The sequence below is a fragment of the Triturus cristatus genome, chromosome 3_2 (assembly GCF_964204655.1).
Source record: "Triturus cristatus chromosome 3_2, aTriCri1.1, whole genome shotgun sequence".
NCBI lineage: Eukaryota > Metazoa > Chordata > Amphibia > Caudata > Salamandridae > Triturus > Triturus cristatus.
This window is the reverse complement of record NC_140584.1, coordinates 793,521,346-793,665,524: the sequence shown is the minus strand read 5'-3', so window position 1 is coordinate 793,665,524 and position 144,179 is coordinate 793,521,346. Positions and strand designations below refer to the sequence as shown.

The 144,179-nt window shown below is 45.3% G+C and overlaps 1 protein-coding gene across 3 annotated transcripts; it reads right to left on the bottom strand.

Moving 5' to 3' along the window:
- Positions 1-39,713: 39,713 nt before the first annotated feature.
- Positions 39,714-134,911, bottom strand: CMKLR2 (chemerin chemokine-like receptor 2). Of its 3 annotated transcripts, none has more exons than XM_085648920.1 (2): positions 134,794-134,911; positions 39,714-43,454 (listed from the first exon to the last, which is right to left on the bottom strand). In XM_085648920.1, the coding sequence occupies exon 2, from the start codon at positions 43,430-43,432 to the stop codon at positions 42,356-42,358; it is 1,077 nt and encodes a 358-aa protein (XP_085505046.1). In that variant the 5' UTR covers positions 43,433-43,454; positions 134,794-134,911; the 3' UTR covers positions 39,714-42,355. The 3 variants fall into 3 exon arrangements, with proteins under 3 accessions (XP_085505046.1, XP_085505044.1, XP_085505045.1); XM_085648918.1 differs by lacking the exon at positions 134,794-134,911 and adding an exon at positions 101,693-101,824; XM_085648919.1 differs by lacking the exon at positions 134,794-134,911 and adding an exon at positions 74,543-74,676.
- Between the last annotated feature and the right edge of the window lie 9,268 nt (positions 134,912-144,179).

Genomic DNA, 144,179 nt, shown 5'->3' with positions numbered 1-144,179 from the left:
CACTTTTTGTTACAGAACGTGAAGGTACTGCTCTGTCAGTACTCACGCAGGAACAGGCAGGATCACACAAGCCATGTGCTTATTTTTCTAGTACATTAGATCCCGTAGCTCAGGCTCTTCCTGCGTGCCTGAAATCAGTCGCAGCAACAGCTTTAGCAATCAGACAAAGCGATGCCATAGTATTAGGACATCAATTGACAGTACAAGTACCACACGCAGTAGAGGTTCTCTTGAACCGGACCCAAACACAACACTTGACTATAGCAAGACTGACGGGTTATGAATTAACATTGTTCCAGCCACACATAGAAATCAGACGTTGTAGTACATTAAATCCTGCCACACTTTTGCCATTAAATGGAACAGACCCATTGGCACATGATTGTATTGAAGTCATTACTATTACGACGAAACCCAGACAAGACTTGACAGATATTCCATTATCAGACCCAGACCTGACATTGTATGTAGATGGTTCATGCATGAGAACAAATACAGGAGAGTTAGTGGCCGCTTATGCAGTCACAACAGATACTGGAATTATTGAAACAAATTGTATCGATACCTTGTCAGCTCAAGCAGCAGAGCTCATCGCTCTGACACAAGCCTGTATTCAAGCCAAAAATAAGAAAGTCAACATATACACAGATTCACGTTATGCATTCGGAGTCGTCGATGACTTCGGCGTGCTTTGGCGAGAGAGAGGTTATTTAACTTCTCACGGTGCCCACATCCAGCACGGTCCCCTTATTCAAGCTCTGTTAGATGCAATACATCTGCCTACTGCAATATCGATTATGAAGTGCAAGGCCCATACGAAAGTGACTGACATTATTTCTCAGGGTAACGACCTAGCTGACAGAACAGCTAAACAGACTGCTCAGAATCAGACTCGTCCAACTGACACGACAAAGACAATAGTTCCGACATCAACACACTGCATGACAGTTAAGGATCCCGCCCTTGATGTAATTGACATACAGACACATGCTACACCAGAAGAAATAAAGAGATGGACTGAATTAGGAGGGATCCAAACGGATCAAGGATGGATGACGAAGGGAAAATCTATATGGTTTCTCCCCGACTCAATGGTTCAGGTCATCATTAACACAATACATAGTCCAGCGCACCTAGGAGAGAAAGCTATGCTAGACAGTATTCAACACATTTGGTTCAATAAACACTTGCGAGCAGCAGCTAAACAGAAAGTACGTACCTGCATGATTTGTTGTCAGTTCAATCCAGGAAAAGGCGTACCTGTAGAACAGGGTGGATTTCAACCCCCCGATCACCCTTTTGAAGTCCTCCAGATGGATTATATCCAGATGGAACGATGTCGAGGATTCAAATATGTCCTCGTAGTTGTATGCGCTCTCTCCCGGTGGACAGAGGCGTATCCCGTCTCAGATTACACTGCCCCGACTACTGCCAAACAATTAGTTCGAGAATTCTTCCCACTATATGGTTTGCCCCGTGTCGTGTACTCAGATAATGGCCAACCGTTCTCATCCGAGCTAATGAAACATGTTTCACTTCTGTTAGGCTACCAATGGAAATTCCACTGTGTCCGACATCCCGAGGCAGCAGGTCTCGTGGAACGACATAATCAAACTCTGAAAATTAGACTGTCCAAAGTATGTAGAGAAAAAGGTGTCGACTGGATAGTAGCTTTACCAGTTGCGCTCTTTTACATGAGAATGGTAGCACACTCTCGAACAGGGCTATCCCCGTATGAGGTGATCTTCGGTAGACCACCAAATATGTGGGGGACGCCTATACCTCGTAAAATAACTGATGTTGATTGTAATATGCTGACAGATTACCTGGCTTCCTTGATGTCTGCACTACAATCTTGTCGTTCACAGGTAGCTGCAGCTTTTCCCGATAACACTGAGGTGAAGCCCCATGACGTGGTTCCGGGAGATATCGTACTAGTAAGGAACTTCGACAGAAGGAACCCGCTGGAGCCTCGCTGGCAGTCGCCTAAAATCGTCTTATTGACCACAAGGACAGCTGTGAAGATTGAGGGACGTAAAGGGTGGTTGCACTCGAGCCATATCAAAAAATTTCATGGACTACCATCCGACTTGAATTATCAGCCCTGCATTCCCTCACAGACTGACTCAAAACTCCCCCTGGTTGACAAAACCGAAAAGGAAAACTATAAACTGAAACTAAGGTCTAGCAAGTCAGACAATTTGATTGTTTAAGTCCTCTCCAAGGTGAATCGGTTGAATTTGTCTCTGACATGTATCCTCTAGACCGAAATAGAGAGAAAAATGGACAGAAACAGCTCAGGACACATGCGTACTGTAAATCACTTCGTAGTCACTGCATAGTGACATTGTTAATTATGTTTTTTCTAAGTCTTCTGATTATTATCTCCAGTATATTATTACACATGTATTACCCTATCTCCAAGCGTGCTTCCAATGCTACTGCCGAACACTCTTTTAGCGAATTAACCCCACATGAGTTGTCCTATAGATTTGCGCTGCGCAACAACACATTCATTAGTATACTACATCATTCTCATCAGACCAGCAATGCTACAAATTGTTGGATATGTGGCCGACTCCCTCCCTATCAGAAATACAAGGGAGTTCTGCCTCTCTTTCCGTATCCGTTCACACACAATGGCTCCTGTGGAGCATGGTTTAGTTTGATTAATTCCCTAGATTCAAATTCAGTAGTTTATCAAGACAACTGGGTTTGGGGAAACCTGAACCTAGTTTTACTTAAAGTCTGCTACCCTAACAAGGAGGGACTTCCCAAAAGAACAGGAACTGATCTAGAAAATGAAGTATATGGATTAGGTAACTTTACACTTAATCTTATGATCCTGAATATTGAATCCGAAGCTACACCGATCTTGCCCGCTATGTCAGTATTTCCAGTTAGAGGCGAATTATGTGTAAGAAAGAATGGTTCAATACACATGGGCCATAGTAAATGTACCACTGTAATAGAATTCAGTGATAAAGGCAAATCTACATTTAGAGCTTCTCGTCACTCCTACTTCATCTGTGGTCACACCGCATACATACGCCTACCCCTAGATTGGGATGGTACCTGTTACATTGCATTCCTTCTGCCACCTGTTTTCCTAGCCCCGCCTGATTACCATAGGAATACCCATTTAGTACACAATAGACAACAGAGAGATCTCCCGATTGTCGATTACACCGAAACAGCATGGGAGCAATACACAGATTTCAATAAAGGTTTCTTTCCCTACATAGGTACAGTCACTAATAGTAAGTTGATACGTAGATTAACTAGAACCCTTGAAGCAGTAGTGAATGAAACTACTTCCGCCTTAGGCAACTTAACAGAGGAGCAGTCTGCGATGCGGATTGTTGTTCTTCAAAATCGTCTTGTCCTTGACGTCATCCTGGCCGATAGGGGCGGAGCCTGTAGGGTCATCGGATCAAGTTGCTGTGTTTTCATACCAGAAAACGCGCCGTCAGTATATAAAGCTATAACTCGACTTCATAAGATCGTAAGCCAGATACACCAGAATCCAGGCACCTGGACTTGGTCCGGTTGGTTCTGGAGTGTGTTGTCAGCCTGGGGATGGAGGATCCTATCCTTCCTAGGTATTGGCTTTCTCATACTATTCAGTTGCTGCTTGTGTCTACAATGTGGGCCAGCGATTTGTGGTCTGTGTGCCACATCGTGTATCCCGCCTTCAAATTTTCATTCAAGATCCCGGAAGAAGAAAGAAGAACAAATGATGCTATATGAACAGATTGATGGATTGATGAAGATGGATATTTCATGAGGGTCCGTAGGGGACAAGGAGGGAATGAGGAAATATGAATTTTTATGGTCAATTGTGTCCCCTATCTTAGACCCCAACGACTCCATGTACATGCTACAAGTACATGTATGTTCCCTCCAGTTCCAGCTATGAAGACGCAAATACATGTGCGTCCAACGCCAACATATCCTCTTTCAGATCCGTCATAAATGGGTCGAATATTCCATTCCTAAGTATGATTGGCCACCGACTTTATATGGTTCACTTTTCTAGTTTTACAGTTCGGGCGAATAGGCCCTGAATTCTGTCATCGAGCCTTTTCCTGCTTCTGCCTCTGAAATGCTCCAGCTTGGACCTGCATCCGTGTCCATGAACTTTGTCTTACTCCCTGCGCGGCTAGCGGTGCCTGACGCGGCCTGTTGCCTGTTGCCTGCCAAAAACTGTATTCAGCCTTCAAAGTTATCTGCTCCGCTCCTCATCCAATACATTCCTGTCTAGTAGTTTAGGTAAACATCCTTCTAGCTACCGAGCAAAGGGCCCGGCCTCGCTGTCTTTATACAAGTAATTCGTAGGCCCATGGAAGATTCTTGCCCCCTCGCATCTCATGTAGACACATAGACGCTTGTACACGCACTAACAGTCAGTATAGAATAGGATCTGTCCGAGAAGACCTTTCCTTCCAGATAATATGGTTCCTTAAACACAAGATATTAGATATGATTTAGGACTAGGTTGTCCTGCCACCCCAGACTTCTGTCTCCATATGTAGAGCTAAATGTCAATTCCCCTTCACCCTCTAGTTGCACGTCAATCACACGTCATGCGGCTGCGCGCGCATCTCTGCCAAATATTTCTGCTGACACTGCAGGATTCTCTTATGGATCCACCCACTTGTGACATCATTTTAAATGACGTTTCTAGTATACGCCTGTATTACGCCTATTTTTCATTACGTATGTGTATTCTTATCTGTATTATCAGCTGTTACGCCTCCTGCATCTGTCCTAATGCAATGCTTTTCATATAAATATTGTTACTTGTCAATAATGTATTGCTGATCCCTTCCTGAACCTTCGTGGTGATGGAATATGATTGCCTGGTTCGAACTATAATTCCTTTGTAAGGAATAAAGCCCTTTTCAGAACCTCTAATACCACGGATTCTGCCTCTTATTTTGACTGAGTTATTCTTACTAGACTTTACCGCATAAAAAATAGTACAGGTAATTTAAATATTTACCACAACAGGCCTGGGAGACTTTAGTGCAGCATATCTAGATGATATTGCTGTCTTTAGCTCCACCTGGGAGGATCACCTGGTCCACTTGAGGAGTGTTTTGGAGGCCCTGCAAAAAGCAGGCCTAACTATCAAGGCTACTAAGTACCAGATAGGGCAGAATCAGGTTGTGTACCTGGGCCACCTTGTAGGTGGAGGCCAGGTTCAGCCATTACAGAGCAAAATCCAGACCATAATGGACTGGATTGCTCCAACTACCCAGACTCAGGTGAGAGCCTTCTTAGGCCTGACTGGGTACTATAGGAGATTTGTCAAGGGGTATGGATCAATAGTGACACCCCTGAATGACTTAACTTCTAAAAAGATGCCCAAAAAGGTTCAGTGGACAGCTAGCTGTCAAAAGGCATTTGATGACCTGAAGCAGGCCATGTGCACTTTTCCCATTCTGCAGAGTCCTGACTACTCCAAGAAGTTCATTGTCCAAACAGATGCATCTGAATTGGGGGTAGGGGCTGTACTGTCACAATTGAATGATGAAGGTCAGGATCAGCCAGTAGCTTTCATAAGCAGAAGGCTGGCACCTGGAGAGAAACGTTGGTCAGCCATTGAGAGGGAGGCCTTTGCTGTGGTTTGGGCTCTGAATACGTTGAGGCCATACTTGTTTGGTACTCACTTCCTTGTTCAGACAGACCATAAGCCCCTCTTATGGCTAAAACAAATGAAGGGTGAAAACCCCAAACTGCGTAGGTGGTCCATTTCCCTACAGGGGATGGACTTTACAGTGGAACATAGACCTGAGAGTAACCATGCCAATGCAGATGGACTCTCTAGGTATTTCCACTTAGAACATGAAGACTCAACCGATCAAGGTTAGTTTAATGTCCCTGCGTTTGGGGGAGGGGGGTTGTGTAGGAGAGTAGGATCTGCTTCACATGGGTACCCCCACTTTTTGCTGGTGTTTCAGTTTTTCGACCTTAGTCTAGCTGTGGCCCTGCTAATCAGGACCCCAGCCTAACGGCTTCCTCTCTAAAATGGTTTCCATGTACTTTAGGTACATTTCTAATTGGATTCTGGAGTGCCTTATAAGCCCCTAGTATATGGTATACTATGTACATAGGCCATAGGTACCTCAGAGGCCTACCAGGAGCTGAAGCATGTATTATGCCACCCCTGGGAAGCACTCCAAAATGGCACCACAGGTCTGCTACTGCAGCCTGGGTAAGGTGGTGCTTGCACCCCTTACAGTGGTATAGGCTACCTATATCACTACCATTGCACATATATATAAAACCTATAAGTCACTCCTATGGCAGGCCTTAACAATCCTGAAGGCAGAGTGCTTGGTTTTTATGTGAGAGGGTGCCCCTGCGTGATCAGAGTCCCTCTGCAGCGTTCGGAGTACCTCCTCTGATGCTGTTTGTGGTGCAGCATGACCATATACTCTTAAGTGCATTATAACCTCGCGGTAAATGCTAACTTTGGGATGGCTGCACGGAAACATGTCGTGCTTGGTGTCAAATGCTTTGGAATAACTACCCCCCCCCACCAGTTCTGGCGGCAGGGGTAGCATTCCACCCTTCTAGAGGGAGAGACATGTTCACACTGGTCTAACCCGGTAGGACTTTCTACAGCCCTGGCATCACAAAAAGGATGCCTCTGCCACAGACACGGGTCTGGCGTCCTGCTGCTGATTGAAACTCTGACAGGGGAGGCCTGGACAATAGGTTTCCTGTCCCAGGGAGGTGTAACCACCTCCCCAGACAGGCAGATGTGTATTGGGGCTGGACGGGAGCACTCACTGGTGCTTTGAAGTCCTGCACTGGGGGCACACTTGGTGCCCCTGTGCATAGTCCAGTTCAAACCGGTTGCAGGGGCTACCTGCCCCTGCTCTGGCGCGAAACTGGACAAAGGAATTGGGTGTAACCACCCCTCTTTCCAAACCCTCCCATAGGTGGGTCCCTAGAGTATGTTCAACCCCCAAACTTTGTATAAGTATGGGAACCCAGTCCTTGCGACTTTAGATTACCCTGGACGAAACTCTGCAACATATATCCTGGACCTTCGACTTTCTATTTCGACTAGAAGATGAAAGACATCTCCCTTGGGGACAAGGAGTGACTCCCCTGCGTGGCAGGCACCAAAGAAGCAACTGCCCGGTCTGCAACTCTGAAGCTCCCGCCGGACGCCGAAGTCTTTGCATCACCAGAGGTGGATTTCCAGACTTCGCCGAGGCTACCCTGAGGCCACAGCAAAGCTGAGGCCCGTGACTATCTTGGAACTATGACCCCTGGACACCGTGATCTTTTGCAGCAACAGCATCTTCCTCGAAGTTGTGCTTTGGGCTCCGAGTAGCCACCTCCTGCACTGAAGATTGCTGGCCTCCACTCCACGAGTGACCCGTGGACCAGTTTCAAGTGCAACCGCTCGAGGCTCGTTCGCGATCGCTAGCCCGTTGGCTAGTAGGTCCCCACGAAGGCAACTCCTCTTCTGATTGGGCTTTCCTGGTTGCTCCAGACGTGCCCCAACTTACCCTCACTGGGTGAGTCCCTCAGACCTTGCTTGTCTGCACCGCAGTCCTTTCTCTGATTCCAAGAGACTTGCCGTTGCCAAGGTTTGTTGGGTCCAATCTGGTCGCCGACACCGCAGCACTCGACAGACTTTGTGGGACAGTTTGAATCCAGCTCCTGGTCATCATAGGGGCCTCCTGGACCTCGTGGCAGAGACAAGACACCCATCAACTCACCTGAAGCACCCGACATCTGTGGGCATTGGTCCATCGTGCCCCTGGTCACTGGCAAGTGACCCAGACTCTGTCCCCACTGCTTTTAGGTTCCTTCCATCCTAGAACCAGGCTTGGATCGCTTCGGACACTTCTCCTCTTGGCGGCAGCAGCACTTCTTCACCAGCTTCCATTGAAATCGACGACGCGACCCGACACCAAAAGACACCTATGCACCCGGCTTCCCTGGGTGAGGTAACATGAGTACTCCGGTGCTCCCGTGGGTGCTAGCCCTAGAACTTCCTAAGTCCAAAAGGGTTTGGTCCTGACTCAATTCTAAGTGTCCCTAATCTTTAAAATTTCGAACCGCGACATTGCCCATAGAAGCTAACGGGAACCCGCAGATGTGTTTACACACTGCACACGGCCACCGTGGGTCCCCTGTGTCACTACCTTGGGTGGTTCCTTGGGGTCCCAGCGATTCGACAGGCTTGAGGCCTTGTGTCTAGTTCAGTCGTGGTTCTTATACCAATTTATTGGAATACATGTTTGGTACGCCCCTAGGGCCCAAACGTGTATTTGTGCTATTGCTGTTGATTGCTAACTTGTAAATTAAGTACTTCGAACTCCAGTCTCATAAAGAGACTAGAGGGATGTGTTTTATCTTAAATACATATATTTTAAATATATACCTGGTGTGGGTGTCCTTTCATTAGGTCATTCAAGAGATTATAGACTGGTAAAACAAGCTGCTTTACATTCCTTCAAGACTTAGCCTGAAGGCTGCTCTCCATAGCTACCACTAGGATAGCTTTCAATAAAGGTTGTCTTTAACCTATTCACCATAAGGGGTTGTTTGGACTGATACAAGGTGCCCACTATAATTAGTGGACAGCATATATCGGGCCAACTTCTCACAAGGACATAAATACATAAATAAAACAAATCACACTGCGCACGCTGCAACGCCAAATGGCGATGCAGCATGCGCAATGTAATTCGTTTTATTTATTTATTTATGTACTTACCTCGGATTGGCCGTATGCTGGAGATACTACCCCCCACCCTGCCCCTCGTCTGCTCTGCCCCACCCCACCGTCCTGCAGCACTCCCTCCAGGAGCCGCTACTGATCATTAACCTCCTTAAAAAAAATGCTGAGTGATTTCTGCACATCTGTGTCCCCTCTGCTGCACTTGGACTGCATGCCGCTTGTGGTGGTTGTCTTGGCTGATTGTCTTTCTCAGGCTCACTGTCAGAGAGTTCTAGGGGTATGCCTCTAGTAGCAGCAATGTTGTGCAACATGGCACAAGTGGCGAAAGTTTTGCAGCAGGTATCTGGCCTGTACTGCAATGCACCACCAGTTTTGTGGAGGCAGCGGAACCTAGATTTCAGTAATCCAAATGTCCTCTCAATCACGTTGCGGGTGGAAATATGCGCCTCGTCATATCGCTGCTCACTTGGGGTATTTGGATTTAGGTATGGCGTCAGTATGAAGGAGCGCACACCATATGCGCTATCACCTACAGGGTGTAAAACAAATACATTACTCACTGCTATGTAGCACCATGTTGGAAGAGTCTGCAAGACAGTATTATACCTGTTTACCAAGCAGGTATCCTTCGCCAAATTCTCCCGCAGGGAGACATCTGTGTATATCACTGTGTCTGAAGATGTAGGAGTCAAGTGTACTGCCAGGATAACTAGCCACTATGTCTGTGATGATGTTTTAGGAATTTCAGATTACTTGTATGTTCAATGAATGGTATGATTTTCTGTTCCAGTAAATGTACTCATTCACTGAGGGGGGACAGATGGCAACATGCGTCCCATCAATGCAACCAATTACGGGGGGAAAATGGGCTACCTGATAGAAATCAAATTTGGTTTGCTGCAATTCCTGTGGTGTTGTGGGGAACCTTATGTGGTGGTGTATCCTCTGCAACATGGCATCAAGGAATGAGTTGAAAAAGCATGATAGGGCACTTTGAGAGACACCCACGGCTGCAGCTATTACTCCCTGGAAGCTACCTGACGCTATGAGGTGCAGAGAACATAGGACCTGCACATGAGTCGGGGTGGCATGCGTCCTGAGAGTCTGAGGCTCCAGTAGTGGATCTAATTTAGCTATGAGATCATAGATTATGTCTGCATTCAACCTATATTTGCCATATATCTCTTCATCTGCACTAACAATGTAACGCGTACTCTGAAAATGTGCTCCTGTATCCTCCTTCTTCTCTGTGCTGCTGCTTGTAGCCTCATCTTCCTTGCCATGAAGTAGAGCACTGTCATTGTGAAACATTCTGATGCCTTCTGGGACTGTTTAAGTAGTTAGGTAATGGTTACCACCTGATTTGTTCACTTTGAAATGGTTACCACCTGGTTGCATTTGTTCTTATTTAAGATATGCAATTTGCTAATTCCCGCAGAATCGCAATTTGCAATTTTTTCTTGCATAGGTTTTGTGATTACCAATTTGCAATTACCTATTACAGAATCGCAAATTCAGATACGGTATTTAGGTAGTCGCAAAAAATTGCAAATTTACAGACGATTCTGCGAATTTGCTTCATTCATTGCTTATGGCTATTTTGCAATCGCAAACAGCCAATTTTGCAATTCGCACCGTTTGCGATCGCAAAATAGCTTGATGCATGTGCCCCTTAGAACAGTAAGCCCTGAGTCATGCGTCACAAATCAGAAAGTTGATTTAGTGACTGGCTTCCATCTCCTGCTTCAGAACGAGGCGGGCAGGCAGCCTGGCACAGACAGCCTAGGCTTGAATACATCGATTTGTTTATAGATACGATTGTATCTCTAAATAAATCGATCTATTAAATAATTGTACAGGGATTTGAAGGAAATAATTTCAGGGGGCGCAGCCCCTGAGCCCTAATGGAGAATACACTCCTGGATAGCCGACTGACAATCTATATGTGCATGATTCAGCTGCAGTGTTCACTCAAAACCCCACTTGTCCAGCTCTTTACTGAGTCACTGATTCTGTGTGACTGAGGAAACCCTCTTATTGCGACCCACCACTTTCAAAGATACCAAGTTACCGCTGATGTACTCCTTAAAAATCTGATCCTCTGTCCTTGCCCTACTCTGAGCCCCACCCCTAGCCTGGCCCGAAACCCCACCTCTATCACCACACCCAATCAATTAGGTGAGTACCCGCACTTCTTTTTTCTCAAATAACCTTTTTAGTGCAGCTGTCGGCCAATGGCAGATGGCAGCACTACGGATGTATGTCGTTACAACGCACACTTTTAGAACGCATGCACTTACAACGCATTTTTTACAACGCAACATCCATTACAACGCATTCCATTACATAGCATGACACTACAACGCATTTTTAAAAACTACCTTTACAACGCATTCCATTACATCGCATACTACCTTTACAACGCATACCATTACAACGCATAATATTAAATTGCATTTAAGCTAAGTATTAGATAGTATAGGGGTAAAAATTACTTTTCTAACTCCAGGGGGTGCAACAGTAGGGTAAGTGTTGGATAGTATAGGGGTAAAAATTACTATTCTAACTCTAGGGGGGGGAACAGTAGGGAAAGTGTTGGATAGTATAGGGGTAAAAATTACTATTCTAACTCCAGGGGGTGCAACAGTAGGGAAAGTGTTGGATAGTATAGGGGTAAAAATTACTATTCTAACTCCAGGGGGTGCAACAGTAGGGTAAGTGTTGGATAGTATAGGGGTAAAAATTACTATTCTATCTCCAGGGGGTGCAACAGTAGGGTAAATGTTGGAAAGTATAGGGGTAAAAATTGCTATTCTAACTCCAGGGGGTGCAACAGTAGGGTAAGTGTTGGATAGTATAGGGGTAAAAATTACTATTCTAACTCCAGGGGGTGCAACAGTAGGGAAAGTGTTGGATAGTATAGGGGTAAAAAGTACTATTCTAACTCCAGGGGGTGCAACAGTAGGGTAAGTGTTGGATAGTATAGGGGTAAAAATTACTATTCTAACTCCAGGGGGTGCAACAGTAGGGAAAGTGTTGGATAGTATAGGGGTAAAAATTACAATTCTAACTCCAGGGGGTGCAACAGTAGGGTAAGTGTTGGATAGTATAGGGGTAAAAATTACTATTCTAACTCCAGGGGGTGCAACAGTAGGGTAAGTGTTGGATAGTATAGGGGTAAAAATTACTATTCTAACTCCAGGGGGTGCAACAGTAGGGTAAGTGTTGGATAGTATAGGGGTAAAAATTACTATTCTAACTCCAGGGGGTGCAACAGTAGGGTAAGTGTTGGATAGTATAGGGGTAAAAATTACTATTCTAACTCCAGGGGGTGCAACAGTAGGGTAAGTGTTGGATAGTATAGGGGTAAAAATTACTATTCTAACTCCAGGGGGTGCAACAGTAGGGTAAGTGTTGGATAGTATAGGGGTAAAAATTACTATTCTAACTCCAGGGGGTGCAACAGTAGGGTAAGTGTTGGATAGTGTAGTGTAATATTATGCGTTGTAATAGTATGCGTTGTAAAGGTAGTATGCGATGTAATGGAATGCGTTGCAAAGGTAGTTTTTAAAAATGCGTTGTAGTGTCATGCTATGTAATGGAATGCGTTGTAATGGATGTTGCGTTGTAAAAAATGCGTTGTAAGTGTAGTGCGTTGTAAAAGTTGCGTTGTAAATGTTGTTCCCCCAGCACTACCTCCCCAATGTGGGGGTTGGCCATTGAAAAACACTGGGGAGGCACCTAAAGGCCCCGCTAGTGCAGTGCTCCAGAGGAAGGCCTTTAATATTTTTTAAACTTTGGCTGCCAAGGAAGAGCTTCCAAAGCAGTCAGAGTCCTTTTTAGGTCTCGCCTTGCTATCGCGTAAGCGATCGCAAGGCGAGACTATTGTAAAAGGGCATTTCAAAGTGCTCCCAAAAAGCGGATTGCATTGCTAGCACGCGCACAATCACGCGCTTGGTGCCGCCATGCACTCCGCTTTTTGGGAGGACTTCAAAGGGTTCGCTCCCCCGCCCCAAAGCGCGCGTGGGCGCGCCACGCTCCGCCGGGCTTGTTTAATTAGACGGGGCACATCTTCGCAGCAGTGGACATTTTTTGTTTGCGATCTGCTTTGGTGACTAATGAGTCTGCAGTCTCGGGAAACAAGAGCGGCGGAGGACAAGTTCCTCACTGACAAAATTCCAGATAAGCCAATGTCTGGCAGGTAAATAAGAGCGTGAGAGATGCAGGCTTATGTTCTGGGGGTCTCAGAAGAATAGACGCAGCAAACGCAGAACACCTCTCTCTCTCTTTTACTTTCTCTGTCTCACTAAAATCGTCCGCTCTCTCTGCCTCGGTGCCTCGGTGCCCCTGTACCTCTCCCGTGTTTCTATCTGACTGTCTTGCCCTGTCTCTCACGCCGTCGCCCTCTTTCCTCTCTCGCCACACACCCTGCTCTCTCTACCCGCCCTCGCCAAGCGCGCGCGCCACGCTCCGCCGGGCTTGTTTTTCTTGTTTTTTTATTTCACCCTGGTGGTGCCTGTGACCTCTCTATGTAGCTCAGAGAAACCCCTAGGTGTTTCTGCGCTGCTACATACAGAGCTAGCCGTCTCACTTCAGCGGAGGGAATACTGTAAGCGTGCTAATGTCCGTCTGGTGACTTTCATGGCGCTAGACCGCCTTTTACTAGTGCGAGGAGGCCGGTGCCTCAGAATGCTTTTTGATGGCGGTTAATGACCCGAGACTGATGGAGCCCCGGCACTGGGAGCTGCGGCTTTGCAGTAATTCTGAATATCAAAGCCTTCACTTCAAAACAAGCTGCAGGAAAGGGCTCTTTGCACGCACAGGCCCCGCCTCGTGCCACAATCAGGCGTCTCGCGCACAATGTGTGATGCACTAATGAGTTCGGAGTGGAATTTAAGAGCATTCTTCGGTAACACATCTGCATGCAATTGTGAGGCAGGGACTCTAGCGTGGCTGGCTTTAATTGCCTGTTGTTTTTACTCGGAGAGGCTCTGGCCGGGCACGCCCGCACGCCGGACATTTGGTCCTAATCACGGCTCCTGATGGACAGATATGCACCAGGGGGCAGTAAATACCACATTGGCTCTGCATTGTTGCACCGACTGTCCCGTGGGCGTCTCTCTGTTTCCGATGGTCAGGCACGTGACCGTGCGCGAGCACAGCCCGCTGGTGATTTCAAGCTGTAAAGCGCCAAGAAGCCCGGTAAATGGCAGTGCTGTGCTTTGCAAATGCCACCCGACGTAACACTCACGGAACAGACATTAGAGTATATGAAATACGAACAACAGCCTCAAAACAAGACGCCATCAAGCAAAGAGACTCCACGAAGGCCAAAACCCAATCTTATATATCTAACAAAAGCACAAGCTGGAATGTAAGACACAATTAGACATAAGCAAACAGGGGGCATTCTGAAGTCAGAAACATCACTGGATATTAACAAGCATTGACAAAGCTAATAGCTCTCCCCTTTGGGACCTATTTTATTTGCTAAATGTTTTAGCCATGCTGCACAGCTAAAGAATTTAAACATAAAAAGCTCCTGACTCGGACATCTGCGTTTCTTTGCGCGCACACGACGCTTTCCAAGAACGATAGTTTACCAGGGAATTAGAAGTTAGAAACAGAACCCAGTTGCACGGGCCCCTGAACAACAAGGCCACACTGTCAAACTTCATGCGAGAGGCCTTGACTGCATTAATTGGAAAGGTTTTCAAAGGGATCAAATGACAAAACAAACCCAGCTCTCCACATCAGAACACATGACAAACAAAATGAAAAAAGATCTCCATGGCTGATGCGGGAAGTCTCTGCAAAGAAGACTGCATAAGAGAACCATGGGAAAAACAACAAGCATTTGCAATGCAATAGGTCTCGCATTTATGCGAGTTTAAGCTATTGGTATTGTTATTTGCAATGTCAACAGCTCAAAATCGCGTAAATGCGAGACCTATTGCATTGCAAATGCTTGTTTTTAGTGTAATGATGATCAGCGCGCAGAGCGTGCTGATGTCATTACACTAAAGTGAAAGTAAAACGAGCCAATGGGCTTGTTTTACTTTCACTGTATCAGTGCTCGGGGTGCATATCTCAGCCCATGAGCACTGATTGGGGAAGAAATGATATTGTTGGAAAGAAGAGAATCTCCCCTTTCCAATGAAATCCCTCACAGTGGATCCAGGTTTGGAGATCACCATTGGAGAGCGATCCCCTAGTAGAGTAGATGGGGGTAATGACCCCGATTTGTCCCCATGAGGGGGGCAGAAAGCCCACTAGACACCAGGGTCTTTTTAAAATTAATTATAGGGGTGTTGGCTGCCCATTATGGGCGTGACCATGCCCCCACCCCTAAAAACTATAGTGACAGTCCTTCTGCCCCACCCTTGGAGGGCCGATGGGGATGATTACCCCCAATCTCGTCCCCAGGGTTGGGGCCGAAAATTCACTAGACACCAGGCAATGTTTTTTTTTCTAAATATAGGGATCGGGGCTGCCCACCATGGCCATTGCCATGCCCTCACCCCAACAAGACAGATAGTTTTTCTGCCCTCCTGGGGGGGGGGGGTAATTACCCCCGATCTGTCAGAAATGTCAGTAGAGGACAGGGATTTATTTTTTAAATATAGAGCTGGGTAATGCCCAGCATGGGCATGGCTATATCCCTCACTCCAAGTAAATGGGGAATCAGTCGTTCTATATGAGGGTAATTATACCCGATCTGCACCCAATAGAGGGGCAAAAAGCCCACCAGACGCCAGGGATTTTTTAAAAATAGGGGTGGAGGCTACCCACCATGGGCATGGCCATGCCCCCACCCCAACTAAATGGGGAAATATTCTTTCTTCCCCATATGAGGGACAGATTGGGATAATTACCACCGATCTGCCCTCCAGAAAGACTACTAGAAGCTATGAAATGTTTTTCTTGTAATTATAGGGTGGGGCTGCCCAGCATGTGCATTGCTATACCCCATTGCAAGTAAATGTAGCAAGTCTTTCTGCCCCCCCTGGGGGCAGATGGGGTAATTACCCCTGATCTGCCCCGGGGGGCAGAAATCCTACTAAATGCCAGGGAAAGTTTTTTTTTAAATATAGGGGTGGGTTCTGCCCAGCAGGGGCATGGCCACACCCCTATCCCAAGTAAATGGGGCACTAGTCTTTCTGCCCCATGGGATCAGACAGGGTAATTGCCCCAGATCTGCCCCCCAGGAGGGGCAGAAATCCCACTGTGGGGCAGCAATATGTGTTTTTAATAAAATAATGAGGTGGGTCTTTCCCATCCTAACATCAGGTCCACCCTCACCCTTAAAACCTCAACAGACTTTCTGCTCCCCTCCTATCTAAAGCATCCTATCCCAATGGTAAGTGAGAGGACATTTGATACTTTTTCCGTGTTGTTTTTACAGATGGGCCAGAAGAGCATGCTAACTCCCAATATCATCCCACTTGCAATGGTGAATGGCTGCACTTTTTGGGTTTGGGTAGGCTACCAACTGGTAAAACCTACCAGACCCAGACAGTTCTGAAAATTAGACATCTGGGTGAGTCCAGGGTGGTGTGATTTGCATGCATCCTACACCATTTTCTTACCCTCAAGACCCTGCAAACCTCAAATGTTAACTTAGAGCACAGATTTTTCACACATTTCTGTGAGGAAAACTTTTGAATTCTGTGGCGAGCCACAAATTTCCTACCACATAGCATTTCACCAAGTCTCCCGATAAAAATGGTACCTCACTTGTGTGGTGGGCCAAGAGACCTGGACACAAAAGGCTCTAAAGTGCTAAGTGGAGTGATCAACAATAGAGGTAGTGGTGGGATTTGGGTCCGTGCTCGGCCGCCACCCATAAAAAACTACCAACCACAGACATTTATGAAAAGTCGACAAACATCATCACACCCATGCTCCACCACACCATCGCCTCGCTCCCCGACGACTGGAAACACGCCGAGATCAACCCCCTCCTGAAGAAGCCCTCGGCGGACCCCACCGACCTCAAGAACTATAGACCCATCTCCCCACTCCCGTTCCCAGCAAAAGTAATTGAGAAAGCCATCAACAGCCAACTCGCCACCTTAATCGAACAGCACAACATCCTCGACTCCCCCCAATCCGGCTTCAGAAAAAAACACAGCACAGAAACCGCCCTCCTCGCCATAACAGAAGACATCCGCTACCTACTGGACAGAGGAGAAACAGTGTGTTACATTCCATGTATCATACTATATGTTTCCCTTTTAATCACATGTTTCCCTTTTAATTGCTTTGTATATTTTTAACCATGGCACCTTCCTTACAGTTTGTCATTAAATCATATGGAATGGTGTTCTGGTCATTCTACTTTGACCTCTGGCTGTGTGAGTACTGTGCTCTTCCCATTAAACTGGATTTACATCCTCCTTCTTGGATCTGTGCTTTTATCCACATGGAATCTTACACAGTAGCCTCATCCTCCTCGACCTCTCAGCGGCATTCGACACAGTCTCTCACCGCACCCTAATACGCAGACTCCACTACGCAGGAATCCGGGACAAGGTCCTCGACTGAATCCACTCCTTCCTCTCTGGCAGAACACAACGGGTCAGACTCCCCCCTTTCCTCCCTGACCTCACACCAACCACCTGCGGAGTCCCCCAGGGGTCCTCCCTCAGCCCCACGCTCTTCAACGTCTACATGACTCCGCTCGCCCCCTTCGTCAGAACCCACAGACTCAACATTGTGTCATACGGCACTCAACTCATCCTCTCCTTATCCAACGAACCCAACACAGCCAGACACAACTTTCAAGAAGGCATGGATGCCGTCGCCAAATGGATGAAGAGCAGCTGCCTACAACTCAACACTGACAAAACAGAAGTACTCATCATGGGCCCAAACCCTGATACCTGGAACGACACATGGTGGCCCCCGCCCTCGGAAGCCCACCTACCCCCACGGACCATGCACGCAACCTTGGAATCATCCTGGACTCCGAGCTCAAAATGGATCGCCAGATCAACTCCGTCGCATCCTCCTGCTTCAACACCTTCCGCCTCCTACGTAAGACCTTCAAAGGAATCCCCCTCGAGCACAGAAAGACCATCACTCACGTCCTCGTCACCAGCAGGCACGACTATGACCGGCTCAACTACGGCAATAAACAAAAACCTCACCGCAAGCTACAAAACATCCAGAACGCTGCCGCAAGACTGGTCCTCAACCTGCCAAGACACTGCCACATCTCCCAGCACCTGCGCACACTCCACTGACTCCCCATCGAGGCTAGAATCACCTTCAAGATTCTCACCCACGCACACAAGGCACTCCACGACACGGGACCAGCATACCTGAACAGCCGACTCAAAATCCACGCACCCCAAAGGACCCTACGATCAGCCCAGCTCTCCTATGCCGTGGTCCCCCCCACCAGAAAGACCACATCGGGAAGCCGCCACTTCTTCCTCATGGCCAGGGCCTGTAACGCCCTTCCGCTCCACCTCAGACAGAAAACATCGCTCTCCATCTTCGCGAGAAACCTCAAGACCTGGCTCTTGGACAGATCCCCTCCTTGATGGACTGGAACCTGCACCCCCCCTCCAGTGCCTTGAGACCGTTACGGGTGAGTAGCCATGCTTAACAAACACCTGATTTATTGATTGACAGAGGATTCTAGGTTGGTGTGCCTTGTGTGAATCCCTTAAGGTTTGCTTACCAACAATACCATGCAAACCTCAAACTTTGCTTGAAAGCATGCATTATCCTAACATTTCTATAATGGAAATATCCAGAATTGGCAGGAATCCACAAAATTCCTAACACCCAGCATTGCCCCACTTTCGCCATTAAAAATGCTGCACCACTTATGTGCATGAGCCTAGTGCCCTCGACAGGAATGGATCAAACTAAGGTCAATAGGAATTCCCACGCTAGGGCTCCCATTGACCTAGGTTTGATCCATTCCTGCTGCGGGCACTAGGTCCAGCCACACAAGTGAGGCAGCGTTTTAATAGGCATAACAGGGGTAATGCTGGGTAGTAGGAATTTTGTGGATTTGTACAAATTACGGAAGCTTTCATCACCGAAATGTGAGGAAACTGTGTGTTTTGTAGCCAAAGTTTGAGGTATGCAAGGGATTCTGGATAAAACAACCTGGTGAGAGCCACACAAGTCACCCCATCCCAGATTCCTCTGGTTGTCTAGCTTTAAAAATGTACACGTTTACTAGGTTTCCCTAGGTGCCGGCACAGCTAGGTTCCAAAATCCACAGCTATCAACTTTTAAAAAAACGGATCTTCGAGTGGAGAAATGTGATGTATCCATTTTACGTTTGGAGCCATTTCCTGTTGCGGGCACTAGGCCTACCCACACAAGTGAGGTGCCATTTTTATCAGAATATGTGGGAGCATAGACTAGTAAGATATTTGTTATTACCAATTGCATTTTGCTGCATTTGTGCCTTCCAAATGTAAGCCAGTGTGTACGAAAGAAGGCATTTTGAAAAATACTCTCTAAATCATATGCTAGAACAAGCACCCACTATTTCAGAGATGTGCAAATGACCACTGCTCCTAAACTTCATATTTTGTGCCCAGATATACATAGGTTTCCTTGCTACCCATTTTTCACTCTACATATTTCACCATATGAATTGGTCTATACTTGGTACACAATGAAAATACTCATTTGTAGTATTTCTTTATCTCCACAGTTAGTTTCTTTGGGAAAACCTTGTGGGCTCTACACATATGACACCTTGATGAATTCGGAATTTTGTCTACTTTGCAGAAATCTACAGCTTTTCTGGGTCACCCATGTGTTTCATTCTGGTTTCCACCACAAACCGAAAGGAGGTTGAGACCACAAAAAACAGGAAAAAAGAGTTACCTCTTTGAAAAATGCCAAAACAGTGTTATAAAATGTTTTTTTTATTCAGCTCTGCAAGTTCCTTAAAGCTGGGAAGATGGTGACTTTAGCACAGCAAACTGTTTGCTGATGCCATTTTATAGAAAAAATAAACAGACACTTTTATTCAGTGCGCTTTTTCCTATTTTCCCCAAACTCAAAATGTTGTTGCTATATTCTACCTATATTCTCGGTCCCCTGCAGGGGAATCCACAAACCCTGGGTACCTTTAAAATTGCGAAGATGGTGGGGAAAAGAGGACACAAATTAGGCATGGATACCTTATGTGAAAAAAAGTTATGGAACCCTGAGCATGAACTACACCAAATAGCCCCCAATAAAGTTGCTTAGCACGGGGTGTTTGGCTCTTTAAGGACCAGCAGTTAAGGGGTTAAAGCATAGGTAAGAATAGATTTAACACCAAAAGCAAGGTACATTCCATACAGTGATTTTTTGCTTCAAAGGTTCAATGTAACATGTCAGATTAAAATTATTATCTATACGCAATATCATGTCATGGATTCATTTCTGCTTTCAAAGACTGTCACATTCAAGAACCAGCCTGTCCAAAAGGATAGAGAGACCCAGCCTGTCCAAACGTTTACAAAGATACCCATCCTGCCCAAACGGGTACCCACACTGATGCACAAATCAAGAGCTGTGGGATGATAACAGATAATAGGAAACTTAAAGTCTATTTTTAATGCTTTTGCCCAATTGTATTGCAACATGTTAACGCAGCAGTGATTGCAAAATATATCGTCTTTGTATAAACACTTTCATGTTCTTGGCCCTGTCTATCCTTATTAAGTTATAGTCTTGTTTTTTTTTGGACACATAGAATTATTGCACTTCCGGCAACTGTATCGTTTTCAAAAGGCAGTAAAGTAGCTAAGTGGGTTCATATGCCTTTTGCGGAGATCTTTATGCATTCTGCACTACAGATGTGTGAGACGAGAAAGACCTGTTCAGCTCTAAATCCTTCTGAGGCAGTGAAATAAGAAGAGGTGTTTCATTTTATGGTGTACACTAAGGGCCTAATTTATGAGAAATTGCCGTATGAACCCACAGAGACCAAATGCGGAGTACCCAAGGATCATCTCTCAGCCCCACGCTCTTCAACATCTACATGGCCTCCCTCGCCGCCATCGTTAGACAGCATGGGCTCAGCATAGTATCCTACGCCAACGACACCCAGCTCATCCTCTCCCTCACGAAGAACCCCAAAGACACCAGACTCTGCTTCCAGGAAGGAATGAAGGACGTCACAGACTGGATGAAAGATAGCTGACTGAAGCTCAACTCGCAGAAGACTGAGGTCCTCATCCTCGGACCCTCGACCTCTGCCTGGGATAACACCTGGTGGCCCTCCGCCCTCGGGAGTCCACCCACGCCTACAGACCACGCACGGAATCTCTGCATCATCCTTGGCTCCTCCCTCATCATGACCCACCTGATCAACTCCGTCGCCTCCACCAGTTTCAACTGCCTTCACGTCCTCTGCAAGACCTTCAAATGGATACCCCCGAATGCAGAAAGACAGTCACCCACGCACTCATAACCAGCAGACTGGACTACGACAACGCCCTCTACACCATAATCAACAGAACTCTTCTACACAAGCTCCAAACCATCCAGATCACCGCAGCCAGACTCGTCCTCGGGACCCCGCGACCCGAACACATGACCCAACACCTACGAGACCTCCACTGGCTCTCCGTCGAGAAGAGAGTAACCTTCAAACTTTTCACCCACACCTACAAATCCCTCCACAATATCGGATCCAAATACCTCAACGAGAGAGTCTCCTTCCACGTACCCAAAAGGAACCTATGCTCCGGCAACCTCGCCCTGTCAGAGACCCCCCCGCATCCCCAGAAACAGAGCAGGCGGAAGAGCCTTCTCCTACTTCGCAGCCAAGACCTGGAACGAGCTCCCAGTCAACATCAGACGCTCCCAGACCCTGCACACCTTCAGGAAGAACCTCAAGACCTGGCTCTTCAACTGAACCGGAGCCGCACCCACCCCCCCCAGCACCTTGAGACCCTCACCAGTGAGTAGCGCGCTTTATACACCCTTTATTGGTTGATTGATTGATTGATAGGGCAGCACAACAAATCTTCTTAGTGTGCTGCTCTATGCCAATGTGAAAGGGCGAGAATGCACCGTATTTATGAAATACGTTGCATTCTTGTCCTTCCCCCCTGCGCTGGCACACAATTTGCTACCTAGCGCCAGCGTAGGCACCCTCACACCATGGTGCAAGGGTGCCTTCATTGCAGACAGGATTGTTTTTGTGCAGGAAGTGTCACCTTCCTGCACAAAAACAATCCAGAGAGGTGTTTTCCTTCTTCTATGTGTGTGGCAGAATTGGAAAGAGGAATAAACAAGGAGAATTATTTTTTTTTTGGCATTCTCTGGGGAGGCGTAATGTTTTGGTTCTACACCAGGTTTAAATGAATAAGTAAATCTGGGGCAATGTCAAAATCTGTGGGTGTTGCATGTGAAAACCCAATGCAACGCCCACGGAACACCTCTTTGACGCAGAGTAAGTCAATGTAGTGACTTGTGCTGCTTTGCCTCACTCCATATCTATGAGCCCATGTAAAGCCATGCTTTTGCGTCACCTCACGGATATGATTGAGAGGCTAACACTGCCGGAGCATCAAAAAAAGTGACACTCCGGCGATGAAAGCCTTTCATAAATAAGCCCCTAAATATATAACTTTGCAGAGATAGGTGAAAACCTTCTCATTTGGTCATTACTACTTCATCTCTACCTCGTCCCATCTCTTGCATCCTGAAGTGTTTTCACATACAGAAAGACACTCTTATGCCTACCTAAACAATAAAAAGTTTAAACTCTTTCTAAGTGTGCCAATAAAGTACCACTTTTGTCGAATTGGGTCTACTTCCTTTGGAAGACAGTCGCCTACAGCGAATTCCTGCTTAACCTTTTGGTCCCAATGAGTGCTTTTCTTCTTTGTTTTCTTTTTGTCCGCTCAGGGTTTCTGTTGGGTATTACACTTATGCTGTTTGCTGACTTCTTCGGCCACTGCTGTTGTTCTTAACTGGTTTCTGTCAGCAGTGTGTGAACTTGTGCCTCTCGGCTGGGCTGGGGTACATGATTCTGGTTTCGATGGTGGCCGTCCTTCCCACTGCTCCTTGCTGGACTTGGTGATGAGAATATGATTTTTGCCCTTGAGTAGCACATTGGACTTCCGTCGATAATCAAAATGAGCACCTGCCAGGCTGTAAAGGCCTGGGCCATCTGCCATGTGCTTCTACCTGGGCATGTGATTTCCCCTCCTCCGTGTTGTTTGGTGTATTGAGTCTTGGCGTGCGGATGCCCCATGCACCTTGCTGGTCTTGGCCTTACCTATTCTGGGTTCACCATTGGGTGGCTGGTATGTGCCACCCTCGTTTGTTTATATTTGGGCTCCCCCTGAACTTGGAGCTTGTGGGTAAATCATTTGGCTCCCCGTTTCAGCTAATGATCCTTTTTCACTTCCCTTTTTATTAGGTGTGAGGCATTATAGTGGACTGTGTCCTGTGCTCCTTGTTGACTTGGGACTGGGATGGGTCTCCTCTGTGTCTCCAAACTGGTTTGAATTCCCTTACTTTTCGTTCTTGGTTGTTCGGGGTGGAGGGCAAGGACATGATTTTCCCCATGCACACCATGCTGCATGTTGCTGGTTTTGAGTTGGAGACGTTCCAAATTAGCAGATCTCACCACTCGCTGAGCAGTGTTGTTATGCTTCATACTACAGGTTGTTCGCAATATTGACCAGTGGCTTTGCACTCTCTTGGCACCTTCTTATTCAAAGAATTTCTCATCAATTTGTTTTTTTTTATATTTTTTATTATTTTTTCAGTTTTAGTGCCATTATTCAGACATCTCAGAGGAAAATGTCCCCGAGTATTTATATGAAGTGTTGAATCTTCCCAAATTTAACGGTAGAGGTTTATACTTGTTTTGGCCATCTATCTGGGTGAATGGATCACTTGTACTTTCTATCAGACACTGGTGGCTAATGCTTACGGAGTATACACTGGTATGTGTTTTTTGGCTGTAATTTATTGTTTATTTATACAAGACACATTTTGGTGTTTACAGTTTTAACTGTGTTTTGTCACTTTCTTTTTCTTTTTCTTAACACATAACTGTGTTTAGTGTTCTTTGTCTTGCACCCTTGGCAGCCTGTTGAAGTGAGGTTCTGAATTGTCATGTATTTTCTTTTTGTATTTTCATTGAAGTTATGTAATAAAGATGATATTGATTTGCATATGTTATTTTGTAGGCGTTGTATTCCTTTTACCCTTGTCCTGATGAGGTCCGAATTAATGGGCCGAAACGCGTCGACCCTACAGCATGGAGGAGTCCCTCAGACCATGATTGGCATATAAAAAATTGATTACTTTGTGGAGGGTTGTTTTATTCCCTCAAATATGTACTACTTCCTTTTTTCGGATTGCTCTTTTGAATGAAGTTTCTTTGTTTGTAACGAGCATCTGTACTAAGTAAGAATGGGTAGTAAGGATTTGTAAATGTTTATGCATTTATTTACTTGTGTACATCATTTGCTTGTGGTTTTTTTTTGACATATTTAAAAAAGATAAAGTATTTTTGGGATATTACACTTGGAGTTGGTATCTGAGTCACTAAAATTGAAAGAAGGTTTCGAGATCTCATTGATTGGGATTAATTTGTTTTTTCCTTACATAAATATTTTTTGTTATTGCTTCCTCTGCATTATTTTGTTTCTATATTTGATTTTGAGTTAGGGGCTTTTGCTCCCCTGTTCTGCCCTTCAGCACTTTCTGCCTATCCTCCTTTATGTTTGATTATGTGGATTTATACTAGGCTGCCCCATATGCTCTGAGTGTGTATGTCACTTTAGTCTTGTTCTGGTTTGTTTTCTTCTAGCCTCTTTGGCCCTTTGAACTGGTGTTCATTGGGTGAGTTGGTCTTAGTGTAGACCCCTGCTTGCCTTTGACCTTTCGTTGCGTGCGTCATTCACTACCTGATGGGATTAAGGCTTGTTGGTTGTTTCCTTGATTTTCCGCATACACATTTTTGCTTTGGGTTGCTTGCCTCCTTAGCTGCAAGGAGCATGTATTTTGTGGCATTCTAGTTGGTAGTTCTTGTGCTCCCATTTCATGATTAAGTGTTTTGATTGCTTTGTTAGCCCCTCCCCCATTTTCTGAGATATGGAGTTGGGGTTTACCCCAATATGACACCTGTGTCCAGTTTCACCTTTGTCATTTAAATGTTTTTATTAAATTTGCACAAGAACATTAAACTTCCCCATAAAATGAAAATCAGTATTTAAAATCTCAGACATAATCAGTTAGATAATGTGTCAGAGCTAGTTTTCAGTCTTCCAAATTAGTTAATAAAGTAAAGAGACAATTTGAATACTTGCGCCTTCTTGGCATGATGTGGTGTACACTGCACCCCCATTTATGAATTAGGCTGTTCACCTTACTGCACCAGTGTATTTTGTGCCTATCACTGACCACACCCCTGTTTTATGTTGGTATTGGACCTGGCATCTTTCCCTGACATTTAGCCTTCTGACCTCCTGTTTTTGACTGTGTGCTGAGCTTCATTTGTACTGGCTTTAGGACTCTGTTCACTGTTTCACTGCTGACCAGTGCAAAAGTGCATACACTCTGTGTCTAAAATGTAATGGCATTTGGTTTCTCCATGATTGGCATATTTGATTTACTAATAAGTTCCAAGTAGAGTGCACTATATGTGCCCAGGCCCTGTAAACCAAATGCTACTAGTGGGTCTGCATCACTGATTGTGCCACCCACATGATAAGCCCTTCAAACATGTCTCAGGCCTGCCACTGCAGAGCCTATGTGTGCAGTTTTAAACTGCCATTTCGACCTGGTATGTTCCCCTACTTGCCAGGCCCAAACTTTCCCCTTTATTACACATAAGGCACCCGTAAGGTAGCCCCATGGGCAGGGTGGAGTGCATTTAAAAGGTAAGACATGTACATTTGAGTTTCACATGTCCTACAATTGTCCTAAATTAGTTTTTCAATACAGAAAGGCCTATCTATCCCACAGGTTAGAATTGGAGCTGCCTTGTTACACTTTACAAGTGTAACTTTCACTTGGATTAGTAAGTTTGGTGTCTCTGGACTCACAATTTAAAAACACATTTTTAATTAAGTTGGTCTTTAAATTGTAGGTCTGAAAATGCCCCTTTTACAAAGTTGCCAGTTTTTTACTTTAGGCATATAGGGGCATATCAGCAAGGCGAGGCGATAGAATTATCGCCGCTTTTGCGGCCGTTTTCGGCCGAAAAGCGGTGATAATTTTATCACCTAATTAGCAAGCTCACGCTAACGTGTGAAAACTTGCATTAGGGTAGGAATTCCTAACGCCCAGCTTTGCATCTCTAATGAGATGCAAAGTGAGCGTTCCTGACCTGACATGGCAGGAGAAATGTCGCTAAGCGACATTTCTCCTATCATCATGCCCCATGCTATGAAGCATAGCGGCAAGAAAAGTAGCGATAACCCCTGTTATTGCTACTTTCCTTACGCCTGCTTCAGGACTGACTTAGCCATGATATCCTATGGAAGGTGGATATCATGGCTAAGTTTGTGAGTCCCTATCATCAAGCTAACGCCACATTGCGTGAGATTATCGCTGGATTTCCAGCAATAATCTCACGTTAGGCAGTTAGCGTGAGGATTTTTATCGCTTTTGAGATAAGCGTTGCTAATAGCACACTATCTCAGCGATAAAAATCCACGCTATCCGGCGATAATTATCCTAGCGCTAAATGCGCTTAGCGATAATTATCGCCGGTTGTTGCTGATATGCCCCTCTGTGACTGTCCCTGGAACACACATCTCGGTGGGGTGACTGTTGGGCTTTGGGCATTCCCTATGGCCATTCACACATAAAGGGAACTGAGGTGTCCCCTGCATATACTGATGGCTCATCAACAGGCTGATGGGTCTTCCTGAGCTAGAGTGAGAGGGAGGAGCGGACATTTGCACATGAAGATTGCTGTGCCTGTCATCGCACAAAGAGTTGCATACACCCCTGTAGTGTGTCTGGAGCCTGGGCAAGGAAGGGCGGTGTATTGTGCACTACAAAGACCTTTCTTTGAAGTCTCTCTACTTCCTAGGCTAAAATGGGTATAATTGCTGAACCTCTGACACCATATACTCAGAACACTTCTGGAACTGAGGACATTCTACCAGGAAGTAGAGCTGTTGTGCTGCGAGGAGGGACTGCCACTGAGCTGCTTGCTTTGCTGTGTTGCCCTGCTGCCTGCTGCTTCTTGCCTGGGAGTGAGAGGACTGTAATTGACTCTCCACATCCTGTAACTCTAAAGGTTCTCCAAGGGCTTGTTGGGCTTGCCTCCTGCTTCTGAAGTCTCAGGGTTATCAGAGACTTCACCTGCATCCTGCTACCTGCACTTGGGCTCCTTTGCTATGAGTCCTACTCTGTCAAGTGATGCCAAATACAACCCTGGGCCCTTAGAAGTGAGCATTTGGTGCTGCAACTCATGAAACCAACCAATCGACCCCATTCGGAACAGGCACCTTTTTCTATGAAATCGCTGCATTGCCGCTTCCTGCACTGAAACCGTGGACACCACTCACTGAGTGCACAACACAGCGATCTCGACTTACAAAGCAGCCCGACTTTGCCAGTGCAGCGTCTCCGGATCACCGCTGCTGCATGAGTCTCAGACATTGCATTGCCAATGTCTGTGATGCACTGTTCCCGATTCTGATGTATTCCAGGCCATGTGCAGCTTAGCGTCAACGCATCATCTACAGCCCATGGTTTCACATCGGCACTACAGATCCGACGAACGGTGCACTTGACATTGACTCATAAACAACATTGCCCGACTTCAGAAACGACGCCTCGCATTGGACAGCGGCACATTCCCTCTGTTTTTCAATGCATGGTCCCCGAGCATCGACGCATCAAAGATACAGTCAACGGGTCTGCATGACTCCTGTATTCGACCTGTGCTTCATATCAGTCGGATTGAACTTTTGGATTTGCCACAGTCATGCGTGACCAGTTGGAGCTATTGATTTCTAAGCACTGCATTTGGATTTAATCTTGCAAAATTCATATCTTGAATTGTATATGTTGGCTTTTTGCTGTTTTGGTCTTGTTTTACCCAGAAGAATATTGGCTATTAGTCTAAACTGGTGCAAAGTACTTTGTGGTGTTTTCACTGGGTTACTGTGTGTGTGTGCACAAATACTTTACACATTGCCTCTTTAGTTTAGCCTGACTGCTCTGTGCCAAGTTACCAGAGGGTAAGCACAGGTAATCTTTTAGTGTGTGCTACACTTATCCTGTCTAGGATTGTGGTTCCTGCTTGGACAAGGTGCATATCTCTGCCTACCAGAAACTCAATTTCTAACAGCAGGCTTCCACGTGATGTGGGGAGGGGGAAGTTTTGTGGGATCCATGTATTGCCCTCTTTCTCTTCCTGTGGGGTCGCTGCTTTGATTGGTTGCACTTCTCTGCTCGTGGGGGCTCGTGTTCTGTTGGAGACACTCCCCACACTTTCTACTGGGCCGACTGTGTAGGAGAGTAGGATCTGCTTCCCATGGGTACCCCCACTTTTTGCTGGTGTTGCACTGTTTTTCGACCTTAGTCTGGTTGTGGTCCTGCTAATCAGACCCCAGCCTAGCTGCTTCCTCTCTAAAATGGTTTCCATGTACATTAGGTATTTCTCTAATTGGATTCTGGAGTGCCTTATCAGTCCCTAGTATATGGTATACTATGTACCCAGGGCATAGGTACCTCAGTGGCCTACCAGGGGCTGAAGCATGTATTATGCCACCCCTGGGAAGCACTCCAAAATGACACCACAGGTCTGCTACTGCAGTCTGGGTAAGGTGGTGCTTGCACCCCTTACAGTGGTATAGGCTACCTATATCACTACCATTGCACATATAAAACCTATAAGTCACTCCTATGGCAGGCCGTAACAATCCTGAAGGCAGAGTGCTTGGTTTTTATGTGAGAGGATGCCCCTGAATGAGCAGAGCCCCTCTGCAGCGTTCGGAGTACCTCCTCTGATGCTGTTTGTGGTGCAGCCTGACCATATACTCTTGAGTGCATTATAACCTCGCGGTAGATGCTAACTTTGAACTGGCTGCACAGAAACATGTCGTTTTTGGTGTCAAACACTTTGGAATACTACCCCCCCCCCCCCGCCCTTCTAGAGGGAGAATCATGTTCACACTGGTCTACCCGGTAAAGACTTTCTAAAGCCCTGGCATCACAAAATGGATGCCACTGCCACAGACACGGGTCTGGCCTCCTGCTGCTGACCGAAACTCCAGCAGGGGAGGGCTGGACAATAGGTTTCCTGTCACAGGGAGGTGTAACAACCTCCCCAGACAGGCAGATGTGTATTGGGGCTGGGTGGGAGCACTCTCTGGTGCTTTGAAGTCCTGCACTGGGGGCACACTTGGTGTCCCTGCGCATAGTCCAGTTCAAACCGGTTGCAGGGGCTACCTGCCCCTGCTCTGGCACGAAACTGGACAAAGGAAATGGGTGTAACCAACTCTCTTTCCAAATCCTCCCATAGGTGGGTCCCTAGAGTATGTCCAATCCCCCAGTGCTTGAGACTTTAGATTACCCTGGACGAAACTCTGCAACATATATCCTGGACCTTCGCCTTTCTATTTTGACTAGAAGACGGAAGAAATCTCCCTTGGGGTCAAGGAGTGACTCCCCTGCTTGGCAGGCACCAAAGAAGCAACTGTCCGGTCTGCAACTCTGAAGCTCCCGCCGGATGCCGAAGTCTTTGCATCACCATAGGTGGATTTCCAGACTTCTCCGAGGCTACCCTGAGTTCACAGCAAAGCTGAGGCCCGTGGCTATCGCGGGTGATGTGAAACCATGACCCCTGGACACCGTGAACTTTTGCCGGTTCATCATCTTCCTGGTCTTTTTCGAAGTTGTGCTTTGGGCTCCGAGTAGCCCCAGCCTTGGGCATCTACAGCACTGAAGATCTCTGGCCTCCACTCCACGAGTGACCCGTGGGCCAGTTTCCAGTGTGACTGCTTGAGGCTCCTTTGCGATTGCTAGCCTTTTTGCTAGTGGGTCCCCAGGAAGACAACTCCTCTTCTGATTGGGCTTTCCTAGTTGCTCCAGACGTGCCCCGACTTACCATTGCTGGGTGAGTCCCCCAGACCTTGCTGGTCTGCACTGACGTCTTTCTTCTATTTTCCCTTGACTTGCCGTTGCCAAGGCTTGTTGGGTCCATCCTGGTTGCCGACACCGCAGCACTCGACAGACTTCATGGGCCAGCTCGAATCCAGCTCCTGGTCATTGTCGACACCTCCTGAACCTCGTGGCTGAAGAGTCAAGACACCTGTCAACTCACCTGAAGCACCCGACATCTGTGGCATTGGACTATCGTGCCCCTGGTCACTGGTAAGTGACCCAGACTCTGTCCCCTCTGCTTTCAGGTTCCTTCCATCCTTGATCCAGGCTTGGATCTCACCGGACACTTCCCCTCTACACGGCAGCAGCACTTCTTTGCCAGCTTCCATTGAAAACGACGCCGCAACCCGACACCATTTGACACCTATGCACCCGGCTTCCCTGGGTGAGGTAACTCGAGAACTCCGGTGCTCCCGTGGGTGTTGACCATAGACACCTATAAGTCCAAAAGGGTTTGCTTGTAGTCATCCTCTAAGTGTCCTTAAACTCTTAATTTCCAACCGCGACTTTCCCCATAGAAGTTAACGGCGATTCACAGCTGTGTTCTCACACTGCACACGACCCCGTGAGTCCCCTGTTTCACTACCTTGGGTGGTTCCTTGTGGCCCAAGCACTTCTACAGGCTCTAGGCCTTGTGTCTAGTTCAGTCGTGGTTCTTATACCACTTTATTGGTATATGGTTTGGCACGCCCCTAGGGCCCAAACGTGTATTTGTGCTTTTACTTTTGAATACTGACTTGTAACTTAAGTACTTCAAACTCCAGCCTCATAAAGAGACTAGAGGGGTGTGTTTTATCTTAAATACATATATTTTAAATATATACCTGGTGTGGTTGTCCTTTCATTGGTCATTCAAGAGATTATAGACTGGTAAAACAAGCTGCTTTACATTCCTTCAAGACTTAGCCTGAAGGCTGCTCTCCATAAGCTACCACTAGGATAGCTTTCAATAAAGGTTCTCTTTAACCTATCGCCATAAGGGGTTTGTTTGGACTGGTACAAGGTGCCCACTTTAATTAGTGGACAACATATACCAGGCCAACTTCTCACAGACTGGCAATAAGTTTTCCTTGATGGTTCTTGCTCTGGGTTGTTCCCTGTTTGTGTGGAGTGATGGGGCCTTCAAGTGTGTGGCTGTTTTTGCCCTCTTCTCTTTTATGAGGGCGTAGACTATGGGGTGCATACCTAGGCTCCATTTTTTGATTTTTTTGTATCTGTTTCTGCTTGTAGGGCCTACGGGTTACTGCTCACCAACCACCGTTTTTCTGTGAACCTCCTCCCAACTTTGGGTTGCCTTGCACCTGAAGACTGGGCGGGGCCTTACCCTTTGGGAGGTGTGTTGCATTGGTTTGGTTTTGAGGACTGGGTCTTGGCTGTGTGTGTCTTGTCTCCCTCTTTTCTCTCTGAATGCTTGAGAATGTGTGCACCTGCTTAAGCGGTTCAGAAATTGTGTCCATTGTGTATGAAGTGTTCTTTTTTTCTATTTTACCATATGCCATTGCCCTTCGAAGGGTATTTTGTTTGACAACTTTCATATTCTTTGCTTGCCATTAGTTTTTACTCATGTCTTGGCTCCCATTTTGCCATTACTGTCTATGCCTCTGGGTGAGCTGCCTTGAGGTTGCCTTAATTTTAATTCTGTGATGCTGTCTGGCTGTGGGTTAGCCCTTAGGTTCTGGTGAATTGTGCCATTGATGGTCAACTTCTACACCACTCCTCCAGTGCACTTTGGATTGGGCTTCTTGTGCCTTTCATGGTGGTTATTCCCCTTTCCAATCTGGGGTCCTTGCTTAGGTTTTTCTGCAGGCGTTGTCTTCCCTTGGTGGTGTTGTCTGGAGAACCTGAATGGGACTCATTGACATAATTTAGGGGTCACCCGTGGTCGCAGTTGCAATCCCTGGCTTGTCCCGTGTGACCACTGCCACTGCCTTTGTGACTCCTGGCCTCAGAGGTGGCAGAAGCTTGACTGGACTTTCCTTTGCATGTGTGTGTGTTCTCCAGGTACTGGAATGCTTGCTTGCTGGGTGGCATGATGCTCTATCAGCCTCTGGGATTCCACAGCAAGCTGGGACATTAACTTTGGCCTGGGTTGGCTTTTTGTGCCTTCTTGGGCGCTTTCCCTTACATGCCTGATACATTTGGTGGAGCCTCCCTTTGTAGTGGGATCAAGATATCATTTGTAGGAGGCTGTCTTCCTGGATTCTCCCTTTTCCTCTGTGCCCTCTTTTTGTCTAAGACTTTGAGCTTCCATCAGTGTTCCCTCTGGTGCCTATAGATGTTATTTTGGTTGCCCGGTCCTCTGGTATTGCGATAACTCTTGACGTTCTTGTTTGGATAGCCTGACCCAACTCCTGCTCTTCCTGGTTTGGGGATTGGCGGTGGTGTTTCTCCTATACTAACTATTGTACTTGGGCTGGAGTACATCTGCTCCCCACTTGATATGTGCTATTTCACGAAGCAAGCATTGTTTGAGTGTAGAAAGGTGGCTCTGTATATACTATACCAAAGTAAGGTATGGTGTGCACAGAATCCAGTGGATCCCCAGAGTTATAGCAGAGGATAAAGTAGCTAATACCTTACTCTCAAGTTAGTGGTAGCTTGGCTGAGCAGTTAGGCTTATCAGAGGATAGTGTTAAGCATTTATTGTATACACTCAGGCAATAAATGATAGCACACTGAATCCAGACCAATTGGTTGTATAAAAAGGTGTTACTTTGTTATTTTATTCTAGAACCAAGAATCACTTAGTGCAGGTAAAGTTTACAGTGTGGTAAAAGTAGCAATACTTTTCAAGAATGCAGTAATGTTTTGTGCATGCAATTGTATATTGCACAGTTTTAAGAATGTTTCTGTAAATGTCAATCAAGCACAGTTGTATGCTTTGGCAGTGATAAAGTCAGACAGTTCAATGCAATAGATGGACTTACAATGCAATCCTATGGAGGAAAACAATGTTAAACAGTTTGCAGGTAAGTACTCGACTTACTTCCCCAGGCTTCGGGGGTTTAGGACAATACAGGGCAAGGTTCAAGACCAGCTAGGTACTGCACCACCAGCAGCACTGGGGCAGCCGGGTGCAGAGGTCACTGGGCCCAATGTTATCCTAAGGATTTGGGGGTACCTCAAAGAGGCACGGTTTGCAGGTAGGTACCCACGGTCTATGGGCAAATGCCTTAGGGGTTGAGGGGCCACAAAGCAGCACCAAAGCTACATTACCAGCTGCACAGGGTCGGCTGGGTCCGGGGTGCAAATCAGCGTCGGACACCCAATGCTTTCCAATGGTGGGGCAGGTAAGTTGGATAGCTGGGGGACACCTGGGCACCATTAGATGGCTCCCCAAAGTCGACAGAAGATGCATGGGTGCATTTTGGTGTCGGATTTCCTCCACTGGTTCCGGTCGGGATGAACCCTTTGAACAGAGGTTGCAGGTGTTGAGGGAGGGTCCTGGTGAGTTCAGCCACCGATGCAGATGAGGTCAGGATTGCCAAGGAGCCTTCACAGAATAGGTGAGTCATTAGAACTTAGGCCATTCAGGGGAGCTCTTAAATACCAAGTTTATGGGCATTACTGGCGTTGGAGGGCAGTAGCCAATGGCTTCTGTCCCTTAGGGTGATTACACCGTTCAAGTTCCCCCTTTCTAATTCTCCAATTCAAGATGCAGAATTTTCAGAAGAGAGGTTCACCTCAGCTACTGGCTACCCATGGGTGTGCCAGGCTAAGGTGGACACTCTTACTCTGCTGACTAATTTTCCCGCCTGTCCTGACGACAAAAGTGGGGCTGAGACAGAGGGCAGGCATCTCCACTAGTTGGAGCTGCCCAAATCACCATAACACAAGGTGAGAGCCTGGCTCGATTGGAAGTGGTATACAAGGCAGCGATAGAGGCTGAAGAACTCCCTAATGTGAGAATTTATATTAGTGTTGTTCCTAAAACCGTATCTTGACCCTCTGCTCTTGTCCTCAAATGGACCAATCATATTGTTATCGGTGGCCTGCAAGATCCTCAGTAAGATCCTAGTGGATCGAAGTACCGGGATCCTTCTGGCATTGGTGCATCCGGATCAGTGTGGGTTTGTGCTGGGCAGAAACACCTCACACAATATCCATAGGCTGTTTCATGTCCAGGATCAGGTGCAGAACCAATTTCCTAATGCAGCCTGCCTGAACCTGGATCTAGAGAAAGCATTTGGTACCTTGGCGTGGCCATAGCTATCTGCGGTGCTTCTGCACGTGGGAAAAGGTCCCACACTTATGGCATACATGAAGCTGGTATATACAAAACTTACATCCTGGATACATCTCTGCCGCTGCATCTCGGCCCCCTTTCCGGTGAAGCGCGGCACACACCTGGGGAGCCCGCTCTCCCCCTTCCTCTTCCCCTTAGCAATGGAACCTTTAGCGATTCGCCCTTGAGTGGAGGGAAAAGAGTGGGGCAACCCACTAGCGGGCGCAACCCACGGTGTGTCCCTGCTCACTGACGACCTACTGATATATGTACGGGACATCACAATGAACCGCACACTCCTGTGGGCTGATCTCCCCCCGAGAGAGATATATGTCAGTAATGCCAGGCTCACATGGAGCGAGAGGTCCCGTTGTTACTTAGGGATCAGACTTTATCACTCCCCCAACGACCACTATGAAGCCAACCTTCGCAAGGCGTTAACAAGTGGGTTTTTGGCGGTCCCTGCCACTAGCCCCTATCGGCAGAATAGCCTTGGCGAAAATGGTCATGGTACCCCGTCTCCTCTATCATTTTGCAAATCTGCCAGTTATCCCCCCGCGATCCTTCTTTGGGGAACTCGACTCCCTACTAAATTCTTTGATATGGGACAGTGGTTGCCAGAGGTTTGCCCTAACAAAGCTGCAGCTTCCAATAGATCGGGGATGGGCTTGGAGCCCCATCCTTTGACGAACACTTTCTGGCAGCTCAACTCCAATGGCTATCGCGCCGGAGAGCGGGATGCCATCTACAAGACACAAACTCGGTAACGGGACCCCTGTCTATACCGCACTACGACGCCTGTTCCTGCCCGGCACCCAACCGGTATCGACTCATCCCATACAAGTAGCAATCGCTAGATCCTGCCTGCTACCAATCTACTGCCTATCCCACGGAATACCACTGTACACCCCCCTGAGGCCACTAACAGGGCTGCCCCGAAGGAGCGGTCACTACACAACCCAAGCTATGCAGGTATGGACGGACCACTTGCTCCTCGAGTCAGAGTCCCTGTTCGCAGACGGACAACTTCTTACGTTTGACTGTATAGCGTAAGAAAGCAGACTCCCACATTGACAATTCTTCCTGCATAGACAAATTGTCTCGGACTGTCAACAGCTATGGGATCTATCTAAAGGGGAACCCATAACAAACCCGGTACTGCACACAGTCCTGTCCATGGACTTAGGGCGACACCTTATCACTTGGATATATAGAGCCATTCGAGAACTCACAGCCACCCGACTTACCCATTTCATACAGAAATAGGAAGAAACATTTGGCCGCCCACTACATAACAAGGAGTGGGAACCCAACTTAGAGTATTTCAAGAAAGTATCCCAAAACCCACTGTTTAAAAATATTCAATTCTACTTCCTGCATCGCACATACTTAACAACAGTATGGCTCCAACGCTTCTACCCCGAGAAACAAATCCTATGCCCATGCTGCCAGCTCCCCAATGCAGAATTCCAGCACATGTTCTGGAATTGCCCTACTTTACAACCCTATTGGGGTACAGTCCACAGCACATTTTGAGAGATCACAGGGTTTACCGACATTGCCACTTGGGAAACAGGTGCACTAGGAGTGACCCAACGCCGGAAACACAGTAAGGTGGAGACACGGTTTGCATCGCTGGCCCTCCTGTTGGCAAAGCGAGGCATCGCGATGCACTGTCGTGTACCCGCAGGGCCCTGGATGGGAGTGGTAAATAAATGGGGTACAGCGGAGGAGGACGCACTAAGATGCGAGGAGGTATGAGGAATTTGCTGCCACCGTATCTCCACAGAATGGGCCACACTTCTCCAACGCTTCCAACAACAGGTGGCAGTAACCCACAACACCAAACCCGGAGCCCTGAACAGACGACAAAAATACATGCCTGCTTCGGCAGACCCCTCTCCAACACTACACACAAGGACACCCCGCTCAACCCCTAAGGAAACAGATCCCACCCCCATATTATGAAAAAACGTACAGAACCCCCCACTGCAACCACCAAAGACAGGCCCGCACACGCCCCCCTTTCCCCCAATCCCAATTATTCACCCCTAGTTTAATAGCAAGTTAGAAAGTTAGAAAGCAAATAACCATTCCCAACTACCCACCTTGATGACATCATAGGCAGATCCATCTTCCCAGGGGCATTCCATACTACTTTTCAGAACATTTCAACTTTTATTAAACAGTAACATTTTATTCTTGTCTACCTGTAACCTTTGTCAAAATCTCTCAAGTTATGAGTCAATATAGCGTATGTAACTCTATTATGACATTGATGTCGAATATAAATGTAAAACGGAAAACCTAATAAAAATGGTTTTAAAAACCCCAAAAACATAAGGTGAGAGCCTTTGAGGCTCACCGCAAAGTGTTGCTGTTGCTGCAAGGTGGAGGTGTGAAGCAAAGGCTCTCACTCCATGAGGTTAGAAACCTGTATGTTGGTGGCTGGCTGGCAGGGACCAGTCAACCAATGCACTAGTAGTTGGTCATTTTTCAGGGAGGATCTCTAAGATGCCCTATGAGTGTATTTTATAATGAATCCAACACTGGTATCAGTGTTTGTTTATTATGCTGAGGAGTCTGAGAAGATCCCAAACAGTAAAGCCATCGTGGAGCTGTGGAGTTCGTGTTGACAAACTTCCAGCCATGTACTCAAATGGCTGTAGGGGCTCATGCAGCTATGCCCTCACCTGTGGTATAGTGCATCCTGCCATAGGGCTGTACAGCCTGCTAGAGGGGTGCTTACCTATGGCACGGGCAGTGGTGGGTAGTCATGGCACCCAGGAGATAGGTGTGCCATGTTGACTCTTTTAGTTTAGCTACACCACAACACATACCCTGCAATGGCAGTGTGTTTGTGTTTGGTATGGGGTTCTTTAGCGCAGCACAATACATGCTGCAGCCCTAAGGGACCTTCTTTAGTCACAAGGCGCTTGGTACCACTGGTACCTTTTACAAGTGACTTATAGCCAGTGGTGTGCCAATTGTGGAAACAATGGTACAGTTTAGGGAAAGAATACAGCACTGGAAACCTGATTGGCAGGAACCTAGTGCACACTCAGTCAAAGTGCATCAGCAATCTGGCAAAAAGTGGGGGGATTACTGCAACAGAAACCCACTTTCCTACATTGATACTATGTACTCGAACCGTATACTTCATCAATTTTGGTAACAATCTAATATTTTGAAGACAAGTTTATGCATTCTGGTTCTTGTAGTTGTATCTGCTTCCCAAAGATATACCAGAACAGCTGAGTGAGTGCTTCCCAAATAAGTTTCACAGGCAGTTGTGTTTGTGAGATTTTGAGAACTTTATTCATAAAACTCTAAACAACATAAACAATAAACGTACTCTTGAAAAAATAAGTCTGAATCGCAAACATATGATAAAAAGACCATATACGCTCTTATACCTTTCTATATGAAAATATCTGTAAAACGCAAGCCCAAGCAGAGGGTACTCAAGTCCATGCCACGTGTTTTATGAATTGCGATGCTTTCATAAATTAAATGTAAAACATTTAATTTGTTGTTAACCGGAGTTTTTGGCAGTTAGGAATCTGACGTTATGCTTAGCCCTCAATATAGATCTCAACTAAAATTAATCTGTTACCTTATAAAATACATACCCGGGTTCACAACAATAGCTGTAAATGATGGCATTAATAGCTTGTTGCTAATAGCAGATATTTATGTCAGATCCATGTGTATATTATGCATGATGTAGAGAGCTGGCGTACTTAACTGTGCAGTGTTCACAAACATAGCTATTGTGGTTGTTTGTCACTACACTGAGAGTCACAGCATTTGGGCTTGCAACATTGGCTGTCACTACATTGGAAGTAGCATTACATCACAAGAGTAATTACATTCCATCTATCTAAAAATGATGACAAGACTTACCCAGTTGCCCGTCATATGCATAAAATACACAAGAGTAATGCGACAAAACTGGTCTACTTTGTTATAGACTCGGTCCCGAAAAGATCAGAGGAGGCAACAGGGAACTCCAGTTAAGGAGACTGGAATCTCACTATATAATTATAATGAACAGCAAAATGCCGATTGGTTTAAATTCCAATGAGAAATTATATGTCCATCTGTGAGATAGTTCCGAGATTCTGTGCTGACTTCCCGACTTCTCAGAATAGCCAGGAGTAGATAGTCATATGTTGAGAGTCAATTACACATTAATATTATTTTCATTTAATTTGGGCACTTTTAATGTTGGTTAATGTTGACTTCTTTGGTCATCCAGTGCTTAAACTAATGAAGGTGGTTCCATTTAGGATGATATGTTGGACCTGGAAAATGAGTGGGATTTGTAGCCAGTGTAATATACAGAGAGAGGGTTTATATACTAACTGTAACACTTAACTGGTAACCCACCTGGGTATGGAATCAATTTGGTTTATTTCAGCATGTTATTTGATGGATTTTGTACATTCCTCTTTGACTGATGAGACAGTTTTCCCATTTTGGGTTATCAGTTGCATTACTCACTGTTTTCGATTGTCCTTAGCATATCAGATGAAATTAAGGCACTAGACCATCATGGAGAACCATTGGCAAAAACCAATTGGGATGAATTTAAAAGTCACACTGGATTAGAAGTCTTTTTTTGTTTATATGCACAAAAATGTTCTTAAATACATTTGAGGTATATATTTATTAAAATATGGTAGTTACAGATTGTATATTTATATTTAATTCAATGTTATCAAACTTCCAGGGGCACACACATGCCACTGTATTGCCATTTAAGTGTCTACATAACTAGATTATTTATGGTGTTTTTATCTGGTAGCAGCCCATAAGTGAGTAGGGCAGTCATTAACTACATGGATCTTTAGGTCTGATGCCTATTTTCTATGGTTTTTTATATATTGTTCTGTATTATTTATATTTATTATAATCCTTATTTACTAATTGTGTTTCCTTTTAATTTAAATATTCTTTAACCCTACTACTTTCTTTCTATATTTTTCTATTTTCATGGCTCTATCTATCTATCTATCTATCTATCTATCTATCTATCTATCTATCTATCTATCTATCTATCTATCTATCTATCTATCTATCTATCTATCTATCTATCTATCTATCTATCTATCTGTCTGTCTGTCTGTCTGTCTGTCTGTCTATCTATCTATCTATCTATCTATCTATCTATATGTATATATAGGAAAACAGCATTTACAACGCTGCTGTTACCACGCAGGTAGGTAACAACGCGGCCGTTACAACGACCGCGTTGTTACCACGTGTGGCTTTACATCGTAAGTCGTTTCTACGTCTTGTGCTAGGTGGCGTGCAAGACCAGGGAATGTATTGGATATTACATCCAACACATTCCCTGCTGTTGCGCTAACAGGAGTAGGAATAGTAATTTATACTATTCCTAAATCCAGCACGCCATCTAGCGCAAGTCGTAGAAACGACTTGCGATGTAAAGCCACGTGCGGTAACAATGCAGTCGTTGTAACGACTGCGTTGTTACCTACCGCGTGGTAATAGCACGCATTGTAACATCATACATTTCTGTGTGTATATATATATAGATATAAATATATATATATATATATATATATATATATATATATACATATATATATAATATTTACTTACATACAATATAATGTCTATTGAAATGTAGTAACTCTTGAAGTAAATGTACTATATATGTATTTCTGATGTAAGGAATCCAGATGTTGGGCAACTGATGTAGTGGGACACCTGCATAGTACACACATTTGCAAACAATGGCCATTTTTAGTGTTAAGGGGAAGAACACATTAACATAGTTACAAATTAGTGTCTTTCTACATTTTACAGATCTTCCTACAGATATAAATAAATGCTCCAACATTCTGCTCCTTGATACACATGTCCTGTAAATCATGCCCAGACTGCGGCATATCACCGCACTCTGTAACACTGTGTCAAGTTAAAAAGGCATCAGACGTCTTGTGAACACCCTCAACGTTCATTGCTTGCGAATTGGCACCTAACACGCATTGCAGCACACCTCTGCATATCCATGTGGAACCTAAGCGTGTTCACAGTTTGAAATCTGTGCAAGCATTGATGAGATCTGGTTGAATAATGTAGGGTACCACACACTTGTCCTCTTTAGAAATGTTTGCACGAGTAAGCCACACTCGCATATCGAAAAAGCTTTATGATTCGGACCCATAATTTTATTTGCAAAGTCCGAGGGTCACAATGTCCTGAGTATTCCTGCAACCCAGCAATGACTAGGAACCTAGTCTAGGCTGCAGAATTTTTTATAAAACCACATGTGACATAGTCCGACTCTAGAGACGCTATGTCTAAAACATAAAACGTGTGGTACCCAATTGCGGATTGAGACCCTCTTCCCTAACTCGGTACACGTGTAATTATGCAGGTGCTTGTGAACCATATCTTACTCATAGCCCTTTGCAGGCAATGTTTTATTTGGCTATGATTATGATGATCTTTCTTTTTCCTTCCACATGACGAGCCAATCGTCTTAGAAGGTACATATCTGAAGCTCTAGTGTTACCACCGGGGGCAGAGCTGTGAATACTACAGTGATCTACTGTAGGAGGGCGACATCTCCATACTTGTGCTACCCAAGTGGACCCGTCCATTATAACTGGGATTCTGTGGACTGACCTGAGAACCTACTTTCCGTACTTTATAAAAAATCACAAATTGTTTCCTTTTTGTTTAACCTGAGGTTTTGAGGGCACCTTTTACCTCTATTGCTTGATGTATTATTGTTTGCTTTTTGTGTGCAGCAGGTTTACTTCATTCTGTTTTGCTTTTGGAAATTGGTTAAACCCAGGAGTATGCCAGGACCATCGCATCCATATTCATACTCCGAAATTACCGAGTCGTATCTTTAAATCATACCGAGGGTACCACGTAAATAAAAACAATACTTTTGTGGTATACCCTGAGGTCTTTTTAGTTAAAAACTGGACCGAAGTTATCCATAGAAAATTAGTAATATCTAAGAACTCCCTCGGGACAGCCCAACCCGAGGTTGAGTCTGCCCTGGTAGTAACACCTTACCAGGGAGGGACGAGGTGGCCAATGAGGAAGCATGTTACATTACGTGAGTGAGCCCCTCCCGTCTCATTCTTGGAATTACGATCCCCAGTAGGAGACATACTAGTGGTGTGGCTCACTGGTTAGAGGCAGCAGACCCGGAAGCAGAGGACGGCCCGGGACCAGGGTTCAATTCCTGACGCGACAGGGTCGTGGACCAGGGCCAGTGGACTCGATAATTCTCACCTCGGTCCCTACTCTAACTAGGGATCACACTCGGCAACTCTGGGCATTAGCTTGCCTCATCTCCACAACGGCCCCCCACATTCGCCGGGGATGCCTGGTTTCACCTTTGAGATACCCAGGAGGGATCATCTCACAGGGATAGCCAGGACGGGTTCCCCAGCGGTCTACAGCGCCAGGACGCCTCAGGGCAGCAGTGCGCTTTACAAGACGCATACATTTACATTTACTAGCATTACTCTTTAGAATAATAATAAACAGAATATTCTGTACCGCTTCTGGTATTTCCTCCAAACACTCTGGATCTAAGGACACCACACCATCATTGTGTGTTACTTGCTTTGGAAATTTCCAATAGTTTGCACTGAAGACATGGTGTGTCTGGCATTTTATCTCCATTCTTCCCAGACTTTATGCAGCTCCACTCTTTGTTCTTAACCTTTCCACCCCTACCGAATAGTAGGTTTTTGAAGGAGTATGTTTTTAATCAGGGGTTAAATGTTGTAAGTTGTCGCTTCTACTTCCTCGGATATTTTGGTGAACTGCTGTCTAATAAAAGGAAGAGCCTGCCCCAGCCCTTCCAGCAATATGAAACAATAACTACTTGCAAAAGAACAAAAGGTCTACGTCACAACGCAAGCAAACAACAATGTACCAAAAACTGCAGAGAAATATATTTTCTGTGGTAATAAAAACCATCAGAACTGCAAGTGTGTAACATATTACGTTTTGGTGAATCCAATCAGCTAAATGACACCGTCAAATCAGAAAATGCCGGTCCTGCATTGGCGCCAGTGCACCCGGGACTGACAGTGATGTCATCACTAAATAAAATGTACATTTTCAACCAGACTAAATCCATTCAGTAGGACTTTCTCCTGCGTTGACCAATCAATCCACTGTTGATACACTGAAGAACTGAAGTCAAACTTCCTGCCAGGTTGACATTCACAATCAGTAATTGAGATGGCAAATGGGGTTGATTTAGGTGTTTTCATAGTCCTTTCTCACTGAGCAGTCTCACATAGATTTACGTTGGCTTCTGAGTCTCTTAGATGCTCGCTCACGGTACCGGACTGACTGATTTCCCGGAGTGTGTGCTTTAGTAGCTCAGCCACTGACGTCTTGAACTGGATCTTAAACATCTTGCTGATGAGGACGTAAAGGATAGGATTCAGGCAACTGTTGATGAATGCCAGGCTGGTGGCCAGCGGCATGCCTATCCGGACCAGTTGATGGAAATGGGCATTGTGGTGGATGGCCAGCTCCAATATGTTGAAAATGTGGTACGGTGTCCAGCAGATAAAGAAAGCTACCACAACAGCAAACACAGTCCAGAAAAACTTGCCAGATGTCAGGATGGCCCCCTTCTTCACCTTGATGGCCATGGATGCGTAGCAAAGGATCATGGTCACCAAGGGAAAGAGGTAACCAATGAGAAGCCGTGTCCAGCTCAGGATCGTGTGGGTCCTGATCACAATGTCTCTGTCATGGTGGAAATTATTATAGCACACAATGCCATTATTACCTCTGGAAGCCGTGTCCCTGAAATACAAGGCGGGGCCAGCATTCACCGCTGAGAAGAGCCAGACGGCACTGCTGAGAAAGAGGGAGTTCTTTAGAGTTCGATGCTTCTGAGCGAAGTTGGGGTGGACAAGTTGGACCAAGCGATCTAGGCTGATCACAGTCAGGAAGAAGATGCTAGCAAACATGTTCAACAAGGCCACAAAGGAGTTGACTTTGCAAAGAAGTCTGCCAAAACACCAGTGGAAGTCAAGTGCCACATACGTAATGTGGAGGGGCAAGAAGAGCACAAAGATTAGATCTGCAACGGCGAGGTTAAGGAACCAGAGTGTGCTGACTGTTTTCTCCCACTTGAACCCTGTAAACCAGATGACTAGGGCATTGCCAGGCACACCCAGAATGAAAGCAACACTGTACAATACAATGGACACTAGATGCAGCGCATGAGGCGAGGCGGTGTTTTGAGGCTCTTCCTCCCATTCATACTCGTAATCATAATAGTAGGAATCATTGTCCAAGTCTGAGTAGGAGTGGTTCAGCATCCGTTCCAGTTCGGCCATTTGGATTTTCTTGTTTGAAAAACTGCAAGTGGAGAAAAGGACATGGGTTTAGAAAACACAAATCGCTACCTCTACTTTGCTGCCATTATTTTATAGGGAGTGAGGCTTGAATCAAGCAGAGTTAAATCAAACCACAAGGAAGACAGTAGTTTGAAAATTAAAAAACATTAATTCCTTACTTTATGTACACACAGACTTCTCATAACAGTGGACATTATAACAATCCTACTTTTCGTAATGAAGGCATCATCTCTTTATTTTGTGTCTCGCTGACAGGGAACCCCTCAGGTTCAGAAAAGATCATAACACAATGACATAAGAAATATCATCAATCGCCAGTGACAGGAACAGTGGAAGAATGTTACCGCCACCAATCTAAATCCCACCAATAATGTAATGTGAAGTGTGGCCTTGATGGTGGTTGGTGATGCCCTCGGAATGATAGATGTTTGTGACTCTTGACTGTTGGCACCCTTAAGATCTTTCAATGGACTTTGATACTGTCAATCATGGGATTTTATGCCTCACCTCAGGTTATACATAAGTTATTAGGGGAGAGTTCTGTATGGGTTTACAACATCTATCTCCAGAATTAAACTCTTTGTACAAAGTGAATCACCTAGATGCCACATGTTCTGCGGTGTTCTCTAATATACATAAGTTATTAGGGGAGAGTTCTGTATGGGTTTACAACATCTATCTCCAGAATTAAACTCTTTGTACAAAGTGAATCACCTAGATGCCACATCTTCTGCGGTGTTCTCTAAACGTTATATTTGTCATCCACGCTTTTTAAGTTGCGCCACTGTGTGACTTGGCATTCGAGACAAAAGTTGTATTTCTCCATTAGGCATATGACCCACAGGCATGCATAAATATCGCTGTAAGTAATTATATCAACACCCTATAATGGTTCCTTTCCAAAACTGAATCATTGACTTAGACTACCTTCCCACAAAAAAAGAGTTTGTCAGCAGAAATTCACTACACATCCAAAACTGGCTAACCCAAAGTGCCTTTTCAAACTCTTGGCCACAAACATCACCATCATCATTTTCTACCACTACTTTAATTCCTTCATAAAAATAAAGTGATGGCATTATCCAGAGACTTGGGAACCTGAGTGCAAATTGTTGTATTTTTCCATGTAAATGGAGGCAATCCACCAACGATCCACCAAACTCTATTCTTGTACCACTGACAGCCACAATTCATGTTTCAGCCCTCAGCATCCTTTGATTATAGAAGTCCTACTGTCACATACTCTTACAATCTGTTCAGACTCTCTCTAGTGGCACCAGTTAAATTTAGTTATTGCTACACTATCCACAAAACAGTGCATCTATATCAATCTTCATACTTCGGGAACAAATCATCAATTGTTGAGGGCTCAACAGGCCACCAGAAGCAAATCCAATTCGAGACTGGAACCTCCTACGCTCACACACACCTGACACAGCTGTCCCCACAGTGGAGGGGCTTCCATGCTCTGCAGATGAGTATTTACTTTATTCTGTTCCAGAGGAGTCGCCGCCAGAAAACAACTGGAAGTGAAGGGCTATTGTATAAAATCCACTTTTTGGCAAAAGAAAGCATTTCATTCACTCGCTAATGTGGTGATGAGAATAAAAGATATGCCTATCTATGGAAGTGAGCTTTTTCGGGTATCATGGGCTTAGTACCCCCAACAGATCTGTGCACGAGGTTATTAGCAGTGGAAAGAGCGGAGTAGCAATCAATGCTAATTCTCTAGTCGTTCTTCTATTTGTAGTGTGTAACACCTCTCTCACAGGACCTGTAAGACACTTGTAGAATTGTAGGTATCTTAAGTTTAACAACTGTGAGCCAGCATTAAAATTTTAAACTTGTTGAGTTTGCCATTTTCTTCCTCCCACCTATCCATTTCTTCCAACCAATTACGTGTCCAGCCCACAAACCAAACTGTTACAGGCAGTAAACAAGCATTGGCAAAGGAAATAGGTCTCACCTTTTTGACGTATTGTCTTTATCAATGCTATTTGCCAATGCTGAGCAGCAGCAGCAAAAATAATTGTTTTTTGCTGATGTGCTGCAGCTTTGGAGGAAATATGGCCTAATGACGCAAATGTATGCATGCAGGAGCAGAGGAAGCAATAGGGAATCGGAGGGGGAGCAACTGACGAGCCTGTGGCTGCAGGGGAATAAATACAAAAAATAAATATAAAGACAGTTGTGTAGTGGAAGCAAGGATGGGGTGGGGAGAAAGGAGCAATGTGGATTATGCGTGGGGCGGGTATTTGGGGGGGAAGAGCAGCACTCTAGTGAGAGAGCATGCACTCTCCAGTAGTGCTTAAAGATAAAGAGAAATGTTCCTTAAATGTGAGCAGCAAAAGGAGACAAGTCATCCAATCAAAAAGATGGCAAGAAGCTATGCTGCAGGGGCGGTTGAAGGAGGGGAGACAGACACTGGAAAAGAGGAAAGCCACTGAATAAGAGACAAGCAAATGAAAGCAGTGGCATAATGCAAATTGATGGTGGTCCCTGCAGAATATGATGAGGGTATCTACGAGTCCCCCATATCTCATGACCTTCATTGTCCTTGAGCTCCACGGGGCCACCCTGACGGTCTGAGGCCCCCCTAAAATGCAGGGGATACAGGGCCCTGTGTTACGTTCCTAAATGGGAGGGACAATAAGGCCAACCAAAAATAGCAAGAGGGCTGGGCGGCTATTGGTATGGTCCAGAAGAGGTCTTTTGACACCAGATAGCTAAAAGCTGCCTCTAGACATAACCTAAAAATGTAGGTGACAGTCATAGGTTTGTGTCAGCTGTTATTTAAGGGGGACATAGGGGGACTCTGAGGAGGAGCAGACACAAGTACAGAAAGTAAAGCCATTAAATAAGAAAATAGCAAATGAGAGTGACAGAAAAAACAACCAATAAATAGTAAGCTGTGGGTTGGCTCTAAGCCCAAAGTAAGTTTTTGGTAGAGTCTAGAAGAGGTCTTTCGACAACAGACAACTAAATATACAAATGTAGGTGACAGCAATAGGGCTGTGTCAGGCAGTGCTTAATTTGATCCGGAAGTTCCGGTGCTCAGAACCAGCAGGTAATTGTCAACAACAGGCTTGTACCAGTCTACCACATGGTGGTGCTGTTAAAAATGACTATTGACTGCCGCCCAAGCTATTCTTATAGTTTTGGGGCCTAGAGTAGGCTGAATTGTCACACTTGTAAGAGTGTGATGATTAGTAATTGTGTTGGTACTACCATTAGCTATTCTAGACAACAATGGTCCGTAGAAGGAAGAATTTTTGAGAATATAGACTCAGTCGTTACTATATTGGCTTGACTTGCCCAGCCGGGCAGAGGTCTAATATTTACTTTTAAACAATTTTAAAAACAATTAGTACAAACAGTACATAAAGTGGGACACAAGCCTGTGTCCTACTTAGCCATGAGGTACAAGAGAGAGTGGTGAACAACAGGAGGCTCAGGCAACGCTAATTGGTTTGTTACACATGAGTATACACAGAATTATGAGGAACAAATCGCAAAAAACACCTTTACAAAGAAATAAATAGCAGTTTTTCATATAAGGTGTATCAAGGTGTGGACGGTGTTTCGAACCGTGGAGCGAATGAGCGGTTAATTATCAGGACATAAGATACATGCCTGTTAGGTAGAGCCTATTAGCCTGAAGGGAAAGTGTGGAAGGAAAATACAACAAGGAGGCAATTAGGGATATGCTTAGATGTCAAGAAGTTAAAAGACAACGCGGTTTTAAACTCAGGAAGGTGTGGATTAAAGAACGGTGAGTGGTAGTGAGTTGCGTAGTTAAGGAGCGGTACTGGAAGTGATAGGGTACGTGGTATAGTGGATTAGGGATATGCGTGTGACCTATCAAGGTGGCTAATTAGGCCAAAAGCGTACAGTGCTGATGCGAGCAATAACGGCAAATAGGAACCATGCTGGGGAACATGTGAATAGGATCAGTTGGATGCTACGAACACGTAGAATGAGCATGTTTAAGGTTAAGGTGTCAGCGGAGAATAACCGGTGTGCACATTACAAAGTAGGTATGCAATAAGAATAAAAGGAAGTGAGCCTCTAGAAAGTTAGAAAGGACATGCCAATTATAAATATGCGAATCGTGATCATTCTTGTTGAGCCCGCATGAGTCGTGCACACAACCGGCACTTAGAAGTGGATCTAGTCAGAAGGTATCACGAAGATCTGTGGGTCAATTTGTTCTAATACATGATAGTTAAACATTAAAACATAGAAACCGGTTCAAAAAACATACAGTTGATGGAGTGAAACTATAATATAGGCAGCACGAGCGATTTCTAAAAACAAGAAGGTCTTGTCATAGGACCACAATTTACTGGGAATTTGAAGTGGGAAATTAGCAGCACTGGCAGGGCAATGGGTGGTGCAAGCTGCAGTGGCCTCCTGACGGGGCCCTGGCACTTATTTTGTTTTACAAATAAAGCACTGGTGTCAGGTATTACTATAGGTAACTCAGCACTCTTCCACCCAATTCGATGTTTTCTTTCCTGTGTGCGAAACCGTGTTCAGTTGTAGTCTGAGCAACTTCATTAAAGAATGCAGCAAGGTGTCCCAATGTTTGAAAACCTTCATGTGCCAGACTTGAGAGATTTCGATCAAAGTGAAAGTTTCAACAGAAAAAATACAATATTCAAGGATACTGGTCCTGTCTGTGCACCAAGCTGCTCCAGATTTCCGAAACTGAAAGCTGTCTACCTACCGCTTTCTTCTTAAACTCTCAAGTCAACTGAACTTCTCTCTTCTTTTGGAAAGGAGTTTACTAGTAGTCCGCGTATTATTAGATGGGCCACCTTGTCTCTGGAAAGGAGCAGAACCCGGAAGAGTACCTTTTCAGAAATGTTCGTAGGCAAAGGCCCCCTTCCTCCCCTTGTGGCAGGAGCAGGTTCAGTGCAGCCGCCAGGCCCAGGGCCAGGAGCAGGACAAGCCAGGAGCAGTGGTGCATGCTGGTCAGATAGTGCCGGGCAGTCTTCCGATTGCTGGCTGCATTTGAAGAAGATGGCACTGTACGACAGGCCGGACTGAGAACCACAAGCAGCCCTGGCAAGTTTTGTCAGACGAGTCCCCCAGACATCATAGAGTTAGCGTGAAGTGTAGCGAGAAACCCGACCACGACATGGCAGGTTTGAGAGGTTTGTCACTCATCTTTTTTTTTAATTGGGGAAAAGTGATGCATTTATTCACACATTATTCTTCATATACATTCTATTCGCATCTCTTTTTCTCCCTCGATACTCCTTTCTTCTGCCCGCTCATTCTTTCTCCTAATCCCTTATCTGCTATTTTTCAACTACAGCATCTCAATGACTATCCCCTGGGCCCCACTTTCTTATGCTCCCAACTTTTTACAGTTGCTGTTCTTCTAACTTCCTTGTTATTACTTCAATCTTCCTTCTTTCCTATTCTCTCTGCCCATCTCCTTTTCATTGCTAGCCTCACTGTCTTTCCTCGTTTCCTGAGTAATTCTCTCTTCACCTTCCCTTTTTTATATTTGCTCTTTCTCCTTTTTTTCTTTCCCCTTTTTCTTCCTACCTCCCCTCTCTACGTTCTCCCTTCTGATCTTCCTTTTCCCCCTTCTCACACTTCCTCCTCTCAGTCTTCCTTCTACCCGTCTCCCTTGTGTCCTCTGTTCTCCCCCTCCTTTACACAGCGCACGGGTGACTGGTAATGCCCCTCACAGAATTTGCAGTTGTGTGTTTGTTGACATTCGCAGCCCAAGCCCAAACTCCAATTATCTCAGAAAAAGGTCTGAAAGCAAGGTACTATGCAAAAACCTGCTTTTCGCTGCAAAACTAACATTTCAAGAACAGTGCATCCTTTCACTTCTAGCCACACTGACAGGATCAGTAAAAGTGTGCCTACACTATTCAAAGTGAATGCGAATCTTGTCTTGAAAAATTAATAAATTATATTAATGCTGAATATGTGTAAGCATGCGTCAGTGAAATGTGGTGTCACTCTCCATAAAAGGCATAGCAGCCTGGCACCCAAGTGTAGTCATTGGGCACAAACCGCATGGCAGTCCTCCCAAGAAGTGCTGGTTCTCCCTCATTAAAGGCATGACAGCCTGTCTGTCATGCCTGTCTAATAAATATATGACATCCTGGCTGAGAAGCGTTTGGTTTGTTCCACAAATGTACAGCAGTTCAGCTGAGAAACATTCTTAGAAACAAATAAATATATGGAAGACCTGCTAATATGTATTGGAATTTCCAAATAAATATATAGAAGCCCAAAGTAGAAGTGTTGTTGCTGTCTATTAAACAAGAATTGGCAAAGCCAAGAGGTCTTGGCAATCCGAGAGCTATTGGTGTTGTCAATGTTAATGTCTTTTAGCCATGTGTTATGGAGTGGAGTTGATGTATGTGGTGTGGAGTGGGATTATGTGAGTTGGAGTGGAATTGTTTGTTGAGGAATTAAGTGGCATGGAAATGTGTGCCAGGGAATTATGTGGTGTTGAGTGGAGTTATGTGTAGTGGAATACTGAATGGAGTGCTGTGAAATTATGTGGATAGTAATTATGTGGTATTGAGTGTAGTGGAATTATGTGGAGTGGGACTTTGTGTCATGGAGTGGAATTATGTGGAGTCGTATTGCGTGCTGTGGAGTGGCATATAGTGGAGTGGAATTATGAGGTGCTTCTACTATACTACTTAGGAGTACTCAATTAATTTAGGAACAGACAAAGGATAAGGGGCTGAGCCAGCCATGATGGGATTCAACTCATGAAGGTACAGGTAACACTTAGATGTCGCTTAGCAGCTAGTGATTGAGGGAAGGGTAGTAGGCAAAGCAGGGTCACATTGGGATAGAAAATAGGTCTGGGTTCCAAAACAAAAGTGGCCCCCTTTAGTGAATCAAATAGCAAAAAAAAGTGGCTTACATTTGCAAATCGGGGCAGTGTTGAACTTGTCAACACATGCGGTATAGCAGTTTTGCAAAGAAGCAGAGATTGCACACATTTGTGCTTGCTACAGGAAATATGTGTGCCAATATCAAGGAAATCATCACTAGACCATAAAACAGCCAAATATCTGGCTCACACACGCTCGTGTCAGACATGCCCACCAGGCACTGCCTCATTAGCTCATAAGCCAGTCCGACACTGAGGCAGACATGCCTGCCAGAGGAGGATGTGGAAAAAGGGACTGTTGACGGAATGTGAGGGAAAGAGTAGGGTGGAGGGTAGAAGGGAGGAGAAATGACTGACAAGAGTGAGGTGCATGTAAAGGATGTGTTGTGGAGGATGAGGGGACTGAAAGGGCTGATGGCATAACACAGAGAGAATAAGTGGAGAACTACAGAGAGAGTGTGAATGTAAAGCAAGTACTGATGGTCGCGAATCAGAATAAATATGTTGAGGAGCACGAAGAGTGAGAATTGCTAAAGGAACAAAGGTGAACAAGGAAAATGTTTGAGCCTAGAAGAATGAGGGGATGGCAAGAACTGAAGAAGAAGGTGAATTTAAAATGTAGGCATGAGGGGTACAGAGAGATTGAGCCAAAAGGATAATTTAACGGGGGATTGTTTGCTGGATCATGTGAGAGAAGAACCACCGAAGGAGGAGGAAGCACAGAAAGAGACAAGCTTTATGCTGAACAGTTAGAAGGGAGAGTCAAAGAGAGAATGATGAGAATAATGCTTAAAGGGGATAGGTGAATGCATTTTGTAGAGGATGGACTGGTGGGATGAAGAGGAGAGGAGTGTAAAAAAGACTATGAAGGCGAAGATAAGGACAAGATGAAAGGTGTTGCTGTGTTCCGAGGGGGAGGTAGAGTCGGATTGGCCTATAGAGCAATATGGCACTGCCCTGAGGACTGGTCTGGCAGGTCAGTGCATGGGTCCGTTTTCTTGTTTATGTTTTTGGGTCTGTTTCATGATTTGGGGAGCTGTTTTTACTGTTGACTTTCCTAATATTACCACAACCACTACTTGCAGAAAGCACAGATGTATGCTGTTCCCATACCTTGCCAACCTCCTGTACAGCATGTCTTTACAAGTTAAAAGCTGCACAGATGTACACATATAGAACACTTTTTTAGCTATCTGAGTCCCTATCCTCTCTCTCTTGACATTCAAGGATAGTTGGTGCACGGACTGTGTTGGCCACCTTCGTTTGTTTTCTCTCCCTCCCCTGCACTGTTTACCTATTTTTCATGTTGTACTTTTTTATCTCTGTTTTGCTTCCATGCTGCCTTCCCACTATGTGATGCAATTTCCTTCTGTTTTTACAGTGTGTGAATGTAAAGCGCTCTGATACCTACGGGTCAAGCTAGCACTATATAAAACTTTAAAAATAAAAATAAAATAAACTATTGGGGACCACTTTTTGGGGGGCACAGACCTGTTTTCTGCCCTCATGCGACCTTGAGTGGAGGGATGACGAAGACAGTGAATGGCAGAGAGTGGGGAATAAAGGAAACACCAAGGAGGGGATGAATTTGGGGCAGCAGACTGTAGGAAGCAGATCTTAGAACAGGACTCACTAGTGGCGTGTTCCCCCTTCAACTCACGTCATGCAAGGAGAAGTTAGCATGTTTTGACTCTTAAATGTGGCATATGGTGGGAGGATTCCCCACGCTCTGCCAGGCCGGTAGATTTGTGTCTGCAGGAAAGGCTTACGGTGTTTCATTATTGCAGAGCCCTGGGTGCAGGTGGTGGTTGGCTGAGTGTAAAGGATCGAGGGATGTCCTATAGGGGTTTTTTCCTTCCTTTGTCTGCCATTTCAGGGAAATTACATACTCCTGGAAGAGTAGGTGAGTAGGTGTGACCAATTGTATATCTATGCTTAAACAAGATAGCCACTTCTCCATTGTTTGTTCCTGAAATTCCCAATCCAATATGATGTCAACCTTTTTTCCTGTGGTATAATTTCCTGCCTAGATCATATGTAAGGAGGCTTGCCTAGAGAAGGATGTGCCCCAGGCATTTGGACCCTTGATATTTCATCGAAGCCTCAGTACCTTTTTTGTCTTTGATTTTTGTCTTTCTCTTTCTGCAGTATTATTCCTTTAGGATTCTTTCTTCTGGAAGACCTCATGCTGGGCTCTTTCTCAAACTAGATTTGGTGCCTTTCTTTTCAACTTCTACATCAACTACCAACTACAATGAGAAATACTAATACTGCTAAGGATGTTTGTTCTGCTCTTTGTGACTTTCCTCCTAACTGAGACCCTTTCAAGGAGACAGGTGACACCTTTTACATGTATATCACTCTCCTCCAGCTTTTCGTGATTTCGTGTATCGTGATAATCCCGTGAAATCTGAGGAAGCACGCAATGCCATGGTTTAGGCACACTGCCGCCTGTCTCTTACTTCCTAAGTTCTGCAAGGCAGCCACTGCTTTAGTTGCCCTTGTAGGCTCGCAAAGCCGCAAGAAAGTTATTCCAGACAGCAGCAGAGAGAACCTACGCCTGTTCCTCCTCACTGATGGAGCAATTGCTAGGGAGGGAACGAGAAATCCAGACCTGTCTTTATTTCTGCATAGCATACCTCATTGGCCGGGACCACCTGCACAGATAAAATAAAACATGAATTCCCTGTATATTATGGGCACGATGTTGCGCAAAGACCTGGCTACAATATGGTGGGCAGATAAAGAAGGGACGTTCCCCAAAGGGTGTTGTGTTTTACCTTTGTCACATCACCCTGTCAGGCAGAATAGCATTCCAGAGCACAGGGTGCGGATTAAGAATGTTTTAAAATAATTATAGCTGCTAAATGTATAGCTGATTGAAGAGAATATATAACGCAGGGCTAATAAATTGCCCTTATTCACCTCACGTTTACAGGAAACCGTATGCAACTTAAAGGAGAGCAAAAAATGAAGGCTTTTTAGCAACTGTTGCTATTGAACTTCAACATGCTAATGGTAACCCCAGTGCCCTCTATGCATTTGTTTTACTAAATACTGCAGGAGATAGCTCATAAACATAGTTAAATAGGTGAAACAAGGAACTACATGACCTCTTTGGGAAAACCCTACAGCTCCATGCAAAAGCATCTAAAGCAATTACTTGACAGAAAGTTGGTTTACCTTGCAGATCTTGAGATTGTCACATCCGCTATGTATAAGCTATTTTTTTTCAGAGTGAACATTTATTTATTATTTTTATGAGAGAACGGCACTCACTCTGAAGATGATTCACAGTTTAAGCTTAAAATCTGAAAGAAAACTATGCATAATGATAAATATCAACAAAGGAAAGTCCCTCAGAAATGCTGTTAAAGGTGCACTAGTGTGCTGCTATTTTTCCTTATCTATTCTGCAATATTCTGGGTGTAGGGGTGGGGTCTAGTGACTGTGCAGGGGGGTACCATGTCCAAGAGGAGTTGCCCTTCTTTGGACAATAAAGAAGGACATTTGAAAGACATTCACTGGGTTCAATCCTTGACAAGGCTAAGAAGAGCAGCAGCATTCCAGTGACTAGTCCCACTGAAAAGAAGAGGGAGACGGGAGAGGCTAAGAGGAGCAGCAGCATTCCAGTGACTAGTCCTACTGAAAAGAATAGGGAGACAGGAGAGGCTAAGAGGAGCAGCAGCATTCCAGTGACTAGTCCTACTGAAAAGAATAGGGAGACAGGAGAGGCTAAGAAGAGCAGCAGCATTCCAGTGACTAGTCCTACTGAAAAGAACAGGGAGACAGGAGAGGCTAAGAAGAGCAGCTGCTTTCCAGTGACTAGTCCTACTGAAAAGAACAGGTAGACAGGAGAGGCTAAGAAGAGCAGCAGCATTCCAGTGACTAATCCTACTGAAAAGAATAGGGAGACAGGAGAGGCTAAGAGGAGCAGCAGCATTCCAGTGACTAGTCCTACTGAAAAGAATAGGGAGACAGGCGAGGCTAAGAGGAGCAGCAGCGTTCCAGTGACTAGTCCTACTAAAAAGAATAGGGAGACAGGAGAGGTTAAGAGGAGCAGCAGCATTCCAGTGACTAGTCCCACTGAAAAGAACTGGGAGACAGGACAGGCTACGAAGAGCAGCAGCATTCCAGTGACTAGTCCTACTGAAAAGAATAGGGAGACAGGAGAGGCTAAGAAGAGCAGCAGCATTCCAGTGACTAGTCCTACTGAAAAGAATAGGGAGACAGGAGAGGCTAAGAGGAGCAGCAGCATTCCAGTGACTAGTCCTACTGAAAAGAATAGGGAGACAGGAGAGGCTAAGAGGAGCAGCAGCATTCCAGTGACTAGTCCTACTGAAAAGAATAGGGAGACAGGAGAGGCTACGAGGAGCAGCAGCATTCCAGTGACTAGTCCTACTGAAAAGAATAGGGAGACAGGAGAGGCTAAGAAGAGCAGCCGCATACCAGTGACTAGTCCTACTGAAAAGAATAGGGAGACAGGAGAGGCTAAGAGGAGCAGCAGCATTCCAGTGACTAGTCCTACTGAAAAGAACAGGGAGATAGGAGAGGCTAAGAAGAGCAGCAGCATTCCAGTGACTAGTCCCACTGAAAAGAACAGGGAGACAGGAGAGGCTAAGAGGAGCAGCAGCATTCCAGTGACTAGTCCTACTGAAAAGAACAGGGAGATAGGAGAGGCTAAGAAGAGCAGCAGCATTCCAGTGACTAGTCCCACTGAAAAGAATAGGGAGACAGGAGAGGCCTAAGAGGAGAAGCAGCATTCCAGTGACTAGTCCTACTGAAAAGAATAGGGAGACAGGAGAGGCTGAGAAGAGCAGCAGCATTCCAGTGACTAGTCCTACTGAAAAGAATAGGGAGACAGGAGAGGCTAAGAGGAGCAGCAGCATTCCAGTGACTAGTCCTACTGAAAAGAATAGGGAGACAGGAGAGGCTAAGAAGAGCAGCCGCATTCCAGTGACTAGTCCTACTGAAAAGAATAGGGAGACAGGAGAGGCTAAGAGGAGCAGCAGCATTCCAGTGACTAGTCCTACTGAAAAGAACAGGGAGATAGGAGAGGCTAAGAAGAGCAGCAGCATTCCAGTGACTAGTCCCACTGAAAAGAACAGGGAGACAGGAGAGGCTAAGAGGAGCAGCAGCATTCCAGTGACTAGTCCTACTGAAAAGAACAGGGAGATAGGAGAGGCTAAGAAGAGCAGCAGCATTCCAGTGACTAGTCCTACTGAAAAGAATAGGGAGACAGGAGAGGCTACGAAGAGCAGCAGCATTCCAGTGACTAGTCCTACTGAAAAGAATAGGGAGACAGGAGAGGCTAAGAAGAGCAGCTGCTTTCCAGTGACTAGTCCTACTGAAAAGAATAGGGAGACAGGAGAGGCTAAGATGAGCAGCAGCATTCCAGTGACTAGTCCTACTGAAAAGAATAGGGAGACAGGAGAGGCTAAGAAGAGCAGCAGCATTTCAGTGACTAGTCCTACTGAAAAGAATAGGGAGACAGGAGAGGCTAAGAAGAGCAGCAGCATTCCAGTGACTAGTCCTACTGAAAAGAATAGGGAGACAGGAGAGGCTAAGAGGAGCAGCAGCATTCCAGTGACTAGTCCTACTGAAAAGAATAGGGAGACAGGAGAGTCTAAGAAGAGCAGCAGCATTCCAGTGACTAGTCCTACTGAAAAGAATAGGGAGACAGGAGAGGCTAAGAAGAGCAGCAGCATTCCAGTGACTAGTCCCACTGAAAAGAATAGGGAGACGGGAGAGGCTAAGAAGAACAGCAGCATTCCAGTGACTAGTCCCACTGAAAAGCATAGGGAGACGGGAGAGGCTAAGAGGAGCAGCAGCATTCCAGTGACTAGTCCTACTGAAAAGAAGAGGGAGACGGGAGAGGCTAAGAGGAGCAGCAGCATTCCAGTGACTAGTCCTACTGAAAAGAATAGGGAGACAGGAGAGGCTAAGAGGAGCAGCAGCATTCCAGTGACTAGTCCTACTGAAAAGAAGAGGTAGATAGGAGAGGCTAAGAAGAGCAGCCGCATTCCAGTGACTAGTCCTACTGAAAAGAATAGGGAGACAGGAGAGGCTAAGAAGAGCAGCAGCATTCCAGTGACTAGTCCTACTGAAAAGAATAGGGAGACAGGAGAGGCTAAGAAGAGCAGCAGCATTCCAGTGACTAGTCCCACTGAAAAGAATAGGGAGACAGGAGAGGCTAAGAGGAGAAGCAGCATTCCAGTGACTAGTCCTACTGAAAAGAACAGGGAGACAGGAGAGGCTAAGAGGAGCAGCAGCATTCCAGTGACTAGTCCTACTGAAAAGAACAGGGAGATAGGAGAGGCTAAGAAGAGCAGCAGCATTCCAGTGACTAGTCCCACTGAAAAGAATAGGGAGACAGGAGAGGCCTAAGAGGAGAAGCAGCATTCCAGTGACTAGTCCCACTGAAAAGAATAGGGAGACAGGGGAGGCTAAGAAGAGCAGCAGCATTCCAGTGACTAGTCCCACTGAAAAGAATAGGGAGACAGGGGAGGCTAAGAGGAGCAGCAGCGTTCCAGTGACTAGTCCTACTGAAAAGAATAGGGAGACAGGAGAGGCTAAGAAGAACAGCAGCATTCCAGTGACTAGTCCCACTGAAAAGCATAGGGAGACGGGAGAGGCTAAGAGGAGCAGCAGCATTCCAGTGACTAGTCCCTCTGAAAAGAATAGGGAGACAGGAGAGGCTAAGAGGAGCAGCAGCATTCCAGTGACTAGTCCTACTGAAAAGAAGAGGTAGATAGGAGAGGCTAAGAAGAGCAGCAGCATTCCAGTGACTAGTCCTACTGAAAAGAAGAGGTAGATAGGAGAGGCTAAGAAGAGCAGCAGCATTCCAGTGACTAGTCCTACTGAAAAGAACTGGGAGACAGGAGAGGCTAAGAAGAGCAGCAGCTTGCCAGTGACTAGTCCTACTGAAAAGAATAGGGAGACAGGAGAGGCTAAGAAGAGCAGCAGCATTCCAGCGACTAGTCCTACTGAAAAGAATAGGGAGACAGGAGAGGCTAAGAAGAGCAGCAGCATTCCAGCGACTAGTCCTACTGAAAAGAATAGGGAGACAGGAGAGGCTAAGAGGAGCAGCAGCATTCCAGTGACTAGTCCCACTGAAAAGCATAGGGAGACGGGAGAGGCTAAGAGGAGCAGCAGCATTCCAGTGACTAGTCCCACTGAAAAGAATAGGGAGACAGGAGAGGCTAAGAGGAGCAGCAGCGTTCCAGTGACTAGTCCTACTGAAAAGAATAGGGAGACAGGACAGGCTACGAAGAGCAGCAGCATTCCAGTGACTAGTCCTACTGAAAAGAATAGGGAGACAGGAGAGGCTAAGAGGAGCAGCATTGAAAAGAAAGGGCAATCAAAGGGCGTGTAGTATTAACAGCTCCAAACCATTTTCTAATAAACCCCTAAAAGAAACTTTACAATATGACTTGATAGCAACACCAACCAAATATTGCTTACATTTTTGTAAATTTTGTTAACATATTAAGAAAAATACTGTTGTCATACTTTAGTTAGTGGGTTCTAATGAAAAGCAGTTAAACCGAACTGGCTTCTAGGGTCTCATGTAATTATTTTGGTGAAGTTTGTGCCAGGGAAATCTGATAGAGGGAAAATCATAGAATTATATTGCTCAGCACATCAGCGATGGGTAAAAGTAAGCATGATGAACTTATCATTTCTTATAAGAGCAACAATAATGGTACTGTGTCTTATTTACTGACCTCATGGGAATTTGTAGTTAATTTAACTGATATCTCTTCCTTGAGTGTTGCCACTCATTACTTATTTTCCTGTTTGAGATAAAGACTAGTCACATCACTTCCTGTGACATCACTGGTGTCAGATGTCATGTGATGTGACTTCCTAAAATACCATCACTCATGCTATCTACGTTTTTAATGGCCAAGGTTTGGTTTGGTATCTGATGGAGGGTGGGCTAGCCTTGGGCCTTGGGCATGGGTGGGCTGGGCCCAGGCTCCGGGCGCCAATACTCCCGAGGGGCAAGGCAGAGAGCTGCCTGACTTAATGTTATACAAACATCAGCTAGTCCGTCGCAATTGGTCTCAATTGGTCCCGTTAAAGACTTTGGGGCAGATTTATGAGCCCCTTGCGCCACTTTTGCGTCTCTTTGAACATCGGAAAAGTGACGCAAAAGTGGCGCAAGGGGCTCATAAATCTGCCCCTTTGTAATCAACCCATGATATACTTCAGCGTAATTGTTAACACCACCTCCCCCCCCCCCCCCGCCCATCCTCCAATCTTCCTCACACAGAGCGACAGTCGCCCTAACCAACAATAAATAAACATTAAATGTTCTCCCCCCCCGCCCCCTCCCTCCCTGGGCGCTGAACCGGCCATTCCTGGAGCTAGCAGCCTGCCTGTAAACTGACTTTCACTTGAGGTGGCCACTGATCTGCCATTCCGTGCCCACAGGCCCCCGGTTCTTTACGAGTGCCTTTTGCGTTATGCAAGAATCGTGCCATACAGCGCCATGTGCAGCGGTGACTCGGCTCACGATTGGCGGTCTTTGACTGCTCCTTACTCAGTTATTTTAAGACAGAAATAGAGTCAGCTTCACCGTCCACCCATCGGAAACTGGCAGAGCCCGTGGGCACGGCTCCAGATGTTTTTTGTTCATTTCCTCATGCGCCAGCTGTGTTGTTTTGTTTCCTCAGTGGGACGGCAAACCCAAATTTGTGTTTGCTGGATGTCTGGATTAATTTTTGTCAAGGTCGCACCCCTCTGAATCACTGGACGCCGCAGACATCAACAGGAACACGCTATCAGCTGCGCGGAATGCAGGCCGCGTGGCTTCTGCGTTCAGGGGTCAACGTGAAAAGGAAATTGAGAATACTTTATAAGTGAAGATAATGCTCTTTTAAAAGGCAGCCCGCCCTCCCCATGGCGCAGCGTCATTCCATCCAGCCGTTGCTGCTGTCATAACTTGCACACTATGCAACTGATGTGTGGTTTACACGGGTCCCATCTTCGGTGCTTTAACGGGATGCACGTGCGCGCCACATGGACTGTGATCCGCAATGATACCACTCATCACTGATAGTGTGATGCAAGAGAACGTATACAAAAGTTATCATGAATTGGACCCATCACAGTTTGCACAGCGTCAGTACCACTGACTCTCTTCCTCTCTAGCCAGAGCCATAATATCTCGAGCCCAGGAAAAGCATTTGATGATGTTCTGATCAATGTGGCCTTATATTTAATAACAATGGAGTACCTAGGTCTTACCCAGGGGCTGCAGAGCGTTTGTTACACTGGGGAGGGTATCCTGACGCTGGAGCAGGAGTTGTATGGGGTGGGCCCGAGCCAGGACTAAGTGAAGAGCCAGGTACTCAGTTTCATGCAGAATTCAAGAACTCTGTTTCCTATTTTTCCTCTGTTTATGTATTTCCTCTTGATTGGCAGTTGCCGTTGAGTTAACATGAAAACCAATTGCCTCTTGAGTTAGAAACTGGAAGGATGTTACATTTTTTTCTCCAGACAACTTAAAAAAGAGTGCCAAAGTCACACTACTCATTTGTGTTCACAGACTAACGCTTGTACCTTGGATTGCAAGATCCAGAACCTGTTCTGTGATCTGGTGGGCCAAAAGTGTCCCCTCTTGGTGGGCATAGGACTGCTGTCCATGTCCTGGGTGATTCACAAAGCGGTGGTGGGAGCATAACGAGCTTTTGTCAATATTTAGTATGATCAGACTATTTTCTCTGTGTCAGGAGAGAGTCGGTCTACTGCTCCCTCTTGCAAAATTCTACATTGTATGTGAACCCCTTGACCTTGTGCTGACATTCTGTGTGCATGCCACATGCACATAAGTGTAAAAGATGTATGGCACTTGTTTAGGATGGAACAAATGAGGGGGTTGATCAATCTTCCACAGACAGTGGACGTGTATTACCTGCATTCCTGTGACTGGAAACTGGAGATACGGACACAGAAGTGAAGAAGAATGGAAAAAAGGGGTGCCTTGTTAGACACGGGCTGCTGATTATTTCTCCCTGAGAACTGCTGTTTGGCAGATGGCAGGGCTGGAGGTGGTGCTGCAGTTCCTGTTGTTCAAAGTGAGGATGTTTGTAGGCAGGGTCATCTTTTTTGTTTGTCTTTTTTGGTCTCAAGCTCCGCTGTGAGTTTGTTTTTGATACTCCTGCTTGGAGCCAGCATCAGTACTACTTGCTGTGAGAGATATCACCTTGCACAAAGGATGTGTCTGGAAACAGCCAGAAATTAACATTTGAAAGAGAACCAACGAAAACCGGTTCTGAAACGTTAGACCATGGATCCACATCCCCTGTCTCAAAAAAGAGCTGAAAGGTGGGATCCAAACCAGCCCACTTTGTTACAGTTCCAAGCTTTACTTGCCCAAAGGAGGGAGTGCACTGCAGAGCACTTCACGTCTACAGTGCAATCAGGACTGGTGTCTTGAAGACAGCCAGTCTCACAAGGCTGAGGGGACCTCATCTGAAGTCTGCACCTTGCTGAAAAAGCTGAGGGTCTGCCAAAGTATCTCAAAGCTCACAAATAATGTTTCTTACTGCTGCTCCATCATAAAATAATTCCCGCCTGCTCTGACAAGGTTCTAGGAAGAGCAGAGGGCACAGCTCTGGCAGGGTGGAAGAGGGAAAGGTACAGAGTGTGGTGGTGTCAGGTGACCAGATGTCAGATGTTTCAATATATTTGAGACAGGGAGGCAAGGCCATATGGCTCCCATGTTACTCCTCTGCCCCTGCATTGCAGTTGATTTTTGGAGACATTATCAACATACAATTATAGACGGGTAAAAAGTGAATAACGGGGTTTGTGGCATCATAGACAACTCAAGCTTTGCTCTTGTTGTCTATTTGATGTCACTCAGAACCCCTCTAAGAAAAATATCCCAGTTTTTCATGTTATCCTATGTAATTTTATATTTGCACACTTCACATGAGCACATGTTCTCTATATAAATATATTCAATGAACAACCACAGTTAAAAGCAAAACCTTAAAGCCCTGAAATTAGCCAGTTATTGTTCACTATTCGAACCATAATTTGCCTCCTCACCATGCACTGCTAATGACTTCACACATGAGATTACTGACATCTCAAATTATATTATCAATGACATCACTTTTTATAATAGAACATCAGTACAACTAATCAAAAACGTGCACTGTTTCCTGCTCTTCAGAGAGGCTGAAGGCCTGATGTATTAACATTCCCATTGAGAAATCGTAAATTGCATCAAATAACGATTTGCAATTTTGGAATCAGAATCATCTACTAAAATGCATTCATGGAAGTGGGTGCAATTTGCACACCTATTTCTACTGTGTACATTGGTATTTTGATCAATCTATGATTGATAAACGTCACAGACATAGTGGCCTGCTGTGGGTCGAGCAAACTACCATGTTTGTGATTGCTTTTAAATAAAACAATCTTTTTTTTAAAAATGCAGACCGTTGTCTTCATAGGAAAACGAACTGTATTAAAAAAAAACTTTTATAAACTTTTTTACAAGCAGTGGGTGGTTGCAAGTAGGCCTGCTTGCAAAAAATGTTTTTGTTTACATCAAAACATGGGAAGGTGCCCCTTGGGGACCCCTTCCTGTTTGTGAATGCTTCCCACCACTTTTGATTTGGTAGCAAAATAATAATGTTTTGCAACTGGATTTTGGGCGTGTAGGAGAGTGGCATCGACTGCATAGTTGCCCCCAAATTTTGCTGATGTTTTGACTGTTTTCTGACTCTAGCCAGGCTGTGGCCCTGCTATCCAGGACCCCAGCCTATCTGCTTCCTCTCTAAACTGATGTGAGTACCCTAGGTACATACCAATTGGATACTGAGGACACTCTGTCAGCCCCTTGGAGATGGTACCCTAGGTACCCAGGGCATGGGTCCCTCAGAGGCCTACCAGGGGCTGCAGCACTTATTGTGCCACCCCTGGGACAGCCATACAAACTGACACCACCAGACCACTACTGTAGTCTGGGTAAGGTGGTGCTTGCACCCCTTACTGGGATATAGGTATCCTGTATCCCACTTAATAAAACACATATATCCTCATAGGTCACCCCTAAGGCAGGCCTTGCTAATCCTACAAGGCAGGGTGCTGAGATATGTGTGAGGGGGAACCCCTACCTGAGTAGGGGCCCTCTGCAACCTTCGTAAAACTATTGCTGGGTTGTTTGTAGTGCAGCCATACCATATACTCTTAACCACATTATAAGTAATCGCGATAGCGTGATAACTTGAGAGTGGCTGCATAGAACCATGTTGTGTTTGTTGTCAAACATGTAGGAATCATACCCCCAATCCAACCATGGGAGTGAGGGCATGATTCCCCCCTGCTAGACGGGCGATATGGTGAAAGCGGCAGATTTTAGACACCAATTTAAAAGTGCACACGTAGTACAAAATGGATGCTACCCGCCACCCACACGACTCTGGCTGCCTGTTGCTGGGCAGAACTCCAGCCACGGCAGCTGGACAATAGGGATCTTGTTGCAGGGAGGTGCTCCCACCTCCCCAGACAGACTATGTGGATTGGAACTGGGTGGGTGCACCATAGGATGTCTTTCAGACTTGCACGTAGGCTTCTCCAGTGCCTACTTCTGCATACACCACCTCAAACCGGTTCAGGAGCATCCTGTCCCCTGCCCAGGCGGGAAAACACACAAAGGGGAGAGGGTGTAGCCACCCTTTCCCGCCTGAACTCTCATTGGTGGGCTCTGATTTGGACACTCCCCAAATCCCTGGATAAAGGTGAATGAAGGGTCCCCAAAGCCTCAGATTAATCTTGGACTTCACAGACTTGAACCTTCGACTTGCTGCCGCACAGCTGAATGAAGAACTCTCCCTTGGGGTAAAGGAGTTACCCCCCTGCTTGGCAGGCACCTGAAACACTGCAAGTGACCCAGTTGGAACTCCGCTGCTCCTACGGACATCGAAGACTTCTGCCTACCTTGAGGTGAGTTTCCAAGCATCCCAGAGGCCAGTGAGTGTGCACAGCAAAGCTCAGCACGGTGGACCCCGTGGGTGCCGAGATCCCCAATACCACAGGACACCGGCCACCTCTTGCACAGCACACGACCCCGACCAATGGGGAAGTTGTACTTTGGCTCATTATTGAGCCAATCTCTCAGCATCATCTGTGCCAAAGATCAACACCCTAGCCCGCTCTGGCGACCCGTGGGCGCATCTTTACGCATGCCAAATTGCTGCCTCCCATGGTCCCTTGTCTCTCAACTGGTGGGCCCTAGCGGAGGTCAATCTTCACTTTAAAGGGCTGCCCTGGTTGCTACAGGCCTGCTCTACAGTCTCCTTGCTGGAGACCTTCCTCAGACCTCGTGGGTCTGCACCGTGGCTGTTTTGTGATCCTTGCCTGGGTTGCGGTTGCCAAGGCTTAGTGGATCTAATCCGGACACTAACACCACAGCGGCCTTCATCCTTTGTGGAACAGTCACCCTCCAGAAGCTGGCCTTCCTTGAAGCCTCCTTGACCCTGTGGCTGATGATCCAAGCTACCCATCTTCCACCAGGAAGCACCCGACATTGAAGGGCTCTTTCTCCTGAACCCCCTGGTCACTGTGCCGTGACCCAGACTCTGTCCCCTCTGCTTTCAGGTCCTTACCTTCAAGATCTACATCTTCAATCTGCACGACATCGACGACGCTTCACGCCAACAGCAGCTCTTCACCTTTTTCCATTGAAAACGAGATCGCGACCCGACATCGAAAACAACCTATGCACCCGGCTTCCCTGGGCAGGTAACAGTGGTACCTCAGTACTGTCGTGGGTGTGGGACCTCCAAGAGCTTAACTCTAAGCTGCTGAACTTGAACTCCTGCTAGAAGTGTTTTAATTCTTGCAATTTCCAACTGCGACATTCTCCATGGGGTTTAATAGAGATCCCGACAGTAGTTTATACCACTACACGCGTCTCCCGTGGGCCCCCTTCCTCACTACCTTGGGTGGTTTCTTAAGGGGCCAGCGACCCTAAGTGCCCTAGGCACTGTCTGTAGAATTGTCGTGGTTCTTATACCACTTTTTTAATATATGGTTTGGTCTCCCCCTGGGGCCCTATGATTCCAGTGCTATGTATTGTAACTATCAATGCTTATTTGAACTGTAGCTTTACCTCCAGTTTCATAAAGAGACTAGTGGGATTATTCTTAGAATAAATACATATATTTTATATATATACCTGTGTGGACTACTCTTTCATTTGGTTATTCAAGAGGTTATCTATGGTAAAACAATAAGCTTAACACTCCTTCAAGACTTATCCTGAAGGCGGCTCTCCACAGCTACCACTAGGATAGCTTTCTTTAAAGGTTGACTTTTAACCTATCACCATAAGAGTCGAATTGGACTGGTGCAAGGTGTCCCCTATAACTAGTGGACAGCATATGCCAGGCCAACTTCTCACATTGGTGTGCAGCGTTTGGATTCAAGCTTGCCATTGTTTTACCAGATAACAAATTGAATTTCTAAAGTGAAAGCCACTTTGGTACTAAAGGTACATATAAATTTAGCTTAGAATACAATAAGTTCTACTGAACTTAGGAGTTGTGTGTAGAGGGCTTAGCACACCTTGACTACAACTCAAGAAAGGGTTCAGTAGGCCACACCTAGTGTAGGTAGATGCAACAATCCACTACACTAGAAATGTCTTCAGGATCAGGAGCCCATAAGGCCCTGGAAGGACCCTCAAAGGTCCCAGTCGACAAGGTATGACAATCTCACTTTTGCTGAGCTTAGGGAGATGTGCACTGCTAGACATTTGAAGACAACCAAAGGTGCCAACACTCAACGTCTCAGAGAAATTCTGCTCTTGCAGACTTCAAGCAGACTTTAGTGTCTGATGGGGTAGACAGGTTGGGTGGGCATCCCACAGAAGAGGACACCCAGGTGGTGGACTCTGATGAGGACCAGGAAGAGGACAATGAACTTGGCCTGGATGAACCAGACCACTCACAACATGGAGGTGATGGCCCAAGAGGCACTCCCTCCATCCCTAATGGGAGAGTGGTGGATCCAAACAGAAGGGACAGGTCCCCCCTCAGAGGAATCTAACCATTCTAAGAGATCCACAAGGACCTCTGCCTCTTCTCAGAGAAGAGAGTCCTCCCAAGAGAGGAAACGCAGATTGATCCAGTTTGAGCAAGCTAGGCTTCAGCTCAGGAGAGAACAGTTAGCATTAGACAGGGAGTCCCTGGAGCTTCAGAAAGCTTCAAGAAAGTGGGGTCTAGAGACCCCTGGTGGCAGTGATAATACCCCTAGAGTTAGAGAGAAAGCACCTGACCATAGGAACCTGCATAAGATTGTGCCCCCCTATCAGTCAGGGGATGATATCCATAAATGGATCACTGCACTTGAAAGGGCCTGTAAAGTTCAGAGGGTCCCAGTAGATCAGTGGGCAGCAATCTTGTGGCTCTCTGATAGGGAAGAGGATGCAGATGATTATTATATCTTGAAAAATGCTTTGGGTTTGGTCTAACCACTGATCAATACAGGTTAAAGTTCAGAGATACCCAGAAAGCACAAAATCAAGATTGGGTAGACTTTGTAGATTGTGCTACCAAGGCTCTGGAAGGTTGGTTAAATGGCAGTAAAGTAAATGATTATCAAGGATTGTACAATCTCATCATGAGGGAGCAGATTCCTAATAACTGTCAGAATCAACTATTGCATCAGCACCTGGTGGACTCAGATCTGACCTCTCCCCAAGAATTGGGAAAGAAGGCAGACAAATGGGTCAGAACCAGGATCAAGCAAAAGGTCCAGCCCTTGGGGGGGTGCAACTAAAAAGGAAGATGCCAAAAACTCTGAGAAGGGTGGGGAAAAGGGAAAAGACCAGAAGTCTTCAACAGGCCCCCAAAAAGCAGCATCTGATAATTCCCAATCCAATAAAGCTAAACAGCCAAGGAAGCCATGGTGTAAAATCTGTAAGCAGAAAACCCATTGGACTTCAGACTGTAATAAGGCCAAATACTCCACAAGTACCACTACACCTGCCCCTAAGGCACCTGTTCCCCCTAGTCCAGCTATAGGTGGTGGTACACAGAACAAGGGTATAGTAGGGTTGACCCTGTAATCTGGAGAGGACTCTGGCCTAGTCAGAATGCCTACTCAGGCTGTGTTGGTTTGTGATGGGGACCTGTCCCTATTTGTGAGTCCCAGTGGTCTGGGCAAATACAAACAACAGCCTAGGATAAATGGAAGGGAGTCTCTAGCATACAGGGACACAGGGGCTAGTGTCACCATGGTGACTAAGGACCTTGTGGATCCTAGCCAAATCATACTTGGAGAAACTTACCAGGTGACAAATGCGAGCAATCTCAATACTAACCATGCTCTGGCAGTTGTTAACTTCTCTGGGGAGGGGTAACTGGCCTAAAGAAGGTTGTGGTGAGTGCAGACCTACCAGTAGAATGTTTGCTAAGGAATGATTTGGAGACCTCAGCATGGACTGAGGTGGAGCTGACTACTCATGCAGCAATGCTGGGTATCCCTGCAGAAGTGTTTGCCCTGACAAGGTCAAAAGCTAAGCTGACAGAAACTGAACAGGCCTTGGATCCTGGAAAAATGGACCAAGGACCTTCCAAGAGGAGGAGTAGCAGGGGTAAGGCAGTGCCTTCCCCCTAGGATCAGTCTGAAGAGACTCTTATAGCAGAAGAGGATCTGACACCCGAAGAAGGAACTGTTTCAGATGAACTGGAACCTGATCAGGTTGAGTTCTTGGGGACAGGGGGACCTTCTAGGGCAGACTTGAGCCTGGAGCAGCAGAGCTGCCACACTCTTGAACCCCTCAGACAGCAGGCTGCCGCTGAGGCTGCTGGGAATGCTGGTGGAACCCATAAAATATATTGGGATGATGGACTCCTTTACTCTGAGGGTCGAGACCCCAAGCCTGGTGCAGCCAGGAGGTTGGTCATACCTCAGAGGTTTAGGTGTTTCCTGCTTACACTAGCCCATGATATCCCCTTAGCAGGACACCTAGGCCAAAATAAGACTTGGGACAGACTTGTCCCTCATTTTCATTGGTCTCAGATGAGTGAGGACTGTAAGAGTTTTTGTAGCTCTTGCATTACCTGCGAGGCCAGTGGCAAGGCAGGTAAGTCCACAAAGGCTCCCCTGATACCACTACCTGTGGTGGGGGTTCCCTTTGAATGGGTAGGGATTGACATTGTTGGTCCCCTTGACCCACCAACAGCATCTGGGCACAGGTTTATTCTGGTGGTAGTGGATCATGCCTCCAGATACCCAGAAGCTATTCCCCTTAGGACCATCACAGCACCTGTGGTGGCAAGAGCCCTCCTGGGAATCCTTTCCAGGGTGGGTTTCCCTAAGGAGGTTTTGTCTGACCGAGGTACAAACTTTATGAGTAGTTACCTCAAGGCAATGTGGAAGGAGTGTGGTGTTAACTACAGGTTCACCACCCCTTATCATCCTCAATGCAATTGGCTTGTTGAGAGATTTAACAAGACCCTAAAGGGTATGATCAAAGGGCTCCCAGAAAAGCTTAGGCGAAAATGGGATGTTCTTCTGCCCTGCCTTCTCTTTGCATACAGGGAGGTGCCACAGAAGGGGGTTGGTTACAGCCCTTTTGAACTTTTGTTTGGTCACCCTGTCACAGGGCCACTCTGTCTAGTGAAGGAGGGATGGGAGTTACCTCTCAAACCCCCTAAACAGGATATTGTGGGCTATGTACTTGGTCTCCGCTCCCGGATGGCTGAGTACATGAAGAAGGCGACAAAAAACCTTGAGGCAAGTCAGGAATTGCAAAAAGCCTGGCATGACCAAAAGGCTGTACTGGTGGTGTACCTGCCAGAACAGAAGGTATGGGTGCTGGAGCCAGTGGCCCCAGCAGCCCTCCAAGACAAATGGAGTGGACCCCATACCATATAGGAACAGAAGGGAGAGGTCACCTACTTGGTGGACCTTGGCACTCCCAGAAGTCCCCACAGGGTACTTCATGTAAACAGACTGAAACCATATGTGGACAGGGCTGACATGGGCTTGCTCATGGCAACGGATGAAGGACAGGAGGAGGAGAGTGACCCTCTCCCAGACCTGCTCTCTCACAACCCTGATGATGGGTCAGTAGATGGTGTAGCCTTGGCAGGCAGCCTCACTGCCCAGCGACAGTCTGACTGCAGTCAAGTTCTCCAGTCATTAAGGTATATGTTTTCACTGACTCCAAGTCAGACCACCTGGTGCACTCATGAAGTGGACACTGGGGACAGTCTGCCTGTGAAGAATAAGATCTACAGGCAACCTGACCATGTCAGGGACTGCATAAGGACAGAAGTCCAAAAGATGTTGGAATTGGGAGTTATTTAGCCCTCAGATAGCCCTTGGGCTAGCCCAGTAGTCCTGGTACCTAAACCTCACACCCAAAATGGCAAGAGAGAGATGAGGTTCTGTGTAGACTACAGAGGACTCAATGCAGTCACTAGGACTGATGCACATCCCATTCCCAGAGCAGATGAGCTCATAGATAAATTGGCCTCAGCCAAATATCTGAGCATATTTGATCTGACAGCTGGCTACTGGCAGATAAGGTTAGCTGATTCTGCAAAAGCCCAAACTGCATTTTCTACCCCTGGTGGGCATTATCAATTTATTGTAATGCCCTTTGGTTTGAAAAAGGCACCTGCCACTTTTCAAAGGTTGGTGAACCATGTCCTCTCAGGCCTGGATGACTTTAGTGCAGCGTATCTAGATGATATTGCTGTCTTCAGCTCCACCTGGGAAGATCACCTGATCCACCTGAGGAAAGTTTTGGAAGCCCTGCAAAAGGCAGGACTCACTATCAAGGCTACTAAGTGCCAGATAGGGCAGAGTCAGGTTGTGTACCTGGGTCACCTTGTAGGTGGAGGCCAGGTTCAGCCACTACAGAGCAAAATCCAGACCATCATGGACTGGGTTGCTCCAACCACCCAGACTCAGGTCCGAGCTTTCTTAGGCCTGACTGGTTATTACAGAAGATTTGTAAAGGGATATGGATCCATTGTGACCCCCTTAAATGACTTAACCTCTAAGAGGATGCCCAAGAAAGTTCAGTGGACTGTGAGCTGTCAGAAAGCTTTTGATGACCTAAAACAGGCAATGTGCTCTGCTCCAGTGCTCCAAAGCCCCAACTACTCCAAAGAATTCATAGTTCAAACTGATGCATCTGAGGTAGGGGTAGGTGCTGTATTATCACAACTGAATGAAGAGGGCCAGGATCAACCAATAGCTTTTATTGGCAGAAGGTTGACCCCCAGAGAGAAACGTTGGTCAGCCATAGAGAGGGAGGCCTTTGCTGTGGTCTGGGCCTTGAAGAAGCTGAGGCCATACTTGTTTGGCACTCACTTCATTGTTCAAACCGACCATAAGCCCCTCCTATGGCTAAAACAGATGAAGGGTGAAAACCCCAAAGTACTCAGGTGGTCCATTTCCCTACAGGGGATGGACTATACAGTGGAACATAGACCTGGGAGCAACCATGCCAATACAGATGGTCTCTCCAGATATTTCCACTTAGAACATGAAGACTCAACTGGTCAAGGTTAGTTTAATGTCCCTGCGTTGGGGGGGGGGGGGGTTATGTAGGAGAGTGGCATCGACTGCATAGTTGCCCTCAACTTTTTGCTGATGTTTTGACTGTTTTCTTACTCTAGCCAGGCTGTGGCCCTGCTATCCAGGACCCCAGCCTATCTGCTTCCTCTCTAAACTGATGTGAGTACCCTAGGTACATACCAATTGGATACTGAGGACACCCTGTCAGCCCCTTGTAGATGATACCGTAGGTACTCAGGGCATGGGTCCCTCAGAGGCCTACCAGGGGCTGCATCACTTATTGTGCCACCCCTGGGACAGCCATACAAACTGACACCACCAGACCACTACTGTAGTCTGGGTAAGGTGGTGCTTGCACCCCTTACAGAGATATAGGTATCCTGTATCCCACTTAATACAACACATATATCCTCATAGGTCACCCCTAAGGCAGGCCTTGCTAATCCTACAAGGCAGGGTGCTGAGATATGTGTGAGGGGGAACCCCTACCTGAGTAGGGCCCCTCTGCAACCTTCGTAAAACTATTGCTGGGTTGTTTGTAGTGCAGCCATACCATATACTCTTAACCGCATTATAAGTAATCGCGATAGCGTGATAACTTGAGAGTGGCTGCACAGAACCATGTCGTGTTTGCTGTCAAACATGTAGGAATCATACCCCAAATCCAACCATGGGAGTGAGGGCATGATTCCCCCCTGCTAGAGGGGCCATATGGTAAAAGCGGCAGATTTTAGACACTAATTTAAAAGTGCACACGTAGTACAAAATGGATGCTACCCGCCACCCACATGACTCTGGCTGCCTGTTGCTGGGCAGAACTCCAGCCATGGCAGCTGGACAATAGGGATCTTGTTGCAGGGAGGTGCTCCCACCTCCCCAGACAGCCTATGTGGATTGGAACTGGGTGGGTGCACCATAGGATGTCTTTCAGACTTGCACGTAGGCTTCTCCAGTGCCTACTTCTGCATACATACACCACCTCAAACCGGTTCAGGGGCATCCTGTCCCCTGCCCAGGTGGGAAAACACACAAAGGGGAGAGGGTGTAGCACCCTTTCCCGCCTGAACTCTCATTGGTGGGCTCTGATTTAGACACTACCCTAATCCCTGGATAAAGGTGAATGCAGGGTCCCCAGAGCCTCAGATTAATCTTGGACTTCACAGACTTGAACCTTCGACTTGCTGCTGCACAGCTGAATGAAGTTAAGGAGTTACCCCCCTGCTTGGCAGGCACCTGAAACACTGCAAGTGACCCGGTTGGAACTCCGCTGCTCCTATGGACATCGAAGACTTCTGCCAACCTTGAGGTGGGTTTCCAAGCATCCCAGAGGCCAGTGAGTGTACCACTGCACGCGTCTCCCGTGGGCCCCCTTCCTCACTACCTTGGGTGGTTTCTTAAGGGGCCAGCGACCCTAAGTGCCCTAGGCACTGTCTGTAGTATTTTTTTAGTATATGGTTTGGTCCCCCCAGGGCCCTATGACTCCAGTGCTATTTATTGTAACTATCAATGCTTGTTTGAACTGTATCTTTACCTCCAGTTTCATAAAGAGACTAGTGGGATTATTCTTAGAATAAATACATATATTTTATAGATATACCTGTGTGGACTACTCTTTCATTTGGTTATTCAAGAGGTTATCTATGGTAAAACAATAAGCTTAACACTCCTTCAAGACTTAGCCTGAAGGCTGCTCTCCACAGCTACCACTAGGATAGCTTTCTTTAAAGGTTGTCTTTTAACCTATCACCATAAGAGTCGAATTGGACTGGTGCAAGGTGTCCCCTATAACTAGTGGACAGCATATGCCAGGCCAACTTCTCACAGGGCGCAAATCATTAATACATAACATAAGCTAAAGAATTTCTATTTGGAAGGGACACCCTTTACATGCCCCTTCCAAAATACTGTTTCTGTGTGTAATCGAATTGCAACATGGGTTTGGTACATTTAAAAAGCAATTTTGTCAACAAAGAGGCTCAAATTTGACTTTTGCTACCATAAAATCACTTGTAACATCAGGTCCTAAGTGTGCAATTGAGTCTGAGATGTCCCTATAATCTACATGAACATTTCTGATGCACAGCAGGAGCGTACCTCAGTGGAGCAGAGGAGACCCCCAGCCGTGCAGCTGGCGTGCATCCCTTCAAGGTGGCCCCATTCAGCTTAAGGACAATAACATCTGTGACAAATGGGAGACTTGGAGGCCCCTCATCATATTCCGCAGGGAGTCCCCATCATGTTTAGATTTACCACTATTTCCTACCAGTGGGATTCTTTAGCTTGAATCGATAATGAAAGCAAACCACACTCCCATCTACAGCATGCCACCCCAGGTTTACAGTGTAAGAGATATCCACGAAAGCCTTCACAAGTTAACCTTTCTTCAGGCAAGGTACAATTTCTGATACCTTCAAAACTGGAGAGATTTGACAACTCCTGAAAAATCCTAAGCTAGATCTGAGGACCTTGTAGACTATGGATCAATCCTGCACCTATTTTTCTTGGGAAAGAACACAGAGCATACCATCACAGAGCAGCATCATATTAAGCACCAGAGCACACCCTCCACCGGAACTACTAGCCTATACACCTGCCACAGTGCAGCACAGAAATGCAAACGTTCTAAGTGGTTAATGATGGCCTTATTATCTTTTACAAAGATGATCCATGTATTCTTCTTGACATTTCCATAGCATCCAGCACAATTGGCTACGGGCCCGAGTAGAATGCGTGTATGTTGAATGGGGTTAGATGATCCCCTACTCTAATGGTTTGAATCCTAAGGAATAAAGGTCATCTTGTTCAGATGGGCAGACCCCTGTCAGAGTCCATCCCCATAACTAGTGGCATCCCCCAATGTTTCATCCTTTCAACACTCATTTAAACCAATTTTAGCTGAAACAAATTAATATCAGAATCCACCAATATGCAGCTATTCTTCAAGGTCTCCTCAGGCCAGGATGTTGATCAACTAAAAGACTGCCCTGCTCCATCCAAGTCTAGATGTCCAAATACTACCTTAACCTGAATCCCCCCAAGACAGAATTCCTACTTGTCACAAGCAACAGACAACATTAGATGCAAGAACAGCCAGTAAAGACAAAACTATACAAAGTCTTCCAATATTGATTTGGTAGTGCAACGTGCCTTGGCGTCCATATGGATGCCAACCTTAAATCCAAGGCGACCATGCGATAGAAGGCTAAGATTACATGATGTCAGCTGACTCTTCTCTGCGCAGTGAAACCTTTCTAACCTGCAACGACCCAATGACTTCAGAGTAGCAGTTTAAACACCGGCCCCATTCTACCTCAACAGGGGGAATGCTCTCTTGACTGGCATTGTTGAAACCTATCTAATAACAGGGGAACGTTGTTCCCTTGGGGGTTGGTGGTGTGAGAGAGCAGATAATCTGATTCTCTCCAGGTGCAATGGTCTCCTGCACAAACCTGTCAATATTTATAAAAGAAACAGAGAAAGAAAGTTTTGGACATCAGTTGTAAAGTTTTGTTTGGACCACATAGCACATACATAAATATGAACAACACATATATATCTCAAAATCTTTTGAAAACGGGCGCTCCAAGACAAGAGGAAAAGGTGAAAATGGCGCAGTGTTCATGTTTATCACACATGAATAATTGTGTAAGGAAGATGAAGCATGCACAAGTCCACAAACATGCAGCTGCAGGTGGATAATTATGTGTAAAGAGATGATATTGGCTATTCTCTCCAGCCTGAAGGAATCAGTAGTGTAAACAATACATTAGGTATTGTATGTCGATGTCTCAACCTTCTAGGAGAGAGAGACTTAATCGGGTCACCATCGGGACAAGTGTCAGGGGACGCAACAGGAGCAACCCTTGTGGTAGAGTAATTAGACGCTGTAAGAAGTCCATACGGGAAGGTATACAAGTTGGGGCCCAAGACTCAGCCAAGCATGTTGAGATGCCAGCGGGTCGACAACCATGCCACCGAGGTCAGCGAAGCAGCGAAAGAAACCCTGGCAAAAGTCCCTGAGGATAGCATGGGCTACTGACTTACAGCTGGTTTCGACAATTATGAAGCTGAAAAATCTGGAAGATAGTGTGAAATGGAATGCATAACAAGTCCACAATGAACCTGAAAATGAGGAGTATATAAGGCCTGCTGTTACAAGGAATCATGGGAGGGCAGGTGTGAAACTGGATTGCATGCCGGCATTACCATTTGCAAGACCGGAGACCCATTGGACATCACTGAAGAGGGACCTACATCTGGGGGCTGAAGTCATCACTGGTCTCACAAAATTCAACAGGATCACTCCAGCTCTTGAAAAGAACTGCACTGACTGCCCCTCGTGTTGTATTCAAGACATCCTGATTCCCCTACAAAGTGATAAGCTTGGCTTTCTGACTTACATTGCAAGCGAGACCTCCGGAGGCCACTCAAGACATAACGAGGCTAGAATCCAAAAAGAGCAAGGAAAAAACATGCCCGAGTGTCTGATTGCCATCCCAGTTGGATGCACCAAGCCACATCCCTTCTCCGCTTCAGCAAAAAACTAAGTACGCGCCTCTTCAGAAAACATTTTGTTGCAAGATAAACTCTGCAGAGCCTCCTCCCCTTCTTCCTCATCCTCTGCTTATGCTGCACCTTACCTTCACCCTGCGCCGCTCCTTGCTGTACCCCCCACTTGGGATCTCCATGTCACAAGGAGACATCATCTCTTCCTTCGGTGGTCACTGCCCCTACCTAATCTTAGCTGTACCAGCCAGGACTCCCCTCTCATCACCTCTCCCTTCCGCAGTCCTTGCTGTTGTGCCCTTCGACCTCGTGTACAGAGTCCGCTGCTCTGTAGCTAGATCTGTGCCTTAGAAGCTCCTCCATAAATGGACAGACAAAGGCTTCTAGGCGAATAAAGGCGACCCAGTGTGTGCTCAGCAAACTCACTCCTTTCTTACCCGGCCAGACCCTGCCACTCAGTCATTTTCTGCTTGCTGCTAAATTGTGGGTCCTCGAAGCTTTTCAAAATATTATCTCTGTTGCATAAACGCGCAATAATCTGCAGCCTACCAATGGATCCCTTATCACTGTTAGTGCGAAGGTCAAGCGTAACCACAGCTCGAAGGCCGCCATCACGCAAGCCGGATTTATACAGCCCATCTGATTGTGCACAAGATTTTTCAGTCATAATAAGGACAGTATTTTGATTGCACATCATTTGTGCAAAGCATTACAACTATTGTAATCACCATTTAGAAGCATTGATAGAGGGCAGCCCACAAACTGGCATGTGTTTTGGAGTTTGAAGGTCGGGTGTCCTAGCCTACCACATCCACCTTGTCTATCGTTTCAAAGCGGAACAACAAGATGATGTAATCTTTAGTGGGTGCTGATATGACGCTTGTGCGTTAGGACTTGTTTGAATATGAATTTGACCTGGGTTATTCGGATTAAATGTAAACAGTAGAATAAACTCTATTCCAAGGCCTTTTCGTATTCGTAGACTGATGTCTATTACATTGTTCTGTACAGATGTCTGTATATGTTAAAATCATACAGCTCTTGATGCCTTGTGGGCACGTTTAATATATGTGCAGCGTGCATCTCTCTCCCTCCCGCATTCACTTCCATCTGTAACCCTTTTGCTCTTGTACGGATGCAGAGATGTTTTTTGTTTCCTCCGTGAGTGATCGCCGAACGTCTAGAAATGATTGTGAAATGCGCGGATGCAGCCGGTCACAAAATCAAAGCTAGGGCCAGTGGATCTGGAGTATGATCTGCCTCCTGGGACCCCCCCCCCCCCCCCCTGCAGTTCTGTGTGGTCTAAACCACAACCCCTCCCCTTCCTTTCCTAGATCTTTAGATCGGCTTCCCCTGCTGATGACGGTGCAGATTGGGCTGACCTACAGGTGCAGAGGTGCGGGAAGTTGGTGTGTGTGTGCGAAGCTAAGCTGTGTCCTAAGGTCGCTCGCATGCCATGTCTTCCAAACAAATCAGACCTTCTCTATCTATGTACTACTACTGATTATTTACACAGTGGACTTTCAGCCACGCTTGCACAATAAAAGAAAGCACACATTGTGTTTCTGTGTTTTATAACATTTGCCAAGCACATATAAATACCATACAAACGCAGAGCTAAACAAAAACAACGCCTATTAATTGTACATTCGTTGTTGAATGAGTGCTCTTTGGGCTTCGTAGAATAGTGCGGTTGCGATTATAGACGATTTCCAATTCCTGCACATTGGCAGGCGCAGCCGGCACAGGTAACAGTGGTGGGCGGGGCGGGTATGTGGGGGTAAGTCGACAGACGACCGAATAGGGAATTTAAAATAGGTTAACAAATAAAACCACTTACCTTGCGCTCACCGCATAGCCCACTCGGCGATGCGGCAAATGCAAGGTAAGTGGTATTTAAAAAAAAATTATTTTACTTTCCTTATCCCGTCCTGCCAACTGCCCCCACCCTGCTGCTGTTACCTGTGCCGGCCGCGCCTGTGTGTAGGACTGCATGAATCAGCCCCTGCCTGGCTGGCATCACTACAAGGTTAAAGGTACAGTCTTCCAACAGTTCGGACTTTTGTTGTTTTCGTTTTTAGGTCTCGGCTAGCGAAGGCTGCGCTTGCGCAGTCTCGCTCGCGAGACATAATGACTTGGAGAAGAGGGGCTTGAACCCGCCCCTCTTCTCCCCTCTTCTCCATTGGCTGGCCTCTTGAATGCTGGCCAGCCATTGGAGAAGAGGTCTGTCACTCCGAACAGGCCCCGTCCTTTTCGGATTCGGGGGCGTGTTTTTTTCAACTTTTCTAATTATCTCCTCCAGCCAATGGCAAGAGGAGAACACGCCCCCGAATCCGAAAGCGCCGCTGCCTTTCTCCGAGACATTTCTGCTTCGCCTCGGAGAAAGGCGGTGGTGTCCCGGCATCCGGACGCATTTGTTAATTATTAATACTCACCTTTTCGTACACTTCTTCTGCACACGCTACTCCTCCACACGCCAATGAGGCGGAAGTTCTTCTGCAGCGGGGATCACAAGTTATACTTCCGGCGCTAACATGTCGAGTTCGCTGCTGCCATCTTCGGTCTGATTCTGCGGCGGCTGAGGCAGGTAGAAAGTGGAACGGGGGCAACTACAGCGCGAACCCGAAAGAAACAACGCCTGCTAGAGCGGGAGGGGCGGCGAGGGGGTTCTGTCTGTGCGGAACGATAAATAAATCCAACCACCTTCTACAACATGGCGGCCAGACCCACTGCGGCGAAGGCACCTCTTCCCGACCCCGCATGGCTGCCTTCTCCAGCCACCGTATTCACAGCACTCCAGCCGCCTCCTTACGTAAAATGGCGGCCAGTCCCATCCTGTGTTGGATCAGGAAATGACATGTTTAAAAGGAACTGGTTGTGAGTTAGTGCTATGAACAATCTTGGTCTCGTGTTTGATGGTGAAAAGCCTTACAGCGAACTGATTGAGTCTGGTCTCGCTGTGGGAATACTAGACGTCACGTCCCGTCTCCTTATCCAAGATGGTGACCAGGCCTGGCTCTGTTGTCTTACAACGCTGAAGGAACCCCCTAATCCATCATGGCGGCTGAGCGTTCTGTTGAGTGTAGTCACTCTTACCAGTATGCAGGCCTCATCTTTCCAACTGTACCCTGCCCGTCATGTCCATCTGTGTGCAAGCATTCAACTCACCTGTGCGCATCTCTCTCACAACACCCCTCTCGTTGTCACAAGGCTGCGAAGCTAGGGCAAGAACCCCCTGTTCATCTATGCTCTCTGTGACGAGAATTGATTTGTTCGGCTTATGAAAAAATCAACATAAAATGACACTAGCTATTTTAACCATTACACTCGGTTATATTTGTGTCCTATTCTGATTTAAGACTCACCATCATCAGCTTGTATGAAATAGGCTATGTACGATTAATGCAGCTGTAATGGTGTTATTGACGCTAAAGGAGATATGCTATAAATTGTGAGTATGACTACACAGTGGTCTTGTTTTCATTATAACAACCCTAGCGGCCGCTAGGGATACGGCGCCACAGCTGTGGGACTGAGACATCTCTGGCTTGTGAAGAGACAACTTCAGTTACCTGAGGGGTTGAAGGAGACGCTCCTGCCCTGGGACAGAGCACAGTGTGCGAGGCATCGGACAGGACCAGGGGGGGGGTCCCCCGACAGGAACTGACCTCGGAGGGACCGGGGCTCCTGCCACTCCCTGGCCTGACTCATGCTCCGGAGGATTGCTGACTTCAAATGGTGCCCCTGCCCGGTAGAGGGGGCAGCCGCTGCACCAACCCCCTAGGGAGGAGCACCCCCATGGAATGACATCAGGGCAGTACCGACCTGGATACAACGTTACCCCAGCAATAAAGGTGAGTTGTGGGGATCTCGCCCCCTGGGGTTCCCCCCAGCCTCATCCGTGAACCCCTAGTGACTGACTTCCGGGGTCCTGGCCTGGATCGCCCTAACTCATCATCCGGAGTGCTTTGGGAAACACTGAGAGATTCGAAGCGCTTTGGCATTTCCGGGCTGTCAGAGTCTTTAAGTTCTGTTTTGGGACCGCCCAGTCCGGTCCATCTGTGTTTTACCGGCGAGCCCTCTGTGTATCCACCAGCCCCTGTGTCATACAGACCCCTTGTGTCTCCACACCACCCCCTGTCTCACCGTTGACCACGTGTCTCCACCAGCCCCTGTCTTACCTCCACCCCTGTGTCTCACCACCAGCCCCTGCGTCATACAGACCCCCTGTATCGGGCCACCACCCTGTGTCTCACCGCTCACCCCCTGTGCCTCACCACCAGCCCCTGTGTCATACAAACCCCCTGTATCTCCCCACCACCCCCGTCTCACCGCTCACCCCCTGTTTCTCACTGCTGATCCCCGTGCTTTCCCTCCACTCCCCGTGTTTCCGTGTCTCACCACCACTCCCCGTGTCTCACCGCCAGCCCCCGTGTCTCACCGCCAGCCCCCGTGTCTCACCACCAGCCCCCGTGTCTCACCACCAGCCCCCGTGTCTCACCACCAGCCCCCGTGTCTCACCGCTGACCCCTGTGTCTTCCCTCCACCCCCTATGTCTCCTCTCCTCCCCCTGTGTATCACAGCTGACCCCTTGTCACACGACCACCATCGTCTCACTATCTTACAGGATTCGTGTAAATGGGATTCTCAGCGCCGCCCAGGCGTGTGATCTTGCACACATCGCGCGCTTTCCCGTTCCCTGGATCCAAAAGGAGAATATTTAAAACCAGGTCACTTCTTGTAGTTTGTGCCGTCGGATGTGCCCCCCCTGGAGCATGAGTGCGGGTTATCTCTGAACGAAGCACTTTACGTGGAGCACTAGAGGGGGCCTGGAGTCGGCCATAAACATCTTGGCTAACCTCGGCACATTGGAAGGGCTGGGGCTATGTCCGGCAGCAGCGCGTTCGCTCTCACCTCTGGCTTCTGCTGACACGTGCCACTGTGAAAGAGTGTCACCTTGACCGCCTCCCCCCCCCCCCTACCCAAGTGCACCCCATGCCATACACAAGCCTCGCTTGTGTATGGCAAGAAAAGAGGTGCCCCCTACAGCCCTGGGATAACTGATGCCCGCTGGGTGCCCTGTGGCACTGCCCCCCTGTGTGCGCCCTGCTGCGGGCCCCTGAACTGACCCCTGGGGGCAGAAGAGGGGCGGTGACCCGGAAGGAGACCTTGGGATGGAGAACTTGAAGGAGGTGAGTGACACCGTGGGGCGTCACTAAATGATGGGGGGGGAAGGTGAGGGTGCAGGGGGGGGGTCAGGTGATGCGGTGTGCTTGATTTCAGCCCTGGCCTCTTCCAACTAGTCGGTGCACCATTCCATTCCACCGTTTAAGCTCACGTGTCATTTCCTACAGCGCCCACCAGGTGCAAATTAGAACTGTCCGTGCCCAGACGGTTCAGATGCCCCGACCCCTCCCCCCCCTCCCCCAACACCTCCCCCCCTCCCCCAACACCCCATGTCTAGGGTGTATTACATGACGTTGTACATCACAAATATAACAACATAGTATTGTACATTGAAATCATAGTATATTACATGGTCGCGTGCTGCAAGTTTAGTGCACTACATTGTATATTATTTAGCAAATACAGTTTAGAACATTATGCCGTATGTGTATTTCCAAGTACATTACAATACATTGTGCTGTCCGTTGCAAAATACATCACCTCAAGTTGTTCATTTGTTGATGTAGTGTGCCACAGAATATTTTGTGCAAAGTAGATTATAGGGGGCCGTTCATGACGCGTTTGGTATATTAGTGTGTATTATATTAGATTAAACATGTATTTAACCGTGTAGTACCTTCCATTTATAGTGCATTAGAATTGTGCTGCATTGTGTGTTATGTTGTAAATGTAGAACATTTCTCGTATTGTGCATTATAGATTGTGTGGTATATTATACTTACACTGTGTTGCTTAATACCCTACATTGTGTAATTATAGTACACACTTCCAACAACAAACAACTAACAAACAGCTATTGACATTGTAAATAACAATGCCGTTTCTTTAAATGTTTTAAAAACAAAAACATAAACAAAAATAATGTCATGAGCAATGCCAATAGCTCTAACTTTAACAATGCCGAGACCGTTGCATTGTAAATGCTTGTTAACTTTTTATTTTGAGCTCTAAACATGGCGCTTTTACCCACTTGTTTCTGTGCAGCAGAAGGCACACAAGGCTATTCTTAGCAAGAGTTTAAATGGCTGCTGTGAGACAGGTTTAATTTCAGCATGGTGGACTGTTTATTTAACCTTTATAAATTGAAGCATAAACAACATAAAAGGCTGGTGGCAGAAGTCAAAGGAATAATTACTGGCGCTTTAAATACATGACTTAAAAAGTTGTTATCCACGCTATTTCTTAGAATGACTACAATTGCCTCTCTACTCTGTTCTGCAGATACAGCCTTTGTGTAGGATGATGCTCCTGACAGCGGGGCAGTCTCCAGCCTGGAGCTCCCACAACAGAGGCACAAAGAGGTGTGCACTGTCTGCTCCTGGCCATGAACAGCCACAAAGGCAGTACCAGGAAGGAGTCAAAGAGGTGGTTTGACCTAAAAGACCCTTCTCACTCTGAACAACAGACTGTAGCCCCTTTACCCCCATCATTCAACAAGTTTTAGTGCTACAGGAAGACTGATCCGTAGCACCTCCCACCAAAAGGACGCAACCAAATTTAAATGGGCCTAGTCTCATTTTTCCTCACTTCATTGTCTAGGTCTCCTCACTCCTGCATCACTTGTGATACACTTCCACTCTGCAGGCAAACATCGTAAACATCGCCCCCATCTACAACAGAAAAACAGGCCAGGGGCTTTCAAAATGGAACCCACAAGCCTCCATCACTATGCTTCGCTTATACATACAAAACATATACTACATATACTACATTGGCCACATACGTAAACACGCACAATGTGCAGTTGGAAGGGGTTAGGTGACAGGGTATAAATCTCACTATGCATTGGTGAGACACTCAGACAGTGCCAAATAACACATTTTGTGAGTGAGTGAAAAAATCTTTAATAACAGAATAGTCAGAGTAGATCTTTAAATGAAACCTCTTCTTCAGTGCCAATTCACCTTCTGAGGCATATATACTCTGTGCTTTGGTTAGGATACTTCTGCTTGATTTCCCCCTTTCTTTTTCCAGATTGTCCCTCTTCTTACCTTCCATCCTCTAGATGCCTTTTATTTCTGAGTATAGCCTCATCTCAATCTCAAGCATGTCTGCCATAATACTTCTTATGGTAATTCTTCAATTGGTTGATATCTTACTTCATATATTGCAACCTCTCCTCGTTAAAACCCTATGCCTGCAATCTAATATTACCTAATCTCCGCCAGCCTCTCTAGTTTACCAACCATTCACCTGAAACCACATATCCCCCTAACTGGTATTAATATAATCAATCACTAAATAACTGGAATAAATGCATGCAATTATTTTCTTTAGAGCACATGACTAATCATAATAACTACCAGATTAACCACTAACCATGGTTTCTGTAGTAGCGCCCTAGTCGCCGTAAAATGCTTTAACATCTCATAGTAAGCTCCATATAAGTACAATTAAAATTACACTCAAGAAGAGATAACAAATAGCAACAATGCATTAATAAGACAATTCATAAAGCGCCATCTAGCTTACAGGTGTCGGGTCACTATACAGGCAGTCATATAAGAGGTGGGTAAAAAAAACCTGAAATAACTAGGTGCTTCTTTGGAAAGCCAGTCTACAAACAATACCTTCAAAATTTCACGGTCATAGTCTCAGGTAAGACAATGACCTAAGAATTATCTTATTGCCTAACATAGGTTGCCATTATGAGTGGCCACTAAATTCCGATGAGGTTGCTAAAAATAATAACTCTCTCCATCAAAACACTAAGCATCTGCTTACCTTCACTCAGAGATTTTGGCTGTTAAAGGTCCAGTGTATAATATGGAATTACTAGGGGAATGGGGCCTGGAATTAATGAAATTACTCACACAAACCCTATCCCTAGTTTAATGTAACCAAAGACTTTCTCCATCTTGAAAATTCCCAAAGTGGGTAGAGTCAGTCTGCCCCAGGAGCTTTTTTCCCATTGGTTCGGGAGCGACCAGTAGTCCTTCCCACTCACGAGCTAGTGCCAGGCATAAAGGTGGCACATTCAGGCATCCACTTTAGAAAACAAATGGACCTATGGAAGATCACAAGAGGACTGGGCTTGCTGTCTGTTACCCGAGAGGAGCCGTGAGGGACTGGACCTGCTCCCTCTTGTACCCAAGACTAAGACGTGCGCTCCAAGAGTCAGATGGCTGACCTCCTTTGCGGCTACAGAGATATAAGCTGCAAAAGGCAAAAGGCTTTTTCTTGGTAGAACCTAGCTGAGCTTTGGCAACTGGACCTGAGGTGGACTCTTCGGTTGGCCTCTGTCTGATATCCTGTGACTCTCTTAGGGCCTCCCTGAGGTTGTGGCGGGCTTTAAAGGTGTACTCCGGTGGTGGTTTGGAAATTAAACGGTTAAATCAGAGGGTACAAATTTTGACAAGGACAAACATGGTTGGTGTGTCCAACCAACGTTCCATCACGATCAGCCTCAACTTGCAACTAGGCCCCAGTCTATTGTGACCAGTGACTATCATTGGCACTTTGTGCTTTTTAGTGACATTTCTACTTAAAACTTTTACAAATTCATATCTCTGGTTCCCCTTATTGGATTCCTGTCATTTTGTTGATTCAATTTTACTCTATGATTCTAATTTGGTTTGGAATTTTTATTGTTTTGCATTTTGACTTTATTACTGTTTTGGCACTGCATAACTACTTTACAAATTGCCCTAAGTTAACTAACTTGCCTTCTTTGTGCAATAACTACCAGGGGGTTGAGCTTAGGTTAGTTTAGGGACTTGGAGGGTTTATCCTGACAAGGGTTGTCATTATTCCTTTAAGTGGGCAGTCACCCCCCCAAATAATTATACAATTTCTTACAACTACCCTAGAACTGGAACCAAACCTCCCTCAAGAATGGTAGGCATGAACCTGTGCACAACTATCCCCTACTCTCCTTTTCTCTCTGCAAGTTTGCATCGGCACAGTATCAGCCATCTCTGTCGATCACACAAACCAAAAACACCCACCACATCAGCCACATTACATCCACACACCCTATCAATCAAATTCTTCAACACATTAGAAGCTTAAGTGTCCAGACAATCACTTTTTTCATTCCAAGGTGCAGCCTCATATGATGCAATAAGAGCACAACCTTGATTATCACACAAGATGCCAAAACAAAGGCGGATTGTGGTCAGAGAGGGTGATCATAGAAAGGTGGGGCCGGCATCAGCCACGCCGAAGGTATGGCGGGCGTGCCGGCCCCCGATGACCATAAAGGGGCGGGCCTGTCGCGCGCAATGATGATTCGACAGGCGCGCCCCTCCACTAATTGGTCGAAGTCGGGGCGTGACCCGGGAGTGATTGGAAGCACTTCCGGGTCACGCAATTGGACTGACGCCAGGCTGGTTAGAACTGGCCTGGCTCAAATCTGAATCTGGGGAATAAAAGGCTGGGGAGTGGCGGAGTCTGCCTCTTTGCTCCCCGCTCCCTCAGCCTGCCATTAGTCACGCAGCCTCGCTAGGAGGCGGTATTTTAAATTCCTGTCCTTCTCTTTGCAGGTTTTTTTCATCTCGTGCAAAAGGGAGATATGCGCAGTGATCGGCGTGCTGTATCTTCCAGCAGGAGTGGTATCTTCAGATCGGACACCGGAGCGGACAGCGGCTACTTGGGACTCTGCCAGCGCGGAAATTGACGAGAGCGCTTTACTGATTTGCGTCGGGAGCGGGGTGATTGAAGATCTACCTGGTGTGTGACTATGTTGCATAGAACCTCTTTTTCATCCTTCGTTGGTGACAGCAGATAGTTCCTGTGGTCTATCAAGTGCTTGCAGGCAGCACACCTCTGCCGGGTGTGTGATTCCTGGGTCACAGAGCACAGGCAGATGAGATCGCGCCCAAGGCTGATTGAGATTTGCATGCAAGGTGTTCATGGTGCCCAAATTATGTCAGCCGAGCGCTTCCCCTGGGTGTTCAAGCGAGGGTAGCGTGCCTGTATTGGGGGATCAACTGTTGTTTAGCATTGGTCGCCGGTCTCGGGAGTGCGTTATTTAACAAAGTGCTTACCGCGAGTTTGGGTAGCACAACAGCGTAAGGCGACTAGCTGGGGGATCAGCTGTTTGTTAGCATTGCCGCCGGTCTCGGCGCGTGTAATTAACAAGCGCCTACCGCGAGCTTGGGTAGCACACCAGCGTAAGGTGATCAGCTGTTTTTCCGCATGTTTAAGACACCGGTCTCGGGGTCGCGTCCATTAACGAGCGCTAAGTGTGCCAAGCGATGGCAGGCAGCACACCTCTGCCTGGTGTGTGACTCCTGGGTCACAGAGCACAGGCGGATGAGATCTCGCCCGAGGCTGAATGAGAGTTGCATGCCAGGTGTTGATGGTGCCCAAATTATGTCACAGATGAGCACAGGAAACCCCAGCATGATCCACGAGTTAGCCGTGTAATCAAGGGGGTTGTGGCCCGGCAGGTTTTGCAGCTTGAAAACTTCATCAGGGTCCAGACGAGAATCCAACACCAAAAAACAAGCTGGTCTCCATTTTTGTTGTCATAGTAAGTACTTAGTTGATGCAATTGCATTCTATTGTGGGTGATCAATAGATCAGACAGTAAAGAGCGCGAGCTCACACGCGTTTTCTAATACAATTGTGTTATGGTATGGTTGTGTCTACCACCTTTTAGGTGATTTGCTGTGCGTACTAATGACAGGCGTATTGTAACACTTAAGAATTAAGCTGAGCAGCTATTTTCAGAGCTGTTCATAGGACGCAAAATTGATTGCTCATTGATTGTTCTGCCCTGGTTTATAGGGCAAATACCTTGTGGTTTGGCTATGCTGGGCTAGAATGCGTGCATTTGTTATTTAAAAGTTTTATTAAATAGGGTGTAAACATGTTTGCCACAGGATACACGTAACACATTGTACATAGTCTGTGTGTGTGTCCATGCACCAAGCACATGATAAACACGTGTATGGTTGATAGAGTGACTTGTATGTTTTAAGCACAGGATAAACATAACACACTGTTTAGCGTCTGTGTTTGTGCAAAAAGCACCTGACAATCATGGGTAAAGTTGACAATTGTCCAAGTATGTTTTAAGCACAGGATAAACATAAATCATTGTTATAGTGATTTTATGTGTGTGTGCACAAAGCACAGGATAAAGTTGTATTCACTAGATACGTCATGTTTCTGGTACGTCTGTGGGTGCATAAGCATATTGCATATGCACTAAACACTCAAGGCAATCACTGCCATGTTTACAGTTTGCGTGTGTGTGCACTAGGTCCATGAGCTACCACAGTGGCATGTTTACAGTCTGAATGTGCGCAAATAAAATGCGGTGAACTACATAGTACTGTATTTATATTTGGACAGGTTAACTCAGGACATAATGCACATACTACCATTTGTATAGTCTGTAAGGTGCTCTGAGGATACAAGAACATACATAGTCCGTGTGTGCACCAGGCACGATACCAAATTACATACTCTGTATGTATTACACTGGGGACAAGGGGAAGCACACAGTACCGGGTTTGTAGTCTGTGTATACACTGGGCACATGATACATGTATACATAACCCCATGTTTATGGTCTGTATGTGCAATATGTATATAATACACTTAGTATCATATTTACAGACCGTGTGTGCTGAATGTGTATGACGATTTCATCGTATGTGTAGATCTGAAGACAATAAAATGGTTATGCGGGGAGGGCCTCCTCCCCATGCACACGATGGTGGGTTGGAATTTTAATAGGTGTATTGAAACGGCACACACGAGGTAACCCATCATGTGTGGATTCTGCCTTGATAGGGACCAAGCGTTAGGAAATACCATGTGTGTTTAGACGCATTTACGTTTAAACAGGATTTGGCAATGCCAATAGCACCGGCTTGGCAAGGAATGTGCATTTCGTGCCATGGCTTCAGCATTCCTTAAGTAACCATGAATGCACTATTACACTCCACTCTATACCCCGTACCGTCCTTTAGTAACCATGAATGCGCTATTATATTCCACGGTATACTCCAGGTCCATTCTTTAATTAGTGGGGCACTCACACACGTGGAGTACACCTTCAGGGGGGCCTGGTACATGGTAAGCTGTTAAATATAAGCCTTTTCTGTAACAAAATTAATGGATTGCATTCCCCTCTAGTTGGACACAGGGGGTTAGCCATGGGCATTTCACTTTGTTTGCAACACTTCTCATAAGGGTCCAAGATGGGAGATGGTACTTGTCCTTCCACTTCAAAGGCTTCATTTATTGGGTCATATCAATGACATTGACACAGGTGATGCTGGGAAAATGATGTAATCTCTTGTGATAATATATGAAGAGGTCCCCATTTATGCAACTGGTACTATGCTAGGCACCCTCACTGTAAGCCTAATTTCAATGTTCCCTATGTAATACAACTGATGCTATGCTAAGCGCTCTCAGTTGAAAGTCTCATGGTAATGTCGGATTTCAATGATCTTTATGTAATACAACTAATGCTATACTAGGCTCTCACAATAAAACGTTAGGGCAAGGACCATTCACGGTTAAATTGAGTTTGGACCGGTTCACAATAAACACAAGCTATATATTCAGCATATTACCGGTTACTCTTATGGTTGCTCCATGAACTAACCCTTGCTGAAGCAAACATCTCTTAACTTGCTAAAAAATATAGGACAGCCGAACTGGCTCGCTCGAATTCTCATTCCACATTGGGTGGCATTACTTACTGAGGGAGTTACGCTTAGCATGTTACAGCAATTTATTACAAGGTTTTGAGGTCAGTCCTGCGAGGCACTGGCCTCGGTGAGGTCACTCAAGCCATTATCAACACTTATGATGTCAAAGCAGTACATCCCAGGCCTTGTTGTCACACCTTCAAGAGTACCTCTGCACGCGTGTGCGGTTGCACATTTGAATTAGGGGTCTGTGTCAAAAGCATCTAGGCACCCGTTGCAGGTACACGTATGTTTAAGAAGTGCGTTATGCCACGCAGTGCCATAACACCGGTCTTCTTATACACGTATGCATTGTATGCTGGCGGTTTGTCACACAGTATCTATACACCCTCGTGCTCATACACGTATGCACAGTAATGTATTGTGTCACACAGTACCTCTGCACCCATGTGCTTGTGCACTTGTGCATTGGAGGTTTGTGTGGCGTCACACGGTACCGTTGCACCCCTGTGCTTGTACAATGAAGCATTATATGCCTGTGGTTTGTCACGCGGTATCTCTGCACCCTTGTGCCTGAACACTTATACAGTGAGATGTCCATGTGGGGTCACACATTACTAATGTCTTTGGGCCTGTATAATTAAGCAGACTATTCCTGTGTTGTGTCACACTGTACCTATTTCCCTAGGGGCTGGTGTACATTTGGTGCATTTGGATGCCTATGTTGTCAGACAGTACCAGTGAACTATTGGGCACGTAAAATGTGGCCATGGGTACAGGTATAGTATCACGCAGTATTGATGCATCTGTTTGCCGGCACATTAGATGTCCGGGTTGTGTCACAACAGTACCTATGCACCCTAGGCTGGTGGTGTGGATGAAAAGGGGGGGTACAGTCTCACGAAGTAGGGCTGGCATGTGAACTGTATCTTTCGTCTGAAAGCAAAAAGCACTAATCATTTGTGTTTGATTTTCATTTATGTATGTCTCGATCCATAACTGATACCTGGGAAGTGCGCCACACCACAACGACTGCTAGATGTGGACAGCCATGGGGACCGGTAGATCCAGAACGAGTGGTAAGCGACGGCATCAAGTGTGATGGACGATCAATTCAAGGGCTCAAGAGGTGCCAGCATGCATGGGTGAGACGGTGCGGCCCATGCACTATATTGGTTGTGTATAGGAGTGTTAACCATTTGTTGTTGCCAGCCGTGGTATTTTAGCAGTATGCTGCCTTACAGGTGTATGCCTTGCCAGCTTGACCAAACCCAGGGGTAACAGGCGGATGCAACACTTCAACACCCCTTGTCGGGAAACGGTATTCCGCCATTACGGCGCCTTTGCTCACAGGTGCCATCGTAGCAGACACTGCGCGATGTTGGGGATGCTCCGTAGTAGGGGGATAGGCTTACGCAGAGCCTATCCCAGAACATAGTGGTCAGGTGTAGGTTGTTCACAGATTCCATGAAATGCTTATGGGAGAGCTTGGGACATGTGGGACACTCCCTGGGTAGCCTTCCAATTGTGCAGTTGCAACAACAATGAGTACCATTGTCTGGGGCGACGTGTCTATCGGGTTCATCGTGATGCCATCAATTGAGCCCATTTAGTGGCTCCAAGACGGTATGTCAATTTTCCTCTGAGTCAGCCAGCCCTAGCATTTATATCTTGCACTTCAGGGGGTGGGAATGACTGGGTACGTCTGGGTAGAAGGGGGGCTGGTCGAAACACTAATCACTGAAGTGGGTGGGTCGACTCGTCTATGCCCGGTGTACACCCTGGCACAGAGACTTCAGAGATTCCAATGGGGGGGAAGTGAGTCTGTAAGGGTATTGAGCCACTCGGTAAAATAAATAGTAACAAACTGGTGAGGCTATCTAGTGCTTTCACCTGCAGACTATAGCCCATGGGTGCATCTGGAGTCGTACTTCTTAAAAAGACGGCGTCCAGTTGTTCAAATTAGGGAAGGAAATCTTTGTGGAGAAACTTCTGGCCCAGTTAGTTGTGTATAGGGAGAGGGCATGACCTTTCAGTGAGCTTTTGGGGGGGGCCTGATAGTTGGGCAACTATGCAGGCCTGTGATAGTAATGTCATGATTGGTGAGCAGTAAATTGAAGGTCCTTAGAGGGCTGCGCCATTCTTGAATGGGGTCGCCCAAGGGGGCGGGACAAGTGGTCTCTCATGGAACTCCAGGGGCAGTTACAGCCGGTTGGCTGGATCGGTGCGGGGGAGGTGGAGTTACGCTTTCCGGTAGGCTGCTTGGCCACCCCGCACGTGCACAATGGCGCAAATAAACGGCGCATAACTGCAAGGGCCCCATTATGGAGATAATCTACAGGGCTTATGGGGGTGTCCTGGGGGAAAGTACCCTCACGGTGAACGGCCCCCTGCGCATGCGCACTCTGGTTAGAGGGCGGGCATAAGGGCGTACAGGGGTGACCTGGGGGAAAGTACCCTCACGGTGAAAGGGCCCCCTGCACATGCGGACCCCGGTTGGAGGACTGTCATAATTTGATAAGGATCTGGCGCCAGTTACTGACCTTGCCGTAGGCTCACAATAGGGATACGCAGAAAAATAAAATGTTGTTATTATTATTATTGATTATGGAATGTTTAGATTCGGATAGGAATACCTTTGTATTAGAGTTATGGTATGGTTAGCCATCTGACACCTGCACCTATCCATGTAATCAATGTAATGTAATGGTTTTCTGCATATTGTGTAAATATTGTATATTAATTTTAGTTTTAAATCATTATGGAAATAAATACGGCCAGGGGGTTTTTACAACCCCCCTAATCCAAAAATCTTCTCAAGTTATTATCTTGATATTGATAGGGGAGGAGGGGGTCTAGGTAAAACCTGGCCATATTGCAATTTCAACTGAGGATAGGTGTTCAGCATATATTTGCATATAAATAGATAGTGAGGTCTGGAGTGCAACCTATATGGGTGTGAGTAAAATGTACATTACAGGCCGATTGGGTTAGGGAAGGATCAAGGTCTGCTTGATTATTAAAGGTTGTCACTCTGTTCTTGTTATAGTTTGCTGTTGCCCATAAGACCTAACAAATCCATTCTGCCAATAGCCTAACTTAACCTTTCCCATCAAGACAGGCTTAATGGATGAATGTTATACCACCTTTCAACGTTTAGATTTGTGTGAGAATTTTCTATTTGTTAGTAGGATGCCTCATCCTCTTTTTATTCCTGGTTTCGTATAAAAGAGAAATTAGGAAATTATACACAGCTTCTGCAAATCGAAGACACCATTTAAAAGGCTGGGGTATAGGAGGTATTGGCATTTCCCAGGTTTTGCACCCCTCTGAGACCTACAGCAGTAGAGATCTATCAGGGCTGTCGATATTGCAAGAAAGCCAAAGATATAGTCATCCAATATGATGACAGTAAAGAACCTAATGTGAACGGTGTATTAGGTTGCTACAGGATGCTTGTCAGTGGGGTTTCCCACTCCAGATAACAGAAACAATACAAATGAAATCTATAGATCACCAGAAAGTACTTATCTGGTGTCACACAGGCCCCAGCCCCTAAAGGCCCTATAGATCTGCCCAGGAGGAGGTTACATTTACTCCAATCTGATTTGTTACATTTTTCAACTTTTAGGATTGACTGGCTCAGACAGTGGGGGCTGTCAAACTACCAAGGAGTATGATTATAAGCTGAAATCCTACTCCAGTTTGTATTCTTAGTCTATAGTGGCCCTTCGGTGATACTTCCTGAATGTGGAGTTTCATGCAGGCCATTTTCTGAAGGCTATATCTAGCCTCTTACCCTTCTGAGGCACTGCTAGTCTACTATGCTGCTGAAATATTTGCCTAAGTGGCAGCTCTTAGCGGGATCAAGGAATCCAGAGATTTAGGCATAGAGGCATGGAGCACCAAGAACATCTCTCATACCCCTCACCAGAGACTGAAGGAAGATTTCCAAGAATCATCAACCTAAAAGTAAAGGCTAACTGAGCGGCAAATCAGTTAATTGAGCACACTCCTTCTTATAGCACACACCATGGTGGTTGCTCTGATCAGCTTTATGGGACCTCTGCACATTGTCCTGTCCCTGTAACCACAAGCCTACGTCTGCCATGGTATCAGGACTTGCCAATCACCAGCCTAAAAAAACTCAGAACTAGAAGAAGTGTCCACAAGCGACACTTGGGGGTTCTTTGGCCCTGCCTTACATCACAGAAATCCAGCATGCATTTAGCTCTTTCACTTACTGGATCCAGAATTTTCAAAGAGGCCAAGTGTAGACCTTGTGTTTGCCTTTGAGATTCTGAGTTAACACTCCAGAAGCCCCCAGATTTAGACTACTGTCTGCCATCATCGTGTACTGTGACCTGCCCTTCCTGGATGTTTACTTGGTACCACTAGCACACTGCAAGACATTCAAGTTTCAAGGTAAGAAAAATATCTAACTCTAAACTAAGAGACAGAACATGGTCTCCAGATCCCATGACTTTTAACTACAAAAATTTTACCATGTTAGAATATTGTTTTCTTCATCCATGTTTACAATAAATATCTTATATGTTATTGGTGGCATTTGTAATAATCTTAGGGCCTTATTACGAGTTTTGGCAGTCCTGCAGCTGGCAGCACGCCACCGCCCCAGGACAGCTGAAACTCACCATTGTCTGCCAGATTACAAGTAATCTTGGGGACTAGCATGTGGGCGGCGTGGCAGTCCCATGGCAGTGCTGTTTAAAGGTTTTTTGTGAGACTTAAACAGCACGGCTGTGGGACTGCCACTGCACGTTCCAGCACGGGAATGAATGCAGCATGTTGTGCATTCCTTCTCATGCAGGAACTGGGGAGGAAAAACTACAGGGCGGCACAACATGTGCCCCCGTGCATGCACCTCCGTGCATAGGGACAATGGGGGCCCTATAGGGCCCCCTTTCTTTCTTCGCCACCAGCAGTTACATGGAGGAAGAACCTCCATGACACCGCTGGCAGTGAGGAAAGTTGTAATATGCCCCAGGAAACCACCAAGCATAATGCAGCCCTCAGGCCACCGCGGTTGTGGCAGTGCAATGGCAGTCGGACCGCCAAAGTCCTAGTAGGGCGGTCGGACCGCCGGTGTGGCGGTGGCTGGAATGCAATGCCCAGGACCACCAGACTCATAATCAGGGCCTTAGTAACCGTGATCAGCTAGTGTTTTAGGAGTCGCTTTTTTTAAAAGATCACAGTTCTCAATATTCTTAATTGCATTATGAGCAGCACAACATCTGGGATAGGTTTATGATTATTAACACTATATATTGTGTGTAACACAGGTGAAACTCTGTTTTTGTGTGTAATATTTTGTCGATTTGTGATTTTTGTGATTATATGAAGTAGTCCTTTTTACTATGTATTTACATAATCTAAAACTGCTGCTTAAGTGTTCTTTTCACACAATATAGTAACAATGGCTGGACTATATAACTATTCTGCAACTATGATAACTGTTATATTGTATCTAATCTCAACCTTCTCTCCCCCCACTTCGAGGTACACCGTGACTGCTTGCCCAAGCTACCCTGGAAAGCAAAGGAGGCATAGTAATGGGAAAACATTTACTTTACTAGGCACCATGACCAAGGAGTCTTGAATATTAGCGCCCAGCTTGGCCGGACACTGGTGGGGCAGGTGAAAGTGTAAAAATAAGTCTAGAATGAAGGGGAACACAATAAAGAAAATCACAACCAGAATAAACCAGGTATAGAAGTCCGGTTCAAACTGATGTAACTAGACAAGAAACCAATGTAACATGCAAAGTTGCCAGGCACTGCAGACTTCCTGCCAGAGCATAGCATGACCCGGAAGTTATCCTCAGTCCAGGAACAGCAATATTTTCAATATATTCGCCATCTTGGAATGTGAAGCAGGTGCAGTGTTGTAATGAGGGGTAGGTATGTGTAAGAGCTTGTGCGGAGGATCGTAGTGGATCAAATCCCATTGTGTGGAAAGTACTACAGAATTAATCCTGGAACATTCGACACCGCAACATAGGAAACCTCTTTGATGATTTCTATGAAACAAAAATTTTCACTTTACTAATTACAATGGAGGAATACAGACAGTATTCTCACTTCAGTGTCTATTTTTCTACACAAAAAAACAAACCACTTGATTTGGCCTGTCTCTATGCACTCTTGGTTTTGATAAATAAAAGTGGCACAAAAATATAATTTGATTCAAGTGGAAAAAATGTGTGATCGCTGACATACTGAGCTCGAGCTGCAGATCTTTTTTCAGAGTAATCGCGTTTCCTTTTCCAATGCCAAGTGTTCCGAGGGCTCACTTAGTCCTGACCCTTACAGTAGGTCACTTTATGTATTTCAGTCTATTCTAGTATTTTTTTTTTGCTGCAGGGGAGGATTCTTGAGCATGGGATACCGCAGATGGAAAAGTATTTTGTTTTTGCGGTTTAGTTGAGGCTAAGGCTGTGCAAAGTTGCAAAGTGAGGGTGGAAAGTTTTTTTTTTTTATACAGAACTAAAGGGAGTTGAAAATTGTTCCTGCTGCTGCAGAGGGCCGGGCTAGGCAGCCATTCCCTTTTCTAGAACCCCGCGACTGCCAGAGTGTCATCTTGCTCTGCACTGTCACCTTCTGAGTCCGGATCGCCCCCAGAATATTAGAAACAAAAATCTCGTGTGCACAGAACATCATGCCAAAAATATCCAGGACCAAAATATTGAGAAGGTAACTGTAAATGGGTAAGCATAGATTTACACCACATCTACGTACCTTGAAGATATATTTATATATATATGTGATCAAGGCCCTTCCGGGCTGAAACGCGTCATGGCTGTAGAGGTCTTTGGGATGAAAGAATAAAACTATTGCTGGATTGCCTTGTGGTCTGTGCTTCGTTGATTAGTAAAGTCTGCGCAAGCCTACGAAGTTTGAGTGAATATATATATATATATACATATATATATATTTGTATATATATATATATATATATATATATATATATGTATGTATATATATCGTCAAGGTACATACATATGAAGTTCTATACAGCTAAACTTTGTTTACCTATAGAAACTTACCTTCACAATATATTTGTCCTTGACACAATATTTTGTCCCACAATACTTTTGTTTCCGATATTCTGTCTAAATACCCAGTTTTCCACCCCTTTCTCTTGATCTGAGATGCCCTGCGACCTGATCTGTGCCTTAAGCAACCCCTTGTCAGACGCCCATGATGTCCACTTCACATTTGTACATCTAGGCGGATGCTTATAGGCTGGTAATGGCACAGTATTTACCGACATAAGATGTCCCACAAGCTATGCCCATCTTTTAAAAGGGCTAAATTGTTTGACTTAGTGGGTAAGTTAAGCTCTTTGTACACCTCTAGCTGAAATCAGATTACAAAGCAAGGTCAGAATAGGGAGCACTTACAGAATAACGCAGGCATCATGTTCTTATTTTTTTGACTGATCTAAGATGGCTGATGCTACTTAGTTCGAAAAAATACAAAAAATACAAGTGCACAAACGCGTTTTTTATGTAGCTGAGTGCCAAACAGCAAACGATAGGTGCCAGGCCCTCCCAAAACAATGAGGTTTAAAGTCTTGTAAATGTCTGCGAGAGGTGGGGAAGAAGCAGAGGAACAGGTGAGGGGAAGCAATGGGGAGTGGGTGGGTGGGTGGATAAAATAAAAATAAAGCATGGTGTAAGAAGAAAGGATGAAGTTGAGGAAGGTAGATCAGAAGGGAAAAAGCAACACAGAGGGTCGGAGGAGAAACACTTGAGAAAGAGCGAGAGAGAGATAGAGAGAGAGAGGGAAAGAGAAAGAGAGAGAGAGACGCACACGAGGAAGAGACAGCAATACCGAGAGGGGAAAAGCTCACGAGGGAGCGATCTGAAAAACACATTTAAACCCTCATGGAATACTTAAATGTGAGCAGTGGAAAGATGCCAGTCAGCCAATCAAAAGGATGATAAAGATGCTATCATCCATAGGAGGGACTCACAAAAGAACAGGAAGGAATATGAAGGAAAGCCAATGAATACACAGCAAGCAAAGGAAAGCAACAACAAAGCCAAACAATAAAAGCTGTGGGTGTATTTCGGCGAGTCCAAAAGGTATTTTGCAACCAGACAGCCAAGAGCTTTCTGGAAGGCAAGACCTAAAAAGGAACTGATGCTATTTCAGTATAAACGTGTATTAACAAGGTACACCCGATTATAATGGGTAGAGCTGTTACTGAAAAAGGCGTTTGTTCGATAGGCCTGGGATTATCATACACTCAGCCCTGCATCTGGTGCATTAATCCACTGTGATATCTTTCCAGTGCATCTGTGCATTTCATGCTTAAGAATTCCGCCCTAAATTCACGTTATTGATATTAACAATATTAAACTTTTAAACAAGTGAGAGTGAGACCCTTTAAATCACCCCCTTGGCCGATCCCTCTTGACCTGGATTCCAAGGTTCCTATTGACCCCCTTCCCATTTCTCCTAGAAACAGGTAGTCGCACTATCGTCCAACTCAATAGCTCTCTATTAATTGGTCCCAGAAGGATGACAGGCTGAGTCTACCCCACCTAGATGATTTAAAGCTGTGACCGGCAGGAGGAACAATGCCCTTTGCATTGATCAGTCAACCCGGTGAACTGTCAGTAGCTCCTCTACGGTGCCTTCTCTTACTGACCCCGCCAGTGCTGGACATGTGCTGGTACCAAACATTTCACCCGCGGGTGCGTCATCAATGCTCCTAAAGCAAGACCTGAAACCGTAGACGGACTTGGTTGGTGCTGGCTGCCACGCGCTATCATGCGCGTGGCATGTTAAGTATAAAATCCGTGGGGGATCCGCTCCCCGCCCGCTACCCCCATGACTTAGCTCATTCTCCTTTTATGCGCAGAGCCTTGAGTCTGGCACTCGGCCCGCACAGCCCTCCTCTGACAGCAGCCGGGCCGCCGGAGGTGGGTCTGAGGGGAGGCAGGTCTAAATGGAAGCATTTACATGCTATCCGTGCAAGACAGGCCCCGTTTGTTCAGACACGACGCTTTCCCTTCGCGGCCGCGCCATGTGTACTAAAAGACAAGTGTTGCAAAGAAAAGCCAGGCAATAAACTCGTTGTCCCAGGAGGCGGCTTAAACTTCAGCCAGGAATAAAGTGCCTTTTCATGCAATGCACATTAACACACTTTTCCTGCTCTTACGCGCTGTAACAGATGTGACTATTACCTGCTTTTAAGTGATACTCTTTATATCGATGTTGACACGAATGACGTTAAAATATAGGATTAAAGGTTTGAGGTATAAGGGGTTATGCAGGGAAATCCATCTTGCCTGCATTCGAAGCTGTTGCCATGCAACTCACCTAGTGTTTCAGCGGGGAGCGTTCAACTCACTCAGCCATCCTGCGTGCTATACATTAATAAACAATAGATATTTTATACATCATTTAATTAATAAAACCCACACTAGGTAAACAATGACACCATCGTCTTGAGGTTCCTCTTAGGTCTGTACTAGAGACACCCGGCTAGCTGTATCGCCAGGTTTCTGTAATAACAGAAAATCATAAAAAATATAAAACTATGCACATATATAGATTCACTTTCAGTCAGCCTTCTTTGTCCGCTGGTTTGTTCAATGGTCATGCACATTTTGATGCTCTCACAACATCATACCGTATATGGTTATGGGTCAGCCCACTTCAGCCATTGCCCCCCTTGAGCTCTGAGTGCAGGTATTTTTGCACCTGATCACATGTGCACAATCACCTAAAAAGAAGTCCCCCTGCAGTGACAGGGCTGGTGAGGCAATACTTTACTCGGCCAATGCTTTCGTCTTTGTACACCTGTGTGTTTAAACTGTGTCTTCAGGTTCATATTTTTTTTCTATTAAAACAGTTTATTACAAGCATATGATGCCATGTTTAGGTGGTACTAAGATTTCTTTTTATGGCATAGCATTAGCCAAGACCTTTTGATTTTACCAAAATTGTATGTATAATATATGTACCTATAGTGGTTTCTGCCATCCCTCTTCATCCATTGGCCTGTTATTGTGTCATTCACATTTTTCTTCCAACGACTAAAACATAGCATACGGCAGCGGATCAGCCTACTTCACCTATTTGCTAAATTCACTGTGAGTGACTAGCTAGCAAGGTCTGACTTTTTGGCTTTGCCACTGCTTGTTTCAAACTAAGAACGATGATAGCCTAAGTAAACATGACTGCTACTGTGGTGATATTTCCTTTCCATAAAGTTGCCTAAAGTAACAACAAAGTACCGCTCTACACTGCTTACGTTACTTCTTTGCTTCAAGGTGTGGTACCATGGGTGGCACATGGGCGTTCCCATAAAACAACCAATGGGTTCTACTAGGATTTGCAGAAAGAGGTTAGTGCAAAAAATAATGCCTCCTCCAGGTGGACATAACAGTGGAGCGAGTTTTAAAACTCCACATTTTTTCAACTTTCTATGTGTGCTGCACTGTACAGCACACATACAAAGTGGGGAAAGTATTAAAGCACAGTTTGTGTGCCTAATATGTCCCCTTCCAGGACAAAACCTATGCTTGACAGAAAGCACACACCGTTGTTGTAATGTGCAAGTGTGTGCATTGGCACATGACAGCCTAAAGTGCGCCAGCGCCTGGAGAGAAGAAAGCAGAGCCATATCTTAGTAGATGTGTCACTGTTCTCTTTCCTCTTTTTGTGCAAGGCAGCGCAACAACTGTGGTTGCTGCACTGCGTTGTGTAAAATTTTAGTTAATCTGCCACTTGATGGTTGCTCAGTATTTCACAGTTTTCAGGGGGGTCAGTAATTTTTAAATTTTGAATTAATATATAAATGCATGTTAAATACATTTTTGTTTTTTATTACCACTTATTGTAGGCTTTCTAATTTTACTTTTCTTAATGCTACCAGGGTCAAAGTTCATATGAGGTCACTTCATGTGATGTCATCAGGGTCAAAGGGCATCTGATGTCACTTCCATAACCCCTGTCATTTTGGTGCATCCATGGCCGACCGAGCAGCATAGATTTTTTTATGTGCTCTCGGATTCATTTTTTGTTTTTTGTTTTTACCAACAAACTTCAAAAGGGGGGGGGGCTTGTCTACAAAAAAAAGAGAACTGCAGTCACCGAGAGACTCCAAAGACCACTATCCCTTCCACAGACTATAGTAATATTTAACTTAGTCTGCTTCAAATGTTTAAATTATGTGTATTGGCCCATCCTGATTGACAACAGTTTGCCCATTTGCCTCCAGACTCCTCCAATCTCCCCAATGGTCAGGTACTTTTCCAGCAACACATCTGCCCATTGGTCCAGCCTTTCAGTCCATTGGTCTATCCATTTCTTTAATTGGCTCAAATAATTGGTCAGGTGACATATCCAGCCTTACCAGTGATCCATTTCTTCCGATTTGTGATCATCTAAGCTGCCCATTGGCCTATCCAGTGTGCCCAATTGCCATGGCATTCTGTTCACTGGTGAACCAAGCCTATCTTTTAATTAGTACATCAATCCAAGGATCCATTTAGTGAGTCCATGAACCCTGCGGAACTTAAATTATTTTTTACAGCACTATGACAGTATTCCCAGTTCAAAACATAAAGCACACTTTCTCTCTTTCCAATCTTTTCAACCTTTATCATGAGTTGAAAAAAGTATAAAAATCAAATGTCTTCTTCAACCCTAGCACATTATTAACATATTTTAAACACAACATAAGACTTACAATAAAAAAATATTGACATGCATTCTAAACAGTTTCTGTCAGATGGAAGCATTTTTTGTGTGATCAACTGGCTACATATGAGCTATATATGCTTGTGGTGTACTTTATTTAGCTGTGCAAAGAAAGCCAGAAAATCTACTTGCCCTCAAGTTGCTTGATCATTAAATTAAGCGTTTACCTGTGATTTCCCAGGACTTCAAAACCTTGGGTACTATTGCACTGCTTACTGGAAGCCACAAACTTTTATTCGGGCATTGACTGCCCGAAGGATAAATCAGTTGAGCAGTCATCTCTCACCGACGTGGTGCGAAAGGTTTACAAATTAGATGCTGTATGACACGAAGTAGTAACCCTCACTAACAGATCACTATCCAGTCAAAACTATAGCTTTTACTTAAAAAACAGTCAAAGGATTGTGAATTGCTGTAAAGCAGTAAACAAAAAAGCAATGGGTGGAACGCTTGAATGAATCTCAGCCACTGATAATTATTTGGGGCCACATTCCAGTCCATCGTTATTTTGTCCACAATGCAACCCTCGGATTAGACCCAGCCATATCCAGATCAGCTTTAGCCCTCCTTCAATAAATACAGTTCAGCCCAAACTGTCAGGTCAGATCCTCTCTGAACCAGAACACAAGAACCCAAGACCGACTTGGGCTATTTCAGCCTCTTCAGTCAGGTGCAGCGTGGTTCCAGTGGCACTGTAACAACGGACCCATTTCTTGGCATATACGTCGCACTTAGGATATTGCACTAAAAAAAAGTAATAGGATGGAATGTTTTAATTAATGTCAGCTACCAGTAATTACCAGGTCCTGTATCAGGCTATCATTATTTTATCCACCATGTCACCTCAGATTAGACCCAGCCATATGTAAATCAGCCTTATTCCTGCTCCAATAAGAACAGACCCTCCCAAACTGCCAGGCCAGGTCCTCTGCACCAGAACACAAGCAACCCAATACCGGCTTTGGCCTATTTGGGCCACTTGAGTCGGTGCAGGGTGGGTCCAGTGGCCCTGTGAGCATGGGGCTCATGTCTGTGCATATACATCGCACTTGGCGCACTTGGTGTAGTCACAAGCCAGGTATCCCAAGTGGGACTGAGCTTTTACTAGGCATACCTAGGAACAAGGCTACCAAGGTTGCTGAAACATTTTTTGTGAGTCCTTCGCTCCAGGGTAGACCTCGGCGTTGAAGTTGGTTTCCAGTCCAGGAAACAGAAAAAGATAAAAATGCTATGGAGCTCTGAGATGTAAGCTCTAGGCGCAGCTCCTGCAGGAATCACCAACCTGCCCTTTAAGGGGGTCCCATTCATACTGCATACGGACTCCATGCCTACCACGCAGAAGGATAATCCAAGAAGTTGCTCTCGGGCAGCAATGATGGGTCCCAGGTGTGGGACATTATGGCTATTACCATAGAATCAGCAGAAATATGTTCCATTGGAAACACAACTTAGATCATGGATCACCTGCCAGCAGCTAGCATTCTCTCCATAGCCTGGTGACGGGACAGTATTCAATGGGTAGAGGAAGGTGAAATGTTTGGACCGGGCAGGAAAAGCTGGGAGAGAAGATCCCGTTACAGAGACCAGACACTGACCTGGGTTGGACATTAGATTCCTGTCGGGTATTGTGGTGCAGAGATGAAAAGGAGGTGATAGGGGAGTGTAGCGGGGCACTCTCAGAGAGCAGGCCATACAATGATGGGCGGGAGGCAAAATCCTGAAAGTAGTGATGTATCCTGTTTTGCTCCCTATGTTAATGCATTTCAATTACACCCGTAAGAGGAATTGTGTGGGACGGTCTTTGGTGTTTGGTTTAGGATGGTCGGTGTTTGGTTTAGGATGGCCGGTGTTTGCTTTAGCTGCTCTCATGTAGCTCAGGACCATATCACTTAGCAGGTTGGTGTTGTCTGCCAGGCTCAGAAAATTGGCAAATTCTAACTGTTTGTAGTCATTACCAACCTGACAGGAAATTCATTTTAGTGTTTTGTTAATCTGATGACCTTTGAATAGAACGTTAAAATCTAATAGAGCACGATTGGTAACCTGGAGGTCGTTATCATTGTTTTTAAACTTAAAACATTTCCAATCGCTAGCGTCGCGGTTTTCTGTAGAAGCATTACCCAAACCTCTGTTATGTCCAGCAAATGCATCCGTGTCGACTTTCCCCCTTCACACATCCCCCGCACATCCCAAAATGAACAAGGTCTATTTGTGTGGAACCAAGACATCCCGTTTCCACTTTCCTCTAATTGGCGGAATGTCGGTCATTTTGAAGAAGTGAGTCCCAAAAAGCAAAACATCAAATTATTTTTGTTGTTATCCTATCCAATTATATTCAAACATCCCAAAACTAAACTAATGGTCTAATCGGGCAGCTTTTTGTAATATTTTGTGAAGAAAAGTAGCACCAGCCCTCTCTGAGAGTGCATGCAGTCTGGACTTAAAAACATTCTTAGAGGCTGCAAGGACCGTAGTTGTTCGGAGTCCATTTCACGGGAAAAGCCGGGTCCCCACTCCTCAAAAGAAATCAAAATCAACTGGCAGTTCGAAATACTTCTAAATGACATGACACAGCAGACAAAAGACATGCACGCCCCCGCAGAGCTTCTTAAATGTCTGTCAGATGGCTCTCAAATATCTTTCAGATGGCTCTGAAATGTCTTTCACGTGACCTTCGCAATGCCCCTCCCTTGAACGTGCAGCGCGCTATGAAGCGTGTATGAAGGAGTCCCGCACCCACCTCTTGTTCTGCCGCTGCTCCTGCTCCGAGGACTGAGTGAACCGAAGTGTGCCACAGCCCGGCAAAGCGTGTACACATCACACACCGGGTACGCCCCCCTGACAGACCACGGACTCCCCTGCTTGTCTCACCCAGCCGCGGACAGGATGAAACGCGGCATTTTAAATCACAGCTGAAGCAATCTGTTGTTTTACGGGTCAGTTTACACTTCGCATGAAAAACATGTAGGACAGTAGGAGTCGTTTTTGTGGCGACTTTTCGAAGAACAGGCTTTCTGTTTAAGCATAAAAAGCCCGCCCTGAATAATTACACCTCTTCTGGCTCTAGAGTTTCTGGGTGTGCCTGCGTTTGCAAACGTTTGTATATTTGTGTCGTGGCGTGAATAGAAAAGCCGCCACTCTACCACAGGCGTATCACGTTCGGTGGGAAGCAGGTCCCCACTCTCTATTCCCTCTGTTCTTTAGTCTCGTGCTGCGTAGACGCCTTTGTGGTCCCCAGCTCGTCCCCAGCTTGCTTAGTTCTGCTCTCCTCTCTGGAATTATTGACTGTGTTTCCATTCTTTTTCGTGGGTGGCTGAAGGAGCTGTTTAAATGCTCACTGTAATTTTCATCTAAGAATATTTTTTAATGGTTCTGTATTGACTTCCGCCTGCCTGCACGTGTATTTGTACATTGCACATTCATACAGAGGAGCATCTTGGCGCAGAGTAACAGATGTTTATTGTCCCATCTCGTTCTGGAAGTGCTCTTCGTTTGGAGGATGCAAGCCTTTAACTGCTCATTCCCCTTTTGAAGCCTGACTTTCCTTATCAGTCTGACCTATGCAATACTGCTCCAGTCTATTCATGTTTAGAGGACTGATCTACTAAGTGGGTTGTGGTTTAAGACATTCAGTGTTTGTTTACCCATCTGTGGCTGATGTTTAAACTTCTGGAGGTGGGGTCTGTAGACAAGATAGAACAAGCAATGGTAAACCCAGTAGGGGGAAAAAGTGGTATTACTCCACAATAGGCTGACCCAATGCCCCATGTTGTATGCTGTGGTGGGCGGAAGTAATTTCTGATTGACAATTTAACAGAGCACAAAATGGAGACTGCTGCCCAAAAGTGCCTTATGTGTATGTTTATTATATAGTATTATTTTTAAAAGCAATGAGACAAACCCAAGGACTCCAATGAGTACTCTAGGTCTGTAAACACAATAGTCCATAAAAAGCCATCAAAACTGGATAGACTACTCTATGAGGTCTCTAGACATTAGCACAGTCCTCCAGATAAGACCTCTACTCATAGACTCTGGATAAACCATCCAGAACTGGACACAATACTCCAAGAAGAGACCTCCAGACCTAGATACAATACTCCAGGTAAAGCCAACAGTACTGGATAGAATACTCCATATGAGGTCTCTTGACTTCGGCACAACACTCTAGATAATCCCCCAGACCGGGACATAATACTCCAGATGAAATCTACAAACCAGCGATGTAGCAAAGAGCCATGGGCCCTAATGCAGGCAAGCCAAATCGGTCTTCATGGACCTTGCTTGGTAATGAAAAACAAGCACATGATAATCCTAGTCAGGTAAGATCAATGTAAGTATTTTGCAGCTACTTCTGTAGCCTTTGGAGACCCATGGCCACTTCCCTAGCAAGCCCATCTCTGTAGTTATGGATCACCGATTCTTTCCTCCAAGATGCCCACCCATGCATTGGGAGTGGTCAGCCATCTTGCTTTGGTTCCCTGAGCTGGTAAGAGTAGCCAGGGCGTGAGTGTGGCATGTTGCTATCACCTTCTGGTAATCCTTTGTTGTAGATCAAATGCCGAGAAATACGAGTGATCTTTATGCAAGATTTTTTCCCTTGTGAAATTGATCGACATTTTGCATCTCTATCTCCATTTTGGCTATTTAAGACGTGTGATTTTGTCACATAAGCCACAGTGTTAGCACCAAATTTGCCTCTACGCTGGGTCCTGCCATGAAGCCGTTACCATTCACTCCCCTTCCTGTTGTAATCTCATGCCTGTCCTTGCCTATGTAGACTCTCCTTCCAAAGTGTTCAGTCCACGCACCCAAATGAAAAGTGGAGATGTTAGGGAGCCTTTTGGTGATACATTCCTTCTATTTTTTTAATTCATAGAGCCAAGGCACTTAGGTGGATGCACATTTAATAAATAACAATAGTAATATAAAAATAATAATTAATATCTGTTGGCGCTTGGCCATGTACGGGCCAGTGAGGGCCTTGAGCCAGAACCCCATCCCTAGTCGCCCTTCACCATTCTTTCAACCATGCCCATGTCGCTGCTCCTCAATGCTTCACCAAATACATTCTTTTTGAAGAACACTCTCTTAGTTCTTTAATGTTACCCACATCAAAGGGTTTTTCTGTCATCATTCCTAGGTTGCCTTCATAGACCAAGGTATGAGTGGTATCTGTTGATGGCTTGGGTTGCTTTTCTGCCACTCCTGGGTGAATCCATCAGACAATGTAGATGGGACACTCCTGTGTGAAGCTCTTATTCCAGTGCGCTGCGGACTCATCAGATAATCTACTGGCTGGTTGCATGACAGTACTCTTTTGTTGTTCATGGATAGGCTCCTCAGAGCAAATACCCTGATTGGTTACATAATGCCCTTTACTATGGGTTGCTCCCTTCCACTCCTGGGTGGACTCCTCAAAGGAAGTACTGTGACTGTTTTTAAAATGTCCTATATTCTTCTCCATGTCACACATGGGTTGGCTCCCCAATCATATATCATTCTTATTTCTATTGATTGTTCCTAGGTTAATAACATTGTTTGTTGTACAATGCCTGTTCATCTGTCTTATTCCGCTGCCACTCCTGGGTGGACCATTCGGAACATATAGCGTGGGTGATTGTATAATGAATATTCCCTTATGCTGTTTCTCTGACTAACCTCTCTGGACTCATAAGATCATTTACTATGGTTGGTTGCACAATGACTACTCCTTTGATGATCCTAGATAGACTATATGAACAATTGGAAGATAATTTATACTGTGCACTGGTACCCAGGGAAAGGGTATCCTGTAACTGCTATGAAGAGAAAATCCCAAGCTGGAAAAAGATGAGTCTACAGAAGCCTGCAAAAGGTTTGATGACTGCTGAACATATGAAGATTCACGGAAAAAGAATTCCAGGCTTTGCGTACTATTTTAGTAAGAGATCTGCCTAAATGGCCCTCATGTACACCGCACATAATTCTCTGTTTCAAGCTGTCTGGGGGTACAAAAGTTTCACCTCACATCAGAATACTGTCTTCAACTGAGAGTTCATTAGACACTTTCACAAATGTTTGAAATTGGTATGGTACATTTTTCTGTTTAGGTCATCCTTTCCTTACATGACTTGTACCAAAGACACATCTTTGTACAGTTCTTCCCTCTATTCAATTTCACTAATAGCACACATATATTCTAAGTCAATAACGGCTATAAAACATTTTTCCTGCTTGTCTTCCTGAATGTTTTCTACATCCACTTCTTCAACTGGAAATCTAGATAAATAATCTGCCCTGATATTTTTTATTTCCAGGGAGATATAAGACTTCAAAGTCCTATTGAACAACTTGGTGGATGTTCTTGAAATACATGAAGTGTGGTCTTAAATCCTGTATCCTGACAAAATGTAAACTAGAGGGCCATGATCAGTAAGCAAGATAAACCAGTTACCTCATACGTATGGGTGAAATTTCCTAATGGCCCACCAGCAAGCTAATAACTCTTTTTCAATAGCTGAAAATGTTATCTCAGGGAGGCGTGGCTTGCAGCGAGGAAGATGGCTGCTCACTAAACAAGCTCCGTGACGCCCAGGGCTAATCCCCCCATCATCCGACTTGATAGCCTGTGGTGGTGGCCCGACCCGGAGAGGAAAGTGTTGTGGAGCCTCTGGTGGCAGTGTAGAGGGGCACAAGAGCCCAAGAAGAATCCTGTGATGCCAACCTGAGGCTGCCTGGGCAGCTCAGCAAAGATGGTGGCCGCGGTCCTGCCGATCCGGAGGCTCGTCGCTTGGTGAGCGGCCCTGCCCTTTGCTCCCAGTCTGGAACTGTCGGTACCGAGGAGAGGTGCTTTTGGATGCGGATCACTTCCTAGCGGGTTTGCAGACCTGAGACGCCGCGGTCGGAAACGGCCCTACCTAGCATGGCAGACTAAGTGGATCATGGATGGGCCTGAAAACTTGATGGAGGTCAGCCGATAGGGTGGAACTTGCCACTGAGAGAAATTCAGAGGATCCTGCATTTTATGGTGGCTGTAGCAGTGGCCTACAGGCCTAGGGGGAGGCTCAATAGTGCTCAGAGAGGCCATTGAGCGGGTGGTGAACCTGAGCCTGTTCCGTGCGCGAACAGCGGAGGGTGACTCAGGTGCGGTGTGTGGAGCGACCCTGGTGTGGGAGACCGTGGTCGTGCCAGAAGTGATGGATTGGGAGACGGGTCATACCTGGGTGCAGTGCCTGAGTGATTGAAGAAGGCCAGTGGGGCCTGATGTGTACTGCTGCAGAGCTTCCCCCTGGGGGGTTGGGGAAGGCCTCAAACTCCGGTGGCTGCAGGGACCACATTACTGAGAGGGGTATCTGGGGCCGACCCTGAAGAACCTCCAGGCAAGGGGGATTGGAACCTGGGCAAACTAGGGATTGACTATATTCCTAATGAATGAAGAGAGATCCTGATAAATCTTGTGTGAGAGATAGCGGAGAGAGGTGCTAAGCCCACCTGAGCCCGGGACTAAGAATAGTGCAGCTGAGGAGGTAGCCCCGGCAATGACGAAGTGGCACCCCCCCAAGACCCCTACAACAAAATAGTCTGGACAAATATGCAGTGAGGATGTCTGTATCTGGAGCGCTGACCCAGGGGTAGGGGGAGCAGTGTGGCCCCTGGAGGGGATCAGCTGCAAGAAGGGGAATCCTCACTGCGTACAATACTGGCTGCTCTAAAGGAGCTGCTGTGATCCACCACGCCTCTAGAACACAAACTAGACGCTGTAATTGTGGATGTCAATCTGCTCCGTGCTGACTTCGCCACAGCCACCTTGTTGGAGATTTTGAGGGAGACACATATACATTGTCTGCTCTCTACGATAAAGCACCTGGGAGAACAAGTACAGAACTTGACTAGGCAAAGCACGGTAATGGCTGCCAGGATGGCGGACCAGGATGCAGAGAACGGCGAAACAATATACGAGTGGTAGGCATCCCGAAAGGTTTTGAGGGCCCGAGTGCTGACTTGTTTCTTGAAGACCTGCTCCTTAATACATTGAAGCCGAATTGCCTCTCAACATTTTTCTCGGTGGAAATAGCTCACCAGGCGTTGGGCCTTCCTCCAAAACCAGGCGCCGCTCCGTGCACGATAATGGCTTGCATACTGAACTTTAGGGATCATGATGCAATATTGCAGGCAGCGCGGATACAAGGAGATCTATATCTAGACAACGCAGTGATACGATTTTTTCTGGACTTTACCTTACAGGCCCAGCGCCAGATGAAGAGTTTCGGCGAAGTGAAGAGAGCACTACGGACCAAGGAATTGAAGTACATGATGCTGTTCCCCTCCAAACTGAAAGTCATCACAGAAGGGAAAACTTGGCACTCCGCCACCCCTGAGGAGGCATGGGACCGGGTGGATGGCTACAGGGTGGCAGGAAAGGGGGCCAATGGCGACAGGAAAAAGTATTGGCGAAGGGGCTCTGGCGAGAAATGGACAGCCCCTCCATATGGCCAGCAGGACCTGCCTCCACCCCTCGCTGAGCCTGGGAGCACAGCTGAGGGGAGGTTATTATGGAAAGAATGGCATGTGCTGTAAATTGGGGGTACCGTATGAGATGGGTTAAAGGTGGGTGGGTGTGGGAGGAGGCTATGTGGGATGAATGGGGTGTGAATCCTGGTAAATAAATTGTTGCCCTTCATTCCTCGGGGTGTGTGGCGTGACGATTACGGTTGCTTTGTGATTCTGATTGGGATATGGGAGGGGACTGCGATAAATCTATGTTCAGTCTATGTTCCCCCTGCAGCTCCTGGGGATGACTTTACCTGATTTGGGGGACCTACTGTTGAATCTCCCTCCTGGGATACTGTTGATGGGTGGCGATATGAATGCAGGTTTAGATACGGACATGGTTCGAATAGGTGGCAATGCGGGGGGGCGGAGGGGTGGGCCCCCTGGCTCAGGTAGTGTCTGCAATGGGATTGGAAGATTTATGGAGGGAATACAACACAGAGGGCTGCCAATACACTTATTTCTCAGCAGCACATGGTAGCTTTTCCAGAAAAGAGTATTTGCTCATGCTCTGTACCAAGGCGCCGTGTTTTTTCGGCCTCAAAGCACCTGGCAAGAGGAATATCGGACCACTCCCTGTGGAAGTCCACTTGTCGGGCCCATCGGCGGGCCACCAGATGCTGCCCAGACTTGATGCTTGGTACCTGAAAGACAGGGAGATTAGGAATAAAGTATGAACATGAGCTGAGTTCTACTGCAAAGAAATCAGGAGTTGGTTGCCTTGGTGGTGACCCTCTAAAAGGCCTTTAAACCTGTAATTAGAGGGGGGGCCATCTAATAATAGAGGGCAAGAAGAAGGACACTCTGCTGCAGTGTGCAGTGATTGGAAGGGACATATTGGAACTTGAAAGGGTCGCACAGGAAGGGAGGAGAATTGAAAAAACACTGACTATGACAGCTCCAACAGGACCTTCGGGCCCTGGCAAGGAATCTCACAAGAAAGAATTCACTAGCAACACAATGTCAATTATACAACGTTGGGGACAAGGCAGCTAAGTTATAAGCAAGAGAGGTCTTGGGTGTTGGAGATTCAAGACGAAAAAGGAGACCCAAACACCACCATTTCAGCGATAGTGGAGGCCTTTGCCATCCACTATGAGGCATTACACATCTCTCAGACATCCATGACCGATGCTGACGGCAGGGACTTTCTCCAAGACATGGCTCTCCTGGTGCTGTCAGAGGGGGACCTCGAGGCCTTGGAGCCAGACCTGACCAAGGAAGAAATAGCAAGAGCTCTGACTGAGCTTCAGTAGGGCAAGGCACAAGGTCCTAACGGCCTACCGTTCGAATTGTATAGGGGTTTAGCAGGAGTGGTGGTTGGGCTAATGCTAGCAATGCTCCAGGAAGCTAACTCCATGGGATGCCTCCCCATTCACCAAAGAACGGCTACAATGGTGGTCATACCAAAGGAGGGTAAGCCCCTGACTGACAGTGGGCTGTACTGGCCAATATTGTTGCTGAATGTGGCGTCAAGGTGTTGGCTAAGGTCCCAGTTACCAGACTGCGGGGGATCCTGCCCTCGCTTGTCCACCCTGATCAATCAGGGTTTGTACTCTGCTCCCCAACAGCAGCCCTCTGCTCAACCTGAGGAGCCTATATGGGGTGCTACACCTTACCGGGTCCGCAAGGGGAGGCGTAGTCAGTGGCAATGGCATTTAATGCAAGAATGGAGTTTGACTCAGTGGAGTGGAACTACATGTTCGTGGTGCTGGAGGAACTCTGTTTTGGCTCTAAATTTAGGGCGTGGGTTGGATTGCTCTACCGGGCCCCCATGGCCAGAGTCAGGGTTAATGGCATGGTTTCACAGAGCTTTGAACTACGGAGAGGCACGCAACAGGGTTGCCCGTTGTCCCCATGATGATTGCACTGGCAATTATACCCCTGGCGACATGGATTTGACGGGACCCATTGATCTGGGGTATAGAGGCACCAGGGGGATGGGAAAAATGGATCTCCCTTTACTCAGATGATGTTTCTTGTATATTACAAGTCCTCAATCTTCCATTGTCTGGGTTATGCAGGTGTTTCATATTTTTAGTGATCATTCTGGTTACACGATCAATTGGTCCAAGTCTGTGGTGTAGCCTCTGTCTGGAAGGGGTTCCCTGCCTGCCTCGCATTGTCAATACCTGGTGTGCCGGAAAGGTTTGCGGTATTCAGAGATTTATATAATGCGGGACCAACTGGAGTTCCTTAGGAAGAACATTTAGCCACAATTGGAAAGGCTTAGAGAAGAAGTGACACTTTGGGGATCCCTGCCACTGACGTTAATGGGTACAGCAACCCTTTTTAAGATGATGACTCTACCGAGACTGCTCTATATCATGCAGAATGCACCCAACCGGATCCCACCATCTGTATTTAGGGGCATTGATCTGGAGGTCTGTACATTGTTGTGGAAAGGGGGAGCCCCCAGGATAGCATTGGCCAAACTACAGCGAGGGGTATATGATGGAGGACTGTCAGTCCCTAACATTTTAAAATATTATTGGGCCTCCCAACTCCTGGTCGTGAATGATTGGGTGTCTGCCGACCAACAAGACCTGGCATAAGGAGTGGACAGGGCGGACATGTGTTGGGGCGGGTGTGGGGAGCTCCTGTACAGTTGAGCGGAAGATGGCCACCGGCCATTTCATACACAAGTTGTGGTCAATGTGTGGATGGAGGCTGCCCGGTTTTTGGACTAGAAGGGGAGACTCACCGGTCAGACGCCACTTTGGTACAGTGCACTGCTGTCAAAAATGGGGGTACTGGCAGGGTTCTGGAGGTGGGAGATCATAGGTATAGAACATCTGAGGGATATTTGAAGGAACCGGACCTACATACCATTTGCTGACCTCCAAAGGGAATTCTACCAGGTGGAGACCGAGTGATTCCGGAACCTACAGCTAGGGCATGGTCAGCGATGCTGTCTGATGGAAGGGGACCAACTGCCTGAGTCCTCACGGCTGGAGGACCGGATATTGACCAAATGTCCTTGATTTATAGGAAAATAATAAATAATTCCCCAGATCTACTGGGCCCCCTAAGATCAGCATGGGAGGAACATCTGGGGTTCTTGGCAATGATGACTGGGCAGGGGTCCTTCAGGGACCTCGTGAGGTGGCTATGAGGGTGCGATTATGGCTTGTCCAATTTAAAATATTCCATGAGGTTTATTATGCACAAACATTCCTTCACAGAATATGAAAAGCAGAGACCCCACTGTGCAGGAGGGGCTGCGGGAGCGAGGAGTCCTTCATTCATACCCTTTGGGACTGCCCTTTGAAACAGGGATACTGGGCAAGGGCGATGGCGACAATGAGCAGGGTAGTAGCAATGGAAGTCAGGCCAGATGCAAAATGGTTACTTCTGGGAATAAAAGGGGAGCAGGATTGGTCTTGGTACACTGAAACTTGACTGCAACTGGCAGCAGGAGTTGCTAAGTGTAATATACCGAGGGTGTGGGGATCCACTGCAACGCCGATGGACACTGACTGGGAAATGGGCCTAGACTGGTGCCAAAGGGCGGAACATGAGGTCTATAAAGCGAGAGGGTGCCCTAAAAAATGGGAAAAGGTATGAGGGGCTTGGAGAATGCACAGTGGGTAAAAGGGATTGGAGAACTGTGGGAGGGATTACAGGATGGGGGTAGGAAGGTGCACAGCAAAAGTACTGTTGTGTTTGGCCATAAAAGCACCGTATCTAAGATCATACAAACTGTTGGGGCCCATTGTATAAGCCTTGTGACTCAAACATGTTATTGTCATGTAATGGTCGAAGCCTGAGTTCCGGTTTGATAAAAAGATGTATTTAAAAAAAAAGAAAATTTTATCTCAGACCCTCTAAACACTCTATAGGCATATCCCAATGTGTTTTCTACTGCATCCTTAACTTGTGTGAGAACAGCTCTTAATCTGAAACTGTTTGCATCCACTGTGATCGTAAATTGTACTTTTGGATCAAAAGGCTTCAAAATCCTTGACCCTACCAACTGAGACTTGAGCCACACAAAAGCTTCTTGACACTCTTTGTCCCATACAAAGATAGTGTTTTTCTTTAGCATGTTGGCCAATGGTTTTACTTTTGACGCATAATCAGGTATGAATTGGGAATAAAACTCACAAAGATCTATAAAACACTTAATTCCAGTTTTGTCACTAGTCCAGTCCAGTCCAGTGGTGAGGCATCAATGATGGCTTTGACTAGCCCAGGCCTTGGTTCCACCCACTGCTTAGACACTACATGACCTAAATATTCTATCTTATCTCTCAGAACCTGACACTTTTTACATCTCAATACCACTCCTCTTTCCTGCATTATGCTCAACACTTTTGGTAAAATATTGTCATGCTCTTTTCTTGTTGTCTCACATCTCAACACAGCGCCCTGAAATATGGCAACTCCCTTTACAGCCTTAAACATTTGGATCATTATCCTCTGAAAAATTGCAGAAGCTGACACCAGTCCAAATGGCATCCTGCAATATTGAAATTCCCCTATAGGTGGCACGAAAGCAATAAGATGTCTTGAAGTCGGACCAAGAACAACCTGATGATAGGCTGCTGCAAAGCCTTGTTTGGAAGACCATTTGGAACCACCAATCATGGTGAACAATTCAGTGATTCTCAGTAGAGGATGCAAATATACCCAAATGGGCTTATTCAGGCTTTGTAGATCCAAACACACTCTCAAATCACCATTCTTCTTATTTGCCACAACCAAAGGTGACAACCATAAAGAGGACTCAATGGGCTCAATAATCACCTTCTCACACAACTCTGTGAGTTTCCTTTCCAACTTCTCTCTCATAATAAATACTCAATTTATTTTTGACTGGAACTACATCATCCTTGACTGTGATCTGATGGTTGAACACTTTGAGGGTACCCAACTGCCTCGAGAACACAGATGGAAATTGTTTCACAAGACCTTCTATGAAGTCACCTGACCCAACAACAGATACTGGATCTTTGGTACCTGGTCTTACCACCATTTGAAACAAACCTTGGTGAAACCAAACTTATATTGACAAGCCACTGATTGCTACATAAACCTTACCAAGTATTTTCCTACCCTTGAATTCCAATATGTCTTCAAAGAACCCTGCTAGCTCAATCTTCTGTCCTTCATTTGACACTGGCGACCTGTCTGGTGGCTCTAATGGTCTATTATCCCACACTTCTTTGAATAGTTCTTGGGTTACCATCAGGATCCTGGCCCCTGAATCAACCAGTAATTTTAGCACTCTAGTCGACAATGTCTATCTCAACGTATGGAGATACACATGTGGCAGGATCACCGCTTACCATCGAATATTTCCAAACCGCCATTACCAAGTCTCTAAGGTCATCTTGTATTTTGTCTACTTCCTCACATACCATCTCAGAGTCATTCGCCACACCTGCACTATTCACACACATGCAGTTGTTTTGAAGAAGATTACCGCTGTGTATACCACTTTGGCACACCCTGCAACACGGCCAACCTTGTTGCACACCCTACTTGTTACATTTTTTTGTTTTGCAGGACAAGCTTTGGCACCGTTTTTATGGGTGGGATTCCCACACCTAAAACATATATTTGTTTGTTTGTTTGAAAAATGATCTACTGCCAGCGGGAGTTAATTTGATAGATTTGTCCTTGATTTGAAAAACCTAGTATTCTGGCACAGTGATACTCAAAGTATGGCCCTCCTGACATTTACATGTGGCCCCCTTGTCAACTTTACTTGTTGACTGGACTTAGAAATAACATCAAAAAGATGCTAAATAAACAGGCAAGCATTTATTTAATGGTTAATTGTTCTGTTTGCGCAGTGTGCTTGCCTGCCCTTGCTGAATCCTTACCGTGGGTCCGTCAGTGTGGTGCGGAGATTGCTGTCCTTGGCGTTCCCTCCCTCCCGCCGCCGCGCTTCCCATCGCGTGGCCGCTGTGTGGAGCAAGGAGGGGGAAATGACTACAGTACCCAGCCTCCCCGGCCCCCAACATCCCGGAAGCTGCGCCAGGAGGCGCTTTAAAATTGGAATCACTCCCGGCGGAGCGGGTGTTCTGTTTGCGCAGTGTGCTGGCCTGCCCTTGCTGAATCCTTACCGTGGGTCCGTCAGTGTGGCGCGGAGATTGCTGTCCTTGGCGTTCCCTCCCTCCCGCCGCCGCGCTTCCCATCGTGTGGCCGCTGTGTGGAGCAAGGAGGGGGAAAGGACTACAGTACCCAGCCTCCCCGGCCCCCAACATCCCGGAAGCTGCGCCAGGAGGCGCTTTAAAATTGGAATCACTCCCCGCGTCGCGGTCTCGCGCGCGGTCTCCGCCGGGCTAAGCCCAGGCAAAGGGCGGGCCATCTGTGGCCCTCAGGGGACCAAAGGAGACGGGACGGGCCACCCCCCTGTTATATCATTCACTAACTTGGATCGAAACACCGAGATGAATGCGGTATTACTGTTATAGGTTACATGAGTGTTTGCGAAGGACCATATAACTGTTAAAGGGGTGCTTTATTTCTTTATTTGCCTAGTGTGGTAGTCATTTTATTTTTGTTTAGTTATCCTGTACAGAATGACCAAATCAAGAAAGACTCCGGTAACAACAAGATCAACAACTAGAAAAAAAAATGCATCATCCACACCACTTCCAACACTTACGGCAATAGATTTAATGCTACAAAAAACCATAGGTGTAGTTGCTGACGCCATTCAAAATACGGAAAGGCGCCTTTCTTTAACTCCAAACATGTGTTTTCCAAATCTTGACTTACACACAACTGCTAACAATATTACTTTGGAGTCCTCTTCTAACACTGAGGATTCACTTCTAGCACAATCTTTCAATGGGTTACCAAGTGCCAAAAGTTGTTTAAATAATACATCTTCAACCCCACACGTGCCATCCATCAGCATAGATGGAAGCTCCGTGCCTGTTACTAATCGTGGAGATAATTTATGTCTATCTTATCCAGGAAACCTACCATTAAATCCAGTTGGGGAAGCATTCGCTGATGGCTCTCCCCCAGTTAATAGTATAACAGTAGATACTCCATCTCCCCCAAAAAAGCTGAAACGGCGTTATGGTAAAAAAACAAAATCAATAGTGCGGAAAACTTATAGACCGCTAGGAAATCATAAGCCCTCAGCAAAAGATGTATGGCAAAACTTTAGACTGGCTAAATTAACCAAAAAAACTCCTAATGTAAGTGTAAAACTTCCAAAGCAAGATGTATTACTCCCCAAAGAAAAACAACAAGAGGATATCAAAATTTTAATAGACCAGTCAAGTCAAACCGATTTACATCTAACAGATTTGGAGCAGCTATTTAGTTCCCTTCTTCAGCCTTTAAGAGATAATATACATAGTATTGAGCAATTCTTGGTGAAGTTTGAGAAATTTCAGAGTAAGGACTTCACTAGTATGCTCAAATCTCTTACTACACCCACACAGATTAACAATGCAGAAACTGTTGATCCTAATTCGTTACTTCCTCCTTCTCCGGGTGTAATAGTACGTAATGAACCAAAACTGCCTTCAAGTGACAACAACGGAATGATAGCAGCATCGACTTTGTCTACCACTATAGTCGGCCCATTAGTGGGTAATGATGAAAGCGAATGGGCCACGGAAGGTCTATCTCCTGCCCTACCTGTCGCCCTGGCTGGACCTGAAAGGCCCATATTAATAGAAAATGTAGCTACTAATATACGATCAGTGCAATCACTACGTTGAGACAACAAAATAAAAAATTTACTCATATTAATCTTCCTCCTGAATCTCACCCATACACTATAGTAATGATAGGTGTCCCACAACTAGAAAAGGGTAAGGTTGAGAGATACGGGGATCTGAAAAATAAAGTTAGCCATTGGCTAACTGCACATAGACCGATCCCTCGCCATATTAGTGGTAAAATAACTAATGTCAGGAGAGTCGATTGGGTGGGCCATAGATATAAATCTACAGAGGGTGATTGCATTGTTGTTACCTTTAAGGACACCCATGCAGTAAAGCACATTACTAGTTGGAGGGAAGGCCAGATTAACAGCCTGATTCGCACTATGGATTTAAGTTATTTTTATCCTCTAAGTGCCTACAGTTCCAATAAACTGCTTCCAAATCCAAATAGAGAACAGGAGGCAAACTATGTCAACCGTAATTCATATCACAATGATGTAATACCAATGAATTATGCTCCTTATACTACAAGAAATCACATGCAGTATAGGACTGATATATCAGGGGAGCTGAGACAGGATAATTACTCAACATCTCACTATGAAAAATGGGAGGCTCCACACGGCCTGCATTATCGCCGTAATCATTTTCAAAGAAAATATCCTGATATCGGCTACAATGTACCTATTTAAAATAGATTTGAGGCCTTATATGAACAGAATGACATAGAGGGGGTTGACTGACTGCATGATATAACAGCCTCACCCAGATACACTGACTACAAGTCTAGCACTTCTACCCATGGTAAAATTGAATCCACACAAGTAGCAATCCTTCCCCTCCTAACTGCTGATTTAGTTAACAATATTCATGTTGAGTCAGATATAGTCCTTTTAAGAGATAGCCCTACACCAGTGGAATATGAGCATAACAGTATTTTGCATCATCTGTATGAAACTTGTAATCCTCATTCTGCCCCCGTAGAACCAAACCCTTCTATTATGGTTAACTCGGGAGATATACATGCCGATCAATCAAACTGTTTATTAGATCTTTCTCCTCCTGAAGTTTTCCCTGGTACTGAGACTGATGTCGCATATAATATGAGTTTAGTCTCCTGGAATGTAGCAGGTTTGGCTGATAAAATAAGTGATCCTGCATGGTTGGCATTTGTTAAAAAACACGCTGTTATATGTCTCCAAGAGACATGGTCGGAAGATAACAACGTCTTTATTGAAGGATATCAAAGTTTCATTAGACCAGCAGCTCCCTCAGCCAGCGGTAGAGCAAAGGGGGGCTTGGCTATTTTTATAAACTTGGCTCTTTCCTGTCTTACACGTAATCGAAATCATGCAAATAGAAATGTCCAAATACTTGAACTAAAGAGAGGTAAACACGCTCTGACTTTGATCAACTTTTATAATGCTATATCCAGTCAAGGGGATTGTAATATATCGTCTCTGAAAGAAACGTTGAGAGAAGGCGCAGGTGTAATGTCATGTAATCTACTGATAGCAGGAGACTTTAACGTACACCCTTGTGGTAACCCACGAGTTACTCCCATGGGGTTGCTGGGATGTAACAATGTGAATGGTTTTCATTTCAACCACACTAGGCGTGGACTTCTCCTAAATGATTTGCTAAATGAAAATAATTTGTCTGTAGCCATGTCTATGGTACCTGAGGCTAAGGTTCATGATGTTCCAACATTTAAAGGATCAGGCTTCGGGTCTTTTATAGACCACATACTCCTATCTACAGACCTTGACACCCAGGCTTCTAGTTTCACTATCCATTCGAATATCTATAGTGATCATAATCCCTTAACTATTAGATTGGGTGGGGGTGTATTTGAATTGCAAAGGCACCGTGAAGATCGGGGAATCTTAAAATGTATAAACGGAAAATGCCGCCTGAAATGGAATCTGGTAAATCATGAAAATCTGTATAATGAAATCAATAAGTTATGTGGCCAGGAACTTGCGGCTTGTGCATTAACATCTATTTCTCCAGAGCAAACCATAGCCATTTTTGAGGTTGTGGTGTCTATTGTAGGCTCTCTGCTGCTAGTTCCAGTGAAGGGACAAGCCAGTAATAGCCCTAAATGGTTTGACCATACCTGCTCCAAGGCAAGCAGAGACTTAAGAAAAGCACTAAAAATTAAACCTAGAGATACAGGTCTAATTAAAAATCTCCGATTGATTTATAAAAAATCACTAGAAAGACGCAAAAAGGAAATTAAGGCCTGTACCTGGGAATCTCTGCTTGAGCCCTTGACTCTGGGTAATAGTAGTAAATTCTGGGAAATCATTAATAAACCTTTATTCGATAATCCCAGTGACACTGCTTTAGGAACTAATATCCCAGAGGAGGACTGGATTAATCATTTTAGCGTAATTTTTAAAAGCAATGAGCAACAGGCAGAACCTGATTTTTTAACTCCAAGGGTGAACTCTCTGTGTTTCTCGGTCAATGAGGTAGAAAAGGCCATTCAAGGGCTAACTGGTAATAAGGCACCAGGCCCGGATGGTTTACCTCCGGATCTTTTTAAATCTTGCACCTTACTTTGGGCCCCTGTACTCACCAATGTAATAAATGCAGCTACGTTCTCGGGTTGTCCAAAGTCATGGGGGCACTCGACTATAGTTCCTGTGTTTAAAAAGGGCGATCGTAGTAATCCTTTATGCTACAGGCCAATTTAATTGATTAATTCTGTAGCAAAAGTAGTAGGGGGTGTAATCCTGAATAGGTTAACAACATGGGCACACGAAAATAAAATTATATCCCCAATACAATATGGATTCAGACCTGGACATTCAACAGTAACCCAATGCCTGAATCTATATTTGATCGTAGGTAAATACACCTTGGCCCGGCAGGGAACCATTCATATGGCTTTCATGGACCTATCGTCCGCCTTTGATTGTGTGGACAGAGGTAAATTATGGGACATTATGCTAAAGATGGGCGTTGAGCAGAACCTAATCCACCTACTGGCTGATTTGCATTCTGATACAAGAGCAAACGTCCGCTATACCCAAGATCTGAAAGTGACGGGGGACATAAGAATTAACCGGGGTGTCAGACAAGGTTGCATTCTGGCCCCATTCCTCTTTAACCTATATATTAACGAGCTAGAGGATCACTTGTTAAGGACAGGTGCGGATTATCCCTACATAGGTCGAAGAGTTGTCCCGGTTCTGCTCTACGCAGATGATGCTGTCCTGATTTCTAGGACAGCAATCGGCCTCCAGACACTCTTAAATTCATTTTATTCTTTTATGGAATCTCGAGGCCTTAGTATTAATAATTCCAAGTCCTTTGTTATGAAAATTGGCCAAGGTTCACGAAAAACAAATTCCTTCACTATAAATGGGGAAAAAATTCCATCATCCAAAACCTTCTCATACCTCGGGGTACTTCTCGATGATCAATTATCCTGGGGCCCTGCAGTCCTTAAAAAGAAGGGCGAAGTGACTCGCGTTAACGCAGCCATACTTGGATTTGCGAGAAAAATGGGCAACAGCCCGGTGGCTGCTTTGCTTAAATTATATCAAGCAAAGACCGTTGCTGTTGCTTGCTACGGTCGCGAGCTCTGGGGCTATAGCCAGACGCGAGATCTAGAGGCTACAGAAAATAATTTTCTAAAGAAGATTTTGAGGCTGCCAAGGGGTACCGGAAACTTCTCGGTTCATGAGGAACTAGGTGTGCCCTTTCTTAGCGATAGATTAGCAGCAAACCCCATACTTTGTTGGATGAACTCTTGGCTAAATGATGATATACCTCTTACCCACGACATATTAAGAGAAGCCCTAACCTGGGATGGCAGGCTCAAGGTCCCATGGCTGAAATATATAAAAGACCGCCTTACTGAACTTGGACGGCCAGACCTGTTTTTAACCCCAACTATTAGAACTAAAATTGATGTTACATTTGTGAAAAAAGCATTTATGACAACCAGGTATCTTGCCCGAGAGGAGGGTGAGCTTTTGAAAGACAGTGTCAGGAAACATGTTCTACTTAAAACATGTTTACACCTGGAACCGTATCTATCATGGCCTATGCCTGGCTATGATCGTTTTTTGCTGACAAGGTTCCGTTTTGACCTGTTTCACCTCCTACTGGCAGTACCAAGAGGGACCCATCGTGGCCAAGTGCTGCCTGCTTGCGGCTGCGACGGAAAGTCTCCGCAAGATTTGGCGCACTTTTTATTTGTTTGTGCCTACTACTCAGTACCTCGAAGGCTATACTTAAAGCCTTGTCTAAAGAAACTAAAATTCACACAGATTAAACCAGCACTTTATTTCCTTCAACTTTTGAATTGGGACTGCACTTTATATGTATGCAGCTTTCTGAAATTAGCCATTACCTTTAGGAAATGTATGGAGGGATAATTACGCTGTTATTATTGTTGCACCCATTAACGATTTTTAATACTGTATAATTATTTATATTCTTAACTTGTTTATCCTGCCTGATGCTCTTGTTTATAATGTTTACACAACTTGCCTGTCTCACAAAAGAATTGGATTGCTCTTTTTTAAATTACTTATGAAATCTATTTATGAATGTATGTTTATGTACTGTGCTTTTATGATTGTTAAGATTACAATCGAATAAAGTTATTATTACTTACTTACTAATGGTTAATTGAAGTTAATGAAAGGAAATAATTAGGGTGTCCTGCAGTGCTTAGCTTTAGGAACACTTTCATTTTTAAAGACATCTTGCAGCAGAAGTGTAAATATGATGGTCTTTTCAAAATTCAAAAAGTGTATTTTATTAACATACAGAATGTTTCCCCTTAGTAAATCTGCATATATCAGTGCATTGAGAAGTGTTTTCTTTCAAGTGATAGATTTCAAACATGAATTTAGAACATTCATTCTTACCCCACCATGACAATAATGCCAAAAGAGAACTAAGAGGCAAGTCAGTTGTTTTGTGCACTCTTTGCTAGGCCTGGGTTCCTATTATACAAAACAACATTATAGTTAATTAAATCAAACACAGGAGGTTTTGAACAGTGCATATCCTGAAGTAATGTTTTTTGACATCTTCTAATATGTGATAATGAAGACAAAGGAGGGAAAGTAAAATAAAACATTGCGTAGGATCACACAATTTGGTTAAATGGGGGAGTTGGGATTAATCCTAGATTTTCTGGCTTCACATTGTGCAATTCAGCCACTAGATGTATATGCTTCACTTCCCCTACACCCACCTTACCACCACAAACCCTCGACCGCCACCCTTTTGGCATCATCATGGCCTTCGGTAACAACACAGACCAAACTTTTTGGCCCCTGGGAAAAGGTTTTCAAGTACCCATGTTCTGGTAGTACACCCAGCAGGCACACATCTGCACTGACTAAAACAGATAGATCACCACACAAGAATAAACATGTGAATAGGCGTATTACTAGTGACGCTATACATCTCTCGGTCAAAAAAGAACTGGTTATATGGTTATTCCTCTTTACTGAAGGCTTGGCACACTGTCCCAAGTTTGTGATTGGTTGCCCTTCAAGCCCAACTCATATATTATTACATACTTGGGTCATCAGAAGGAGATTGTGCTCTACGTGCAATATATATACACCATGATCTAAGTATGGTCTATACATGGTTTATTTTCTGAAAGGAACAGAGAGGGACTGCACATCATCTAACAGCAGACTCCTAAAACTTAGCTGGGCTTTTATCATTGGGTATTCTTAAAGGCAGGAGTTTCCAACTCAGAGAAAGAAAATGAAGGGTCGAGGATTTGTGTTCATCTTGTGTTTTCTTTAACAGAACAGTGACTTTATCATTAACACGAATAACAAGTTCCAATCCCACATGAAATCCGTGAGTAAAGGAGGAGCACCGCCCCAAACGAGATTCCTGCCTGGTGTCACACCCTGCATACCCTGTGAAGATTTAAAGTAAGTCCGGATGAAATTTGTGTTATGCCTGTGTGATTATCGTAATGTTGGTAATTTCACATGAACTGGAATCTACCAACAGCCCACCTCATTGAAGATGTCTCCTCCGGAAGATAGCACCAGTGACTGCATCGACAATGTTTATGGATTCTTCTTTTGACTTATCCCTACTACAGACATATTATCCACTCTTATTTCCTCTTTTACTCTCTAACTCCGCTATATTAACTGACCTGTTTAATCATTCTACAATTTATCCTATCTCTGCATGCTATTTGTCTCCCTCTTGTATACTAATCATGCACCTTAGTACTTATGTAAAGTGTTCCGACACCTTAGGGTCATGTCTGAACTATACAAAACCACATATAAATGAATAAAGAAATAAATACATTAATTAACCCATAATAGAATCCCTGAGAATATTTCACAGTATAATCCGACCCAACAATCTATGCATGTTCTCGTTCTAAATGGCAAATAGTTACAGTTTGGATATATATGCCATGCTGCTTATCAAATAATGGTAGACACATGCCCAAGAACAGTTTATTCGTGGGCAGGTCTTTTTCAACATACTGTACAGTAATGGATATTGTACCAGGTGTGTCACCTGTCTTCTACGCCAGTTTATTTTTTTAAACAAAGCTACAAACCTTTTCTTTTCAATTTATTTCTGTAACAGAGAATGTTTTAAACAATCTGCTTCGCTCTTGGAACCGGAAAGGGCAATGTTAATACAATGGTGTTTAAGTACCTCCATGCAAGACAAAATTATTTATTGCTGTTATACAGTATTTTGCATAACCTCAACTGAATGCCTGAAGTTGTTTCTCGAGAAACCTCTGTATTTATGTTACATTGATATCCCTTTTGTATCAATGTGTTTAAAAAAAGTCAAAATAGCTTTTAATATTGTCACAGAATGTGCCTCCTACTTTGTTTTATTAGAATAATATGTTGCATGAATTGTTTTATTAAAGTTCACGGTGCTAAGCACTTTCTATGTGGATTTATCTCTGAACCCATGCATCACAGTTTGAGATTCTGATAATCTTGGGTCAATAACATGAGTACTAATTAGAGGTGGTAATAATGGCATCTGAAAATCTAAGCAAATCGCTATGGATAAAAGTGCTATAAAAAGAAAATCTTATTATTAAGTTTGAGTTATTCCCTTCACCTGGAAAGTGTAATGATTTTGCTCCTGCAAGTATTTCTTTGTAACTGGAGCACAAAGACGACAATCCATCAGCACGATATACATACGTTTCGGAGATAGAAAAGACAACCATCAATGCTAAATAGTAGGTAGTTCCATTGTCAGAGAATTAAGGGCCTGGTTTAGAGTTTAGCGGGCATTGCGTCCGCCTTATTACAGGTGCGTTATATCCTAGATCACTTATAGTAAGGCGGACAAGATATGTACCTGTAATAAGGTGAATGGTTGTGATGGAGTACCCAGCTGCCTCACTCCAAATTAGGCCTTAGTCTGAAAAAGACACCACCCCCTCCTAGGATCTCAGAGACAACAAACGCAAACAAGGGAATTAAAAAGAAACCGATGCGGCCGCATTAAAAGTCCATGCATAAACATACACTAATGGTACGGCAGTGGGGTGGAGGCTCAATGTGGTATGACTCCTCGACTTCAAACAGGGGGACTCATCCCCTCCATATGCTGACGGATGTAGAGGGGGCGGGATCATCTCTAAAACAGGGAGTGAGACGGGGCCTTCGAAAGGATGGTGGCAGCCGGTGGTGTTTGCAGTTTTCAAGGCCTCGTTATGCAAATGTATATATCTCAAGAGCAGACTTTGTCTTTTTAGTGCTATATTCACAACGAGGAAGGCATTGGCAGTCACCACTAGATTACACCACCTGCTGAGCTTCCTTCAATTTTTTTATTGTGGACAAGGTGCCCCAGTTTGTGACCCAGGCTCTACAAAATCTTCTTACAGTATCGGGGGGACATAGTTCACATGTCCACATGAATCACTTTTGCTTTGAGCAGTGGGAACATGTTATTATTCCATGTACTCCAGACCGGTCCCCCATTGACAGCACAGGAAGTTAAATTAATGTGATCAACCATAGGTCTGCCTAAGATTTGGAGGGATGCGAGGCCGGTGTCTTCAACGGAGGGTACCGGATCGATGTAGTTTTTCAAATGTCGAAACATTGAATCCAAATGCAATGCAGCGGCATAATCAGATAATACGGTGAAAAACATGCCATTATTCTTGACACTCGGGCTTTAGACCTCTGGGATCAGTAGTGGCTGCAAAACAAATCTAACTATCGAAGGATTCCATTCACCGCCCTGTGACATTTCACACTGCCCGGAAGGAATGTGAAAACGCTGCAGTTCATACACAGCTAAAGACAGGCACTTCCCTGTGTTGTAAAATAATGATCAGTTGTGTTTATTCACTGGGGTGTCTCATATTGCGATGCCAAAATTGACACCGTCTCAACATGTCTTCTGGCTGAAATTCCTCTGCCTAAATCCTGCTAAACTGATGTTATGTGACTGGTGTCTTGCCGCTAATTCTCTTTAGCTTTGTGCAGGGGTGAGGAATGAAAACAGATTAATGCCGAGTGAGAAAGCGCGTGCAAAGCTGGCGCTTCAGTTAAAGGTCTGGAAGAGAAAATGATAAAATACAATGCTTAGATTTCTGGAAGTTGTTTCACGTTCTTGGAAGTCGAATGCACGAATGCATAATAGTTTGTGGATAAATATCTTCTGTGGTCAAAATATTAACAGTCAATGCAATAATGGAAGTCTAAGGTGTTGGGTGAAGTTGCCCTGCAACATGCTCTACCATTAGAAGAGCAAATATTAGAGTAGAACAGCCAATGGGATAGTAAGAATCCAGTTTAATCAGAGACTGGAGGGAGGGACCTAGAGAGATATGGACAGATAATACAACTGGATGCCAACCAGGTAAGAATAACTCCAAGATTTCAAAACTGGAAGTCCTTCTTTAACCTCCCCCAACCTGCACCAGTCATGTTTGTTAATAACCAGTGAGTATATCAATGCTTTAGCAGCGCAGAAAGGAATGAGGCAGGTGTGGACATATATTCATGATCTCATATCTAGCTGCAATAGTGAAGGCTATAGAGAGGAGATGAAGAGCACTCCTAGGTTTGCGGCCAATGAGGCATTTGTGAGCTTGTCTGGTGAGCTGCAGACAGAGCTAGGAGTGGGGAGAGTTCTACCAAGTATAGACCTCGGTTTCAGCAAAGTTCAACATGAAGGAGCAGAAATCCATCTACTGATGAATGGCCGCAAGGCAGCCTGATATCCAATATTATAGATTAGGAGAAAAGTTGAGGTAGGCGAAGAAAATATAGGTGTCACCCGCATATAAATGGTGGGGGAACCCAAACAAGAACAATATTGAGAGGCTTGGTCGACGCTTACTAGGAACGGTGTCGGTTTGGATCCGATGGATTCTCAGTCCACAGTGAAAGAATGATCTGTAGGAGGAAGAGAACCAGCTGTGAGTAGAGCCTGTACTGAAAGGGTAGTTAATATGGTAGGGTGTTCGACAGTGTCAAGAGCGCAAAGAAATCCAAGAGTATGAGGATGAAGGAGATTTGGTTCTGGATGCAGAGGTGATGAGTTAGTTATGGGTGTGAGAGCAGTTTCAGTAGAGTGGAGGGCATGGAATCCATATTGTAAGGGGTTGAGCTGTGTGTCGGCATTGAGTTAGACAGTGTGACGGTTAAAGATTTTGGAGAAGCAAAGAGACTGGATTGTAGGTAGACAGGGAGGTATGGTCAGTTGTGGGTTTCAGTAGTAAGGGTAGGATTACTGCTGTTGTAGAGCAAGACCTATAGATACCGAATTGTAGTCAATAGTTAAATAGGGAGACTAGGCAGGGTAGTACATTAGAGTGAGAACAAGTTGTTTTATTATTTTTGGAGTAAAGGGGTCAGATGGGGTGCATTAAGGGTTATCAGATTGAATATGGGAAATGATTCTGTTTGGGATGTGAGTGTGAAGTAAGCAGGTAAAGCTGTGAACCTTTAGGACATGGCAGGGGTATGGTGGAGGCAAGTACTTGACTAGTAATTGTGATTTCTAAAGAGAAACAGTTAGTAAAGTGTGAGAGAGAAGATGCAGAGACAGTTGCACTGGGAGGACCAAGAGGTTGTTTTGCATGCCAGGTGTTTGGGTGAAGCTGAAGAGAAGTTATGACGGTTTCAAAATATGCAGATTGTGCGTGGTCAAATGATATGGGAAGTTTGCCAAAAGTTTTTTGTCAGCATGAATGTTTTCCCTAATCCTGTTCTTGTGCCATTAATGGAAGAAAATACTTATCATTGTTTTGAAGGAACGGATGATGTGTGGTGTGGTCCATGATTGAGGTCTTGATGTTTTTAGAGAGAATGTGCACATAGAGTATTTAAAACAGGAAGGAGGGTCTGAACGATTTTTGTGAGTGATGCATTTTGTAGAAATGGATGTAGGCTGTTGTATATTATGTCCAAGAAAGCAGGGATAGCATTGACAGAGTGTTTTCTTTAGAAAAGAATGGAAGCGGTTAGCAATGTGGGTTTGGGTGAGAGGTAATAGTGAATGACATGAGAATGATGGCATGAATAGAGAGATGGGTTAATAATGGGAGTGTGAGAGCGTGCTAGAGATTAATGTCAAGTCTAATGGTTTGCCTTGCTTATCTGTAGGTGTTGCATGTGTGTTGAGTAGGGATTGGTCAGAAAGAAGCTGCACACAGAGGGTGTGCCACAGTTGATTGCTAAGAGTGTTGATTCCAGGATCTAGTCCATGTCTTTGAAGAAAGAAGAACCCGATCTGCCTGGAGGCCAGTAGAACGTTAGGATACCCACCTTTGAATGGGCAATAATCGGTGTTAGATGGTATTCGAAACAGGGCGAAGGACAAATGGACGTTAGGACAGAAGCAGTTTTGAGTGGTTTATTGTGGAGAATGCCGACTACACCATCTTCCAGCTGTTACTGAGTTAGAGGGAGAGAGCGGCATCTTCGGTGTGGAGAGCACAGGCCATGACTCTGGGATCAATCCAGGTTTCAGGTATAGCAGTGAAATATGGGGACATGATGAGTGTTGCAGATTGGCGAGATATTCCAATGGGAAAAACATTCTGGAGTATTTGCAAGGATACGGCTCAGTGAGTTCAGATGTTAGTTTGATATTTAATCTAAGGAGGGAAAGTGAGATGATTCTTGCTGGCTGCATGGTGATGGTGGTAGGTCTGGAAAGATGGAGTGGTACACAGCGCAGTAGTGTAGTGATGTGTGGTAGCTGAATATGGGGTTACTATGGGAGGGTAAGAAGGAGGAGAAGAATCATTCATGCAGTGAGTGGTAGGGGCATGATTCTCTGAGTGATTAAGCAGTGGTGGTAACTATGTTATGACTATGTAAAATACTGGGTTAGGAGTAGTGGTTAAAGGAGATGTACTGTAGATGTGGGTAGTAGTGTAGTTGCTTGAAGCAGAATCACAGTGGAGCAGACTCAAGTGATCAGCAATGGAGAAAACAGTGGAGCAAACACGGCGAAGAAAATTACAGTGGAACAAACTGCAGTGCAGCACATTACAGTGTAACCAACTGTTATGTAGCAAATTACAGTGGAGCAAATTGTAGTGGAGCAAACCACAGTAGAAAAAACACAGAGGAGCAGATTCCAGAGGAGTAAATAACAGTGGAGCAAATACGGCGAACATTTTACAGTGAAGCAAACGGTAGTGGAACAAATTTCACAGGAGCAACTGCAGTGGAGCAAATTACCTAGAAGCAAACATGAGCGGAGCAACTTGCCGGGTGTCCTTAACCTGGCACTTTAGCAGCTTGATCTGGGGGCGGGTGTCACTTGGCAGTTCTGTGTTCATGAAATATTTAAGTTTTTTCTATAGTTCCTTTAACTTATATTAGAGACTCCCGTCTCCAAAAGGCTAATAAATACAATCTGTTTCAGTAGACAGGAGGGAGGCAGGGTTGGAAAGAAGGATAGAAGATGAATTAATTCAAAGATGGATGAATGGAGAGGAGAATGGAATGGTGGATGGAGAGAAGGTAGAATGGAGAAAGGATGGATGAAGGGCTGGATGGAAGAAGAGATGGAGGGCGAGGAGGATGGATGGAGAGAAGGATGAATGGAGAGAAGGATGAATGGATGGAGAGAAACGGTAGAATGGTGGATGAAGTAAAGTGGGATAGATGGTTTTATGGATGTTTTGATGGATGGGCGGCTGGAGTCTAAGATGGATGATGGGTGAATAAGGAAGAAAGGATGGAAGGAAAAATATAGGATGGCGAGAAGGAAGGATGAATGCAAATGGAGAGAAGGAAAGGTGAATAGATGCAAAGGAAAATAGAAGGATCAATGGATAAAAGTACAGAAACGATGGAAAGAAAGAAGAAAAGCAGTTTGGAAAAAGACGAAAGAGGGATGGGGAGAAATAAGGATGCAAAATTAAAGAACTGCAGAAAAGGACTAACGGAAATTAAGAACTTCAGATTTCCTTCTAGAGGAACAATCTTCTCAACAACTGCCATGTTTGCTTGCATCATTCACTCACTCAGAGATATTTGGGACATTCTGGCTACTACCTTAAGAGCAAGTACAGTAGAACAAATATGGTGAACCTATTTACAAAGGTGCAAATTGCAGAAGAACAAACACAGTGGAGTACATTATTGTGGAGCTTATTACAGAGAAGCAAACTTCAGTGGAGCGAATTGCACTTTGTGGTGGGGTAACTAGTACACTTTGAAAGTGGTGGGGCGAGTGAAGTGCCCCACCACTTCCCCAAAAACTAAAACACCCCTTCCCTCCAAAACCACAAAGTAAAACAACTCTTCCTCCAAAAGCCCCGAATAAAATAACCCCTCCCTCAAAATTCAAAATAAAATACCCCCTGCCTCCAAAAGTCCAAAATAAAACAACCACTCCCTTCAAAAGCCAAAAAAACAACTAGAATAACATTTTAAATGAATGCCAGGGCTGTACATTTTCCTTGGTGTTACACTTCTGAATCTGCAGTCTCCTGTGGAAGTCGAACTCCCCTAACCACTCCAGATGCTGCTCTGAAGCTATCAACCATCATGAGAAGCTCCTGGATTGGGTGGAGCGGGCTGGCTGGACACTCCTTCAGGCCCTGGAGGCCTGTGCTTGGTCTCCAAGACAGCCAGCCAAAGTGACATGCACACTTTGAAGTCTCTGGCCAGCCACTTCTTCAGTGCTCCATGCTGCCAATCGTCAGCAGAGGACATGCCACACACATGTCTGGACTTGGGGTAGACTGGCTGCTGCAGTGCGCACATCAGTCAAAAATAAAATGCCAATTACATCTTTTTATTGCCCCTGCCCTCGTGAAGAAACCACTGGTGCTTCGTGGGGATATACCTTGGAAGGAAACTCTCTGAGAGGAGCATAATGGTGCCATTAGCTGTGTGAAATGACAAGGTGAAGGGCCTCCCCTATGGCCCCTAAGTGGTGGTGACTGAACAAGGACATTAAAAGCTATGTGATGAGCATAACTGATTTCGTATCAGTGAGTGGGTGAAGAGATTTAGCTGGTTTTGTTATCTGGAGGTCAGCAAAGCAGGGGTTCTGGCCTTGGGCTCCAGACCTACTCGAACATGCCCAAACAGAGGCGATCTCAGGTACAACGGCCCTTACTTAGCTGCAAGACGTCTGGCCAGGGGCGCCCGGGAAGGTGGTGCAAAATATCCTCTTTAGAGAAAGAGGAAGGGCTGCAGGCTAAGAGTTTGTAGTGAGGAGTAGAGTTGGGCTTCCTTGTAGTGAATTTCCATAGGCACTGGAAAATCTATCAGTAGGCACGAATTGGTTCTACAAATTTCAGGAGCGTGCTTCTTGAAAATGAATGACAGTGGTCACCATTTTCTAGTGGTGGTGGCACCCATGGATAAAGGGGCAGTGACTGGATTTAAGAATTATGTAATTACCAGGTATTCAAACCACTACAAGAACTGTACGAGATAGGATGACGAGTTACGATAAAAAATACAGCACGAACAGCCATACCAATGGAATACACCCAAGGTACTAGGGTTAAAAATTAAAGACCCCTAAGGTTTCTCTCAGAAAGGGAGGATACAGGTTCCCACAAAAACAACAAACGTTCTGGGCCCTTTTTCAGAAGGGCTCACGTCTTCCTTACCCAGTGCTTGATTTGTTAAATGATAAGTGCCAAGGCCCTGGGCAGGAGGCCACCGCAGCTTCCACTCATTGGCCGTCATCGCTGCCAATGACGGTACGAAAACAACTCTCTTGCCTGCAAGTGCGACAGTTCTGATTATTCGAGGTCCCTCCCAGAAAAGAAAGTCTGGGGTGGAAGGTATTAACAAATTTTAATGTATATATTGTATTCATAAATAACCGCTGTTCTGCTAATTTCTAAACTAAGTGAGCAGCGCCACCATGTGGCAGACTGTCATATGTGTGGTGTTGACAATTAAGTGCCAATGCACAGCACCGGAAAGCACCGGCTCAAATTAAGCACTGTCTTGAACAGACCTGTTAGTTCATAATACAGGAGTGGGGCAAGCTGAGGCAATGCAGGCTCACCAACAGGTGTAATTATTCAGTGTCTAATCCTTTCATGATGCAGTTGTTAAACTGGCATCTCAAGTTTGTCGCAGGAGGTCAGGCCTGGCTCCAGAAATTTTTATTTGGGTGGACCAAGGGTGCTTTTAGGTGTGCCACTGCAGTAGTCACGACCAGCATGACGGGGGGGAGGCTGGGGGGGTGTCACGCTGGGGTTTAATTTAATAATATTCATTTTAACTAATCAGCTTGGAGAAGGACAGAGTGTTTATGACTGGTTTGGACAGCCCTAGAGGGCCGACCCAACAGTCTTTACGCACTCAGGAGTGGGCACACCACTCTTCCCCTGATCTGCTCGCAGAGCAGCCCGCCCACCCGCAACCAAACATAAAATGGTAATAACTGAAAGTTATTATCATTTTATGTTTCTGCTTCTCGCACTGCGAGAAAGCAGTGGGGCAACGCTCCTCCGCCCTACTGTAGGAGCCGTCCCTGCACTGCGGGCCCAATTTGTTGCTTCTGGAGGTAGCCCACAAGCCCTAGATTACATCATATCTACTTGCAAACAGTCACCACTATACAACAGATTGCTTCTTTTTTTCTGTAAAGAGCATGTGGAGAGTTATTTAAAAGTAAGAGCAATGTCTGTACCTAACTGCAAACCCTTGAATTCCAGCAGGCCAGGCTTCAATACAAGTACTCTAATACCATGCATATTATAATAGTTCAAGATTAAGGAAAGCCCTATTACCACACAAAAGCCTTGACATCATTGTATTAGAAAGGGTCGCTATCTACTTGTTGCAATTTGTCCAACACTTATTTCTCTGCACAAATGTAACTTGATACATTTTACTTTCTTGTCATTATTTTGCAATGTACTTTCAAAGATATACATTTTTGAAAAACAGTAACACATTTGAAAAAAGAGAAAGGAGTATTTTATGAAAACTGCCAGCAGTTTTCACACCGACTCCCGTGCACCTTAGCTCACAGCTGACCTTGGGCCCCAGCACCATATCAGCCACCATCCGACTCCATTTTCATTATTCCCGGTTAAAATCATTAGGAAAATTACCCTCAAACTTAAATCATTGAAAATAACAGTAAATAAAATGAGCACACACTTTAAAATGTTTCCACAGTGGCCCTAATGACCCGACTGCTAATTAAATAAACACAAACAGAAAGGCCATGACAGGGACCGCTTTAGCGCTGGTGCAAAATTCTTAATTGGTGCCCCACCACTTACCTCTTTCTCCGTAGATACCTTTACTACCACCCTCCAACAGTGCCCTTCATCTCTCTATAGCCCCTTCCCCTCATGCCCTCCTCCTAGGATGTCCTCACTGGCACCCTCCAACAGTGCCCCACATCTCTACGTAGCCTCTCCCCCTCATGACCTCCTCCTCAGACTCCCTCACTACCTCCCTCCACCAGTGCCCCTCATCTCTCTGTAGCCCCCCTACACCCCATGTCCACCTCCTCGGATTCAGTCACTGCCACCCTCCACCAGTGCCCCTCATCTCTCTGTAGCCCCTCCAACTTATCATTGACTCCTCAGACTCCCTCACTACCACGCTCCACCAGTGTCCCTCATCTCTCTGTAGCCTCTCCCTCTCCTGACCTCCTCCTCAGACTCCCTCACTAACACCCTCCACTAGTGCCCCTTATCTCTCTGTATCCCCCCTACACCCCATGACCCCCTCCACGGATGCCCTCACGCAACTCCCAGAAGAAGAAAAATAACCTTCAGAGAAACATTTTAAATTTCAGTGGCCATTTTCTGTTGGCCTTCTTAATGTCTCTGCCAGCGGTGGCTAGTGACATTTGACAGTGGTGAGGCATAAAGTTAGTGATGACTTAAGTAGCAAGCAAGCACTGCATTTTCTTCTACTCTACTTTAGCCTTATGATTTTGAAGAGTGTGTAGCCCCATCAAAAGGATCCCATCACACCCATTTCAACAGAATCACAATTACAACAGGAGTATGTGACTACTTTGTGCACTCTGCCGAGAGGGCAAGGATGCATGGCCATGTATTCTGAACACGTTTTTGACTGATTGCATGCACTATGAGAAACGTGCAGCGCCCTCAGTCTCCGCTCCAGAGCTCTCAATTGTGGCATAAACACATAGCGCTGATGGTGCGACTCGGTCCAAAGGACATGTGCCTGGAATCTTGAGTGATCTGATTTAAAAGGTAAAGACAGGTGCCTGGAATCTTGAGTGATCTGATTTATAAGGTAAAGACAGGTGCCTGGAATCTTGAGTGATCTGATTTATAAGGTAAAGACAGGTGCCTGGAATCTTGAGTGATCTGATTTATAAGGTAAAGACAGGTGCCTGGAATCTTGAGTGATCTGATTTATAAGGTAAAGACAGGTGCCTGGAATCTTGAGTGATCTGATTTATAAGGTGCTGTCTGCCACATTTCACGTTTGATATTGCCATATTATTAGGGTGCTTTGCCTGAGCACCAGTTACATTACACAAGGAGAACACATCCAGTTTTGGTTTCCACACACAGATCACAGACTATTCCACTTTTCACCGAGTGATTGGCTGTAATTAAATGAAGCAAGTCTGTTTAAACGTCATTAAGAGCTGAGCATTTGCTACAGTAGAGTGGGCACAAACCACGGTTCATAATTAAAGGAAAATCCTCGAGAAGATCTTAAGCATCTTCTGAAAATACGCCACTTCCCACCTTGAGGAAAATGTCCTCACCGATAAATAACTGCCGCCCGCATTTGAAACAGCGGAGGAATCTCTGCTGCATCCAGGTTGCTTGGACGAGCGCTGAATGTGCCAGATAACGTCAATTTGGCATTAAATCTAAAATGGTAGAATACCTCACTTCAGCGAAGCCTGACAAAAATCGTTGGGAGACCGGGCATTGCACATGCACGACTTCCTGTCACTGGAGAGTTTCGGAGTTTTAAGTGGAAGATAGGAATGGATCCTGACTGACGAAGGGCAAAACATGGCAAATAACCATCCCCCCACAATCCCCCTAATCACCATTCCTTTCAGGAGGAGCCATTAACGTTGTTTTACACTACTGGGGTTGCCCTGAGCTTCAACACAACAGTGACAGACACGCCACTTCTCACAGGTTGCACAGAACTAAAATGTGAGCAGTCTCCACTCGCTGCGAGGGCCAAGGTTCATGTTTAGGTGGGCCAGGCTCATGTTTGGGTGGGTCTGGCCCACCCGGCGCACCCGCTAGATCCGGGCCTGCAGCAGGTCTTGTGGCTTCTTCCACGAGCTCGCTCCTTGAGTCATCCTCCAAGCAGGTCCTCATCAGCTAGACCACACGTTCTGGTCCTGTTTTGATTCCACTCAGCAGTGCTGCAGAAATTCAGAATTAAATGAAGGTGAATCCTAAGTTCTGGCTCTGAAAAGTCAGTACTTATTCAGAGTTGGTGGTACAGACAGGAAGCCGGGACCCACTTAAAAGTTGTGGTACCTTTAACATCAGTAAGTCTGGCTAACCAGAGCAGGGAGCACCTTTAAAGCAAGCTTCCGAGGCTTCCTACTCTGAAGGAATGCGTCAGCAACAAATGGTAACTGGGATAAAGATTGACTACCATAGGCCGGATATTGCTTTGCGGTGGGAATGCACCTGGACAGAGCAGGTTCAGGCAGTGCCACATTTGTACAAAACAAAAAGTTGCCAGGGTCTAAAATATTTCTCAAAAGACCAGTGGAGCTTGCACCATCCACTGCCCTTGCCATGGCGGCCAAAAACCAATGTATGCACTGTTAACCATCACACCCCTACAAATGCAACAGTTTAGACTATTCCAGGTCTCCCAAAGCTCCAAGGATGACCTGGTCACACTGCTATTATTTTTTTTTTATGTGTATTTATTTGTTAAACATGCTGCTGGTGTGCTCTGTTTAACAACAAAAAGCGCAGCCATGTGGCAGAATGTCAAAAAATGTACAGGTGTTAAGAAATAAATGCCAGTGCTGGGCCACCGCAAACACCTCTACAAATAAAGCACTGGCGACAATGAGGTATTCGCTGAATGTGGATTCCAGCCAAGTATCCTGACAAAGATGAAACTTCTGCAGGCTCCTGGGTGGAGGCAGATGAGCTACTCCAAGGACAGGAAAGGCATATTGGTCTTAAACTTTATGCAGGGAAAAACCATCTTGTGTGACATAAAGTGCGTCCTTTCAAGGCACAACACATGTAAGCAACATCAACATGCACTGAGGAGGAAGTGCATGTACCCCAGTTACTTGGGACTGAAGTAATTTTACTAATGAGTTCAGCAGACCCTTTCCAAGGGGTGGAGGAAAATTTCTTGCAAATATGAATTATCAATTAGCTGGTCTTAAATGGCAGTCATCCTATTTAGCCTGGTGATTTGAGAGTAGCAACCCTCGACTGTGTGAGGGGGTACACTCAGTGACCTCTCCCAGATTATCTGAGACTTGTTCTCTGCCGAGGAGCAATCCAAAACGAGACAGAGTACCGCCAGAGTGCTCAAAAATATCGATCCCACTGGATGAAAAGCACACAGTCAGCCAGATAAGCCAAGTACGTGCAGGTTGACCAACTGTAAATGATCATATGGCACAGAAACTGAAAAGTGTATATTTTGTCCAAATGTCATGCAGGCTCTAATAAAGCCTGAATGGAGAACATGCAAAGTGCGCATGATGAACCACTCATTCCCTGCTCCTCTGTCATCGGAGCTGCCCCACCCACAAAGCTGCCAGCAGCAGGAAAAAATAAAATGATAATAACCTCGAGTTATTATCATTTTATTTTTCCTTTCTTTCTCTGCTGCAAAGCAGTGAGGCGACGCTCCTCTGCCTTAGCAGAGGAGCTGCCACTGTTGGCAAAGCCAATAGGTCTTAAAGGTGAGACCTAGTGACTTTGCCAACACTTGTCATATTGGTGGCATATGCTTGCAATATAAAACGTAAACATTGCAACGCCTTCCATAGAAAGACCTATTGGCTTTGCCTGTGCTTGTCTCAATTATTGCGGCATTCTGAAGCCTTTCTTACCCTCCAGTTTTAGAATGATACACGAAGACAAAGACACACATCAATATACAGCGCAGAGCAAACAAACTATTGTTTATTGTGAACATTTTCTATTTCTGTATGCAGATATTTAGGTCTTGTTATGAAAATAATTAGGATTTCCTACCTCTGGTTAAAAGTCCAGCCAGTAAATAGGGCTATAGCTGCTGCTCATTGATGACGCTGTTTCGCGCGCTCCAAATACAATTCCTTCCTTGATGCTCAGAGAGCGATCCTTTTATTTCTGCAACCTCCCAAATCCTGCCCCTCCCATTCCTTCCTTCACACTTTTCCGTTCTGTGTCAGTCACTTTCAAGGATGACGAATATCTATTCCCTGTGAGGTCATTTCTGCTACAACAAAGGGCCATAATGAGGAACTTGGCTGAGTATGTGGAAGTGCTGCCAGAGAGAATGTTCTAAACTTTCCACTGATCAGGGCCAGGATGTGGTGTATTATTTAGACTGACCCCTGTCATGTAATGACAGCATTAGCAGAAGGGAAAGACGACAATACAAATATTTTCATATGAATTATACATTTGTTTCATCCTCTCACAAATGGCAACCCCTCCTAGTTCTGCTGAGCTTTGGTGGCTGAATTCAATGCTTAATTTGTAAAAGAATGAGTGCCGGTCCTCAAAGCTCTGCTAAGAAACTTGAGTCCAGCACAACTGAATGTCGGCGCTCCGAATACCAAGTCTGGTTGTCTAAATCCACCTCATAGCTCTGCCATCCCCTATCAGATCAGCCTCTTTATTTCACTGGTGCAGGTTCCTGCTTTCTCCCTTCCTGATGGTTTTCCCCTCCTTCTCTTGCTCTGTCTTTCCACTTTGTGTGTTTTCCATCTCTAGGTAAATGTCTGATGAGGAAAAATATGTGCCGGTCTCCAAAAATGAGTGATGGTGTCCCCACCTACAACCACCGGCTGAAACTAGTTACTAGTGGCAGTGGACAGCTGTGTTCCAAGGTTGAACCTCTCAGAGCCGTCAACCTAATTAGTGCAGTTAACTTTTCTATTCATGAGATTTCTTGCAACAACCAAAGAAATCTGGGAGTTCTCATCTTTGTTTACTTCGAATGAACCATCTGATCTTAAGTATCTCACTGTAATGTGATATTCAAGGCAAGCTCAAGACTGGGAGCATAGTAGTGTGGCTCTCATGATCCAGAGCATCCAGTAGGATGTATGAGCCTGATTTACGGGTTGTCGGATGGTACCCTGTCCTTCAGAATGGTGGAGGACATTCCCTCCGCCACCTTGAAAGACTACTGCCCGCCACATGTAGAGATGCCCACTGGACCAATGGTTGTCTCTGTTATGGCGCATCCTTTCCATGTTAAAAGGTTTTGTAGAAGGCTGTGGTCGGTTTTGACTGTTGTTCACCAAACGTTTCCAATGTTTTTGTTTTTAAAAGCAAACTTCCAAAGCAGGAGTTCGATTCTGGTAAACAAAAAACCTAATGACTGCGCACTGGGAGCTTTTAATAGGGTATGGGGGTCATCACTGATTTCTTCTCTCCCTCGCCGCCAGGTTTTTCCTACAGAGTACTACAGAGCATTTGGCGGGAAGCAGAAAGACTAAGCGATGTTTATGGAGCTAAATCTGCTAGACCATGATTGTGTATTCATCAGAGGACATACTGTCATGTAGCACCACATGGAAGGGTACACCCGGAAAGATTTCCTTAGCCTCAAAGTGGACTTGCTGATCTCACCCCCTTCAGAGAAAAAGAAAATAGATAGGTGTATTTCATTCTTTGTAACATGGATGTGCTATCAGAAAAGCTCTGCCACATAAGTCAGGATAATTGGTAAAGAGAATGAGTGGGTATCGCATCCCCATCACAGAAGGACGTCTGAGGAACCAGCACCGGAAATGTATGGCGCATGTTCGTCAGGATTCAAAAAGCGCACATAATAATTACAACACGTACTTCACTGACTGAGGATGAAACGGAAGTAGCAAAATGGCCAAAGCTCACTGTTGTTGGACGCAGAGTGGCAGAGGGCCCGCCACCGCACTAACATTGGGAGATAGCCAGGATGGCCCACTTCAGAACTAGGTTTGAGCCTCGCGGATTCTGGGCCAATCACTTAATCTCCCAATTTCCCAGTGCTTACAAAAACATGGATATGACCTTGTGTGGTGTTACTAGTGCTCATGTAAAGCACCCCGACACCTCTGAGTCACGTTTGGGCTATATAAAACTGGGGCGAAAAACAAAAAAAACACATCACAGTGCTTTATAAGGACATGAACAAGCCTAGGATGATACATCATAGGGATCCATCCTCGAATCTAGTGTGCTCTAATTGCACTTTAATTCTGGCAAATTTATGGCCTTGGTATTTGATATCTGGGTGAATATGATATCCCACTTAGACGTTTTGGCTTTAGGATTATATAAGAATACCGAATTATGCACACTGGGACTGCTACCATTGAAGAAGAAAGGCCACCAGTAAATGTTTGCCATTCATTTTGGTGCTAGCCAAGCATACTACGGCTATGGCCTGGAAGGAGTCGAAACTGCCACCTACCATAGAAGTGGTTTAGAATTGAAAGGTAGCAGCTGTGGAATTGAATGCAGTGTGCCAGATGTCTCAGGAAATGGGCTTTCTAGATGAATATCTGCAAAAAATGGAGGATCAAAATGACTTGAGAACACCATGGGTTTTAGTTTGCTATTCATTATTGCAGTGCTGGGTTAAGGGTTGGGCAAATAGCTCTCTTTGACCTACTTTAATAATATTTACTGCTATCTTTGAATATGAATAAACACATACTTAAGTTATTAGTATGCGTTTTGGCCCGTACCATGTAGGCAAGATTTTGTTCTCCATAGGTCTGACCATGTACCTTACCTAATACCATTCTGATGTATCATAAACATCTCATGTCTTTGAGTAATGCCTGAAAATTGCAACACAAAGGGCATAAGAAGGTAGGTACTGGTATTGGACTGAAAACACATGCTGTAAAAAGTAATGGAAGCATTTAACAAAAAACTAGTAGTGTTGAACCCTGTATTGGCCCCCCCTCACTTTTCCCTCGGAAACAAGAGCTTATATTGGACGAGAAAGATGCTGCCCAAGACACCAGACACTTCATAGTGCTAGAGCTAATACCAGTTATTTAGCAGAGGGTAATGCTATAAAACGAAAACCAAATCATGATATATGCTTACCATAGAAGGATAGAGGCACGCTGAGCAATAAATGGGTTAAAATGAGAGAGTAATTGATTTTTTAATTACTCATTTGATATTTCCGGTTGCATCATCTTTTTCCTTCTGACTCCTGACTATTACTGTTGAGAAATACCACTTCTGTCGCTAGAGCTGAAAAAACATGGAACTTATTTAGTTCTGGGATTGCATAAGAAATAGGAATCCTGCATGTCTCTGTATAAAATAGAGGAAATGTGATGACACTGATGTCACGCTGCAGCCCTGCACACGTGACAGGGAAGAATAACAAAAAAAACAATTCTGCTAATAGTTTTCTAAAGGCCTGGCATGGCATGGCGAAATCTTTGTAGATATCACATATTGCAAATTTCCAAATCTTAACTGAGGATTGTCTTCATTTTCATTTGAAATACTATGGACAAACTTTATATTTTTGTAGTGTCAAAAAATAAAAAGTGTGCATGTTGATAGAAACATTTGACGAAAAGGAAGGTTGGACCCTCTGGTAGAGGATCCATCAACATTTATATAGTAAGGCCACCATGGTCCAATCATTTGGAGGCAGGATGTACTTGAAATTAAGAATACATGGGCTAACACACCCTCTAATCTACTAAACATACATGTGATAACACATTCTCTAATCTCCTAAAACAGGAGCCTCCTACATTGTACCTAGAGGGCAGGAACCATGGAAGATCTATAGAATAAGCATACAAGATACACATATTTAACAAATCTAACTGGAAGATCATTTATGTAGCCAGTGGGAATTCTAGAACTCTGCATGGATTTATCTTTGCTGTAGTTTTTTTCATGCGCATGTACTAATTTGACTTACCCAGCTGTCGTTTTTCTGCCTGCTCCCAGGGGTGTAACACAGCCAATGAAGATTGAAGTGATACATAGACACAGGGTCCCTCATCACATTCTGACAGGCGACCTGTCGTTTTACATTAGACCACCGTCTTACCCTCGTCAACACGTCCGGCCCATGGCACAGGACATTTTAATCCATCAAGTACAATTCCAAATGTATACAGACAAACTACAGAGCCTCGTCCAATTGGAAAACAAGGGGGAACGTCACATTGAAATCATAGAATGTCTGAGCCACATTCACCAATGGGTGAAAGAAAACTTCCAACACATCGAAGGAGATAAAACTGAGAGCAAGAAAATGCAGGAAGCAATACTGTTCCAGTGGCCACAGGACCTGGGAAAAACCTGGCAACACTGTGTATACTGGTGTGGGAGCAAAAGGTACCCCAAAATGAAGACACCCCAAAATTTACCTGAATCAAATCTCTCACAATTATTGGATTGGAGACGGTGATAAAACTCAATTTCATTAGGCAATGTGTTTCGCATTAAGGAAAAAATTAATCTAAATACAATTTATTAAAAATGAATAGATTGAATTGGTCCAATCAATATCAATATCTAAGTTCTAGATCAATGAAAAGTTAAAAGCTTTTATTACAAATCTTAAAAACAAGTGGTAAAAAAAGAATGCCATGAAGGCTCTCAAACACAGAGTTTTACAGAGTATTTTAAAAATCGAAAAATATTCTTTGTCTCAATGGTCAGCAAAGCAGCAAAATCAGAAAAGAATCGGGCAGTATCTCTATTAGAATAGAATAAGACCTTGCGATGTGAGCCAATGTATCATTTCTTTGGCAAATCAGAGCACAAGTAAAATAAACGCCACATTACCATAACAACTAAGCACTTACCCACTGTATTAATAATTATTCTGCACCCTCTATGCTAATGTCATCTGGAAATGCTTGAACAAAATAAGATACATTGAAATTGTCTCACCATTCGAATGCATAGACCTCAGTGTCAAAAAAAGGAAGGTATAGCAACATATTTTCATTTACAGCGAGCTAGAAAAAAGTAGGGGTGGGCGGAATTTGCGTAATCGCGTTACGCAAATCTCCGCGAAACGGTAAAAAATCTCCGCGAACACGCAGAAATTACGCGAACACGCGGAATTGCTTGTTCGCGATACTTTTTTCCTGTTCGTGATCGCTGTTTGCGTGCTCGGGGTGAAATATCTCGCGAACACGCATATTGAGAACGCGAACAAGCAAAAAATTTCGCGAAGTCGCGGAACGCAGATTTTTGGGCAATTTCGCGTTCTACGCGGAACGCGAAATTACCCAAATTCCGCAAATTCCGCGAACGGATCGGAATTTACCGCCCAGGCCTAGAAAAAAGTTCACCATGAGCGAAACAAAATAAACAGTGGAAATATCCTAATACACTGCAGCGTGGCTGTGTACTGCAGACCCTGTGGGGAGAGGATTAGTGCAGGGGGGACGCACGAGTGAGTGACAGAAATGACTTCCCTTCTGATCCAAATGGCTATTTGCACAAAAATATGGCCTAACTACTACACATTCGAATATACACTTCTACACATCATAGAGAACACGTTTCAAAAGCAATTGTATCAATTCAACATGTAGATGTAAAATTGAGTGTGAAAATGAATATTGCACATGATTAATAATGCACAAAAATATAAATCCATAACATTTGTTTTTACTGGTGCACAAAAGAATGAGTTGGAGAAGCTGCAGAAGATCCACAATCAAAGGGTTAGGCAATAATTGTATCTGAGGAAATCAGTGCATCTCTCCCAGGCTGCGAAAGAGCTCTTCTTGCTACCAGTAGAGCAAAATATCATAATAAGATTATGTTTTATATATACTGTTTATACTAGGAAGTATCCAGGCAGTGCTTAATTTGTAAAAAAATAAGTGCCAGGGCGCTCGTCAGGAGCCCACTGCAGTTTGCACCACACATTGCCCCTGTTATGCTGCCAATGATGGTAAAAACACAATTTCTAATCATCACACTCCTACAAGTGTGAAAATTCAGACTTTTCCAGGCCCCCAAAGCTATAGGAATGGCGCTTGCGCGGCAGGCAATAGTCATTTTAATATATATTGAATTAATACTGTTGTTGTGGTGATCTCTAAATAAGCCAGACAGCACCACAAGCACTGGTGTTCCTAGTTAAGTGCCGGTGCCGAGCACCGGAAACCACCGGCTCAAATTAAGCACTGGATAATCCAGGATACTCAGATCAAACTGAAGCTTGACATTCTTCACATTCCGGGCAACTTCCTTAGATTGAGCAACTTTTGTCTTGGTGACTTTCAGCTCTTACCCAAGAGTAGAAAAAGCATCACGTCCTCAGCCCAAGTCTCTGGAGCTACCCATAGCAATTGCTGCTCAAGTTTCTGGAGTCATCCATAACCATATCAGCCTGACTCTTTGGAACCTCTTCAAGGTAGCTCATCAGACACAAAGGTGCATGAAGTAGGGATGCCGTGGGTGCTGAAGCACCCCCATCCTCATTAAACATGCTGGAGTACAGAAGGTGAATAAGAAATACAAATGCCTTTAAATGTTGATTTTATCTTGTCAGATTTGCTCTGCATTTAAAGACAGAGGTCAAATAGCAGACTATGTCTTCTGACAAATTGCTGCTTATTCTTTTAACATGGATTGTTGTTGACTTTTCTTTCTCTAAATGCAAAGTGAAAGGATTTTGTAAAGTGAAATATGTGAACTACGTTACAATCCTGCTAGGGCACAGAGAGCGAGAAAATAAAGATGTAAGATGTCTATTTTTTCCAACAGACAACAAAATTTAAATAGCTGTGAATTTAACTATCTCAATATTTCAACATTTATCAGCAGTTAGGAAAACACAAGTGAAGCACATTTTTATGCAAATCTTGAAGGGCAATGGAAACAGAGATTTTAATATGATCAAAGCAAATCAAGGCATTTTACTTGGTGAAGGACAGATGATAAATATTTGCCGAAACCCTGCACACTATCGGTTGTGTTCATTATAGGAGTTTCAGTAAAACCTCATGTCTGTGCAAATTTAGTATCCATTTCAGTTAAAAACATACTGTATATGAATGAGTGTGCCGCCATGCTTTTGTGATATATTTGCAACAGTGTACCCCCGGCTACATAACATCCTGCTAAATGGATGTGGCTCATTTACTACACTTGTTTATTGTACGAGTATTTTGCAAAATCCCTATAATTTTGATGATGTAACATTGGCAGCTCCACCACTCTGAAAATTGTTCCACCACCAATGAGCAGACATATTTATTCAAGGAGACCTGTCACAGTCCCTCCAACAGGATGAAGCTGCACTACAAAAAGGGATACGCTCCCATCATCTATGATTGAGAACACCCACACAACATCATCCTGACCATGGGTGTGTGACCCCCGTAGCCATTATTCTCTCTCTTTGGTGCATTACCATGAGAACGTACGTGATCTGCAGTACTGAGCGGAGCCATAATCAGACAAGCTGAGCTTTACAAAATCCCTAAATAAATAAAAGCACACGCGATCTTGTAGAAAATTGAATAGACATCATTCCAACGTTATCTGCATACTAAGCAGTAGATCTCCTCTACTGCCTACCCTCAGTGCTTAATTTGAGTTGGTGGTTTGCAGGTGGGGCCCACAGGCACTCAATTGTGGGAACTATTACTTATTTTTCCTGATAAGACTATGGCCCAGAGCAACAGGGAGAAAAACACAAAAAGTGGAAAGAAAGAGGAAGTGAAAGCCAGAAAATCTGTGACAAACGGAGAAAGCAGGGAAGAAAAATAATCTGAATGAGTGACATGAAGGAGGAAGGCATGTACACTGCTGGATGAAAGAGCCCTGATGTGCAATAAAGACTAGGCAGCCTTGGTAGTAAGCAAATCCGACACTAGGCAGAACCGGTCCTGAGTTTTTTCTGAGGTATGTTTGATCAACACTTATTATTGGGGAACAACCTTTACAACGCAACTTTTACAACGCACTACACTTACAACGCATTTTTTACAACGCTAAATCCATTACAACGCATTGCATTACAACGCATGACACTACAACGCATTTTTAAAAACTACCTTTACAACGCATTCCATTACAACGCATACTACCTTTACAACGCATACCATTACAACGCATAATATTACACTACACTATCCAACACTTACCCTACTGTTGCACCCCCTGGAGTTAGAATAGTAATTTTTACCCCTATACTATCCAACACTTACCCTACTGTTGCACCCCCTGGAGTTAGAATAGTAATTTTTACCCCTATACTAACCAACACTTACCCTACTGTTGCACCCCCTGGAGTTAGAATAGTAATTTTTACCCCTATACTATCCAACACTTACCCTACTGTTGCACCCCCTGGAGTTAGAATAGTAATTTTTACCCCTATACTATCCAACACTTACCCTACTGTTGCACCCCCTGGAGTTAGAATAGCAATTTTTACCCCTATACTATCCAACACTTACCCTACTGTTGCACCCCCTGGAGTTAGAATAGTAATTTTTACCCCTATACTATCCAACACTTACCCTACTGTTGCATCCCCTGGAGTTAGAATAGTAATTTTTACCCCTATACTATCCAACACTTACCCTACTGTTGCATCCCCTGGAGTTAGCATAGTAATTTTTACCCCTATACTATCCAACACTTACCCTACTGTTGCACCCCCTGGAGTTAGAATAGTAATTTTTACCCATATACTATCCAACACTTACCCTACTGTTGCACCCTCTGGAGTTAGAATAGTAATTTTTACCCCTATACTATCCAACACTTATTAAGTAATTTTTACCCCTATACTATCTAATACTTACCTTAAATGCAATTTAATATTATGCGTTGTAATGGTATGCGTTGTAAAGGTAGTATGCGTTGTAATGGAATGCGTTGTAAAGGTAGTTTTTAAAAATGCGTTGTAGTGTCATGCGTTGTAATGCAATGCGTTGTAATGGATTTTGCGTTGTAAAAAATGCGTTGTAAGTGCATGCGTTGTAAAAGTGTGCGTTTTAACGACATACATCCCTTATTATTTTACAAAGTAAGCCGTGCCTATCTTTCAGGGAGCTCCAAGGCTACAGTCATAGGACTGCAACACTTTACAAAACCCACAAGTAAAAAAATACATAAATAATGACTATACTGAGGTACCAACGTGGGGGTCTCAGCTCCTAGACATCCCACTGCTCAGGAGTTTCTGGGGGTTGTGGCATTTTGCTCTTTAAACTCCCATTATTATGTGGGTGTGGGTGTACTTGTAAAGCGCACTGTGACTCCATGGAGTATCCTGGCGCTGAAGACCGCTGGGGAACCCATCCTGGTTTTCCCTGTGAGATGGTCCCTTTCTGGGTATCTCCAAGGTGAAACCAGGCATCCCCGGCGTCTGTGGGGGGCCGTTGTAGAGATGAGGCAAGCTTAATGCCCAG

Coding starts and splice junctions, on each gene's coding strand:
- CMKLR2 (XM_085648920.1), bottom strand. CDS start 43,432: ATGGCCGAACTGGAACGGATGCTGAACCACTCCTACTCAGACTTGGAC.